This window comes from Abramis brama (genome assembly GCF_963993115.1).
Source record: "Abramis brama genome assembly, chromosome: 14".
Classification (NCBI taxonomy): domain Eukaryota; kingdom Metazoa; phylum Chordata; class Actinopteri; order Cypriniformes; family Leuciscidae; genus Abramis; species Abramis brama.
In genome coordinates this window covers 36,835,709-36,979,887 of record NC_139976.1, presented here as the reverse complement: position 1 = coordinate 36,979,887, position 144,179 = coordinate 36,835,709, and the positions used below count along the sequence as shown (strand labels likewise).

Sequence of the window (144,179 nt, the reverse complement as noted above, 5' to 3'; positions counted from 1 at the left end):
TTTTTGTGAGTCCGGTGTTGGTGGTTGTGTTGTGGCTGGTGTGTGTGTGTGTGTGTCGGTGCTGTTGTGGTCTCTCTCTCAGCACTGCACTTGTCTTTTCTGGAGGAGCCTGAGAGCAGAACCGACACACACTGCGCACAGAACAACGTGATCCTTTTTGTGGCGTTTCATTTAATATTAAATCTTGGGGAAAAAAGCTACATTTGGCCATCCTGAGTTTTAGACAAAAGGTTAATGTAGTGTGTATATATATATATATATGAAGAGTTCAGATGCAAAAGCCTCTAAGTGCCATCTGAAATTTTCTTCTACAATGGTCATTTTTATCAAGCTCGTATATTTAATTTCAGTAAATTTCAAAATATACAAAATATTTAATTTCAGCCATTTAAGTGAAATTATTGAACTTAAATATACGAGCTTGATAAAAATAATCATTCTAGAAGAACATTTCAGATGGCACTTAGAGGCTTTTGCATCTGAACTCTTCATATATATATATATATATATATATATATATATATATATATATATATATATATATATATATATATATATATATATATATATATATAATTAACTAAAGGAATACATTAAATAAATTATTCATTTTAAATAATCATAATAATACCAATAAAAATAATAAGTGTCTAGTAACATTTTTTTATATATAAAATACTACATTTGTTTTTAAAGATAAATGTTTATTTATTTAAGATTTGATAAATTGATTCTTCATTTGTTTCAACACAAATCAGGAGTTCAAATTATTTTTCTCATAGCTTTATTGGCTTATAATACCTACTTTTTTAAATGAATTAATCCTACGGAGTCTTTCAGAATCAAAGAGTCTGTTATTGAATATTGCAGATGTTAAAAGCTAACACGAAGCTGACAGTAAACCTGTGGCCCGCTTCTTTCCAGATGTGACGAGTGTGTTTACACGCGGCTGAAATCTTAAAGGTCCCATTCCATGGATTATTTTTATTATTTTATCATGTTTCCAGGGGTGCCCTTATAATGTTAGTATGTTTTTTAGATCAAAAATTGTTATAATTTAGAAATAAAAGGCATATTTCCTAGCCTGATTTCATTCCCTGGTTTGAACACTCTGTTTGAAGGGGCGTGTCTGCTGTGAGACTTCAGTGTAAACGCCCACTGCTGTGATTGGCTGAAATGCTTGCATATGAAATATCTGGCATTACATGTGGAACTATCTGGAAAACTTTTACTATTACAGCTATTATACGTTTTTACTATTACAACTATCGGGATTAACGAATCGTGAGAAGTTTTTTAAGTATTTAGATCTATTTCAATCACATAAAAAATTGCAGTGAGCGTTGAGCAGATGACAGCCTGTTGATCGCGTGAAAAAAGATCTTATCATTGCAACGCAGTTTCTGCACTCACTAATGATTTCACCAATGCAAACATGAGGCATATAAATACAGTAAGAGCTTCGTTGTGCAGTGTAACAGCGTCATTTATTTCATAACGAGTTTTGGCAAGTGTCCAGATAAACTCGCGCTGTGTGATTGATTGACAGCTTGGGCGATTGGAAAGGGATTGTTCTTTGATCGCTTTCTGTATATTAATCACAGTTTAAGTAAGATTATTTTCATCCTACTAAGAGAAACGATGTTAAGTTGATCGCTACTTCCATATTAAATCACTACTTACCGCTTGCTGGAATATAGTTGAAATTGCCCCCTTCGTCAGTATGAAACGCTGAGAGAAGCGTGCTTGATATTATCCCAGGTTAGAAAAACAGTCCGTGGTGAAATGGACAGAGCAAACTAACAACTTCGAATTAAACTTTTGCGGTATCCGATTATAGATAAACATCAACCGTCTGTTGACATTTCGCCATCAATACGCCTGTGTTCCTGTGGGCGGAGGTTAGTCTAAACACGGTTCTGGTGATGTCACTAATGAAGGAAGTAGAGGGGTGTAGTCCAATCGAGCCGTTTTTTGTAGTCAACTTCTGTTAAATAAAATATCTCGCTTGGCATTGAACTTTGAGCGTTATAATTTTACAGATATTATTTATACTCTAACAACAACATTACACACTAACTAAACTTTGAAACATGGAATCGCATGCAACGGGACCTTTAAAGGCTTAGCAGCCGAAAACGGTCATAAAATAATTATGAAAATGAAAATACGACTGTTGAATTATTTACTATGTAATTGGAAAAATCCCAGTCCTTCTCTATTTGCTCTCCGGAAAAATATCATGTTTGTTGTCGCGGCCCGCCTGAAGTTCTGTGTTTGCACGTCTGATTCTCCCCGCGTCGGTGTTTATAAAGTGCTGGGGAATATTTGCTGTTTATTCTCTTATTGAGTTCTGTGAGAGATTCCCCCGAGGCTCGTCTCGTTATGTGAGATAGTATTTGAAGGTAAAGATGGAGGTGGAGATCATCAGGAGGAGTGTTTGCCGAGAAACACAACAGGCCTGAATAGACGGGCATTATCTGTGGTTCTCTCCGGCTCAGTGTCTTCCATTACGGAGGGTTTTCAGCAGCGTTCAGGATGGAGATATGAAGAGCTGCTCGTGCTGAGCCGATCGTAACTTGGCCGCCTTCACCACATGTACATTTTTCATATTGCACTAACAGCAGGCCTTCAGTAAACGCACAGTAAACAAACAGTGTCATCATGATTGCCTCAAGGTAAGAGATCTTGGCTAATGCATATAGCATTTGGCAAATGGAGCAAGAAAAGCAATAGGCATATGCATATGTGACCCTGGATCACAGAACCAGTTTCGAGTCGCACTGGTATATCTGTGGCAATAGCCAACAATACATTGTATGGGTCAAAATTATCGATTTTTCTTTTATGTCAAAATTCATTAGGATATTAAGTAAAGATCATGTTCCATGAAGATATTTTGTAAATTTCCTACCGTAAATATATAAAACATGTATTTCTGTGAGTGAATGCAGCACAATCGCCAACATAAATGAACAACTTTAAAGGAGATTTTCTCAATGTTTTGATTTTTTTGCACCCTCAGATTCTAGATTTTCATCTCGACCAAATATTGTCCTATCATAACAAACCACACATCAATGGAAAGCGTATTTGTTCAGCTTTCAGATTATGTATAAATCTCAATTTAAATAAATTTACCCATGTGACTGGTTTTGTGGTCCAGGGTCACATATGTGAACTTTGTAAATCTGGAATCTGAGGGAGCAAAAAAATGTAAACAATGAGAAAATCTCCTTTAAAGTTGTCCATTTATGTTGGCGATTGTGCTGCATTCACTCACACAAATAAATGTTTTATATATTTACGGTAGGAAATTTATAAAATATCTTCATGGAACATGATCTTTACTTAATATCCTAATGAATTTTGGCATAAAAGAAAAATCGATAATTTTGACCCATACAATGTATTGTTGGCTATTGCCACAAATATACCAGTGCGACTCGAGACTGGTGACGTGATCCAGGGTCACATATTACTTTGGAAAGTAGTATGTTTGTTCCTGGATGGACCTAGAACAGTTTACCTGTCAAACATAGTCTTAACTATTACAGTAAATAACTGTAAATAAAAATACAGCAAATAACTGTAAAAAAAAAAAAAAAAAAATCTTAAATGCTTCATAGAGTAAACAATTATTCAGAATATTATTGCAAAAACCAACAAAAAACATGCATGTTCTTTTCCATTCTCAAATTACCAGAGATGTTTGCTTAGACTGTTTATTATGCTGCAGTAATTTAATAATTAGTTCTCTTTCATGTTGTTCACATTATGTTAAAATATGTGCAGACAAACCCGTCTGGAGTGAATCGCAGCTGCTCAGAGACCTCTGGTAATTTCACCTGCTCGTTTGTGTATTGATGTATTGTAATTCCCCGTCTCCGAATGTGTGCTTGACATTTCACAGCTATAAGATCTAGTGTTCATGCTGCTAAACACCCCAAACTAAACTCTAGTATCTTTCAACAATTTAACACTAACCTGGAAAGCAGTTTTGCCAACCGTACCTATACATACAATTCTCTGCAGTTTCCATTGTGATTACAGGAGCAGATTATTGCTTAAAAAAGGTTCCTTGCACAACACTGTTATGAGCTGAACACTCTTTTCACATAGTGCATGATTTGTAAACTAACACATTTTGACATTTGCATCACATATGTGTGTGTTTTCAGCTGTAGTGAACTCTCTCAGCAGCTCTTGAACGAGTCTGTGAAACACCAGTCACGATAGAAGAGCTCAAAGACTAAAATGACACGCTTTCTTCAGCAAATATGTTTTTATCTCTAGTTTGCTTAACACTCAGTGCTGCGTCATTTTCAAAGCTTTTAGTGTCACTCACCGGACAAACGATAAGTCGCGATACTTTCAACAACCGATGTAATAAAACTGCCAGATTCACGTTCATCTGTTTCAGATCAAGCTGAACGTGCTTTTAGCGTCACTCACGGCACATTTCACTTTGAAAGTGTTGCTAGAAGCAATGTAATATCATTTTACAGAAATATGCACACTGAGTACGTCATATCAACCATGTAAAAATGACTGAAAAATGATGGTTTAGTTATACTATAATTCCTCCGTCTTCTCCTTTCATATTTGCATATTAATAATGAATTCAATTTTCTGTTGAGTTGAACACATTTGAGCTGATGCCAAACATGAACAGGCTTTAGTACTTGAAGGAAAATGCAGAACCGTGAGCTTTGGAGCTTCTTTATTCTTCCACTGAAATTACTGATTCAATTTGCCAACGAGGTCGATAGTTGTTTAGTAGAAGATTCCTGCATTGGAATTTATTTTATTTTTTTATAATTTGATTTTAATTACATCAGGAGGATCATGGGATATCAGATCTTGAGGAATCAGCTCATGCAATTATTGAGGTATTTTGATTCTTATCATAAGCCTCTGATGATGAGAGATGAATTCCCAATGGTGATGCATATTATCAATTGCAGTGACGTGTGTGTGTGTGTGTGTGTGTGTCTGTTGCCTTGACTACAACAATATTATTGATCTGCCTTACTTAAGGTGGACGATGACGCAATTTTCTTCTAGAAACAAACTTTGTTGTATTGTGTGATCACTGTGAAGCTGCTTTGATACAATTTGTATTGCAAAAAGCACTATATAAATAGAGGTGACTTGACTTGATTGTGTGTATGTGTGTGTGTGTGTATATATATATATATGTATGTAATAGATGGATAGATGGAACACAAAGCCCTTCCCTAAACACGTTTTTACTTAGAAAATAGAAGTCAAATCCCTGTGAAATGACACTTATGATTTGACATCAAACATCTCTAGAAGTGTTTTTCAGATAGCTGAAGGTCAGGGCTTTGTGTACGTGACGTGAGTGTGTGAGTTTGTGTTGCGGTGTTTATACTGCAGTCAATGACACGTGACACTGAGTGCTAACCAGACGCAACTTGATAATTCGACGAGATAAAAACCTGTGTCACATTCACACCGACAGCTGGAGGTTCACTGGACTGTGTAACTGGGCATCGCTTGTGGAAACCTGAACACAAAACATCATAGTATTGTTCTGTTTGATGAGAAATTTCATGCTGCTAAAATGAACATTGTATGCAGAGGAAATAATTGTGTGCTGTGCATGATGCATCATATATTGCTCATTTGCATGCAATTGAAGTAACCGCATCACTGGACACAAGTTGATTGTTTTGAATTTTTCATTTAGTTTTTTTAAATGTCAATTTTTTTAAATTAGTTTGTACTGTATAATTGTAGTTTGTTTATTTCAGGCCATTTTTTTGGTGTAGTTTAGTGTTATTGCTGTCTAGTGGCATTTTCATGGCAGATTGTAAATGTTTCAAGCTTATTATATTCTTTTGATCTGGACCACAAAGGAAAATAATACATTCATAGTTCTGGTTCGCTTGGTGTTCACACTGTCATTTTTAAGACTGTGGGCCCTATTTTAACGATCTAAGCACATGGTCTAAAGCGCACGGCGCAAGTTCACTTAGTGCGTGTCGGAATCCACTTTTGTTAGTTTAACGACGGGAAAAATGGTCGGCGCTCCCAGCGCATGCTCTAAAAGAGTTGTTCCTATTCTCTTAATGAGTAATGGGTGTGTTTTGGGATTTACGTGCGTTAAACCAATCAGAGTCTCATCTCCCATTCCCTTTAAATGCCAGTTGCGCTCGCGCCATGACAGATTCGCTATTCACATGACGGAATTTGATAGTGGAAAGATCGAACGCGTCAAACGGATCTGCTCGTGCGCCAGGATAAAGCTGTGTGTGTGTGTGTGTGTGAGAGAGGTTAAAGAGCACAAGCAGAACATCTACGGGACAAGCCGGATTCCACCATATCTTTATGTACACAATAATAATCTCTTACATTGTAATCCTTTTATTTTTAATATTTGTCATGTGTGTGTGCTGCTGTGCGTCCCTGTGTGTGTAATAAACAGAATGTACGTCCGTTGTGGACCCGCCTATAGGCGCACATTACTAACACACTCTTTAAAAACAAAAAAATATTGCGCCATTGACGTTAGACCAGGTTTCAGTTGATCAATGGCTCAGTCTATTTCAGTTCCTCACAATAGCAACGCTCCAACAATGCGCCAGAACACACACCTCGTTCTCAGACCAACAGCCCATGGGCGCAAATGCATTTGCTATTTACACAACGTGGTACAGGGCGTGAAAATGAAAACTGTGTCGAGCTGAAACTAGCAAAACACACTCGCGTCGCGCCTGGCGCTGCATTGCGCGGGGTGTAAGAGAGGGCCCTGAACCTAAAGATACAAAACAAAATAAAGGCTTTCATGACATATATTTTGTGACAAAATGCGCTCATTGTATGTTTGTGGTGTTTTAACCAGCTGAGAATCACGTAAGCACAGAGCTTATGAAATGTGCAAAAGAGTCAAAACGGCACCAGTAATTCCTCCGTTACACACAAACGCAGATCTGCTGCAAGGAGACGCGGTTCTGACACAAGAACTGAACTATAACGGGCAACATCTCAACTATCGCAATTCTGTCCTTTTTAGGGTCGCATCTTGTGACATCACGTCCTGTTTTTGGTTCGTTTAGATGTCTTTGGTCCGTGTTGCCTTCATATTTCAGTCGAACCGCACCAGAGTTCGTTTGGAAGTGGACCGAGACACCCTGAAAAGTTTCGGTCTGTCTTGTTTTCCCGGTTTTGTGTTGTGGGACTTTTATTTTGAAGTGCATTTCCTGGTCTCCTTGTTTCAGTGTTTCATCTCCTGTCATTTGTTCCTGTTTCCATTGCTGCGTTGTTTGTTCCCATAATTAACCTTGTTTGTTGCCATGGCTACCATTGTTTGTTTCTATGATGCTTAATCATCTCCACCTGTCTCTTGTTATCTCCTCTGTTTATTTATTCCCCTGCTTAAATTAGTGGACATAGACCCTTCTTTTTATAGGCCGCTTGTTTGGTGGGTTTAGATGCCAGCGTTCACACTTATTCAAATGAACTGCAGTAACAGAGCAATCGCACAAAAGCAACAAAAGCAATCGAGTTCATTTTAATCGAACCAAACCTGCCAAGTGTGAACACAACATTAGTTTGGTTTTACAGTCATGAAATGCATTTCAGTTTAGTTTAATCTTACACAAAATAATAATAATAATAAAACATTGACTGATCGCCCACATTGCATCATCTTCCTCATTGAAAAGGAATGATTAAAGTGTGATCATCTCTTCAGACACAATCAGAAACAAAGACCTGAAAGCCTCAAGGGCAGCGTGTTCGTTCAGAACGACCGCAGGTCTAATGAAAACAGATCTCGGTGTGCTTTTCTTCATAATGGCATGTGTAACGTTTCTCGTTTTCAATGCCCGATCACATATAAGGTGAGATGAGGTTAAAAGCAGCGTGTGCTCTTTACTTTCGTCAGTCTCCTCTGTGTTAACAGAAAGCTGCTGCATTATGCAGAGAATATACTGGTGGTGTGAATCCATGAATACACACGCAGAGACTGATGATGAATGTACAGTATGAATGTATGCATGGGTATGACGTGTGTTTCTATGGCAGCTGAGCCTCATAGGGAAGATGCACAGGATCACTGCGTTATCAAGACTGCAGTTTGGACCTCAATGCTGTTTCATTTCAGAAAGGTGAAATTTCTATCACAGCATTCTCTCAGACGAGGACTGTGCTTATAAATTGTATTGTGCTATCTCGATTAAGATTGTAAATGTTTCAAGCTAATTATATTCTTTTGATCTAGACCAAAAAGGAAAATAATACACATAGTTCTGGTTCGCTTAGCGTTCACACTGTCATTTTTAAGACTGAACCCAAAGTTACAAAACAACATAATGGCTTTTATGACATATTTTGCGACAGAACATCCAAAACAATGATTTGTTCTGAACTAAATGCGCTCATTGTATGTTTATACATATGATGGTATTTTTACCAGCTGAGACTCATAAAGAGCTTATGAAATGCAGTTTGGACTCGAATGCTGTTTCATTTTAGAAACACAGCGACACAGCGTTCTCTCAGACAAGGATTGTGCTAATAAATTGCATTGTGCTATCTCAAGTTACTACAAATGAACAGGGTATTGTTTGTATTCTGAACTTATGACAGGGTAAAACGACATGACTTTATCATCAAGGTCATTAGCATCTGAAAGTCATCTGTGCAATATGACATCTCTATAAATTGATACAAGTAATATTAAAAATGGAACGTTTTGTGTATTTTTTTTTTATGTGACGGTGTAGATATAAGATAATATAAACACATTTTGACAGTTCAATGACAATAGGGCTCTTCAAATGATTTCGCTTCTGTACTTCTTTAATGCCCCGATATACTCAGAGTGAGGTTAGTGTTGTTGGGTTACACTTTATTTTAAGGTGTCATTGTTACAGTGTAATTATATATTTAAGTACTGAGTAATATTAATGAACTACATGTACTTACTATAGGGTTAGGTTAGGATTAGGGTTTGGTTGAGGGTTAGTTGCATGTAATTATGAATAATTTACTGTTATTACTATGGTAAGTACATGTAACATATGTAACAAGGACACTGTAAAATAAAGTGTTACCAGTTGTTGTTTTTTCGTTCTTCACTTCGGGGTAAAATCCCGGCAACTCCCGCGCTGCTGGAAGCGGTGAATATAAATATGTAAATATGTACTGCGCACTTTCCTCTCAGTAACAAAATAAACACACACAAAAAATGACAGCGATGAGAAAACAGCCGTTCAGAAAGCATCTGATCATAGTGATGTGGAGGTTTGCACCAGCTCTGCAGTTCAGCTCTCCAGTAAAGTCATGTCTCGTTTATTTATATAACATTATAAAAAATAATTGTTTAAAAGCAAGCAGCTTTACAGTATTAAACATAAAAAAACTGTCAGTGTCGCTTTCTGTTAGACTTACAACTTCATTTTCTACTATAAAGCGGATCGCCAGTGTGTTCATGTTTTTATGAGGACGTCTGACTGAACTGAAGAAATGAACCAGAGAAGATTTACACCTCACAGAAGGCGGAGCCTCAGAGCCACACCCACCTATGACATCATCACCACGGACCAATAGTAGTTCAGAGGTGTTTATCTAGCGGGAGCAAACTTTTCCCGGGAAGTTAACTTTAGGAAGCTGGTCCGATCTGCCGAAACGAACACCAAATGAACTTCGTTTTGGCCTGATTTTGTTCAAAATGGCGTCACACCGGTTCGTTCTTCAAGTTTTTTTGGGCCTTTATGTTTAAATTGACAGTTTATTGTTGTTTTGATGTAAATAAATATTGCAATGTGGGAATCAAAACTCACGGACAGATAAATGATAATGTTGTTATAGGTTTTCATATTAATTATTTGTATGACTGGCAACTTAGATATGTAATATATTTATATTTATATTTTGTAATATATTTATTAAAAGATAAATGTCACATAAAAAAAGAAAAACATTTTATTATTAAACATATACATATATATTATTAAACATATAATATATATATATATATATATATATATATATGTTTAACAATATATATCTTGTTATATAATATATATATATATATAAACAACAAAAAATATATATTTTTACTATATATATGTATATAAATATATATGTTTAACAATATATATATATATATTGTTATATAATATATATAAACAAAAAAAATATTTTTACTATATATATATATATATATATATATATAGTAAAAAAATATATTTAATATGACAGTTATATATAGAATCTGTTAAATTCTATAATATATTTAAATTATTTATTTAAATATGCGTAATAGGTTATGTGACTATTCTATGCACAATAGATAAATTGTGTAATGATATATCTGCATTATATCTTTGACATTCAGTTAATATACTAAAGCTTGCACAACATTTATTTTTGTGTTTTATTGCATTCAGATGTTGTGGACACGCGGTTCTCCATTCATCAAATGATTGTGGAGTGACAGAGATGGATGGGGCTTTCAACAATGTTTGATGTATAGATATGTGTATGCGCTTCTCTATACTCAATCAAACACATCTGTGATGACATTTGTGAGATAAATTATGGATGTGGGTTATTATAACAAGATCTTTCTTTTCCTCTGGCTGATCTCTCAGCTTGACTGACAGCTGAGAAGGTGTCCGTGTGTGTGTGTGTGTGTGTGTGTGTGTGTGTACTTGTACAACTATCTTTGTGAGGACCAGTTTGAGTTTTAGACCATTGGAGTGAGGACAAAGAGAGTAAAGGACATTTTGGCTGGTCCTCACTCTCTGAGAGCCTTTAAAGGCCTGTTTGAGGGTCAAGACTTGGTTTTAGGGATCAGGTTATAATGAGGTCAAGGGTCGGTTTAGGGTCAGGGGTCGGGTTAGGCACGGGTAAGGTTGTGATGGGTAAGGTTAGGCTAGAGATTGCATTGTGTCAATGAATGTCCTCATAAAGATAGATGTACAAGAGTGTGTGTGTGTGTGTGTGTGTGTGTGTGTGTGTGTGTGTGTGTCCGTTCATATACGTGACATTGCTTGTAATGGCTGTGTTTGAGCGACTGGACAAAAGACCAGAAAGCTCCTAACAGATGTTAAACATTCACATCGGGGACTTCTGCCTGTGGAGTATGAAGTTAATTCCGTTTCTGATTTCAACAATCCTCCGGCATATGATAGAGGAGAAGTTGTTGGAAAAGATAAGGAAGGAGTGTGTGTGTGAAGTATAAGTGTATGTGATGTGGACTGTCCTTAAAGTGACCCCAAACTGGGGTCAAATGTGGCCAGTAGAGGGTGCTGAAATCTTCTGCTTTTTCCTGGTTAAAAACGCTTTGCTTAGAGTTTTTTTTTTTTTTTTTTTTTATGAATTAAAAACTGTAATGAACTGTAATGAACAGTAATGTATTTGGCAGGATCAGTATATTATATCTGTAAACTCACATCAAGCAAGCTCATGTGACTATTTATTCTGTCAAACACAAAAGGAGATGTTCAAACTGAACTTTTCCATAGGTGGCGGTTATCAAGCTCCAAAAAATGACATAAAAGCGCCAGAAAAGTATGTAAGTAAAAGTAAATATGATGCACTATATTTCAGGTCTTTTAAAGCCATGAAAGGTTTTTTTTTAGTTTTTTTTTTATTAATACTTTTATTTATTGAAGATGCATTAAATTGCTCAAAAGTGACAGTAAAGACATTTATAATGTAACAAAAGTTTCCTAGTTTAAATAAATGCTTTTCATTTGAACTTTCTATTCATCAAAGAATCTTAAAAAAAATGCATCACAGTTTCCACAGAAATATGAAGCAGCACAACTGTTTTCAACATTGATAATAATCAAATGTTTCATGAGCATCAAATCATCATATTAGAATGATTTCTGAAGGATCATGTGACACTGAAGACTGGAGTAATGATGCTGAAAATCACAGGAATAAATTACATTTTACCATATATTCACATAGAAAACAGTTACTTTACATTGTAATAATATTTCACCTTTTTACTGTACCAAAAACAGCCTTGGTGAGCAAAAGAGGCTTATTTTCTTAAAAAAAGTGAAGTGTTTTTAGTTTTTTTTCAGATCACTCATGCATGCATTGGCAGTTTTAGTCATTTTAATTATATTCCTCCACTGTCATGAAGTGTTCAAGGCCAGAAAGTTCTCTAATTAGTTATTGAGTTATTAAATGGTCACATTAGTCTTTCTCTTGACGCCACAAATTGTGCAAGTATAATTGTATTTTTTTTCGGAAAGTGACTTATGACTGATTGCTGAAGACAGATTTGAGCCTCCCGGTGCCAAACGAAGCATATGCAAATACATAAGCGATATGGGATGGATCTGCTTGAACAGAAATTTGCATAATGTCAAGAAAACCAGCAAACAAGCAGTAATCAACAGAAGAACTGGACGCCCGTGGAGAGAGTTTGAGCGGCACAAATAGTAGCCTGCTGTTCTCTGGCATGTGGTCCTGAACTTTAAATAATAATATGTTTGAGTTGAAGATATTTTTTCATATTTTTTTGGTTTATATGTGACATTTTTATGATGTTTAAATGCTATGTTGAAGCTGGAGAATTCCTCAGAGACTGAGTGTGTGACGCTGGAGCTGTGTGTGTTTATTGGGTTTGGTGTTTGTTACTGACAGAGAGTGCAATTCTGCTTTGTACAATCCATAAAATAAGTAATTATTAGTGTTGCTTGGTAAGGCGAGCTGCGAACATGAATGATATCTCAATTTGCATGGCTTGTGAAGGGGTGTGCTATTACTTTTCTAAGCATTTTTTTGCCTGTCAGACGATAAAACAAGGAAAGTGCAGTCTCATATCTAGGGTCCAGGGTGTCATAGAGATTTGCAGATGCACTTGTTTGATATTTTTTGGCAAGAAACCACTGAGAACAATTCAACAACTGCATTGCAACTCAAGCACCCACAACATCAGCCTAGCATCACTGTGGGAAGGTTTTCATGGCCAAACATCTCAAATCTAACAATCTGGAATTTCATTGCAACATCTCAGCATCTACCCATTATATAATGCAAAAAGCAGCTTCCTTGGACAGATTCTTTTGACTATTTAGGATTTTTTAAATTTAATTATTTTTTAGAGATATTGTGTTGGCCAACCTGAGACTTTACAACAAATCATTGAAAATGGTGGGATGATTTACACTCCAGCTGAATTATGAAATAAATTACATTCACATCCATCCATCCATCCATCCATCCCATCCATCCACCCAACCCCATCCATCCATCCATCCATCCATCCATCCACCTAACCCCATCCATCCATCCATCCATCCCCATCCACCCACCCCATCCATCCATCCATCCATCCATCCACCCACCTAACCCCATCCATCCATCCATCCATCCCATCCATCCACCCAACCCCATCCATCCATCCATCCCCATCCACCCACCCCATCCATCCATCCATCCATCCACCCACCTAACCCCATCCATCCATCCATCCCATCCATCCACCCAACCCCATCCACCCATCCATCCATCCATCCATCCATCCATCCATCCATCCATCCATCCACCTAACCCCATCCATCCATCCCATCCATCCACCCACCCCATCCATCCATCCATCCATCCATCCACCCACCTAACCCCATCCATCCATCCATCCATCCACCCACCTAACCCCATCCATCCATCCTTCCATCCATCCATCCATCCATCCATCCATCCATCCACCCATTCACCCACCTAACCCCATCCATCCATCCATCCATCCATCCACCCATCCACCCACCTAACCCCATCCATCCATCCATCCATCCACCTAACCCCATCCATCCATCCATCCATCAACCTAACCCCATCCATCCATCCATCCATCCATCTCTATTTTCTCAATTAATTTTCATGAAACGCACATTTTATGGCTATACAACAGTTTTGCACCTGAACATGGACCTTTAGATCCAGAAATGTTCCTGGATCAACATATTTTGTTGATCCTGGAACAACACTACTGTCTGAAAATTTAGTCCTAACCATATCCCTACCCCTAAACCTAACCCTACCCATAAGTTATCCCTAAAATCAGAGTGAAATGATGGTGGATAACACTGATGTAGAAGCACCTAGGCCTGGTCGTAAGCCTAAACTTGACATAAACTGCCTATTACACGTCAAACTAAGATTGCTGCTGGGAACCTAGATATTGTGTTAAAAGGTGCTCCACGCATTTTACTCATCATTATTTACAGGCCTCCAAAATACTCTCCAGCCTTTGCTGAGGACTTTATAGAACTGTTATCAACAAATACCTCAGAGGTTGACTGTTTTGCCATTGCTGGAGATTTTAACATTCACATAGATAATGCAGAAACCAATATGGCAAAAGAAATCAAAACTGTTTTAAAAACTTTTGATCTGACTCAGCATGTACATGGACCCACACACAATCGTGGACACACTCTAGATTTACTTATCACTAGCGTACTATTTATGAAGGCTATATCCTTAACACCAAGCATATCTGCAGACTCTGTTGATTTTCTCCTTGATTATTTTAACTCAAAAGTTAAAAGTGTAATTGATGATATTGCTCCTGTGAAAGTCAGGAAGAAGAGTGGCAGACAAAAAGCACCTTGGAGAAACTCAACAGCAGTGCAAAATATGAGAAGACAATGCAGAAAAGCAGAGCGCATGTGGCAGAAGACAAAACTTGTAGTCCATTATAACATCTACAAAGACAGCCTTCATGCTTTCAATATGGAACTAGGCAAAGCTAGACAGACTTTCTTCTCAAATATTATAAACAGTAATTTAAACAACACGCGCACTCTTTTTGCTACTGTAGAGAGACTGACAAACCCCCCAAGCCAGATTCCCAGTGAAATGCTCTCAGACAACAAGTGCAGTGAGTTTGCTTCTTTCTTCTCTGAGAAAATCAATAATATCAGAAAGGTGATCAGCACATCCTTGAGTTGCACTGAGGTCAGACAGATCAGACCACCTGAGAAAGTAGTTACTATGTCTGATTTCAAAGAAATTGATGGCAAAATTTTGGAAGAAACCGTACAGCACCTTAAAACATCAACCTGCGCTCTTGACACACTTCCCACATCTTTTTTGTGTTAAAGTGTGTTAAACAGTTTAGAAGCAGATCTTCTAGAAGTGGTAAATGCCTCACTTCTCTCTGGGAGTTTTCCAAACTCCCTGAAAACTGCAGTTGTCAAGCCCCTCCTGAAAAAGAGCAATCTGGATAAGACCATATTAAGCAACTATAGACCGATCTCAAATCTTCCTTTCATAGGCAAGATCATTGAAAAAGTTGTCTTCAATCAGCTGAACAAATTCTTAAGCTCGAATGGATACTTTGACGATTTTCAATCTGGTGTCCGACCGCACCACAGCACAGAGACAGCGCTCATAAAGATAATAAACGATATTCGCTTAAATACTGATTCAGGCAAATTATCAGTGCTTGTACTACTCGACCTCAGTGCTGCATTTGACACTGTCGATCATAACATACTTCTTGACAGGCTGGAAAACTGGGTGGGGCTTTCTGGGATAGTCCTAAAATGGTTCAGGTCATACTTAGATGGGAGAGGTTATTATGTGAGTATAGGAGACCATAAGTCTGAGTGGACATCCATGACATGCGGAGTCCCTCAAGGCTCGATTCTTGCGCCACTCCTGTTCAACCTGTATATGCTCCCAATGAGCCAAATAATGAGAAAGAACCAAATTGCTTACCACAGCTATGCAGACGACACACAGCTCTACTTAGCCCTATCGCCTAACGATTACAGCCCCATTGACTCCCTGTGCCAATGCATCGATGAAGTCAACAGTTGGATGTGTCAAAACTTTCTTCAGTTAAACAAAGACAAAACTGAAGTCATTGCGTTTGGAAACAAAGATGAAGTTCTCAAGGTGAACGCATACCTTCACTCTAGGGGTCAAACAACTAAACATCAAGTCAGGAATCAAGTCAAGTCAAGTTTATTTATATAGCGCTTTTCACAATACAGATTGTATCAAAGCAGCTTCACAGTATTAAATTAAAATAATACATCAATGCTTGTTTCTAGTGGAAAATGTCCACATTTGGTAATGCTGATCAATAGTATTGTTGATTGATTAATTAAATTAAATATCCCAAATATCCCCAACTGAGCAAGCCAAAGGCAACAGTGGCAAGGAACCGAAAAACATCAGGTGACCTAATGGAGAAAAAAAAAAACCTTGGGAGAACCCAGGCTCAGTCGGGGGCCAGTTCTCCTCTGGCGTTTATGAACTAGAGGTTGGATTTAACTGTAAGATTAAAAGTATTATATGAATGCCTGGCTGAAGAGATGCGTCTTTAATCTAGTTTTAAACTGGGAGAGTGAGTCCGAGCAACGAACAGTATCAGGAAGACTATTCCAGAGTTTCGGAGCCAAATGTGAAAATGCTCTCCCTCCTTTGGTTGATCTGGATATCCTAGGTATGACCAAAAGCCTCGAATTTATTGATCTTAAAGAGCGCGATGGATTATAGGGCGATAGAAGATCCGTTAAATAGACTGGAGCTAAGCCGTTTAGGGCTTTATAAGTCAGTAGCAATACCTTATAATTAATACGGAACTTTATAGGTAACCAATGTAGTGATGATAAAATTGGTGTTATATGATCATATTTTCTTGATCTAGTAAGAACTCTAGCGGCTGCATTTTGGACTAACTGTAGCTTGTTTATTGAGGATGCAGAACAACCGGCTAATAAAGCATTACAGTAATCTAGTCTCGAGGTCATGAATGCATGAACTAACTTTTCTGCATCAGAAACTGATAGCATATTACGTAGCTTAGCAATGTTTCTAAGGTGGAAAAAGGCTGTTCTTGTAACATATGAAATATGATTTTCAAAAGACAGGTTGCAGTCTAGTATAATCTTGGTGTGACACTAGAGTCAGACCTTAGTTTCAGTAGTCATGTCAAAGCAATAACTAAATCAGCATACTATCATCTGAAAAATATTGCAAGAATTAGATGCTTTGTCTCCAGACAAGACTTAGAGAAACTTGTGCATGCTTTCATCACCAGCAGGGTGGATTACTGTAATGGACTCCTCACTGGCCTTCCCAAAAAGACCATAAGACAGTTGCAGCTCATACAGAACGCTGCCGCCAGGATTCTGAGCAGAACCAGAACATATGAACACATCACACCAGTCCTCAGGTCTTTACACTGGCTCCCAGTTACATTTAGGATTGATTTTAAAGTATTATTACTGGTATATAAATCATTCAATGGCCTAGGACCTCAATACATTGCAGATATACTCACTGAATATAAACCCAACAGATCACTCAGATCATTAGGATCATATCAGCTAGAAATACCAAGGGTTCACTCTAAACATGGTGAATCTGCTTTAGCTATTATGCTGGACCAGCTTCCAGAGGAGATCAGACGTGCTCCTACAGTCACATTCACATCCAGACTCAAAACACTTCTGTTTAGCTGTGCATTTAATGAATGAGCACTGTGCCGCTGTTCGTCCGACTGTTCGTACTGTACTGTATTTTATTTTATTTTCTAAACTGTTTTAATTATTCTTATTTCTTTTTATTACTTTAATTTCTTCTATGTAAAGCACTTTGAATTGCCATTGTGTATGAAATGTGCTATATAAATAAACTTGCCTTGCCTTGCCTTGCCTTAAACTGTAAACTTGTCCCTCAAATCCGTTGATCGGAATGATACGCCGGTATTAACAAAGATGTTGATCCATGAACATGTTGCACTTGGTGAAATCAGGTTTCCCGTGGTGTGACAGTGATACCATTCATGAAGCATCGGCCGCCACACGTTGTCCATCACTCATGATTTATTCATAAGCGATCCGTCAGTCTCCTAACTGAAATTATATTTTATATTCCACATGTGAACTCAGCTCAGCCCTCATCTAAAAACTCCTTCCGTCTTTCCGGACCAAAAACTGTATACGCTCCGATCACGCATGACGGATGTGCTCCTTATGACCTTTAAGCCCAAGTAATCTGCATTCATTATATTCTTCCATGTGTGGTTGAGAGAAATTGTAACTATACATAATTATGCTCTAAAGTGACGGGTAATTGGTGGCATGAGTTTCAGATGCACTCTGGATATCATTTTTTATATCCAAAGAAATGATTTGACGATTGCCGTTTTAAAAAAGGATAAAATCAAGGATAAATCCAGTGTGAGATTTGAGGGTCCTTGAGGAGATAAAAGCTCAGATCAGCTTTGAAAAGAGTCGGTCGTTCTGTTTCAATCTGCTGCTGATTATTAGCAGCGTGTTCATATCGATTGTGGGAAAATGATTTGACTACAGTAAAGAGACATGATTGATTTATTGGATGCATTGAAAAGAGTAATTTTCTGACGTGCACAATCTGTGACTGAACAACTGATTGGTTAATAGTTTATATTTCACTTTGTGTTTGGTTTGATAAATTCATTGCCATTTTTCATGTACAAGGTAAAACAGGTCCTTTCTTTTCGGTTCTTCTGTAGATCTGCCACTGTTAAAAAAAATCCTAATTTTACAGAAAATAATAATTAAATTATAATAATGAATTTTTTTTTCATTGTAAATTGTACTCAAAACTCTGTAAAATTACAAATAATAAAAATAAAACAAAATAAAAAATCATAAAAAAACAAAACCCTAAAATTAAAGTAAAATATTCTAATTTAAATATACTGAAAAAAACACTGTTATTTCACAAGTATTTCCTGAATTATTACAATCAAATACCTTCATTGTAAAAAAAAAATCTTTAAAAAAAAGGGTCCAAACAAAAACCATAAAATTAAAGTAAAATATGCTAATTTAAATAAAGAGCAAAAAATTTTTGTCACCATGATAGAGATCAGTGTTTGCTTTAGTTGGGCTCATGACCCTTGAAGTTTTAATATTAGTTTTTTCCTGTTTCATAACTGAAGTACTTTGCAACATTGACACCGTTATTGAAATAAACTGAATCAACACTGAACTATAACAGCACTGTGGTCTTCTGTAGAGCTGCTTTACAGCTGACATTTATTTCGTTTTATAATTGAAGAAAATTACAACATTAATGCAGCTGTTATTTTCCTGTTTATTACAGTGAATCTGCTTTGATTTCACATAAATACAGGTGACTTGACTTCAGCAAACGGTCAGTGAAAGGAAGTGTTATAGAAAATATTAATCATCAACCTCAAACTGTATATGCTGTTTTATTGTCTTTTGGTTTTCTGGTTTTTACAACCCCGTTAACAAGGTCTAAATACATTTAAAACCCTGATTTATGTGATTCTGCAACACTGACTTATGAATTGTTGTTATATTGTATACTTATATATATTGTATTGTTATATATCCTTTCAGTGGATAATTTGACTTGTCTGTTTCTCTTTTAGATAAAGTGGAAAATGGAGAGGTGTACCTGTTGTACTATTAACTAACATAAACTAACAATGATCAATACATTTGTTACAGTATTTATTAATCATTGTTAATGTTAGTTAATAAAAATACAGCTGTTCATTGTTTGTTCATGTTAGTTCACAGTGCATTAACTAATGTTAACAAATACAACCTTTGATTTTAATAACGTATTAGTAAATGTTGAAATTAATATTACCCCTGATTTATGTGATTTTGCAACACTGACTAATAAATTGTTGTTATATTGATCCTTTCAGTGGATAATTTGCACCTTGGAACTGTTTGTTCTCCTAAAAATGCAATTTGAGAAGATATTTGACGTGCCTTTTCTGTTTCTCTTTCAGATAAAGTGGAGAATGGAGACGTGTACCAGAGACGTCGGGGTCCCAACACCGGCCATACAGAGGAACAGGAAGTGAGCACGAAACCACAGGATCCGACGAGCCAATCAGGAAGCAGCTGGCGGCGAGTCGTTCTTCTGATCCTGGCCATCACCATTCACAACATTCCCGGTGAGCCTTTCCTCTCATCATAACTTTACATTATTACTCAAGTCCACATGTCCCTTTCTATATAACATTTTTTAAAGCAGTAAAGAATCATTGGTAACACTTTACAATAAGGTTCATAATTTAATGTATTAACTAACATGAACTAACAATGAGGAATACATTTGGGTTACACTTTATTTTAAGGTGTCATTGTTACAGTGTAATTATATATTTAAGTACTGAGTAATATTAATTAACAACATGTACTTACTATAGGGTTAGGTTAGGATTAGGGTTTGGTTGAAGGTTAGTTGCATGTAATTATGAATAATTTACTGTTATTACTATGGTAAGTACATGTAACATATGTATCAAGGACACTGTAAAATAAAGTGTTACCTACATTTGTTACAGTATTTATTATCTCTGTTAATGTTGGTTAATAAAAATCCAGCTGTTCATTGTTTGTTCATGTTAGTTCACAGTGCATTAACTAATGTTAACAAATACAACTTATGATTTTAATAACGCATTAGTAAATATTGAAATTAATATGAACTAAGATTAATAAATGCTGAAGAAGTGCAGTTCATTCTTAGTTCATGTTAACTAATGAACCTCATTGTGAAGTGTTTGCCGAATCATAAGTTATGTCTCTTTGTAATGATTGAAGATATACAATCCATCATTAGTTATTTCAAGAGGAATGAGTTTATTTAGGTTTTTTTGTGTGCCGCTTTTCTTCCGGGTTTGAAGTCAACAGGGACTCGCAGTTATTCATGAGCCTCTGTGGCCTAATCCTATGAGAAGCCACTGTCTTATAATTATTCATATCTGCATGTGACCTTTTCCTACGAGAGGCGCTTCAAACTGTGATTTAATACCATATTGAAACATGAGCAGCTTATGTTCCGTTGCACGGCGCAAAAATACAGGTGTTTCCTCGCAATGCTGACAGAGCGACAAAAATTAACATTTAATGTTTGATAATGCATGATTGCTATTGAGATTGCAAACTCCGGAGCGATACTGGTCACGACAGTAATGAAAGGGAGAGCATGCGCTTTATACAGTTCATCTGAGTTGTTTTACGGATATAAAGTTTACCAGTTTATTAAGCACCCCCGAAAAGGCATAAGGTGTGTATATATTTGTTTACTGTGAGTTGTATCGAGTGTTTTGTGTAATTCGCTGTGTATGTTGATGATAAAGCAAGGGAGAGAGAGAGTTTATGGATAAGACTTTAATGTGCACTTCTTATACTGTGTTTATTCAGCTCTTACAGTGTGAAACGGACGCTTCATCTTTTGTGTGATGTACAATAAACTTCATAAAACTCATCAGTAAAGTTTTGTCCATCATTCGGATGGGGTCCGCTACAACAGGCTTGTACTAATAGTGGATAAAAGCAAGGTGACAACATAACTTGTAACCGTAATTAAACTAAACTACACCTGTTCTATCTCTATACAGCGTACATTCTCTGACTCTGTGGGCATAATTGTCCGACTCGGGTTCGATCTGAACACCATTACTGACAGTTTCTGACATTTTCAGTGCGTGAGATTGCCCTGTTTTGTTGCTGGTATGAACTCTTGTAGCTCCGCCCTCTTCTTGAAAGGGGGCGGGGAGCAGCAGCTCATTTGCATTTAAAGGGACACACATGTTTTTGCTCACCCCCAAAAAGTGGCAATTTTAACATGCTATAAAAATGATCTGTGTGGTATTTTGTGCTAAAACTTCACATACACACACTGGGGGCATCAGAGACTTATTTAACATCTTGTAAAAAGGGGTATAATATGTCCCCTTTAAATAAAAACAATAAGAATGATCAGTTTTGATTTCATGCTAACTTTAATATTGGTCGTATCAAAATGAATCTGCATTCAGAAATGGAAAGTGATTGTTTCTCGTTTCCCTCTCTCTGCTCAAACTGTGCTGGTTTTATGACGCTTTAAAAGTCTCTTGCCTCCAGCGCTTTTCATCTACTCTTTCTCCTTTACATTTGTACCATGCTGCCTTTATTTTCCTCTTTATCACAAGCGCTTTCGGCAGCACTTGATCACATCTCAGTCGGCCGGGCGTCCCTCGGATCTGTTTGTTAATCATTCCAGCGCTGATCTCTTTCTTCGTTCCTGAGCGACGAGCAGCGTGAGTGAGGTGAATATAGATGACAGGTATGAGCTCTGACGGCAGTCTGTGTGTGTGTGTGTGTGTGTGTGTGCGTGTGTGTTCATACTGTGACCCCAGCTGTCCTCAATGTCCCATCTAAAACTCCTAAAATCAGGCACATTCTCTCAGAAGTCTTGACTGCCGATGGACGGCCTCAGGAATACCCCCAGCTGTGAATTCAAGAGTGCGTTTTGAGTCAATATGTGAAAGACATCAGATGTTTTCCTCACTAAATTACACAGTGACTCATTGCTTGTTATTTTCAGCCTGAATTAGATTTGTTGAGGTTTCCAGCAGACTCTTCAATAAATGGACAAGCATTTTTCAGAATGAATCATCAGAATGAGACGAGATCAATAGAGCGCCGTGGTTAAGAGGAAGGTATGGGGTTAGTTCACCCAGAAATGAAAGTTCTGTCAGTAATTACTCACCCTCATGTTGTTCCAACCCCGTAAGACTTTTGTTCATCTTCGGATCACAAATTAAGATATTTTTGATGAAATCTGAGAGCTGTCTCACTCCTCCATAGGCTTCTAGGTAATTGAAATTTGCCGGACCAGAAAGTTAGTAAAGACATCGTTAAAATAGTCCAAGTGACTACAGTGGCTCAACCTTAAGTTTATCAAGTGACGAGAATACTTTTTGTGCGCAAAAACAACTAAAATAACGACTTTATTCAACTCTTCATGTTCTTCTGTGTTTCTCTGAGTGAGTTCACATAGTGTAACAGCGCAGCGCTTCTGGGCTGTACGTCAGAACGGAGGCTCACTATTGGCCAGCATCACACACATGACCAGCGTCGGCCAATAGGGAACCTACGTTCTGACGTACAGCCCAGAAGCGCTGCGCTGTTACACTATGTGATTTCTGAAGGATCATGTGACACTGAAGACTGGAGTAATGATGCTGCTTTGATCAAAGGAGTAAATTACATTTTACAATTTCAGTTATTCCAAATTATAATAATATTACACAATATTCCTGATTTTACTTACTGATTTTTTAATCAAATTAATACAGCCTTGTTAAGCAGAAGATATTTTTTTTCAAAAACATAAAAAAAATCGTACCAAACCCAAACTTTTGAGCGGTATATTCATTATTAATATTTAAAAATAAATATCTAATAATTTTACATAATTGTTTTGTCTTATATACACTTTTACAATTTATATTATATACTATATCATGAATTTGAATGGAATATACAGAAATTCAATTCAAATGAATGAACTGAACAGAAAAAATAAATAATGATAATTGATTTTTGCCGAACCCTGGCGTCTGCAAGCTGAGGTTCAGAAAGTGTCACCTGTCACGACATGTTATGCTGCTTTCTCCTCATTACCGTGGCTCATTTTCACCTTTTTACTATTCACAGCCTTGTCTATCCGGGTCTGTCATTGAGGGCGAGCGGTCTCGGTTACAGCACAGATCAGCTCGGTGTCTCTGTGCCGTTGTATTCGGTTCCTCTCATGACATGATGATGAGTTGACCTTTTCCCCTCCGCTCTCTGATGATCTAAAGTGCTGTTGGCCGATTTGATAAGGTCAGTGTGATAGAAGCACAAATCCATTGTATGGTTTTGTACCTTTACGTCCCTTCATTTGGCACCGTAACTTCAGAAAATTCCCCCAAAAAGGTGTCAAAAGCATGGTTAGTTCTCTTGAGTTACATTAGCAGTGCATTAGAGCTTTTTGAAAGGTTAAAATGTAATGGCCTGCACTTTATTTTTCTTTTTTTTTTATTGTCCACACTTACATTAGTATAGAGACTTGACCTATAAACCTAAAAGTCTAAAACCTCAGTTGATCTGTTCACTTCTACAAAAGCCCATAACCCCCTATGAATATCCATGCTGGCGTCCCACGGCATCATTAGGATTTCATGCATTTTAAAAGCCATTGGAAAGGCAGCTTGACTCATTCTAGATGTTTTTTTTCCACAGTGTGCAGCCTCAAAATTGCAGGAAGTATTAGTCTTAGCAAAGTCAGTAAATGAACCATCAGTGAACACCAGTTTAAATGCGTTCTCTCTGTTGTCAGTGGACAGTTTTCATTGTAGTCCACGGTTTTAAAGTGCTTTAATGCAATTTATTGCAATTTTCTTCTGTGAAAGATGATTCTGTCTGGAATTGCCTGTGCATTTTCATTCAGCATCTAGGACAGGTGTTCAAGAGACTACAAAGGAAAGTACATACAAACGTAAATCCTACACCAGTCACTGTGGCTATACAGGCAAAATAAAAATAGGCAAATGTAAAAAGCATCCATTTTTTGTTTACTTGATTATCCTTTCATTTTTTTTTTAATTAAGAGAATCAAATATTATCATCATCCTCAATCAATCATAATCTCTCAATCATCATTGTATTGCATTGCATTATATGTTTTAAAGCTTTTATTATGAAATAAGCATTTAAATATCAACTTACTAAGACATATTATTGGCAGATATTTATATTTATATTACATTACAAGCATCTGAATTTCATCACTTTTTGTCCATATAAATAGCAGCATCTGCAGCAAATTACATATTTTTGCTCAGTTTGAGCTGTTTTTTTCCTCCATATTCTTATTATATAAGCCATAAAAGCCTGATGCTTTAAATATGACGCACAACATAAAACACATATAATACTTTAATAACTGCATTTAAATAAGTTGAAGTTATCTTGCGGCCCTCCTAGTGTTTTACTTCACTTTACTTTCAGTTGAGAGCCAGATTCATTCAGCGCTTCCTTAGACTTTGAAACTATTCCTTGAGGAACATCATCATTACGACCCGTCGACCGCGACTGAAGCAGAGTTGACCACCCATCACTTTCTCCAATAAAGTGTTCAGTGTTCATGTCTTGTCAGCTTTGCAGCGTGTGTGAAAACAGCACATGAGCTGCTCACTACTTCCTTATTAGCAGGAGCTTTCATCATCTGCTTTGTCACATCAAAGATAGAAAGCACTCCAAAGAGAATAAAAAAGAGGAATCTGTCCTTGAAGGATCCTGGGATGTGCTATTAGGATCAGAAAGAGACGTTTGGAGGTTCTGGATGTCCGAGCTCTTCTAACCTCAGATCTTGTTTGTAAAGCCACAAGGTTTTACTGACATGTTAATGAAGCTCTGAGAGTGCACTTTGAGGGAATATAACAACACATGTGGATTTACTGTTTTTGCTGGAGTCTGGATGTTTGATAAGGTTGAGTTGAGTGTTTCTGCTCTCTGATGGCACAGGCTTTGCTTGCATGATTCCTCCGGTGGTTTCATTAGGTTTATTTGCTGGTTCTTAAACAGCGGTCAAACCCAGCAGGCTTTGCGGAGTCTCGCTGTTTCTTCCATCCTTGCTTTCTCTCCCAGAGGTCTGTTTTTCTACTGAAGCAAAGAGAAATGTGCCACTTTGAACAGTAAGTCTGTGCTTCTGCTGCACTTTGGACCTGCTGTGTGAGACAGGTTAAAACGCTTGGATGAAGCATCATCTCACCTGCATTTAAGATTTATGTGTTTGAATTGCATAGAAAATTTCCATCCATTTTAACATCAACTAATAAACTTAGGTTGTGTTCATACTTGTAGTTTGGTTCTTTTGGTTATTTTGCTCTAAATAATACATTTAGTCCTGGTTTGCTTAGTTTTCATTTTTAACACCGAACCTAAAGATACAAAACAAATGGCTTCAATAAGTGCGAAACTTACCAAACCTCTCATTGCATGTTTGTACATGGTGTTTTTACCAGTTGAGAATCACAAATCACATAAGCACAGAGCTTATGAAATGTGTAAAAGAGTCAAAACGGCACCAGTAATTCCTCCGTTACACACAAACGCAGATCTGCTGCAAGGAGACGCGGTTCTGACACAAGAACTGAACTATAATGGGCAACATCTCGACTATCGCGATTCTGTCCTTTTTAGGGTCGCATCTTGTGACATAACGTCCTGTTTTTGGTTCGTTTAGATGTCTTTGGTCCGTGTTGCCTTCATATTTCAGTCGAACCGCACCAGAGTTTGTTTAGAAGTGGACCGAGACACCCTGAAAAGGTTCGGTCTGTCTTGTTTTCCCGGTTTTGTGTTGTGGGACTTTTATTTTGAAGTGCATTTCCTGGTCTCCTTGTTTCAGTGTTTCATCTCCTGTCATTTGTTCCCGTTTTCTTTTGTTTCCATTGCTGCATTGTTTGTTCCCATAATTATGCTTGATTGTTGCCATGGCTACCATTGTTTGTTTCTATGACGCTTAATCATCTCCACCTGTCTCTTGTTATCTCCTCTGTTTATTTATTCCCCTGCTTTTCAGTCTTTGTTGGTCGTCGTTGTCTTCATCAAAAGATATTTCTTATTATTATTTAATGGACCTGAACTAACATGAACTAACAATGAAATGTTTGTATAATTATTAACCAACAAAAACAAAGATTAATAAATCCCGTAACAAATGTATTGCTCATTGTTAGTTAAAGTTGGCTAATGTATCAACATGAACTAATGGAACCGTATTGTAAAGTGTTACCAATCAAAATCCATCATATCTAGTTTATCCATTCCATCCATTTCCAAATGGATGGGAATTGAATGTGCAATTAAATCTTAAATACAGGCTTTTTTTTTGTATTTTGATGTCCTAGTTATAGGCTACCATTAACTTGAGCCTTTTATTACCATTGCTACAATGGAGAAGACTGTGTTAAAACATCTGCAGACTTTTATTCACAGTGTAGAGGTCAAATGTCTGCAGAACTAAATTGCTAAATGTCACTGGACTGAAGACAGCAGAACACACACTGGTAAGCGTCTGATGAGTGTGTTTTGTCTTCATCGAAGACCTGCCGTAACCTCTGTCATCCGCTAAAGCTACTTCTCTCAGGACGTAATTACAGTGTCTGCAGTGCAGCGCTCTGTTGATGTTCCTCATACAGTACGTTCTGTAAAAATGTGCAATTAATTCATCCTGAACCACTTACCGTACAGACTCCATTCACACGAGATCAGACTAGTTCAGTCTTGAGTGATTTTTTTTTAAATATCTAATTAGCTTAAAGGATTAGTTCACCTCAAAATGAAAATTTCCTGATAATTTACTCACCCCAATGCCATCCAAGATGTTCATATCTTTCTTTCTTCAGTGGAAAAGAAATTAAGTTTTTTGAGGAAAACATTTCAGGATTTTTCTCCACACAATGGACTTCAACGGTAACCAAATTGTTGAAGTCCAAATCAATGCCGTTTCAAAGGGCTCTGAAGTGCTTCAAAGGGCTCTGCACGATCCCAGCTGAGGATGGGGTCTTATCTAGCGAAACGATCGGTCATTTTCAAAAAAATAAATAAATTGTATATACTTTTTAACCACAGTTTTAACCACAGTTGTTCGTCCTGTGCTGGTCTGCGAGGCATTACGTGATCACGTTGGAAAGGTCACGCGTCACGTCATCCATCTGTGTACTCGGTTCAAAAAGGTAGGGAAGGGCAAAAAATTCCATCTCATTTTCTCCTTCAACTTCAAAATCGTCCGACATCTTTGTTTTAATTTATTATTATTTATTTATTTATTTATTTTTCGTGACCTTATATATACAGTGAGGAAAATAAGTATTTGAACACCCTGCTATTTTGCAAGTTCTCCCACTTGGAAATCATGGAGGGGTCTGAAATTGTCATCGTAGGTGCATGTCCACTGTGAGAGACATAATCTAAAAAAAAAAATCCAGAAATCACAATGTATGATTTTTTAACTATTTATTTGTATCTTATTCCTGTCTTATTCCTACTTATTTTCCTCACTGTATATATATATATATATATATATATTTTTTTTTTTGAAAATGACTGATCGTTTCGCTAGATAAGACCCCATCCTCAGCTGGGATCGTGCAGAGCCCTTTGAAACGGCATTGATTTGGACTTCAACATCTTGGTTGCCATTGAAGTCCATTGTGTGGAGAAAAATCCTGAAATGTTTTCCTCAATTTCCCTCCATTTCTTTTCCACTGAAGAAAGAAAGATATGAACATCTTGGATGGCATTGGGTTGAGTAAATTTTCAGGAAATTTTCATTTTGAGGTGAACTAATCCTTTAAAAATGCTTTTAAATGTAACCAACAGCATTTTAACAGCTTTTACAATAAAACAAAAATCATTTTCTTGGAGTTAGGGCTGGGCGGTATGACGATATATATCGTGACCGAAGCATAAAATGTCTATCGTTAGAGATTTTGCTTTATCGTGTAAATTGCATTGTGTAAATATAGCACTTTTGATACTTCAGAGTCATGAAATGCATAAATGAGAATATAAAGAGCGGGACATGCTTGATGTTAAAAAGAGATATAAGCGCAATATAAAAAATAGTTACAAGCGCAATATATCCTGAAAAGGAACTCGTTAAAAAGTGTAAGCCACGTCTCTCAGCATGCGATCGCGGATTCTGTTCTCTTTCACGTCTTATTGTGAATGGTTGAATGGTTGCAATTATGTCAAAATGCCCATCATGTGGAGTATTCATGTAAACAGCCGGTTATATCTTAAGTGAAAGTAAAGAGTTGGGTGTAATCCGGATATGTATCAGTGAAATGGATCCGTGTGTTTGGTCTTAAAGTGACAGCAGCCTAATAAACCTGCTGCTCTGTGCCATTAATGTGAAGCAAACAAGACAAAATTACTTTCTGCTCTTGACTGAATATGAATTTATATTTAATTAAGACAGTGAAGACTATGCATCATTTTATTCATTAAATGTCTGTGCTAATTCTAACTACATGTTAAATAAACCTATTGTACCTGAAAAACGTAATTGTTTAATTCATATTTTTGTTATATTCCATTTGTCCTATTTGTCCCATTTGCTTCTTTTTTTTTACAGAAATGAGATAAAATAACTATATCGTGATATATATCTTTATTTTGAAATAAAATTAGTCATCATGAAATAAGAATTTGGTCATATCGCCCACTCTCATTGGAGTGTAGCAGGTAAAGACACGTTTGCCCCTCGAGGGCTGGCCGCTTATCCTGACTCTGTGCAGACTGATAGCAGCTGAAGTCAAGCGCAGGGAAAAAGTTTCACACTAACGTCACAAGTCATTTTCGGTGAGAGTGGCGAGTGGAACGGAGAGCAGCTGCAATCCTGCGAAACAGTCATATGTGGAGAATGTGTCTGAGAAGAACTAGACTACTTATGATGGCACATTTCAGGGTTTACCAATGCTTAAAGTCACCATAATATCTCCTGTTTTTTTACGTGCACATTATTATTGTTCCTGGTAATCTTGAATCAGAATAAGTTCCTCTTGCAGCATCTCTTCTCGTCTCTGATGATGTGGGCGGGGCATCCTGTCACTCACATGAGATCCACCGATAGCAAACCACAACCATCCAATCAATTCCCCACGGACACAATCAAGCCCCGCCCACAATTGTTCTTGTTCCAGAAGCGTTTCACTCGGATGCATTTCACTCGGATATACATCACAATTAATAAGGAAGAAAAGATGAGCGCAACTTCCACTTCATGCCGACTTTAAAGCAAATAGTTTCACAATTAATTGTATAATGGATTCACATACAGTATATTGGCTGTCAAACAAAGTTAAACACTATGGAAAGATATAAATAGTTAGCTTAAATGGGTCATTCCTGTTCTTCTTGTTGACTTTTTTCCCCCTTTTTTTTAACTTGATTACACAACATGACATTTTTAGGGTCATTAAATTAAAACTTTTCTATAAAAATGGTAAAAAAAAAAAAAAAACCTTAAACCAACATAAAACCATGAACCTGCCACATGTGTCATATTTAAAAAGGTATTTTTGTTTAATTATCTTGGACAGTCTTCTGAATCATTTAACCGTTTCAGGTTTAGTGGATTTAAGTGGAGTTCAGTGTAGTCTCAATGTTTCTGTGCGTTACAACTAGAGTGTGTTTCAGCTCTAAAGCACTCTGCTCACTTTTACATCCACTCGTGTTAACTCTTCTTCATTCCACATCTATTCTTTAAGCAAGCTAATGTCTGCAGCAGTCACATGCTTCATCCTGAACTAGAATTATGACAAGATTCAGATCTTAGGTTAAATGCATGCATGCATACAGTAAATGTCATCTCCCAAAATGCTCTCCGTTCTCTTTCTGCTGCATTCCATCAAGATCACAGCAGACTCGAGGGTTTGGGCTTTGTAATGTTTAAAAGAAGTCTTCTGCTCACCAAGGCTGCATCTATTTGATCAAAATACAGTAAAAACTGTAATATTGCGAAATATTATTAGAATTTAAAATTCCTATGTGAATATATGTTAAACTGTGATTTATTCCTGTGATCAAAGCTGAATTTTCAGCATCATTACTCCAGTCTTCAGTGTCACATGATCCTTCAGAAATCATTCGATATGATGATTTGTGGAAACTGTGATTCTTTTTTTTTTTCAGGATTCTTTAATGAATATAAAGTTCAAAAGAACAGCATTTATTTGAAATTGAAGTCTAAATTTAAAATGATAAATACTTACTGCCAGTTTTTAATTCTTTTAATTTTTTTCCCCCAATTTTGTTCACATGTAAAGTCTCTAAAGTCTAAAAAAACACACACATGTGATTCATTGACACAAGGCTTGCGCTTTTCATATCCACACAGTATTCTGAGAGAGCAGTGTGGGAATGATGTTGTCTAATAACATACATTAATCCATTGGCATTCACTACATGCATAGACATTATTAGTTTAAGCATGAAGATCATAGATGTGTGTGTGTGTGTGTGTGTGTGTCCTTTGGGAGAACACTGGGCTGATTTTCATATGTTGCCTGCAGTTCATTAAGTAAAGTGCAATTGAACGCATGGAAAAACCTTGTGAAATATGGTCAGCATCATTACATTTGATTGGAGGTTTTGTTAGCACTGTGGGAATCTTACTGGGAATGTTCAATGCATCGAACAAAGCATAAAATACCTAATCTGAAGGCAAGCGGATGGTCCTTTGAAAGTAAACCATCCCTGATTAAATGTATAGATTACACTCAGGAAAAGAAAATTATAATTGTTCGTTTAGGAATGGGTGAAATTGCACTGGACCTCTCCTCTGTTCCCCAATGGTTTGTCGTCGGTGAGGAACACAGATGAAACGGTCATAAATTGGTCAGTTATTGTCAGTCATGTCTCTTGTGTATAATCAAGTGTGCTCTCTAATCTTCTAGTGCATGAATGAAGTCACTAGTATGACTGTGCATCCCACAACTCAATTAAACACAAATGCACACTTGAAATCCATAACAACTCTGGAAGTGTGTATTTGATTACCAGGCACTTTGTTATTGTGTTCAATGTGTGAAAGAGACGTTGTAATTCCTCATGCTGATCTTGTCCATCAATTGAATCTTGTTTTTGTCCAATGACAGTTGGTTATAGTGACAGTTGTTTTTTTTATTGTATTGCAGTATTAAATAGGGCTGCTCGATTACGTCAAAAATCTTAATCACGATTATTTTGGTCAATATTTTATTCACGATTATTTAACACGATTGAGAGTGGCCATATGACCAAAACCTTTAATGAGTAATTTATTTAACGATATATATACACTCACCTAAAGGATTATTAGGAACACCTGTTCAATTTCTCATTAATGTAATTATCTAATCAACCAATCACATGGCAGTTGCTTCAATGCATTTAGGGGTGTGGTCCTGGTCAAGACAATCTCCTGAACTCCAAACTGAATGTCAGAATGGGAAAGAAAGGTGATTTAAGCAATTTTGAGCGTGGCATGGTTGTTGGTGCCAGACGGGCCGGTCTGAGTATTTCACAATCTGCTCAGGTACTGGGATTTTCACGCACAACCATTTCTAGGGTTTACAAAGAATGGTGTGAAAAGGGAAAAACATCCAGTATGCGGCAGTCCTGTGGGCGAAAATGCCTTGTTGATGCTAGAGGTCAGAGGAGAATGGGCCGACTGATTCACGCTGATAGAAGAGCAACTTTGACTGAAATAACCACTCGTTACAACCGAGGTATGCAGCAAAGCATTTGTGAAGCCACAACACGCACAACCTTGAGGCGGATGGGCTACAACAGCAGAAGACCCCACCGGGTACCACTCATCTCCACTACAAATAGGAAAAAGAGGCTACAATTTGCACAAGCTCACCAAAATTGGACAGTTGAAGACTGGAAAAATGTTGCCTGGTCTGATGAGTCTCGATTTCTGTTGAGACATTCAGATGGTAGAGTCAGAATTTGGCGTAAACAGAATGAGAACATGGATCCATCATGCCTTGTTACCACTGTGCAGGCTGGTGGTGGTGGTGTAATGGTGTGGGGGATGTTTTCTTGGCACACTTTAGGCCCCTTAGTGCCAATTGGGCATCGTTTAAATGCCACGGCCTACCTGAGCATTGTTTCTGACCGTGTCCATCCCTTTATGACCACCATGTACCCATCCTCTGATGGCTACTTCCAGCAGGATAATGCACCATGTCACAAAGCTTGAATCATTTCAAATTGGTTTCTTGAACATGACAATGAGTTCACTGTACTAAAATGGCCCCCACAGTCACCAGATCTCAACCCAATAGAGCATCTTTGGGATGTGGTGGAACGGGAGCTTCGTGCCCTGGATGTGCATCCCACAAATCTCCATCAACTGCAAGATGCTATCCTATCAATATGGGCCAACATTTCTAAAGAATGCTTTCAGCACCTTGTTGAATCAATGCCACGTAGAATTAAGGCAGTTCTGAAGGCGAAAGGGGGTCAAACACAGTATTAGTATGGTGTTCCTAATAATCCTTTAGGTGAGTGTATATAATTGTTGTTTTGTTGTTTTTTTAAATATAATTGTTTTTTTTGTTTTTTTGTTACTGGACATAAGGTTGTTGTGACATCTAAAATATTTTAGATACCAGGTAAATTTTTTACAATTCTAAAAAGACAATTTGACGAATACTAGGCTATCTAATGTAATAATCTAATAAAGTAATAAAAAAAAGTCCTCAAAATTATTGGTAATAAGTAAAAAAGTCAGTAATACAATAAAAAAACAAAGAAGCAAAGTACAAACAATAGGACAAATACATTAGAAAAAAATACTTTATTTTTTTTCATGCAAGTCTATAAGTATTCAGCTAACAGCCTACTACACAAATGGAATAATCTAATGTAAAATAAAACAGAATAGTCTTCACTGTTTAAAGCTATAAAAGTCATTAAAGCTGCCGTCGGCAACATTTTTTTGATCATATTCAGTGAAATTGACACTATAATCCGACAGAACAACATAAGGTGGTTTTAGAAAAAAACCCGAGCTTCTAACTCCATCTGGAGCATGTTATTTGTTTTGCAAAAATCCACCGCTCCCGGATCATCGGGTCCAATCAGCGCAGGGGGGTGTGAGATCTGACTGTCAATCACAGGTCGTGCACACGCCACAGATCCCACTCCCCCCTCACGCACGTTACAATCACATGCACACGCCTGAAGTTCGCGCAGTAACGAAGAGTGATGGCGGAAAAGATTCTAATTCCTCGGTTAACCTCAAGAGCTAGGAGGTCAGAGCTTGCAACATTTCTTCTCGACAGGTAATTGTGCTTTATCAACCATTTACTTTATGAGTACTCCATGGTGTTGATCGATGCTGAAGAGATGGACGCGTTCACAGAAAATCTGGTGCACACATGAGAGTTGTAAACATTCAAAATTTTGGCTAAGTCCACTCAATCTTCCAGGGTTGCCGACGGCAGCTTTAAGTCAGGTGATTTTTCTCTTTGTATTTTGTTGTTTGATTGACAGTAATGGCACAGACAGCAGGTTTATTTAGGCTGCTGTCCCTTTAAGACAGAATGCATGGATCCAATATACTGATACACAGTCCATTTTCTCTCAACTGTTTATGTTCATTTAAGACATGACCGACTGGATTAATACTTGCCAAGTCCGGCATTTTGAGCATATTTTTATGTATTTTACCATTTAGACACACACCCGAAGCTCAAAGTTCACTTTGCTTCTCCGTGTCAATAAAGACTCTTTCGTGCTTTAATAACTTTAATATCAAGCACATCCCTTTTTACAAAATTCACTTTACATTATTTTACTGATTTGCTTGCTAAGTTTGGGCTTTTGATGAGTGAAAGCGCACCGCTGGAAAGGAAAGGAATTGAATCGAGTGCAATAATCATTTTGCAAATTAATTGCACAGCCCTAAAAAGATGTTATTACTACTATAACAAGATGAAATATTTAACTCTAGGCATAAATCACCATTTAAATCATAAATCAGGAATATAAAAAGTATATAATATATAAATGAGTATTTTGAGTTACACATCTGTTCAATGCAATTAAAGATTATGTAAAATATGTGCATCACCACTTTCATCATCCATGTTGAATTACTGTCATAAAACAAAACATTATGACATCTAATGAGGGCAGTGATTATTACAGAATTATGAGTAAGCATTAAGGTGTAAAATCTTAACCTGAATTGTTAAAAATGCCTTTTAACAAGTCTTTGCACTGCAGATCAAGATACAAGTGTCTCTATGCTTTTTTGTGACATTTGTATATTTCTTTTGGTTAATTTATTGTGATAGGAGCCCAGAGACCCCGAGGCAAAGAAATGAAGCACAATTTGTCCATTAATGATGTGCATGACTCACTTATTTAAATAAATTAAACATCAAGACTGTGTTGCATCACTTTTGTCTGACAAATCTCAGAGAGCAGGACAAGATCTGTGGAATGAGATATGCCATCATATTTTATTAAGCACAAATATTGCAGACATGCATCCAGCCTCAGATGTTGATAAATACACTGCAATATTGAAATCAGCATTAGATATTTCAAATTAGAGTTATTCATCTTGCCTTTAAAGAGGCCATATTAAGTCCTTTTTTAAAGTCTTGAGTTTGTTTTTGGGCTCTACTAGTAGGTTTTCATGCTTGAATGTTCAAAAAAACACACACATTTGACATTGTTGCATCTCCTCTCTTCTCAATCTGTCAGACCTGATCTGAGGTCTGTGTTTCCCGAAACCATCGTTCTAACAAACATTCGCAAACAGCATCGCAGAGTTGTGTGGTTGGAATGACAGCTCTCGACCTGCGGTTAGAAGCAGAGTTTCTTGTTTGCATGACATGTGCACTCAATACATCCTTATCTTGAGCAAAAGAAGCAAGCTGACATTCAGTACAACCTGTGTCTAATATATACAAATGCCATTTACGTCTTTTAGTTTGTCAAGAGATTTAAAGCACCGTTTTTTAAGAGTGCGCGTGTGCGAATGTGTTCTAGTGCGTAAGAACGAGCCTATGATTGAATCTGGAAATAAAGCAAAATAACTGAGAAAAATTATAAATAGTCCTCAGATGTCATGTCTGTAATTTATAGCAAAACATCTAGCATTAATTCGATTTCAAACAGATTCATTAAAATAAGTTATTATTACTCCACCACCTGCGTGACATCATTAACCAACATGGTTGAACGACAAATTTGCAACAGTATGGTTTCGGGAAACAGTCGTGACTAGGTAGTTGATTTCTTCAACGATGCATCGTATTATTGTAGTGAAGCAGCGAGTTACGGCATTGTACGGGAAATGCACCCCTGTTTAGTTCCTGTCTCTATGAAGCTCCTCCTTCTGAAAAGCACACTGTGCTCTGATTGGTCGGCTGGAGCAGTGTGTTGTGATTGGTCGAGCGCTTCGAGTGTGTTTGGGAAATGTCCCGCCCCTTACCATAACCACCAGTTTCAACACACTACTAACTAACTCAACCAGGCCCCGCCCCTTTAATCTGCGTATGAATTATTTAAATGAGGAATATTGTGACGTGTTCGTTCCCGGAAGAAACTCAAGACTACAATGGAGGCGTTTCAGGGAGTTCAGAAACACTGACATAGAGAAGAACTCCCGCTGGAAGGACTTTTTCATGCTCAAACTTTTGCATCTAAAAAAAAAAAGCATAACTAAATATTTATTTTTAAATGAAGGACGCTAGCATTTCAAATCAAGTGAAGGAGATTTGCGGCTCTTGTATAGGTGTTATTTAGACGGAGAGAGATAAGATGTCTTCATTTCTCTGTTGTAAAGAGTGATGTTCTGAGGGAAGATCATGTTTTATGGATGGAGGTGGAGTGTAGATCTCCGTCTTTGAGAAGCTTGAGGGGACACTTGTAATGAATCTCTTGATGTGATTACACTGCATGTACTGTGCCACAATACGTCTTAGCTTTAGTCTCACATGCATTTCACATTTTAAAGCAGCGTTGTTGCTGTGGTTAACATGCAGATGTAGCATGAGTTGATGTGTTCACCTGCAGTTTTCCCCTGAAGTGTTATAACTGTCTCGTATTTTTAATGCAAAACAAAGTTGTACAACGCAATAAAGGGGGATTCAGTTTGCCCAATAGCTGTTTAAGAATGAAAGATGCTCACCAAGTGAATAAACACTATATTTTTTATATTCCCATGCAAACAAATGTAATTGTCAACACCCAAAAAGTAAATACAAGAAAAAGAAAATCAACTTTGTGGTTCTTTACAGGAATTGGCCATTAGGTTACACAATTCAATAAAGTGAAAGTTGATGTGTGTAAGTCTTATCTGGTGGTATAGTTCATCAAACAATGTCCAAAGTTGATGAATAATCCAACCATTTGCAATGAATTCACACTCCAAATGATAACAGTTCTCATGCATCAGACTCTTCCAAATCAGGAAGTCATAAGTAAGCCAAACGCCCCAGGCTTACATCCCTCTGGGCTTTAAATCCATATTTAGTTCGCAACATGCAGAGTTACAGTCACAGATAAAGAGTCCTTCTAAAATACATACAAATAAACTGCATCAAACTTCTTAGCAACAAACATCATCATCAAGGCATACTTTTAAATAACAGGAAAGAAAACAAATCCTTACTTTAAGTTGAGCTTGAAATGGAATATTTCCCAACCAGGACAAATGCAGGTAAGCCATGCTTTCTACCGCTGCTGTTCTGCTAACTTCTTCTACAATAGTGATGGGTCGATCATTAATATGACTCGAGACTACCGAGTTGCCTCAGAGAGTGATTCGTTCTTTTTGCGTTGATCGCGCATGCGCAACATCCTATGGGTTCTGTACTGGAAACAGAAATGATTAGTTCAACACTCGAGTCTTTGGGTTCGAGTCCGAGTCTTTCGTTCTTCCCGTCAGTCCCACAGAGGCTATGCTGTCGGTACCGGAAAGAGAAATGATTAGTTCACCTCTCGAGTCTTTGGGTTCGAGTCCGAGTCTTTCGTTCTTCCCGTCAGTCCCACAGAGGCTATGCTGTCGGTACCGGAAAGAGAAATGATTAGTTCACCTCTCGAGTCTTTGGGTCCGAGTCTTTCGTTCTTTTGTCACGTGATGAATGAATGACTCGAACCCAAAGTCGACAGACTCGAAACGTGAACTAATCAATTCTGTATCCGGTACTGCAGACTGCATAGCTCAGTTTATGAGGATCACGGGATGAACGAACGGCTTAGATCGGGAGGTGAGGTAAACTAACAGACTGCATAGCCTGAAGACCAAGATAAATTAATGAATCATTTCTCTTTCTCATAATTTGGCCTTTTCCTTGCATTGCAATTTTTTACTTATTCTAAATGCGATCAACATTTGATGTGTTTGGGGAATTTGGCTAACATGTAACATTTTAAATACATTCTGCTGAAATGAACGAAATGACTTGAAAAAAGATTTGTTCATTTTGATGAACGAGATTCAAAGATCGGAGTCAGTAAAATTACCCGAACTTCCCACTACTACTCTACAAACCCACCTTTACTTAGGGAGCACACTTAGACACCACAGCACCCCTAGCGGTGTGGAAGAAAGCCTGGGGATAAAAGACTTCGTAACAGGCTTGTCTGTTACAGTGTATTTCAAACAAGAATCTTTCAGTGATACGTCTCGACATCAGCACTGCAGTGGGTCCTAATGATGATGTTCATTAATACTGGTCCGAATGCAGAGTTAAAAATAGGCTACCAGCAGCATTAATGTCTCATCAAATCTAATGTGGGCAGAGTAAAAAAGCAGAGGGCAGGCGAGATGGTGGAGCATAAGAATAGGCCTACATACTTTTAAAAAAAACGTTTTCTGATGATTGTGGTGGAAATCTTCAGAATTATGTATAATTTGTATAGTAAAGTGTATTAAGTTGAACTAACCCATATGCCCGGGGGAAAATGTAACCTTAAAGGTCCCGTATTATGCCCCTTTTCACAAGATGTAAAATAAGTCTCTGATGTCCCCAGAGTGTGTATGTGAAGTTTCAGCTCAAAATACCCAACAGATCATTTTTTACAGCATGTTTAAATTGTCATTTTTTGGGGCACAGAAAAACGCGCTGTTTTAGTGTGTGCCCTTTAAATGCAAATGAGCTGCTGCTGGACGACCCAGGGGGGCGGAGCTTCATGAGCTCGCGCTCAGTCTGTCAGGACAATTTCATCTCACGGAATGATGATAATATCAGAAACTCTCAGTAACGGTGTTCATTTCGAGTCGGACAATAATGCCTACAGAGTCAGAGTGCTGTATAGAGATGGAACAGGTATAGTTTAGTAGTTTAATTACGGTTATTATAACTTATTTGTCATCTGCTTGTATGTATCCATTATTTATTAATAGCCTAACATTACAAGTCTGCTGTCTGAATGATGATCAAACGTATACTGATGAGTTTAATAAAGTTTATTGTACATCACACAAAAGATGAAGCGTCAGTTTTACTTCAGAAAATCACCGTAAGAGCTGAGTAAACACAGTAAGTTATAAGAAGTGCGCAAGTACATAAACGAATTTCGGTAGAGTTGAGGGAGCATTCCTGTGGGCGGAGGTTAGTCAAAAAACGGTTCTAGTGACATCATTAAAGAAGGAAGTAGAGGGATGTAGTCCAAACGGGCCGTTCGATGTAGGCGACTTCTGTTAAATAAAATATCTCGCTTGGCATTGAACTTTGAGCTTTATAATTTTACAGATATTATTTATGCTCTAACAGCAACATTACACACTAACTAAAGTTTGAAACATGGGATCACGAAGAACGGGACCTTTAACCCTCTGGGGACCAAGCTGTTTTTGGGGTCCTTGAGATGTTCTGACATGCCTTGACATTTGTGCTTTTTTCAGTTATTTATAAACATGTTAATGGCAAAGGTGTAAATTCACTCTATATAGCACAAACAGGGCTACCATAATATGCGAGCAACGTGTATGTAGATGTTTGTATTTTTAAGAGAATAATGTTTATGCGTGGTTATTGGAAAAAATTAAAATGAAAGTTGCTGAATTAAGACCACAAAACACATATTAAATATGTGTCCACAAGACTTTTGACTAATGGATGTTGTCCCTTTGAGTTCTAGCTTCAAAATGATGTAAAAATAGTCTTGCTTTATCGTTCACAAAAAAAAAAATACATTGATTTAAATGGTGTAAAACAGGTTTTGCTTGGAAAGCCAATATGCGAGGGGGAGGAGTAGTTTACACCTTAGATTATGAATGTCCCACCCACTCTGCATAATTAGCCATTCACTCAGGTGTGAAACTGACTGAGCCACAATGCAAGGACAAAAGATGTATTTAGAAGAAGACTTATATTGACCATTTAAGATTTCGCTTACATCTCTCTTGTAAATATGTTTTGCTATTTTATTAAAAATGTTACAATTACAACAATAATTACAATTTCAACAATATTTCAAGTGTACTCTTTCTTTGTAAAAAAAAAAAAAAAAAAAAAAAAGATTATAGGCCTACATTTTATCATATGTATTCATTAGTTTGAATATAGCCAACATTGGAACATCTTAGTCTATGAATTTATTTTTGACAAAAATAGTATTTTTTTTGCAGTTTAATACGTTGCTTATACAAATACATTTTATTTCAACATATTCCAGTCGATTTTTACTCATCTCAGTAGGCTATAGCAAAGCAGTTTATTCTTTCACACACAGACGCGCGATTCATATTTAGGCTAAACAGTCTTTACAAATATGTCCCCTTCATTCATCTCACAGAAAGGCGAGTCATATTATAGAAATGCGATTCATCTTTTTGCGGTTTACATAGGCCTACACTAACGTTATTCCATAACGTTATTCCACACGTGAGAAAAGAAAACAGCCTACCTCACTCCTCAGCGGAATCTGCTCCTCATTTCAGGAGATATTGCTCCTCATCAGCACTGTTCTGAGGAATCTTTTCTCCATAAGGTAGGTTATAATGTCTCACTCGCGAGGAGTCGCGACGCGCTTTGTTTACAGCTGATGTGGGCGTTTCACAGCTCTGAAATAGTTCTCAGAATTTGCGTTTGAATAGCACGCGCTCTCCGGGGAGTGGTCACATTACTGTGAATTAGGTCGTAATGAGCTCGACAGGAGTCGCTCTCTTTTTATACAGATTACAGAAGCTGAGAATATTTGTTTTTTATATAAATTACTTCATTTAAAAGATGCGATCTCAAGCTTTATGCCCGTGTGTCTGTTTGCCTGTTTGACTGAATTTTCGCGGAGTTACAGATCATTTTCGAACGCGTTTCAAATGGGAGTTTACTGACAGAGAGAAGGCAGAAATCGCATCATGTTAATTTTTCTTTATTTGTCAAAAAGCAAAACACTTTATTTTTATTGTGAGTATACAGAAAAAAAATAGAAACTGAACAGGATCGATTGATGTATTACACGAAAATGAAAGATCAAAATTAACAGAGCATTTAGTGTTTATTTTCATTGCTAAAAAAAAAAAACGAGCAAAACGCGCGGGCGCGTTTGTGGTCCCCAGAGGGTTAATGCTGTTGACTGAAACTGAAAGCATAAAAAAATTGTTACTTGAAACAAAATAAGCATTAACTAAAATTAAATAAAGTATAAAAATATAGATGCAAGCAGCAGTTATCGGGGCCAAGCACAAAGAACATGATAAGTCATGCCAACATGCCCGGGAGCATCAGACCAACTGCAACGAGTAAATAAAGACATTTTAAGATGATTTTTAGGCAAAATGGCTGGAAAATAAATACAGTCACTAGTAATTTGATTTAATGGTTTATCACTTTCGACCAATAGGTGGCACTGTGACCAAATTGATGTTTTGTGGTCAGAGTAAGGTGACAAGTCTAGGAGGAGTTTGAAAAAGAGTGTTTTTAAAGAAAATCAAAATGGAGGACACAAAGTTTAGCCGATTATGGCAAAATTGGTATCTATGTCCCCGGCATGACCCAAGGAATCTATTAAGTTCAGTTTGTCATTATAACGGTTGACCACAAGGTGGCGCTGCCCTGATACTTTTTGAGTACTGTTAAGGCATGGTGTCGAAGACACAGTTTTGTAACAAAATGCCAATGATTTCGTAAAATGTTGCATTTTATGTTAAAATTCAAATTTGTCCGACGCGCAAATTGGCCGATATGGGAAAATTGGGTATCGTTCGACATGCTGCACCGAATGTGTGATTTTTGGCCCAACCGTTAAGAAGTTATAACCAAAAATAGCCATTTTTCATATCTCCTGACCACTAGGTGACACTGTGCGGAAACTGTGCAGGTAACCTCAGGTCATGGTTGTCATAACACACACCAAGTTTGGTCAGAATTTGCTAAAGCATTGCGGAGATATAGCTTTGCGTCCATTTTGGCATGCTCTTGGTAGAATTCATTTGCATTTGAGAATAAATCGGCAAATCAACTTGAATTCCATAACTTTTTTGGTATGGTCTGAAGATGATCTGGTTACAAAAGTTGTTTTTCCGGAAAATTAAAAAAGGCGAAAAAATTTTCATGACGGAAAATTACATCATATGTACAGTTGGTGGCGCTAGAGGGATTGAGTTAGAGACACCAAATCTGCTATGGTGACAGTTCAGACTGTCCTCTATCTGTGTGCCAAATTTCACAACTTTCCCACAAGCATTTCTATGGGCGGCCATAGAAATTTTAAGATTTTAAGAAATTATAAGAACGCCAACGGATACAATAAGTGCCACGTACCTTCGCTTAGTTTAAGTTGAAATACTAAAATAGCTATAACTAAATAAACTAAAACTAATAAATGAAAATTAATAAATACTATATAGACATATTTAAAATATATATAAATAATTATATATATAATAATAATATATATAAATAATAATAACACATTTTGAAAGAGGTCTATTATGCTCACCAAGTCTGCATTTATTTATACAGTAAAAACAGGAATATTGTGAAATATTATTACATTTTTTCGATTTGCTGCTCAAGAAACATTTCTGATTATTATCAATGTCGAAATCAGTATTGCTGCTTCAGATTTTTGTGGAAACTATGATCCATTTTATTTTCTATAATTCTTTGATTAATGAAAAATTCCAACAAACAGTATTTATTTGAAATAGAAATCTTTTGTTACATTATAAATGTCTTTACTGTCACTTTTGATCAATTTAATGTGTTCGTGCTGAATGCAAGTATTAATTTCTTTTTAAAAAATTTACTGATCCCAAACTTTTGACTGTGTGTTTTGTCATGTTTTTTAACCAACTGTTTGCCTTTAAGATGATCCACGTTTAAATATTGCCTTTTAGACGCTTTGCTAATGTGAAAGACAGCTTTGAACCGTCACTTTAGCCACAGCAGAAGTGTTTTGCGTCAGATTTGTATCTGATTTAATGCCATGTTGATTTGATATCGAATGCATTTACATATCCTTAATTTCCTCTGAGCCCAGAATGAATTTTCCTGGCTAAAGATAAGATTGACTTGATTAATCTGAGTGATGGCTTTGAATGAACATTTTTACATAAATGCTCGACACACACACACACACACACACACACACACACACACGCACTGATCTGTCCGGAGGTTTGTGTGAGGGAGTCAGAAGCGCTAGTAGAGCATGTGGAATTGAATTGGACTCAAGAATGGGGCTTTGATTGGTTGTCAACCTATCAGATGGCTGAGGTGCTTCTGGACTGAAAAAGGATCTGTCTCTATATAAGATGTCTGAAATCTAAACTCCAATACCAGTACAAACCCCATGAGATCAAGACAAATCCGCTATTTGCTTCACAGATGAAAAGCAGTGCCATGCAGAGAACATGAAATTGAGAAGTGAGAGTTTACAGGAAACATGTTTGGAAATTGAAAATGAACTGCATATGATATTACACATTTAATATAAGGCACAGTAAAACAGACCCGAGCTAATATGAGCTAACAATTGTATTTTTATGAACTGAAGAGATTTTACAATGGCTTCGAATGCAGCTCAGCCAATCATAATAAAGGACTGGAACTTTCAGAATATTTTTCTTTAAGGCCACATTTATATTTAAAGTGGTGGTATAATGCCCTTTTCACAAGATGTAAAATAAGTCTCTGATGTCCCCAGAGTGTGTGTGTGAAGTTTTAGCTCAAAATACCCCACAGATATTTTAATAGCATGTTAAAATTGTCACTTTTTGAGGGTGAGCAAAAACGCACCGTTTTTGTGTCTGTCCCTTTAAATGTAAATGAGCTGCTGCTCCCGGCACAGGGGGCGGAGCTTCAGCAGCTTGTGTCCTGAAAATTTCAAAAACTTTTAGCCTTTTATGTTCAAACTGGAGTCAGACAATGATAGAGAGACTCAAGAAGAAGTGACAACATGTAGACAACATTTCTGAATGGTTAGTTGATGAATTTATGTATGTGTAGTTATCTTCTAGTCATTGATTAGCATATTCTGTCTTGATAATCTATAAATCGTGTTCAGGGGGCGGGGTTTATGTAAATTCTAGGGTTGGTGATGTCACTAACCCGGGAGGAATGTGGTGTAGTCTCTACCAGCCGTTTGTTGTAGTCCTTAAAAAAACAATCTCTTTAAAAGCAAATATCTCCCTTTGCTTTGAACTTTGAGCGTCGTAACTTTGCAGATGTTGTTTATGCTCAAACAGCAACATTACACACTCACTAAAGTTAGAAATGTGAAATCATAATCAACCACCCCTTTAAACGGAAAGAATATGAACATTCTGTCATCATTTACTCACTCTCATATCATTGCAAATCTGTATGGAATATATTTTGAAGAACATTGGGATCTGAACAACATTGGACCCCACCGACTTTGATTATATGGAGCAAAAACGGTTCATATTGTGTTTTATACAACACAAGGGTGAGCATATGATGGCAGGATTCTTATTTTTGGATGAACGTTCTCTTTAATGGCTATTTGCTCTTTACAAAAATAGGCGTACCTTCAGTACGGGCTGGAGATTCATTTCTAAGCCACAGTGACCCAAGACTAGACAGTTACTGTGGACGCCGTTCTGTTTTATATCTGCTTGCTGCAGTCTGCGAAAAACAAATGGCTTTGGATGAAAGTTTGGCAGAATTAAAGCATCCTCTGCATTGGTTTGAATCTCACACACCGCCTTCAAACGACATTTGAAGACTATAAATGGAAAGCATGTAATTTTCATCTCCTGTTCAAATTTTGTCCTGATCATCAGCGCTCTTCTTAACAACCTTAGCTTGCAGTTTGAAAGACTGTAGTGTGACCAGGTGTGTGTGTGTGTCCTGTTTTCCAGAGGGTTTGGCTGTTGGCGTAGGCTTTGGGGCCGTCGGAAAAACTCCATCAGCGACGTTTGAAAGCGCCAGGTAAGTCATGAACACAGTTTAAAGGATAGTTCACCAAAGGATAGTTCCGTGAAGCACAAGAGATGTTTAGCAGAATGTCACCGCTTCTGTTGTGAAAAGCATAATAAAAGTTGGCCATTCAAAGATTTTGGTAACAATCAGGTTCCAACATTTATTAGTTAACATGAACTAGCAACTCTTTAAAAATGATATGATCAATAAGTCATGACAACATGTTTTTCCATTGCTTCAACTCATCAAAATAATTTAACCAATTTCAACTTAATTTTTCTAAGTTCATCTAGGCAAGAAAATGAGTTGAAATGACATGAACAGCCAATTTGATTATACATAAAGATTTAAAGCGTTACAGTTGAAATACAATAATTTGAATTACAATAATTTAAGTTGAATTACAGTGAATAGAAAATTTGTTAAGACTATATATTAGCCTTTATATTTAATGCATCATAAAAGTATTTTTAATGCATTAATTATGCCTGGTAATGCACCTTATAAGGCATTATATGTCTCATGAATAATTGTAACCACAGTTATAATGAATTATAATACTTTATCTATTTATTGAACGTATCTTTAGAAAGTATAATGCATTAAAACACACGACAAACAACCAATTTCAGATGTAGATGCTAAATTCACTGTAAACCAGTTTAGTGGGCTTATATTATGCTTTTATAAAACGATTAGTCCATTAAAATATTTATTTTAATATTTATCACAGGTATATGTTTGTAGGCGTCGAACACGGCTCAACCAATCAGAATCAAGGACCGGAATCATCCATCAAGATTTTCAGTCAAAAACGGCCTAAATTTCAGTCTGTTCCACACAAAAAGCTAGTTTCGGGAGAATACAGTACACAAGTCATAACTTTATGATACTTTTGTAGTGCTTCTTGAGCTTTGCAGTGTAAATAGCCATACTTTTGTTGTTTGAAAAAGACCAGGGACATTCTGTCTAACATCTGATTTAGTTTTTTTACGGGTTATAGAAAATATATGATGAAGCCAGAAGTACACTGGACTGAATGTAGACAAATTGTAATAGTAAAAGATAGTGGCTGCTAATGCTTGAAGTCATAACAACTGAGGATCTGGACTGAGAACACGTGTTTTATCACTTCCTCTTGTAGTTAGTAAAAAAACAAGTTGCTTTTCATGAATATCTAACATCCTTTGCTATATTGAAAGCATTGATTTTAATTGCTAATATCTCAAAAACTGCCCTCAAATGAGATAACAACTAAAAATGCAATATATTAAATCCCAAAAATGTTGAAGAGTTAAAAGCTCGGTCACGCATACAGTAGTGAGCAAAAGTGATGTCTGGCCATCTTCAAACTTTAATTGAAATATTAAGCATATAATTGTGCTTGGAGTCATTTGTTTTATTTGTGATAACGCAATGAAACACGCCAAATTATGCAACATAATTTTTGTCCAGGCTGTCATACAAGTTAGTGATGAACACATGCGGGGGAAATAAACGATAGAACCAACGAAAACGAACTGATAATGTATGCTTTTTCCTGACAGCTGTTTTTGTTTTCTTTGCATTTTTTTTACATATATAAACCTATTACTTTTTTGCCAAGTAATTTTGTCAGACAAATACCTTAACTAAGTTTAGTGTTTTGTTCTTCTCTCATATTTACCATATTTAAAAAATAGAAAATATTTTCCTCATATTTTGATGGTTTAATCATAGGTTCATTAAAACCATCCGGACATCACTTTCAGCCATGTTTTTTACATTACATTAACTCACCATTAAAATAAGCGATTTCAACTTTTTTTAAATAAAAGTTATACGTGATTCAACTTGATTTCTTACGTCACTTTAATATAATTTAAGTTGAAATGACTTCATCCAAGTTCAGCCAAGGCAAAAATTGAAAGTTGAAATGGGTTCTAGATTTTTTGCAGTCAGGCGTATACTGGAACATGAACAGTTTCTCTTCATTGTTCTCTGTCGAGAAAGAAACTAATATGGGGCCAGAAGGACGTGATGATGAGTTGATTCATTGTGGGGTGAATTATTTATTTAAAAGGGCTCATGCATAGTCTGCGGTTTAGTGTGAGCTTTGCCGACAGGATTGTGTGATGCTGTCACCAAGTGGTCGAAACTGGTATTGTGAGATCTCTGTGTCTCTCCCAAACACACACACACACACACAAAGAACGTGCTGTTGTGATAATTCTTGCACACATGTTAATATCCATGTTCTCGAGTCTGTTTAAACGTGAGAATCCTGCCAGACAGGGAGGGAGCGAGCGAGAAGGAAACCGGCTAACAAGTGTTCACATCTTACTCCCAGATGGAGTCTATTAGCCATCGCTGAGAATCAGAGCCGCATTGTAAGCGTTCAAGCACCTGGACTCCACTATGTGTGCGCACATTTGTGACCAGATGTGAGCCAAAGCTCGCAGATGTTGAATGTGTGTCTTTTATTCTGCATTTCTGTCTGTGTGTGCCTTTAATACCATGTATTTCCATATAGGAAAAGCTGTTTCGGATTAGTGTTGCAATCATATAATCTCTTTACATCCATACTGACAACTCAGGGTTTCCTACTCTGCGCTTTCTAGATGAAACCTCTATTTGCGCATGATTAAAAGCGCAGAGAGCAGGAGAGACAGATGGATGAATGGAGACATAGTTTGTTCAACGAGTAAACACAGAGCAGCTTTGAACGTATGATACGGCACAAGAAAGAGGTCTTTGTCTCAGCCTAAAAACAATCGCACGAGGGCAAACGGAGAGTGGAGCCAAAGTCCCTTTAAGGCAAGTCATTCAACACATCTTATCCCGCCATATTGCTCCCATTCATAGGAATATGCCTGTGTATATCTCAAGGTTTTGGTAGAGCTCAAGTCAAGTTAAGTTTATGTGTATAGCACATTATTTCAAAGCAGCTTTACATAAAATCATGATGTTATTGTTTATAATATCTCAGTATTTCCATGCATTATAGTTGCATTTAGCAGATTACAGCTGGGTTAGAATATAGTTACATTTGGCAACAAAACAAACAATCAAGCAGTTGGTGTTTACTATACAGTAGATATTGTTACATGAGAATACTGCATGTATGCGGATAAAGTTGCATGTACTATATATCCAACATGAAATATATCAAAAATATATTCTACTTTATCGATTTTGAATTATTTTAAATAAAAAACACTGTTGACTGAAATTGTCAATTTTGATTCCATGGTGACTTTAAAATAAATAAATAAATATATTTTTTTCTTTCAAAATGAAAGGTTTATTATTTTTTATTGCTTTATAATCTAATCTATAATTGAGTTCTATGAAGGGGAGATTTTAAATGTTTTTAATCAAGAGAAATTTATTTAATACATTTAAATGTAATACATTTATAAATTTAATTATGCACATTTTTTTTATTATTATTGTTAATAATGCTTAATCGGTGTATTTTGAAAAAGAAAGATTTAAAGTCGGCATGAAACGGACTGGTCTTTTCTTCCCTATTGTGACGTATATCCGAATGAAACGCTTCTGGAACAAGAACAAATGTAGAAGATAACAAAATAAAAATAAATAAAATAAAAACAGAACAAAATCTCATCAGAGAAGAGATGCTGCAAGAGGGAGTTATCCTGATTCAAGATCACAGGAACAAATTTAAAACAGTAATGATGATGTGCACGGATAAATCATTTAGAATAAATGCTGCAAAATAAAGAAACAGTTTCTTCCAGCTTTGATTCTTCCATTTCTCGACTCCACTGGAGAAAGTGCTGCTGGTTTTGGTTTTGTGTTCATCGCGTATTTATGTCTTTTCCACGACACAAACCTTGTTGGTTTTGTGAAGCTGCACCAGAATATCCCCACAAGACTTTCGTTATTAAGTGAAAAAGAAAGAAAGAAATGTGAAATTCCCAAACACACAACCAGTTTATTCTGAAAATAAAATAAAATCATTAGTTTTGAAATTATGACTTTTGAGGGACTTTTCCCAGAGTCACCATTACTCTGCTCTAGTTATATTACACTTTGCACTACTCTACTGTATTATACTGTACTATACTGTACTGTACCCTCCTTCTGTCTGTCCTTTCTGGCTAAACATACAATGTAATCAACACTTGCATGACTTTAAAGTCCTTCAATGTGTTGTTTTGAGGAACCAGGAGAATCCCAGATCTCTTTTAAAGGATTTCTGAGAAGTGGAACAGTTTACATTATTGTCATTAGTCTCTGGTAATTAATGTGGGATGGCTGGAATTCACAGGGATCTACAGGGAAGCCACATTGGATCATGTTTTCCATTCAGAAAAGAACTGAAACCTTCCGAGTGTTTGGTCTTCACATGAAAAACCCTCAACAAACAATTAATAACGTTGACGTTATAGACCTGTTCAGTCAGTGGCGATTCTTACGTTCCTCCAAATATCAGACGTTAGTCATTCAAGAATCTCTTTTGGGCTTGTGCTAATTGTATGTTATTAGGACACCGAAAACCACTAACTTTATTACCCTGACCTTTATGCTGAAAAGTTTAATTCTGTGTTATATTTTTGCGATTTTCTGTGGCAACAAATGGCCTTTTCCAGACATACACAACCTAAAGTGCGTTTGCTAACATTATTTCACCTTCAACCTTAGAGGAGATGGTTGTTTCTTCAGAGGCGTCTGAACATCTTGACCTGTCAGAGGTTCTGGATGTGGCCAGAAGTGATGGAAAATTGACATTTTTACCCTTTTATTCAAATATTATTAAAAATTTGTTAAAGCACTCTAAAATATGCTGGGTTGTTTCAATAAATGTTTGGGTCAAATATGGACAAACCCAACCATTGGGCTAAAAAATGTATTTTAAAAATATAAATCAACGGTTGGGTTTGTCTATATTTGACCCAAACATTTATTGAAACAACCCAGCATATTTTAAGAGTGTAGTTGTGCTTGGAATCAATAGTTTTATTTCCAATTTTTGGCCAGACTGTCATGAAAATTTATGAACACATGCAAAAACAAGAGAGAACCAATTAAATGCTATGTTGTAGTCAATGTATGCGTTTTCCTGTCAGCTTTTTGATTTTAAATAATACCTTTAGAGTTTAGTTCTTCCCTCATATTTAAAATATGTTAAAAAAAATATAATAGTTTCCTCATATTTTGATAGTTGAATCAAACTTGCAGGGTCATTAAACACTGCTTTCCCAGTTTGTGAGAGCGTCTCGTCCTCCATCCTGAGCCACTGAAGGCAGTCAGACAGACAGTCTTCTCTCTCTCCTCTGAAACAAAAGTCTGTTTGTTTTCCAGGGAAAAGCCACTCTTCTGTTTCTTTCCCTTTCCCAGCACTCTTCTCCCAGTCAAAGCAGTCCTTGCATTCCCCAGTACCCACATACTCAAGTGGACTGTTAAAACCAGATGCTCTGAGACTCTTCAAAGAAACTGGGACTTTCTTTTTTTTTTTTTTTTTTTTTTGCATCTCAAATGTAGGTACAGAGCACATGTTTCTGAGATCCGCCGAAGCCCAGATCTTTTACTCGGACTCGAGTGTGTGTTGGGATAAATGTGCTGCTGACATCACTGAACTGTACTGACTCGTTCCTCATCGCATGCAGCAGCGGAGGTGACGTGACCCTGGAGTTGTCAAAACATTTTACGACAAGTTTATTTTATTTCCAGGGCTAAATGTGATGAACTCAGCTGGAATAACATCTCCCCTCCTGCCTCTCTGCTGGAGGTGTTTCTGTCAAAACCCTGAGGCGCACTAACATTAGTCCTCTACGCATCAGTTATGTCATATTTAAAGAGCGAACAAGCTCATTTTAGTGGAGGTCGATCTTATGCTCGCCTTTCCTTCAGCAATTTCCTCTGGTGAAAGACTTTTAATGATGAAAGTTACTGAGAAAAAATAATGAAAATGGGCTGATAATTTAACTTAATTTAAATAATTTAATTATTTGCTTAAATTTCCTGACCAATCATTTTTGACGATTAAGAGCTTAGTGTTTAGCCACTTTATGGAAATATATATATATATATATATATATATATATAATTAATTTGCGATATATAAGCGGGTCAGTCAATTGGGAAAGAATGTCAAAGTGGATAATAATAATCGTATTATCATATTTTGTTAAATGTTGTCCAGGCAATAATCCTGGATCTGCCGTTTAATATCAGTCTAATCAAGCCATTATTGAACCTCATTTGATTTATATATTTATTTATTAATTTATTTATTACATTACTAATGTCTGTAAATGTCTTTAGAGATGTTTTAATAGTGTCACTAATTTGAAGTTTGAATGTTATTTCAATTAATTCAAGTTCTATCTCTGATTCTATGCGTTTTCATCATTATTTAAGTTCATACTTGACATTTAATTAATTAAAAATATATGTAGTTAAAGGTATAGTGGAGGATTTTCCCGAATTTTAGAAAAGAACCGCCCTCTCCACTTTTTGAAAAAATGCACATGCGCAACACTCAACCTGCTCCCGAGAGGGAACGCCTATTAAACGTGTGCACGAGAGAGCATGCACGAGCCTAGTTCTCCTCGTGCACGCTCTGTTTACAAGTTGCTGTCGGCATGGCTCATACAAGCCTACTTTCCTTTACCTGTCGAGTAGAAACTTCGCGACTGAGGCATCAGTGGGAAGCCCAACCTGTGCTTTTAGCGCACGCCAGCGTGTGAAATATTCTCCCAAAAACACTCTGGTCTTGTTTCTTTCTTCAGAGGCCTTTCTCTTCTTGTCATACAATTCGTAGACACTTTTTCTCTTGCGACCCTCAGACATTTTGAAAAAACCCGGTGAGAACGGCGAGCTTCAATGAATGGTGAAACCGTAGCTCACCACACATAATACACCTGAAAGTGCGCATGCGCAGAAAGCGAAAACTACGACGAGCACGTACGACGGCCTTACGTAAACATATCACCAGAATGATTGACAACTAGGAGGACCAATAGTCTTGATGATCCACCCGGAAAAAGAAAATCCTCCGCAATACCTTTAAGTTGCTTTTTTATATGCGATAGATTATCAGAGCTGTGCATTGTTGCATTCGTGTATATAAATGGAAATTTCACTCTTCTTTGTGTTCGTTTAGTAAAAAAAAAAAGCATATTTTAATTTACCTAGATTTACTCCATTTAAACTAGTTGGATCTACTTGGCGAGATTCACATTCAATTCACATTCGATTCAATTCAATTCAATTCACATTTTCAATTCACATTCAATTCCAGATTTTCATAGTTGTATCTCGGCTAAATATTGTCCTATCCTAACAAACCACACATCAATGGAAAGCGTATTTATTCATCTTTCAGACAAAAGCTGACCCATGTGACTGGTTTTGTGGTCCAGGGTCATAAATGTGTGTCTGTTGTTGTTGTTCAGCATTGTCTTCAGTGTTTGATGGACTATGTTGATGTGTTCTGGGAAATGATCTACTGTGTTTACTGGTCCTGTGAGTGTACGCTTAACCAAACACACACGCCAACAGGAATTCTGCCGCACAATGGACCTTTGCAGAAGATCATAAACAGCTTGTCAGCCAAGACCCAAAAACTTCCAGATTGATTTCTTGATGTCGATTTGGGACAGAAGGTTTGTGCTTTTCCCAGATGTGGACCATACAGGATTTCTTTGTTGGTTTTATTGATTTATTGAGTCTTTGCTCAGTCAAACAGAGTGTGAGCTCGCATCTCTGCAGTTTTGATCTCGTGTTTCTTCTAAATCTGTGTGTGTTCTTCAGCTTTAGCTCTCTCTGAGCTTCGGTCTGTATGTGCTCATGTTTTGGACTCTTCTCGTCCTCAGGCTTCCTCTGATGTGGTGTCATTGTTGCAGCACAGCACACTCGTTTAACGAATCATGTTTGTTCATTTGATTCTCATCTGACAGACTGACGAGAGGTTCATGCTTCAGTTCCCACAATCCTCTGCTCAGGAATGATTGAGATGTCGTTTTGTCGTTTTATTTGTTCTATCTGTCGTTTTATCCATCCATCCATCCATTGTTCATATCTATCGTTTTATCCATCCATCCATCCATCCATCCATCTATCGTTTTGTCGTTTTATCTGTTCAATCTATCGTTTTATCCATCCATCCATTCATTCATCCATCCATTGTTCATTCTATCCATCCATCCATCCATCCATCCATCTATCGTTTTATGTCATTTTATCTGTTCTATCGTTTTATCCACCCATCCATCCATCTATTGTTTTGTCGTTTTATCTGTTCAATCTATCATTTTATCCATCCATCCATCCATTCATTGTTCATTTCTATCATTTTATCCATCCATCCATCCATTCATTCATCCATCCATTGTTCATTCTGTCCATCCATCCATCCATCTATCGTTTTGTCATTTTATCTGTTCTATCTATCGTTTTATCATCCATCCATCCATCCATCCATCCATCCATCCATCCTTCCGTCCATCCATCCATCCAACCATTCATCCATTGTTCATTCTATCCATCCATCCATATATCGTTTTGTCATTTTATCTGTTCAATCTATCCATACATCCATCCATCCATCCAACCATTCATCCATTGTTCATTCTATCCATCCATCCATCCATCCATCCATCCATCGTTCATTCTATCCATCCATCCATCCATCCATCCATCCATCCATCCATCCATCCATCCATCCATCCATCGTTCTATGTCGTTTTATCTGTTCTATCTATCGTTTTATCCATCCATTCATCTATCCATCCATTGTTCATTTTATCCATCCATCCATCCATCCATTGTTCATTTTATCCATCCATCCATCCATCCATCCATCCATCTATCGATCATTTTATGTCGTCTTATCTGTTCTCTCTATCGTTTTATCCATCCATTCATCCATCCATCCATTGTTTATTCTATCCATCCATCCATTTATCATTCATTATATCTATCTGTCATCATCCATCATTCTGTCCGTCCGTCCGTCCTTCCATCTGTCCATCCATCAGTTTATCTATCTATCTATCTATCTATCTATCTATTTATCTACAGTATTTATTTATTTGTGAACTATTCAAAATATTAAATACAATTTAAAGTCTGTCAAAGGTTTACTGCGTTTAAACATGTTCTAAGAGTCGTAAGCCCTATTTTATTCCCTCTTCATGTAAATTTCCTTTCAGCGAAAAAAAACAGCTGGACTGGAGCAGTTTGACGTGCATTTTTGCATGATATGAACTAAAGAAGCAAGGAATCCGTCATTGTTTTCAACTATATTTCATGATTATTGCTGATAGACAATGTCTTACTTGCCCCGGCTTTGGATCAGATTTAATATGATTATGGATGAAACAAAGCTGTAGGTCATGCCCTCCTGAAACAAATGAAGCCTGCATTTATGATTCATTTTTATTATGAAAACAAGCATACTTAGAAAGACCCTCTTTGTGTGTCCCACACTAATGACTTATCTAATGAGTCTAATGAGTATAATCTTCAAATTAACACATTCAATGAAACGGTAAAACATATCAGCATTTCCCCTGTTCTTCTCCATTTTAATCTCATGATACTTACAGTATATGTGCCAAACATTATCACAGATAACAAGTTTACACAAACCTTGCAGAATGTGTAAGATGTTTAGAATTAAAAACAAGTAAATAAATACAAATGATTAAGATGTAATCCAAATGTTACAGCACATTTAACATAGTTCTATATAAAAGCTTTTCTTCTAAGAGTGTGGTATGTAAAATTATTCAGTAAAAATTCAGTTTATCCTTCAAAATATATACTGTATATACAGGCTGTGAAAATATTTAGTCAAAATGTGATGTAGTGAGAAAAGAAAGCAGGAGAAGGAAGAAGCAGAGAGAAAGAGAGAGACAGAGAGAGAGAGAGGGAGAGGGAGAGAGACAGAGAGAGAAAGAGAGGGAGAGAGACAGAGAGAGAGAAAGAGAGGGGGAGAGAGAGAGGGAGAGAGAGAGAGGGAGAGAGAGAGGGAGGGAGAGAGAGAGAGAGAGAGAGGGAGGGAGAGAGAGAGAGAGAGGGCTGGACTGATGGCTCTCTATCTAAATGTTATTCTCTGCCGTCCTCAAAGAGCACATTGTGCTTTGAATCTGAAAAACATAGGGCCCCTGTTCTCCCTCTCTCTGTCTCTCATCCATCTCTCTCCCTCTTTCTCCACATCCCTCCATTTCCTCCACCCCGCCCTGTTTTCCCTCTCGCGTTTTCATTCTGCCGTCTCTCATCTCCCTCACTTGATAAGGACTTTGAAAGACATTTCTCTCGATCGCTTTTATTTTCTTGTTTTCTTGAGCTTTGGCAGCGGTTGGAGAAACGTCTGTAAAATTCAACCCTCACTGGCCTCTTATATTATTCGTTTGTTGTTCCTCCGTCTGTTTTTCCAACAAGGAATAGCATGTTGACAGCATTTGATAAGTTACGCATTATAAAAGAATAAAATTACCAATATGAATGCATCATGTGCATAATTCTGCATATTTTCCCTTCAGAGCAGTGCTAAAACTGTGCTGCAGTTTCCATCTGGGTCTGCTCAGAACTGCACAAACCCCCAAACATGTTTGTTCTGTGAGCGAATGCTGTTAATCAGAGTTTGGACTGAACTCAGTTCAGTTTCGCAGGACATGCTTGGCTCGACACCACAGGTGTGTGTTTATACATGCCAGTAAAATATGGCACACACTCCAACTTTCTGTCTGGCTGCCTCAAAGACGCACCTGCCGTTCTCAAAGCTGGGGTTATTACTGGTAAATATGAGTTTGAGGGAAGAAACTGTGCGTTTCTGCATTACAGACTGTGGGCCCTATTTTAACGATCTGAAACGCAAGTATCAAGCGCGAAACGCAAGTAACTTTGTGGGCGGATCTCAGGCGCTGTTACTATTATACCGGCGGGATAAATGACTCTTGCGCCCGACGCAAATCTAAAATGTGTTGGTCTGAAGGAGCTTCATTACTCATAGGTGTGGTTTGGGCGTAACATGAAATAAACCAATCAGAGCATCATCTCATATTCCCTTTAAGAGCAGACGCGCTTGTTCCATGGCGGATTGCTATTATAACGGCGGATTTGCCAGACGCACGCCAGGAGTGGTTCACAGCCGAGGAGACCGACGTTCTCATCAGGGCCGTAAAACACAGAGAAGTGACATTGGGGATGGAGAAACACACCCAAATTAGCTTCGGTTAAACAGGCGTATGATAATTTGGGTAAATGTGTAAGCTAGATTTATGCCTATTTTTCCACATCTTCATGGCCACAACAATGATTTCCCTCGTGTGGTAATATTTTTCCTTGTAATTATGTATGGTTTGCAAAAATGAAAACTGCTGCGTCTGTGTGTAGATGAGAGAAGCAAAGTGTATGTGCGTTGTGCACACGCTACATAAAATAGCATCTGAATAACGCGCCACTGACTTTATACTAGGTTTCTCCTGGCCAGTGGCGGGATTGTTTTCTGAAACTGCAAAATAGCACCAGGGAACGTTTGTGCCGGAACACGCCTCCTCTTTTCGCTGAACCGCCCCCGGGAGCGCAAGTTCATTCCTTAATTTACAGACGTGCGTCTGTGCAGGGAAATGTCCGCTGTGCGTCGGGTGCAAAATAGGAATGATACATGCGTCGCTGTACAAAGTCAATTGCACTGGGTGCAAGATAGAGCCCTTTAAGTTAAAGATAAAATAGAATGAATCTGTAGAATCAGCTTTACTTTTTCACCTTAATGTTCCCTCAAACATTTCATAGTCAATGAGGGTTGCTGAAGTATAAGTTTCAATTAAAATTAAGTTCTACACTTGTACACACACACACACACACAAAATTATAGGATTTTACAAATGCAGTTTTGTAGATGTTGGTCCTTCTTTGAGTGTTTGAGGATTATCTCTTCTACTAGTGTATAGATACTGTACATTTATTTCTAGATATTAAACACACTCCTGATGGCCTTGCCTTCCCGTACAGTAACTCTGCTTCATTATGAGTAAGCAAAGCTCTGGGCTATACCATCTTTGAAGCAAATAATGGGAAATGACAAGCCAGCACAAACACTGTGATCACCCTCTTAAACTCGCCAGTGCACATTTGTGTTAATATGTAGCGAAGATCAAGAAGAAAATAATATCTAATAAAGCTTTGTGTTTGGTATACTGTACGTGTGTGTGTTTTGAGATGATGTCAGCTATAGGCAACTAGGTTCCTCTTTTTCTCTGCATTACAGAACAGTGTGTGTGTGTGTGTGTGTGTGAATCTCTTTATCTGCTTCATCCGTTCAGGATCATTGTACACTCTTCCACTAGGAAAAACTTGTATGTGACTGTGACTTAGATTTTTATCATTTATCTTGTCAGCATTTAACCATCTTTTAGAGCTTAATAATATGCATATCACTCCTATATGATCCAGCTTTAATGTGGAAACCGCTTAATAAGGCAATAACCTAAAAGTTGCAAAATAATAATAATAAATAAATCTGACAAATAATGAGTTTCTACCCTTGCACACACTTAAATGACTTAATTATCAGTTCAATTATAATAATAAAAAAAGATCTAAAAGCATATATATATATATATATATATATATGTGTGTGTGTGTGTGTGTGTATACACACACACACACACACACACACACATATATATATATGTATATATATATATATATATTAAATGAAATGTCTTTTGTTTTATCTCACATTGAGCTTACTGCTACTTTTTAATCTTTTGTTAAACTTCTTAAATTCTTGAATATTTAATGCTTTATTAATTTTATAATAAATTAATAAATATATATATACAGTACCATGTCAAAAGTTAGGACATTTTTTTTAATGAACACTATTTTTAATGTTTTTGAAAGAAGTCTCTAATGTTCATCAAGCCTGCATTTATTTGATCAAAAATACAAAAAAAAAAAGTAATATTGTGAATTACTGTATTATTATTACAATTTAAAATAATGATTTATGACGGATGAAAATTCAGCTTTGCATCACAGAAATAAGTTACATTATAAATATTAAAATAGAAAACCATTATTTTAAATTGTAATAGTCAAGTCACCTTCATTTATATAGCGCTTTTAACAATATGAATTGTTTCAAAGCAGCTTTACAGTGATAATAGGAAATTACAGTAACAATCCAATAATTATTTTTTTTAAAGTAATTTTCCAAAAATCCAACAAAGAACAATCAATCAATCAAAACTAACTTCAGCTGGACAATAGCTTTATTCTAGAGCTGCTGTAAAGCCAAAACAATCTCTGTTACTGTAATTTCCTATTATGTTATGTTTCACAATATTACTGTTTTTTTTATCTTTTTTTCTGTATTTTTGATCAAATAAATGCAGGCTTGATGAGCATAAGAGCCTTCTTTCAAAAACATTAAAAATAGTAATGTTTCCAAACCTTTGACCAGTACTGTATATATATATATATATATATACACATGAGCTGATAAGACAGTTTAGTCAAGAGTGTGTTATAAAATGTTTTAGCACACTTTTCCCACAGTGCCTCTGCGAGTGAGAAGCAGCGGGTATACGCTGGGTACTGGGGTCAAAGGTCACTGGAAAGCCATAGTGATTGGTGCAGATGGTTTTGGGGATTTTCCCTCATTTCGCCCAGATCCCCATGCTCTTCCCAACACACAGATGCCCATTCAGGGCAGACCCCCATGACGAGGGGGGGCACCAGAGGCCCTTTGTGCCCAGAGAGGAGCTCTGTGGTCAGACACTGGACCCACTGTCTTCCCTTCTCAATGGAGGCTTCTTCATGCTTTTGCAATAACGTTGGAATGCTTCCCTTTATGTTTTTTTTTGTTTTTTGTGGGGGTTTGTTTTAATACAGACGTCTGAACCGACACACACTGTATCACAAATCCCACTAATCCCGCTTCGTTTTACTTTACTTTTAAGCTTGTGTACTAAGCGAAGAAAGGGAAGTGTTGGAATGGCATTGTGCGTTGTGAGATCTCCACCCTGTTTCAGTGCTGAGAGCTTGTGGTTTACTGAAGCCTGTCCTCAGAGGTGAACACACACTCTTCACACACAGAAATAGACCTGCCTCAGAGGAGTGAAATATGCCAGAGGAGAATTCCTGGGGATGGGAAAACATGTTTCTGAAACGCTGAGAAGGGCTGTTGTTTCCACACTGTGTGAACGAGTTCACGTCGCCCTTCTCCAAAACCTTTTTCTTCAGTCTTTCATTATGCCACACCACAGCTTCTCCTGTCTCATCCTCCCTTCATTTCTCTTCCTCTGAGAGTCAGCATGAAATGGAAATTCACCCTGTTTATTTTCTAAATGCATCTTATAGATGATCTTCATTCATGCATATTGCATTTTTAAATAAAATATTCAACCTCATAATGTTTGATGAAAATCTGCACTACCATACTTGACTGAACTTATATTTCTCATAAAGAAATAAAGGCTTCAATTTGTGAATAGTTAATGCTTGCATTAAAGTTTTTTATTATATTTTTTATTATATCTAAAAAGAGATCAAACTTAAGTCTGTGCTCCAAAACATTTAAGATTTATGACCGTTTAAGTTGGAAATTACACTTTCCATGCTCAAGTCCATGCTTAAAAAGTGAATAAATGGATTATAACTACTGCATAAATACAATTTAGTGCCATAAAATCCCCTATACAAATACAACATATTAAATAAAAATATTATCAAACTAAATAATAGTAATAAAATTTAAAAATAGGTCATTTTTGACCAACGCCCAAAAAGTACCAGGGGATATGTGTATGTGTATATGTATATATGTATATATATATATCAGTATATATAATATCGGTGCTGGGCAACGATTAATCGCATCCAAAATAAAAAAGTTTGTGTTTACATAATATATGTCTGTGTACTGTTCATAATTTTTTTGTATATATAAATACACACGTATGCATGTATATATTTAAGATTTTCTTTATATATATATATATATATATATATATATATAAAATATGTATATATAATATAAATTATGTGTGTGTATATATATATGTACAGTATATACATGTAAATATGTATTAAATATATACATGCATATGTATGTATTTATACACAAAATAATTATGTACAGTACACACACATATATTATGTAAACACAAACTTTTATTTTGGATGCGATTAATCGCAATTAATCGTTGCCCAGCACTAATTTATATATATATATATATATATATATATACAAATATATATATATATATATATATATAAAATCACATTTTGTGTTGCATGGAAGGAATAAAGACACGAGTTTGGATCAGCATTTTGAATCCATTCTCTTCTGTCTTTCACTTGCGTTTTGTCTTCCTCAAAATCTCTAACATCATAGAAAAACTCATAAAGGTCCACCCTTAAACTAACCATCACTGGGACGTAAGCAGGTCATATACAAATTCATATGAATTGGCAAAATGTAAAATAGTTATGAATTGCTATGAGATTGTGTTGGAGGAACAGACCAAAATTTCAAGCATTAAACTTGGAAGAAGAGCATTTGGACCAGTTTAATAACACACTGTCATTTTGTAGCTTGACTGTCCTAGTCCTCAAGTGCATGATGTTGAAAAGTACAGCCAGAATGTTCTTCGTTTGAATCAGCAATCTGTTCTGTTGGGTCTTTGACTTGCGTTCTGTCTCCCTCAAACTCTCCTTCATCATACGGGTGCTGTAAGCCTTTCCGTGACTAGCTGTCATTAATCTGACTTCTCTGGGGCCGAACCTTGAGCCCGTGCCAGCAGGAGAGATGGAAGAAGGCAGTGAAAGAGTGAAAGCTGGTGAAGAGGGGAACTCAAAACAGAGCAGCTTTTCTTGCTTCGGTTCCGGGAACTTCCATTACGACGTGGAGAAGTCTAGGCCAAACAAACAGAGCTGCTTATCAGACCACCCTCAGAGAAACACTCCCACTGACTTCACACAACTCTCCAGAGAGAATCCTAATCATCCTCCAGCGCTTACCGCTAATGAAGTGTTGATCTAACACGCACGTTTAGAGTAAATGCCCGTTCACACTCGCATGCGCACCGTCTACATTAATCTGGTTAGGACACAATATTCTCCTTGTATGTTAATGCATCCTCGTTTTGTTGTAGCTCAATCATGGTGTTAAGGTCGTTCAACGCTATCTCACGACCAAATGAAAATAATGTTTAAGTTTGTGTGCGATCCATGCAAGCTGGAGAGAAAAATGGATTTGGAGGGACACAAAGTAAATAATGACAGGATTTTGGGGTTTTTTCTTCAACGCTATCTCACGACCAATTTGTACGAATTCGTACGATTTGTCTAAACCCCAGTGATGTGTAGGTTTAGGGGTGGGGCCTGGGATAGGTCATTCTTATGGGGCTTATTGGGCAACTCGTAAAATATGTACGATTTAGCAAAAATCTTACGAATTCGTACAAGTGAGGTTGTATGAATTCGTACGAATTAGCCTCCTCGTAAACCAAAAAAAAAAATGGATTTGGAGGGACACAAAGTAAATAATGACAGGATTTTTTTTTTTTTTTAAGCTATCTCACGACCAATTTGTACGAATTCGTACGAGGTGGCTAATTCATATGATTTGTCTAAACCGCAGTGATGTGTAGGTTTAGGGGCGGGGTCTGGGATAGGTCATTCGTACGAATTCGTACGAATTGGGCAACTCGTAAAATATGTATGATTTAGCAAACATTTTACGAATTCGTACGAGTGAGTTAAAGGTGGTGAATTCGTACGATTTGTCTAAACCCCAGTGATGTGTAGGTTTTAGGGGCGGGGTCAGGGATAAATTTAGCAAAAATTTTACGAATTCCACTAATGCATCATCAGCCCTTTTCACATTCCGGAAAATATACGGATAATGTGTCCCGGGTAGGCATGTGCCGGTATCACATTTTCATGCTGCGATTAATTGAGTGAGCTTTTATCACGGTATACGGTATTATCACGATATTTTAATCGCACATGAGAAACAGATGGATTGGGGGGGATGTAAAAAAATAAATAAAACTTGCATCACAAGGTGTAATTGTGATTGTCAAAACATTTGGTAACTAAACTGAATTTTATTAAGTTTAGTGACAACATGTTACAATGATTACATGGTACAATGACTGGTAGGCTACTGTTTGTATTGCTTAACACAAATTTAATGATTTCAATTCAATACTTGGGATTTGATTTAAATCTTGATTCAATATTGACTAATTTTGGATAAATATTAGGAAGGCTACAGTAGATAGCCCACATGTTTGTTTTTTTCATGAAAAAAAAAATCTCACATAATGCTATGTAACCATATAGAGCCCTATCAGCTGGTATTATTAAAGGTTACAAATAACTAATTAAATCAAATATAATGTGGTTTTCATTATAATAACAATTATGTAATGACAAAAGTAAAAATATAATAAATATGTAAAAAAGTGCAGTGCACATATTCAGCAAAATACTCCTCTTTATCTATTTGTTTTAGTCATCTAACATGCTGCTGGTCATTAAATGGTTTAAATGTAACGTTCTGTGACAATTGTTCTCCTATTTCATATCAAAAGTAACCTGCTCTGTCTTGTTTGACGGTCTTCGTGTCCTCTTTGCTCCGCGATTTTTCTCTGCGTGAGAAAACGGATGTGTGGCGTGAGCGTGTGAAGAGTCTCGCGCTGAATGCGTCGAGTTGGCAGCTCTGCTTTTAGAAGCGGGATGGATCCGGATAGATCGGCGGCGGCGTTCCTCCTTCCACCATGCTGCCTTTCCATGTGAGGACTGTTTACATTAGACTAGAAGTGCGCACCGGCCGCATGCTTATACACGTGGCGATTGTTTACATCAGCGTGCGCACGTGTTTCGCGCAGCATATACGCAGTGTTTGTTTAAGCGGTTGATGGAAAATAAGCTATAATGCGCATTCTAAAAATCTAAATTCGGATCTATTATTTTTCACGGTATTTTGAAGTGCCCGCGATAACAATATCGTGCATATTCATTACCGCGATTTATCGCATTACCGAATACCGGCACATGTCTAGTCCCGGGATCGTTAGATTTTGGTTCATTCACACTGCCAGTGATTTTAACACACTGCCGTGCGTTCACACACATCCCGTAAAGATCCCGTAAAGACACATGACATCGATGTGACGTAATATCTCAGTAATATCTTAAGTTTGCTTATGAGCTGCAATTTCTCTCTCGCGAAACCACACTTGTGCATATTTTTTTCTGATTCGATCATAAACTAGCGCATCACGTACAGTTTCACTAGCTGGCGAACAATCTCAGCTTCAGCGTCATCACTACGACACACACATTACGGCTTTTGTTCACACAGAGCGTGTTCCGGGACTGATCCCGGCAATGTTACTAGGTCCCCATCCCGGGATCGATCCCGGCATCACTCCCGGGATGTGTTTGTGTTCACACAGAAGGCACTCTAGCAATTTTACGGCAATTTCCCGGGATCAACGCGATGTGTGAAAGGGGCTATCTACTCAACAAATGAATTACTATATAATGGTATGAAAGCATGTACTGTAGTGTAATTCCGCATCTGAGGTGTCCCTCTCTCAGCCTCACGTGTCAAAACAAACTCCACGAGGCGTCAGTGATGGCTTTATTTCGCCTCTAGAGGGCACTCTCGTACTGTATAATCACAGAAGACTCTTCTCAGCCGCTCCAGTAACAGACCCAACCCAGAAAAATGATCGATATGGATTTTTGCCAATAACTGATTGTTCCAGCAATCGGTTATCGGTGCGATTAATTAGCAAAACCGATCAATCGGTCGACCTCTAGACCGTCTGCTTAAAGGATTAGTTCACTTCAAAATGAGAATTCTGTCATAATCTACTCACCCTCAAGTTGTTTCCAACCTGTATGAATTTCTGTATGAATGCTGAACACAAAATAAGATATTTTGAAGAATGTCGGTAATCCAGCCAGTTGATGGACTCCATTGACTTCCATAGTATTATTTATTTATTTATTTCTACTATGGAAGTCAGTGGGGTCCATCAACTGTCTGGTTACTGACATTCTTCAAAATATCTTCTTTTTTGTTCAGCAGAAGAAAGAAATGCATACAGGTTTGAAACAACTTGAGGTAAACAACTAACACTTTATGATGATGCTCCCCAACAGACTCTAATGACTATAAGTAACTTTGCAACTACATGTCAACTTATTCAACTAACCCTAACCTAGCAGTCTACTAACACCCTAATGAGAGTTAGCTGACAGGTTTTTACATGTTATGCATGTGCAGTGAGATGATTTAAGCATTCTGATATTTCATTTTGGAAAACACTAGTGAGGACAAAGAGCATTTTGAAATGAAAACAGCATTTTTAAATGTATTAATTCAGATGAAACCTAAAAGGCTTGTCTCGCGGTTAGCGAGAAAGTTTCATAAAGGATTATCCAAACACAACAGTGTGATTCCAGACGTAGTTCATGCCCCATCCATAACCCGTTTTTTCTGGAGTTCTTGTGGTACGGCACACCCATATGTTGCTCTTCAGAAAGCCTTGATCTGACTGAAGCGGAGAGCTTTCGTCAACAGTCGAGTCTCAACCCTGGCACACTCTTCGCTGTGAAACCTCTCGCTGAGATAATGTGTGAAGTTAAGAGAGTTGAGAAGTTACAGAGTGTCAGAACCACTTGGAACAGTTTGCTGCAATGCAACACCAGATCTGTTGAGCACTGATGTAGTGATAATGTCTGTTTCTTTCAGAAATCTGGCTATTGGCATTGGCATTCAGAATTTCCCAGAAGGCCTCGCAGTGAGTCTCCCGTTGCGGGGTTCTGGGGTGTCCACATGGAGATCCTTTTGGTGAGTCAAGACAAATGCACGTTCACATCCAAAACCAAGTGAGCTGCCGAACGTTACCTGGACGGAGTATTGAGGCGTCACGGCATGCATTATTACACTTTCAATGCAAAGGCTGCTCCAAACTATTTAGATGCCTTCATTTGGACCAACGTTTGCAGAAAACACCATACCAGAATACAAAGGCCAAACTCACACTTATCGGCCAAACAGCAAAAAAAAAAGTTTTAATTGAAAAAGGCCAAACTCACACTTATCATCCAAACAGAATTACATTATTTAAAAAAAAATATATATATTAAAAAGGCTTAACTGACACTTATCAGTCAAACTGAAAAAAACATTAAAAAAAAGAAAATTAAACTTCAAAAAGGCCAAACTGACACTTATCGGCCAAACAGAAAAAAAAGAAAGAAAAAAAAAGGAAAAAAACAGAAAAAAATATATTTGAAAAAATTAAAATGAAAAAAAGTCAAACTGACACTTATTGGCCAAACAGAACAAAATAAAATTAATAACAAGGCCTAACTGGCACTTATCAGCCGAACTTAAAAATAATTAAAAAAAAACTCCAAATGTCAGCTAATATATCTGAACTGGCGATATGTTGGTTGGCCACTAGTTAGGATGCTGTCTTAGAAGGAAGCTGCAGCTCTCTTAGTTTTGACACAATGCCACAGTCACAAACATTTATTAAGGTCTACTAGTCTTAATGTATTCCTAATATATCCTCAGCTCTCTCAGTGATGTCTGAGAGATTGTATCCCCTGTAACGGTTCGATCTCTGTGTCTCAGGTACGGGCAGCTGAGTGGGATGGTGGAGCCTGTGGCGGGGTTGTTAGGGGCCGTTGCCGTGGTGATGGCGGAGCCGTTGCTACCCTACGCTCTCGCCTTCGCTGCAGGAGCCATGGTGTATGTGGTGGTGGATGACATCATTCCTGAAGCTCAAGTCAGGCGAGTACCACAGTAAAAGTGTTTACTGGAAGAGAAGGTCTGCAGATGTTCATATAATAATAATGAATTAAAAATAATTAAAAAACGGCCTCTAAAAAAAGCCTTAAAGGTGCAGTGTGCAATTTTTAGCAGCATCTAGTGGTGAGGTTACGAATTGCAACCAACAGACGTTATGGTGGCCGACAGGAAGTGATGTCGTCGTCTGAGACAGCAGAGAAGAGCCAGTTAAGCAATGAGGTTTCTTTACAAAGATAAATTAAGAAATTAGGTTTACTTGATTATTCAGTAAAACGATGTTATTGTGAATATTACTGTTACTTGTTCATCATTGTGTCAGTGTTTTATTCGCTGACTTTAGCTCGCTTCTTTGTAAGTGGGTTGTCCCTTTAGGGTCACCGTAGAAACATGTCGGCACATTTCAATGTAAGGGGACCGGCGGTGTGTGTACTGTAGACAGAAATGGCTCTTTCTAAGGTGATAAATACATTACGGTTCATTATGTAAGGTCTTTATACACCACTGAAAACATAGTTATGTATATGATATTGCATTTCTGTCAACAGATCATCCTAAATATTACACAATGCACCTTTAAAGAAGCTTTGATATCAGTGGACATTTGCCATTTTTTATTATTGACATTGACTTTTTCTGTTTAGCCAATAAGATTCTGAAGCGGGACTTTTATTTTGATAGCTCTGCACACAGACTTACTGAATGCCCTTTTTTTTTTAGTCTACTTTTTATTTTTTATTTTTTTGTGAAAAAATAATACAGTATGCTTACATATATAATGTAATTATAATTGTGTGTGTGTGTGTGTTTCTCTTACAGTGGGAACGGTAAGCTGGCCTCGTGGACATCCATTCTTGGCTTCGTCGTGATGATGTCATTGGATGTGGGCCTTGGCTGAGCCTTTTCATTGGTCGAAACTTTGAATGTCACCCGACTGCACTGAAATAAAGTGACCAAAGCAGCCTTTTCCTGGTGTTTACTGTAGGTTTACTATTCAATGGAATATTTTTCTACGTATTTTATGTAATTTTTATTTGTTTTATGAATGACTCGCGGACCACATTTGTTTAGACGGCAAAAAAAAAATGAATTGCAAAAACTTGAATAATGATTAAAACTTGAATGAATGACTTAAGGGGTTGCTCAGGTGTGTGTGTGTGTGTGTATTTCTGTGTACATGAGAGCTTCCCATCATTAATATATGGACCGTATGTTCTCAGTATCGATGTGCACTCATTTGAATGAAACGCAATGATAACTCTGTTCATAACCTTCTTGAGTAATGCATTGTTTTTTAGCTAGTCTTTCCAGTCAGCCAGTCACTTTCAAGTTATGAAATTAAATAAGGTTTTTATTTTACGACATTTTCTTTTCAATTGCTGATAATTACACATTATATGCAACATTATATGTAAGGTAATATGCAACACGTGTGAATGAAGATGTAAAATTATTTTTATTTTTTTTCATTTGTTCTACACTGTGTGAAATACATTGAATATTTTCATTTGATTGCTTAAATAAGGAGAAAAGAGTAATAAACTGATTGTCTAATTCCCCTTTTTTCCTGTTGTTTTGTTCACTTTCTGGCACAGATTGTAGTTTGCATCTGCCATGTCATTTTAATATCATGAGGTTTAATGTAGATGTCAGCCCTATTGAGCTGGTTCCTTCTGTTTATATTGTATATATGTGCACATGGTTTTTCATCATGTCATCTTTCATAAAAGGCAGAACGAAAAGCTCTAAAAAGAGTAATAGCTGCATTTAAGATAAACTATTATCAAACATACATTTTCAAATGCATGGATTGCATGGACTGTATCTAACAACTCAATTTAATAATTTAACCCTGTTAACTAAGAACATTATAATGTATACATTTATATTGCCCATAAATTAAAATGAATAATATTTGTTAACATTATTATAAACTTATAATATAAATGTATAATTATAAAATGTAATATAAACTTATTTTTAAAAAGAAATAAAAAACAATCTGTCATCATTAGAGGATAGTTTGAAAGAAAATATTGCTTTATTGGTTGCTAATATATTATATAACCAATATTTTCTCGCAAACTATCCTCTAATGATGACAGATTGTTGTTTTTTCTTTCTTTTTAAAAATAAGTTTGTCTTTATTTTAACATCAATTGCTATAAAATGCAAGATAAAATCACACAAATCAGTCCCAAAAGTTGGTAACAAGTTTGTAAATAATTGCAGCCTCCATTGAAAATGAAAACTGCACATATAATTTGTCGTTTTAACTGCTGAGGTTTGACATTTCAACATTTTCTGCATGGTTAATTACTTCAGATCCATTTTTTTATTCATGGAAAGAGGCGATGAAAAAGTAAGTGTTTTAGTGAAAACAGCATATTAAGTATGAAGAGAATCTGAGGAAAGCCAGTGTTTCCCTCTTGAAGTCCAGCGGTTGATCGTGTGGTTTCCTCTTGCGAAGTGGTTCATCCACAACACGAGTGTATTTATGCAAAGTCTGTTTCTTGGTGTAAGTTTTATAATGCACATTTACTTCTTAGTCCGTCACATTGTTGGATTATTCTATAGGGCAGCCAAATAAATCGAACATCAACTCTTTTCTCCGTAAGCTTCTTGCAGAGCTCATTGCATATATAAGGCTCAGACGTTGTATTGTGGCAGCTGTCTAGAAAGCTTTTTCTGTTTGGCGTGAACCGCAATGGATTTGATTCCAGCCCCAGATGAGACTACTCTTTTAGATTAAGCCTAGACGGATAAGAAGGTCACAATCAATACTTCATCACATTAGAAGCCTTAGTTAAAATATTTCATTGTTGATCTGTAAGTCTTTGAATGGGAGTGAGAGCGACTGACTGCTCACGCCGAACCGACCTTCATCTGTCTTTTGTTGAATCAATAGATCTCTGTTCTGAATCTTAAAGGTAGGGTATGGGATTTGCAAAACGGCCGGCAGATTTTGAAAATACACATCTCAAATGGTCCTACCTTCTTTCCTCCAACGCTGGCCCTGACTCCACCCATTACTCTCTCTCTGTCTCTCGCGGTCACGCACGCGAGGGAGATGGGGGGAGGGGGGTATGGTACGACCGTTTGATTGACGAACTTACTGTCCAATGATTCTAGGTGGTCTTGGAAATGATTGGCTGGAGTTTTTCGAGTCCTGCCCATTCCACAGATGATTAAATTGCTTAATTTTCATTTCAGTGCTTCTAACTCAGTGGCTGTAAGTGGGTTAGGAATAGGATTTTAAGTGATTTTGAAAAAATGGACAAAAAAGAGAATCACATACCCCACCTTTAACTCGCGTGAACTTAGTTGGAGCTGGTCAATGTATTTAACAAAACTGACTCTGTCTGGAAAGTTAAATCAGATATTATTAAAGAGGAGCTATTATGCAAAGACTTGCTTTTAGGCTCTTTTAGGCCATATTCTCTATTGTTGCGGCTCCTCTCTTCCCAGTCTGTCAGTAACGCTCTGGGGTGTGTTTCCCGTACAACGCCGTAACTCGCTGCTTCACTACAATATACGAGGCATCGGTGAAGAAATCAACTAGCTAGTCACGACTGTTTCCCGAAACCGTACTGTCGCAAATTGGTCGTTCATCCATGTTGGTTAATGATGTTGGAGTAATAACTTATTTTAATGAATCTGTTTGAGATCGAAGTACCGCTAGATGTTTTGCTATAAATTACAGACATATGTCTGGAAATAAAGCAAAATAACTGAGAACAATTAGAAATAGTCCTATGACATCTAAGGACTATTTCTAATTTTTCTATTTTGCTTTATTTCCAGATTCAATCATAGGCTCGTTCTTACGCACTAGAACACGTTCGCACATGCGCACTCTTCAAAAATGACACTCTTGACAAACTAAGGACGTAAATTACTTTTATATGTATTCTAAATAAAATATATAGGTTGTACTGAATGTCAGCTTGCTTCTTTTGCTCAAGATAAGGATTTATTGAGTCCACATGTCATGCAAACTAGAAACTCTGCTTCTAACCACAGGTCGAGATCTGTCGCTCCAAACACACAACTCTGCGATGTTGTTTGCGAATGTTTGTTAGAACGATGGTTTCAGGAAACACCGACTTGTTGAACTACTTACAACGGGAACCATTACAACCATATTTTGCTAACACACCCCTGTTTAGTTCCTGTCTCTATGAAGCCCCTCCTTCTGAAAAGCACACTGTGCTCTGATTGGTCGGCTGGAGCAATGTGTTGTGATTGGTCGAGTGTGTTTGGGAAGTGTCCCGCCCCTTACCATAACCACCAGTTTAACACACTACTAACTCAACCTGGCCCCGCCCCTTTATTCTGGTATGAATTATTATAATGAGGAATACGTGTTCGTTCCCGGAAGAAACTCAAGACTACAATGGAGGCGTTTCAGGGAGTTCAGAAACACTGACACTGATATAGAGAATAAAACTTTGCAGAGCTTTTTCACGCTCAAACAGCAACATTACACACTAAAGAAAGACGAACATGTAAAAACGCATAACCCTCTAAAATGAACCACAGTGACTGAGTTTGTCATTTAAATGCAGTAAAGCCAGTAAAGCTCTGAGTAAACGACACACAACAGCTGTTTATGAGTTCTGCAGTCGCCGCTCGACTCTCATAACCCTGACCTAAATAATGAAGAAAGAGCCCTTTTTCTGGTGTTTTTCACATAACCTGGAAAAGTTAGCTGAATAACTTCAGTCACATGATCTGTGCCACTGAAGTGGTTTTGGTTATGGCATGTGTGAAGGAATGTGTTGGGGTTAAACAGAGAGACTGCTCACAATGTCTTTGTGTTTCAGAGTCTGACTCCCGGTCACGCAGTAATGCAACTTGGACAAGCTCACAACCCAGAAGTATGTGTGTGGGAGAGCGTGGATTATTCAATACATCTTCTCTTTAGACCTCGTCTGCACTAGAACTCGTATTTATTTAAATATAAAGGAAATAATTCTAGCAAAACAGAATATATACAAATCTGAATATATAATAAATCCCAAATATGCAGTTATTGTGAATATACTGAATAGTTGACATGGACATTTGACATCAAGAATCTACACTCTTAGAAGAAAAGCTTCTATATGGAAAGGGAAAGGGTTCCGTCAGGCAATTTTTATGGATTTAGCTTTAATTAATTGTTTTTAAAATTGTTATTTTTTCTCTTTTAATTCATATAATACTTAAGCCCATAAATACTTTATCACAAGACAAAAAAAAAAAGAAAGAAATAACTCAAAAGTATAATGCAATAATTTTAGACATGTATCCCTATATGGGATCTTTTTAGGGTTCTTTAAAATTGAGTCAAGAATAGGGTTTAAATATGGAACTTTTTGTATAGAAATTATTTAACTTTTTTTTTTTTTTTTTGGTTAAAATGTATATATTTGTATGAGGGAAATTGGATGGTTTTATATGCTGTAACTAGTTACAATTTTGTTTTCTTTTTAGTTTTACTAGTTGATTTTAATGGTTTTAATGGTCCTGCAGCATGAAGATTCATTTTAAATTAAATGAATGGTAATACTTTAGGGTCCAATTCTCACTATAAACTAGTTGTTTATTAGCATGCGTATTATATTGGCTGTTTATTAGTACTTATAAAGCACACATTAATCCCTTATTCATATTCTACATCCCTTAATCACCCAATACCTAAACTTAACAACTTACTAACTGTTAAAAAGGCAATAATTAGTAGTTTATTAAGGCAGAAGTCCTTAGTTAATAGTGAGAATTGGCCCCTAAACTAAAGTGTGACCAAATTAATTTTTTTGTAGTCTCTCAATTAATATGAATTGGTCAAAACTGTATTTACATCAAGAGTCAGATTTATTAAATGAAATGAGTTAGAGAATGAAATGAGGGTAGAGTTAATGTTTTTTAATTGAATGGTTTTAATCAATAAAGTTAAGTTTCAGCAACATACAATAATTGAGTGGAGTTTAATTGTATTTTAAGAAATATTATTTTAATGAAATAAGTTCATATTGTTCATAATATATATAATGGAAACTTGTTTTAACACAGAATTAAAACGTATATCTAAACCAATTATGAGATAAAAAGTCACAATTACCTTTTTATTTTTTTTTATTCCGTGTCATGAACAAGCTTCCATAAGATATAGCCCTCATTAAATGTTGTATATCATATATATAGCCTATATAAAATAATATCCTACAAAACTACAAATCCCATGATGCAGTGGTGCGAGTCTGCGCGCGTGTGCGCGTCTGTGGAATGAAGGGCGCACTTGTTGAGTTTGGGAACTTTCAGAAGCTTGAACTTCTCCCTTTGGACGCAGCGGAGCTCTCTGTATCACCGGGCAACATGGATTTAGGCTTACTTTGCTCTTCGACGACTATGTTGCTCGTGTCGAAATGCTTGTCAAAGTTTAAATTGAGTGTCTTTAGTGTTTTGCGGGTTAGACACACCGTTATAGCGCGCGCGAGTCATAAATAACACTGACTGTAATGATGAAGCGCGATCTCTCTGAAGACGCGCGTGGAATGGATTGATATTGACATATTTGAAGGTAAATCTGAATGAGAGAGTTGTAAAGACAGTGAGACAGTGTAAAGGCTCATTTGAAGGAGCGTGTCATGACACAATGGGACTCTTTATGGACTATCAGTGGACTTTATATGAATGGAGAAGATGTGCTCCGCCAAGGTAAGAGCTGTGTCAGTATTCCCTCCTGAAAGACACTGTTAGAACTACAGTATTCTAGACACTGCTGGATCTGATGCTGAAAGAGCCACCTCGACTTTGATTATTCACGTCAGATGACAGTGTGTGTGTGTGTGTGTGTGTGTGTGTGAAGTGATGCGATGCACCTGCACAAACTGATAACCCATCCAGCTGTGTCATGTGAAGAATCTTTTTTTTGCACTGCTCATACTAAGATTATAAATGTCTCCAACCTCCACATTTAACATGTAATTTGTAATGATTTATTTGAAGTGTGCTAGTCTGTCACAAAAGCTAGATATCAGTAACTCTGAGTTAAAACTTCCAATCACTGTGTTTTCTCATTGACTTAAAATCATTGTTTGGATTCTGTTTACCTAACCAAAATAAAATAAAATGTATACAAAATATAACTGCAAACTTTTCTTGTAAGGAAAGGTAATTTACTCTTTTAAAATAAGTTTATTAATTGCCTCTGTTATCCCTATGTTTAATCTAATAGCCTGTTAAATGACAGTTTGCATTGTGACAACTTACCCCATATAGTGTGACAATATGCATGTTTAATTAACTTATATGTATGTATGTATATGTGTGTGTGTATTACACCTTCTGTTGATGTCTGAAATGAGAGAGAGAGTGAATAGAGCCCAGTGATTGGCTGGTAGCAACTGCATCAATCATTTGATTGGCGTAATCAGAGAGTGTTAAAGTTCAGTAGAGGTCAGTAGATCAAGCTGATGGACAGCTCAGTGAGTTCTGCTGGTCTCTGCTGGTCTCTGCTGGTTATTATCTGCAGTGCTGATCTACACACGTGTGTTTGTCTCCTCCTGCTGGCAGTCTGATAGAACTTCCACTATTTTTTTGGTTTCTCATTATTGCGGTCGAATGTGTACAACATGATGTGCTATTACTAAAGGAGTGGGACTTGATATATATATATATTGTGTGATGTATTGCTTCCAGGAATGTGACAGATTTATTTGATCCATTGTTGAGACAAATGAACAATTGCATATTGATATATGTTGTTTATGTAGTAGTAAGCTACTTCAGACAGGGCTTAAAACATGTAATGCTTCACTCCTGTCACTGTGTTATTTCTGTCTTTGTCTGTGTTGGGTTGATTAGTTCAGGTCTGTCTTCCCCATGTTTGTTTCTGTTGTTTCGGATTGATTATTCGTTCATTTCAGGTGTGTCTTGTTAATTTGCTCTTCAGTTTTGTGAGTTCATCTTTAAATAAAGCTGATGCCTGTAGATCCGGTTTCATCCTCGTGCAACCCAACTCAGAGTAGAATCAGTGTTTTAATGTTTCTGTTAGTGTTTCTTCTGCATTACAGTTCTGAAAACAGTTTGATTAGGGGGGAAAACACTTGTTAATAATGTTTTTTTACATTTTTAATTGTATTTACTTTTTTGGCTTTACTTTATAAAAGAACTTTATACTGAAAAGAGCTTTTGACTAAACCTTGTGACTCCATTGATCCTCAAACTGTCGGCAGAACCTGATTCAGCAGGAGTGTGTGACGCTTATAACACTCTGCATGTTTGCAGTGCTAGGGTGAATAAAGAACAGGTTGTTTCAACAGATGCATTGTTATTTTTACTCAAAAAACACGATGTTTGTAAAGGCTATAGGTTATGTATTTGAGGAGAGAAGAGAGTCTAATGTTAGGCTATACAGATGCACAGCACCTCATCTTTAATAACACAGGCTTCCGGCCAAATGAATTAAACGACAGGACAAACTTTACAGTACGATAACCTGTGTAACCTGTAAGTTGATGAAAATGAACCGCGACGCACCGCTCTAATGATGGACAAAACACGGATCTCTGACTCTTGCTGATGTCACGGCCGGCTCGCAAGCCGCGACAAAGAAGGAGATGACACGTTGAAATGATATGCAAAAAGGAATAACATTTATTAAAGTAAAAGTAATAAAGTAATAGAATAGACCAACACAGGAACAAAACAACAACTAAGACGACAACAAAATGGCATGAGAGGAGAGCCCCCCGTCACGACTGAAGGGAGCTGCATTTGTTTGCCGGCATCAGCTCTAGCACAGGTGTAAACCATCAGTCATCATGACGTCACTCACTCCAACCTACAAAACAAATAACAAAAGACAACCAAACCCACACAATATGACCCACACTGAGGTCGTAACACTGATTAAAATAATAATAAATTTGAGCTTGAATTTGTTCAAATGTTAATGTAATGACACATGCAAGAGACTGACTAAAGCTACATAAAGCCAGGATACTAACTTTGACAACATAGTGTTCAATTATTTAAAAAAATAGCTCTAGTGTTTTTTTCATCTTCAGTACGATTAATATTGATTTAGTTTTAGTTTGTGTTTGTTCCTGTTAAAATTCTCTTTTTGTTTTCACTCCTTGAACCGGTTCAGAGCCGTGACTTTAGCTCTCCTATCTGCACTTTTCATTACTTTAGATCTTTTTTTATTCTATGGCGTTGTGGGAAACATGCAAAGTTGGTCTCATTATTTTAGTAAGCTTATTAATCATGAGGACTTTCTTTTTAATCATGTTATTAATTTTTGATGAGTATCTTTTATGCATTCGTTTATTTTTTCCAAATATCTCCATGACTGTGAGTGTTTTTGACTTCAGATGAAAGTGTTGATTTGCTCTGTTTGTCACTGATATGGATCATCAGGGTTTCAGATATGAATCAGTCTGATAGTTGGACTAATACTTTCCACATGTAATCTTTGAAATGTTTTGAAAAGCTTCACATTTCTTTAGTCCTGCGAGCTTCACGTACTTGCAGTATTTCAGTATTGATTGTCCACATTTATCTAGTCTGTACAAAGAAAATGCAGCTAAACAGTAAAACGACTAAACCATGGGAATCTCTAGTAGTCCAGTACGTCTTATGAATAAAGCACTTCTTCACTCGTGCTGTCAGTTGTGACAAATGCGCCAGAAGTAATATTAACTATGATTATGAACATCTCCTTCTCGACTCATTGAACTGGACTCCCAAATTTTCAGACATTTTTACTCAAAATTGGATGCAAAATAACCATTTTTATTAAGAACACCACTTGCTAAATTAAACATGCGATGCAACCTGATGCTGTCATGTGATGATGTCGCATAAATGTGTAACATTGTACAATTTGTACTGTATCAAATGCAATAAAACTGGTACTTTTTTTGACATTATCCTGTAAGTTTACAGACATTTCCTTTAACTCTAAAACCCAATGAAATGAGTGATTGAAAATATAGGCAAAACATCAATATGTAAAACCCTTAATATTTACACTGAACCCTTACAGGTGAAACTCGAACAATTAGAATATCGTGCAAAAGTTCATTTATTTCAGTAATTCAACTTAACAGGTGAAACTAATATATTATATAGAATCATTACATGCAAAGTGAGATATTTCAAGCCTTTATTTGTTGTAATTTTGATGATTATAGCTTACAGAACTTATGAAAATTCAAAATCTCAGAAAATTAGAAAATTTTCATAAGCTGTAAACCATAATCATCAAAATTACAACAAATAAAGGCTTGAAATATCTCACTTTGCATGTAATGATTCTATATAATATATTAGTTTCACCTGTTAAGTTGAATTACTGAAATAAATGAACTTTTGCACGATATTCTAATTGTTCGAGTTTCACCTGTATGTTTATAGCCTTTTCTTTGATATCACAGCAGCGTCTGTTCTAAACCCAGCCAGAAGATGGCAGCAGAGCTCTATCACTAACACCACTGGCACAGGAGCCGAGCTCAAGCTACCAGTTTCTACTTCTGTATTTTATGGCAATCATTGTCTTAGAAAATGAATAAACACATGACACCAGTAGATCTCAGCATATTCTGACTGATGTGACACCATTGGCTCAACTGAGCTGTGAGAACTCGAGTTTCTACAGTATTTACTGAAAGTGAACTGAACCGTCTCAGTCCTTTGTGTTTGCAGGTATCAGTGATCCGTTTCTTCATCCACATTAGGTTATCTCTTAATCATACTCCTAAATCCTCTGGATTACAGTAACATCTCAGTGTTTTAGTTTACTGAAGTGTAGCACCTGACTTATATATAGCCTCTCACAAAGACTTCACAAACTACTTGGATGGGAACAACATGTTAACAGTCTGACTCTGCAACTGCATTCCACATGCTAAACTCAGTGCACTCGCTGCACACAGCGCCCTCTTCAGGACACTGCTTGTGTCTGTGACAAAAAAAGTGCTTAAAATACCTGTTTCTTACCAGTGTGTGTGTATATGTGTGTGTTTATTTTATTTGTGTTATTTGTTTTCTATTTATTTATTTCATGTTTATTTAGTAATTTTGATACATTTATTGTAGTTGTTTTTCTATATTTATTTATTTAGCTATTTTTATAAATGTATTTATTTATTATTTTTTATTTAGTTATTTTTATATATTTATTAATTATTTTTTTGTGTATTTATTGTTGTTATTTTTGTATTTATTGTAATTATTTGTATTATTTATATTTTATACAAATAATTATTACAGAGGACAAAACCTGCAAAAACAATAAATATGCAAATAAATTAATAAATCCAAATATTCTTGCATAAATAAATAAATATATGAATAAATAAATGTGCAAGGAGATAAACCAATGATTAAATAAATAAATAGATGCCCCATTAAAAAAAATAAAAAAAATAGAGCATAAAACAAATAAATGGTTGAGGAAATGCAAAATTGAAAGTTATTTTTTCTTTTCTTTGATTATTTTTTGTTTTTGCATTTAGTTGCATATTTATTTTTCCTTTGTGCAACATGCTAATGAGAGGATGTCAGCATCAGTAGGTATATATTTATTATTTCTTTATTTATACATTTATTTTGTTAGATAATATTATTATTTTTTTTACTTTAAATGCATTATTTAAAATATTATATGTGCAAAGAAATGACTTTGAAATCAAAGTATATCTTCCCAACTCTTTTTTGAAGACCCCTGTATTATGTTGTCTTTTGAGTTGTTGGCAACCTCTTTAATTCATTCTGTTATGCTTTCTCAGACATGTTATCCCTTAAAAAGGCAGATTATCGTGGAATATTCCTAGTCTTGAATCAGCCACTTGAATGGCATTGATGAAAATGTCCCAGTTGCTAAGGCCTTTAATGCAGATTAATGCTCCATTCCCATGCAGCTGCCTTCTACATATTTCTTATCTAATGCATATGCAGCTGTTTATCGCACAAGCAATGCTCCAGCCGTGTGTTATTATAAATCTTCGCTTTTACCCTTTTGTCCAGAAGGCTTTGGAGGTGTTCCTTAACTTTCCTCTTCATTTGTTCGCAGCTTTGTGAGGGCGGGTGGGTTTTAGATCTCAGTAATACCTAGTTCCGCTTTAATAGGATTAGGCTTTAGACTACAGGGTGCTGTGTGTGCCAGCCAGATCTGCTTCTAGGATGTCAGGTGAGCTTCAAACTATTACAGAGGCATAATGGTGTTTACAGTCTTTCTGAGGGAATTTCCATCTCACCTGTAATGTTATCTGACAGTTTTCTGCTGAGCAATTGTTCCTACTGGAACAAATTAGAAAATGTTAAATACTGTAAGCTTTGGTGCAGGTGTGCAACTGATTTCAACAACGGCCTGGTGTAAAATATTGCATTTGTCCTTTTTATATATATATATTCCTGCAGTTCTCAGCGTTGGGGGCTTATATAACCAATGAGGGAATAGATTGCACAAAACCAAGAGCCAAGAAAACCTTCAACATGATGTAACTAGTATAACCACCTACACTTCAGTGTTTTTGTGAAAAGAGAGATTTTTTTTCCCCTCAAAAAAGTTTACTTTGATATTATGGTTAAACCAACTTCTAATTGTTAGCAAACAAAAATTCCACTTTAAATTTGATATTTTAGAAGCTTTTTATTGTTTAGGAATCTGAATTAAGTTTCATGTGTGGTTTATTTAATAAAAATACATGATATTGCATCTCTGTGAAATGATGTTGCAAATAGAGTTGTCAAAAAGTACCAAGTCGGTAAAAAATGTGCCGCTTTGAGCGCTGTTGAGCGGAATCGTAAACGCCTCTGATTGGCCATTGTACTCACGTCATGTCTCTGATTGGCTACAATGATCAGCACTTCAAAAACATGTTGTAAATATCCATCGATTATGCTCCTCACTGAGTGCTTGCACAGATACAGGCGGGAGCGCTCCCGCTTTCAAACACTCCCATGTGTTGATCATTGTAGCCAATCACAGACATATCTGATGAGCGCGTGAAAATTATGGCCAATCAGAGGTGTTTACGATTCCGCTCAATTCCAGTTCTGACTTGGTACCGATCTCTAATTGTAACACTGAGAAATTAAGTTGCAACTCTGAGAAATAGTTATAAATGAGAAATAAAGTTGGAACTCTGAGAAATAACATCGCAACTCTGAGAAATGATGTCGCAACTCTGAGAAATAACATCACAATTCTAAGAAATAATGTCGCAACTCTGAGAAATGATGTCGCAACTCTGAGAAATAACATCACAATTCTAAGAAATAATGTCGCAACTCTGAGAAATGATGTCGCAACTCTGAGAAATAGTTGTAAATGAGAAATAAAGTTGCAACTCTGAGAAATAACATCACAACTCTGAGAAATATCATCACAACTCTGAGAAATATCATCACAACTATGAGAAATAACGTCGCAACTCTGAGAAATAACATCACAACTCTGAGAAATAACGTCGCAACTCTGAGAAATAACATCACAACTCTGAGAAATATCATCACAACTATGAGAAATAACGTCGCAACTCTGAGACATAACATCGCAACTCTGAGAAATGACATCACAACTCTGAGAAATAACATCACAACTCAATAACATCGTAACTGAGAAATAACATCGCAACTCTGAGAACTAACGTTGTAACTGAGAAATAACATCGCAACTCTGAGAAATGACGTTGCAACTCTGAGAAATAGTTGTAAATGAGAAATAAAGTTGGAACTCTGAGAAATAAAATCACAACTCTGAGAAATAAGTCGCAACTCTGAGAAATAGTTGTAAATGAGAAATAAAGTTGGAACTCTGAGAAATAACATTGCAACTCTGAGAAATAAGTCGCAACTCTGAGAAATAACGTCGTAACTCTGAGAAATAACATCACAACTCTGAGAAATAACGTCGCAACTCTGAGAAATAACATCACAACTCAATAACATCACAACTCTGAGAAATAACGTTGCAACTGAGAAATAACGTCGCAACTCTGAGAAATAACATCACAACTCAATAACATCGTAACTCTGAGAAATAACATCGCAACTCAGAAATAACGTTGTAACTGAGAAATAACATCGCAACTCTGAGAAATAACGTTGCAACTCTGAGAAATAGTTGTAAATGAGAAATAAAGTTGGAACTCTGAGAAATAAAATCACAACTCTGAAAAATAAGTCGCAACTCTGAGAAATAGTTGTAAATGAGAAATAAAGTTGGAACTCTGAGAAATAACATTGCAACTCTGAGAAATAACATTGTAACTCTGAGAAATAACATCACAACTCTGATAAATAACGTTGCAACTCTGAGAAATAACGTCGCAACTCTGAGAAATAACATCGTAACTCTGAGAAATAACATCACAACTCTGAGAAATAACGTCGCAACTCTGAGAAATAACATCACAACTCAATAACATCGCAACTGAGAAATAACGTCGCAACTCTGAGAAATAACATTGTAACTCTGAGAAATAACATCACAACTCTGATAAATAACATCACAACTCTGAGAAATAACGTCGCAACTCTGAGAAATAACATTGTAACTCTGAGAAATAACATCACAACTCTGAGAAATAACGTCGCAACTCTGAGAAATAACATCACAACTCTGAGAAATAACATTGCAACTGAGAAATAACGTCGCAACTCTGAGAAATAACATCACAACTCAATAACATCGTAACTCTGAGAAATAACATCGCAACTCAGAAATAACGTTGTAACTGAGAAATAACATTGTAACTCTGAGAAATAACGTTGCAACTCTGAGAAATAGTTGTAAATGAGAAATAAAGTTGGAACTCTGAGAAATAAAATCACAACTCTGAAAAATAAGTCGCAACTCTGAGAAATAGTTGTAAATGAGAAATAAAGTTGGAACTCTGAGAAATAACATTGCAACTCTGAGAAATAACATCACAACTCAATAACATCGCAACTGAGAAATAACGTCGCAACTCTGAGAAATAACATTGTAACTCTGAGAAATAACATCACAACTCTGATAAATAACATCACAACTCTGAGAAATAACGTCGCAACTCTGAGAAATAACATTGTAACTCTGAGAAATAACATCGCAACTCTGAGAAATAGTTGTAAATGAGAAATAAAGTTGGAACTCTGAGAAATAAAATCACAACTCTGAAAAATAAGTCGCAACTCTGAGAAATAGTTGTAAATGAGAAATAAAGTTGGAACTCTGAGAAATAACATTGCAACTCTGAGAAATAACATCACAACTCAATAACATCGCAACTGAGAAATAACGTCGCAACTCTGAGAAATAACATTGTAACTCTGAGAAATAACATCACAACTCTGATAAATAACATCACAACTCTGAGAAATAACGTCGCAACTCTGAGAAATAACATTGTAACTCTGAGAAATAACATCGCAACTCTGAGAAATAGTTGTAAATGAGAAATAAAGTTGGAACTCTGAGAAATAACATTGCAACTCTGAGAAATAACATTGTAACTCTGAGAAATAACATCACAACTCTGATAAATAACATCACAACTCTGAGAAATAACGTTGCAACTCTGAGAAATAACATTGTAACTCTGAGAAATAACATCACAACTCTGATAAATAACATCACAACTCTGAGAAATAACGTCGCAACTCTGAGAAATAACATCACAACTCAATAACATCACAACTGAGAAATAACGTCGCAACTCTGAGAAATAACGTTGCAACTGAGAAATAACATTGTAACTGAGAAATAACATTGTAACTGAGAAATAACATCGCAACTCTGAGAAATAACGTTGCAACTCGGATAAATAGTCGTAAATGAGAAATAAAGTTGGAACTCTGAGAAATAACGTCGCGCAAAAGTCACAACTCTGGGAAATAAAGTCGAAACTCTTAGAATTGTGAGATAAAAAGTTGCAATTACATTTTAAATTTTTTATTACATGGTGGAAACAATGGTTGGTCTCCAAAGAAATTGCAGAGAAATTGTAGAAATCTGTCAGTTTGTATATTGATTGCAAACTTTAGTATTTTGGCGATTTTGGGCTGTTTCAGACACTGATGGGTCTCATCTAAAAACCTATGCCATTTTTCTCAGAAGACGACGTGTTCCAAAGTCTCCTTTTGTGCTCCATTTATTCTCGTTGCTGTAGGAGAAGCAGATCCATCTAACTGTGGAGTAAACACACGTGAGATTAAACCTTCAGAGCTGCAGCATCAGATGTAAGACACGAGGGCTTCCTTCTGTAAGACTCCAGGGTGTTTTTTCTTTTCAAGCTTGGATTTGCATAGTGGCGAGCCAACTGGCCGGCCGAGTCCATAAAGCACAGCAGAGCATTACTTCTGACTCTTGAAGCGCAGACTATTCAGCGTGTTTGACCGGCAGGCTTGTTGCTCCCTGTAGCTTTAGACACATTTCACTGTCGTCTGCTGCTGTTGGAAGTGAAATATCAGGTTAAGATCAGTGAGTGATATTAATATTAGACGTTTCTCAGTTTAGATGAGTCATTAATATGCATCAAAAATGTATGGAAGTTGCTTTAATTCTGTGCTGTTTTATTTTCTCTCTATGGGATCTTCTGGTCTTCATGCACAGACTGACTGCATGCCTGATGTAGATGCTGGAAAAATGCTTACTACAACTACTATTATGAAATTAAATGGAATTAAAACATGCAAAAACTTTCAGTTGAAAGATGTAAATGAGTTTGTGCATGCATATTAAGTTAAGTCTAGTTAGTCTTTTTATATAGTTTTTAAGCGTAGAATAAATCCACTGGATTGTATTATAATAGCAGCAAAACTTGAGTGTAGGAATCTTGTGCAAGATGCAATTTGACGTGCAGGAACACAGAATGAAACTGACAACAATGACCCAATGAATGAAAAGCAATGATCAGCAATTTCCATTCACACAGGCTTTTTTTTTTTTTTTTTTTTTTTTACAGTTTCTGATGTGAAATGAATTTCATTAGTGATGTACGAACCGCAGAATCGTTTTGAAACGAATAGTCTAAAAGAACCAGTTCGCGGAAATGAATCGATCTTGCAATCACTATTCCACATACTAAAGATGCAAATGCATACGTCACAATACTACAGTATGGATAGAAACTCCAAAAGCATCATCAGATTGTAAAACGCTCAAAGCCTCCCCGTTCCGTCCGCTTCGGGAAGCAACACCTCTTAATGGGAATGGATGGCACCATTATGTAATCCTAGACAAAAAGAACAGATCAACTTAGAGGAGGGGAAAAACTGTGAGGGTAAGAAAACAAACAATGAAAAGAACATTCAAAGTTTTCTTTCCACTTCAGCTCAGTGTTCATAAAAAACACACTTTTTTGCTTCGTTCAGCCTTCCCTCGAGGGACTGAAATAGAGAGTTTGGCCTTGGAGAGAGAAAGCGAAAGAGAGAGAGAGACTTGTGTTTTTGTGTCTAATTGTGGTGGTGATTGAGAGGGAGAACAGAACGGAGAATGAAAGCGTGAAAGGGAAAGGGCCCTCGGTGACACGCTAGTAACCATGACAACTAGTCCTCGGGGGCCCGACCCCCCCCCCCCCCCCCCCCCCCCCCCCCCCCCTCAGGGCTCCACCTCCAGCTAAACACCCACTAATTGGGCCACTTCGCTTTGTGCGTTTCTCCCTGATCCTTGTGCCAGAAATATCAACATCCTTGTTAATTCTCTGTCATCTAATCATTTTCTCTGGAATTCATTTGCGAGTCGTTAATTGTGCTGCTATAGATCTTCGGCATCATAAAGAATCCAGAATGTGTGACGGAACAATGGAGTCGCGGCTCATATAAACCCTCCAAAGTAAATTATACGAGAGCGCTCTGTCTTTTTGGAAAGACTTGCGAAGAGGATCTTAAACAAACTTAAACCTTTTGTGGTGATCGGAGCCTTTAGACCGGTTTAGTCGGCTCGCCACCAAATGAATTCAGTCTGGAGGGCTTGAATATTTATTGCTGAACTCTGCTCTAAAGCAAACTCTGTTCACTGTCTTATTAAAATATGCATGCTAAAGAGATTCATCTTTATTCAGCGTGGGCTTATCTACCTTCCTAGTCAGATGTAGGTTTTCAAAGCGAAGGTATAATATGAGTAAACAAATGTTGCTGTTGTAAATGAATTTTACTATAATGCATGTTTGTGAATGAGTGAATGTTAAGCTAAATCATGGACTATATAAGACTAGTTTATTCTATGTATGTGCATTAGAAGCATAGAATATATGTACATTTGTGCATGAATGTCTGTATTATGATACAGAACTTTAATCTAGAAAACTGACAAACACCATTAACTCAAGTGAATGAAGTCATCAGCAGTTTACATTCACAGGTTGGAGCTTCACCATTAATCGTTGCAAGATCGCAATCTCGACTGAATATCTTATTCATAAATGTGTAATATGAATATGCAATCTTATTCATAAATGACATAGATTCGGATATGTCTGTTAAACCTTTGACAATCCAATCACAGCGAACATTCAGAATCAGATCTGCGTTCTGACCCAGAGAGAGCAGTTGTCACGAATAGATATGAAACAGCTTCACAAACAGTCTTTTCAACCACACAGTATCATTATTTCTGTGTTACAGTTATTCAGATGATCACAGAAGTACTGGGATAAAATTCGCCAAAAAATCGCCTTTTGAAAGTAGCTTGACACTTATACATACATACATACATATATATATATACCTGCCTCCACTCACTCACTCGTTTCATTTGCTCAGGATGAATACTGTTGGTATTACAGGGCTTGAATCTCGCTGTGGGATTGTGCGTATTGTGCATAATTTTACTCATTCCTGCAGATTTTGTGCTAGCACCCAAATTGTGTGCACATATAAAACAGTACTAAAGGCTCTCAGTACTAAATTACGTTTGTTTTCGCTGCTTATTGCGCTTAAATACACACAAAATAATGTCAAAATGCCAGTCTTGGCAAGAATTCACTTAAACACAGTCAGTTATGTTTTAAAGGGGTGGTATAATGCCCTTTTCACAAGATGTAAAATAAAAAAGAGTGTGTGTGTGTGAAGTTTTATCTCAAAATACCCCACAGATATTTTTATATAGCATGTTAAAATTGTCACTTTTCAAAAATGCACCGTTTTTGTGTCTGTTCCTTTAAATGCAAATGAGCTGCTGCTCCCGGCACAGGGGGCGGAGCTTCAAGAGCTTGTGTCCTTTTACCTCACACACACATGCACTGGAAATTTCAAAAACTTTTAGCCTTTTATGTTCAAACCGGAGTCGGACAATGATGGAGAGACTCAAGAAGAAGTGACAACATGTAGAAGCAACAGGACATTTCTGAATGGTTAGTTGATGAATTTATGGAGCTGATGTGTAGTTATCTTCTAGTCATTGATTAGCATATTCTGTCTTGATAATCTATAAATCGTGTTCTGGGGTTTATGTTCTGGGGTTTATGTAAATTTTAGGGTTAGTGATGTCACTAACCCGGGAGGAATGTTGTGTAGTCTCTACCAGCCGTTTGTTGTAGTCCTTAAAAAGCAAATATCTCCCTTTGCTTTGAACTTTGAGCGTCGTAACTTTGCAGATGTTGTTTATGCTCAAACAGCAACATTACACACTAACTAAAGTTAGAAAAGTGAAATCATAATCAACCACCCCTTTAAGTGAACATAAACAGTTGAGAAAGAAAACACTTGTAACAGTATAATGGATCTGTGCGTCAGGTCTTAAAGTGACAGCAGCCTAATTATGAGATAATATTAAAAATATCTATATGGCCGTTTTTCCCCCATGGTATCGATGTGAACATGTTGAGTGACTTGTAACTGTGGCTGGAGAGTAAAAAAGTTAATGTCAACCCCTGTATACAGTATATATAATTATACATATTTTCTTTAAGCTTTTGACTAATGATATCATGAGGTATGTCAAGGGAAACTGTTTAATCATAATATTTAGGGCTCAAGGACACATCAAATGTTATGCTGAAATCTGTTACCTGAAAATGTCAAACATTTAATTCAACAGCAGCTGATTTTGTAGTCGTTTGACATTAAAATATAGTTGTTTATAAGACTGATCATCGACGTGTTCATACTTGAGTCAAGTTCGTCCTTCTTCACCAGTGTCTATAATTAAAACACACGGCTTTAAATCACATGCTGTTGTAGTGACTGATGAAACGTCTCTTCACAAAGACTAATGAGCAACTGAAGTTTACACTAAAACGGATGTCAGATCATAACTTAAGCTTGTAAACGGAGTAAAATGGAATATTTAGGCCATTGTGAACTTTGAAAATGTACTTCATACTTTGGAGGTCTGAAGGAAATTGATATAAATAAATGCTATATGTCTGCTTTCTGAAGACAGTTGTGTAACGTTTTGCATGCCTTTGTGTTTTAGAGTTTGACTGCATTCAACCAGCAGTTTGGAAGTATTACATCAGGGAATTTGCAGGCAGCGTAATTGCCTTACAAAAAAAAACTTCTGCACATTTCCCAGTAAATGTTTACTGCCAGAACACTAACACTACCTGCTATTCTGCATGCCGGCCTCCTGCTGAGACGAGAAAGCTCTGGTGCTCGCTGTCTCACTACATTTACTGTGATGGTAAACGTAATCTGTTTTATAAGGCTATGAGATTCTATACAATTATGAATATGAACCAAGTTTATAGGATAATGTTCCTGCTAAACCTCATTTTTACCTTGTTTAACGAAGATGACAAATAAGATGATGCATGGAAATTAATGGTCTGGAATCATTATTATCTTAATTATGTATTAGTTGCATTGGCAACTGTTTTTTAACTGGTTTCTGTGGGCCACACATCTCGTAATAGTGCAGGTTAATGTTTTATAGGTTGCATAAAATGCAAAATATTCCTCGGATTTTACAATATTCAACAGTAATTTCTTGCAATAAAATACTTTTCCATCAGAATTTTACTGTGAAACCAATGGAGACTGTTATTTTTGGTGAATTTAATAAATTAAATAAAAATACTATATTTTGCTGCATTGTGCAATATGTAACATGGAGGAAAAAATAGCTAAATGATTGTTTCTGATCATGAGATGCAGTTTAAAATATTGTATTTTATAATAATATATTAATAATCTTTTATTTGTCAGAATTTTACTGTGAAACCAATAGAGACTAGGTCAATTTTAATCATAATTTAATAAATTAAGTGACAGTTTTATGCTGCCATGTGCGATTAATAGTGCAAATAATTTGTTGTGCAGTCACACTTATGGTGGTAGTTTTTTAGACCTTATTAATTTTTAAATAATTATCTTCCAGCCAGTGTAATAGTGTTACAGAGCAAAATTGATTGCATTGCTACATAGATGGAAAAAATAATAATAGCTAGTGATTAGTGATTTTCTGGATAATGAGATGCAGTTTAAAATATTGTATTGTATTTATCTCTCTATCATCAGATTCAGAGAAAGTGAGAGTGTGAAAATTTCTCTATCTTTTTTTTTCTTTTTTTTCTTTCAGCCTCTGTATACTTTTCATATAATTAGTAGGAAAGTATAAGACTTTCAGCAACAAAACATATTTGATGAAATATCCATCTTATTTTGTAACGTGGAAGTAAGCTATTTTCTCTGAATGTGCCAGACTTCTGATTCATTAGTTATAGAAGAATAACAAAAGGCATGCAGTCAAATCTATTCGCACAGTAAAACAACTAGTGCCACAAACCAGTGTTTTTGATTATGGTAATATATTAAAATAATTTGATAACAAATAACTTTTTCTATATAAAAGCTTGCCGTATCAAGCAGCATGACAGACTGTTTTATGCACGAGTAAATGGCACCAGATGCCTCGCACATTCAAGTTAAAAATGGCCGCCGCCACTCTTGCATAAAAAATAAGGTGAATACGGTAATACTCAAAATATACATGACTCATCCTGCACTACAGAGTTTTGTCCAATCAGATGCTCTGTGGAATGAGAATGCCCCGCCCCTAATTACACCTGCAACTGACGAGCAAATCACGGTTCATGACTGTGAAGTAACTAAGTTGTTTTAAAAAAGGTTCGTTTAATAATGACACTCAAGAAGTTTCACTGTTTTTTTTATTAATGTGTTTGTAGAGTCCACTGCTGGAATCAGTTAGAGGATTAAAAGATCGGCAAAGGCTTTAAAAAAAATCACAAGCTTTATTTGTATCAAATGAAACAATGCAAATCATCTGATTCTGCACTCTCTGAACCCTGCGCTGGAGTCCAGCCTTGGCTGAGGAATTCGGGCGCTCATTCCTGTGAACACATTAATTCTCTTGTGTTGTTTCTCGCAGCATTGTTTACTGGTGTGTGTGTGTGTGTGTGTGTGTGGTAGATGAGTGGACAATGAGTAGATACGTGTGTGTGTGAGGATGAAGAACAAGATCACAGTAGTGCATGTGATATGATTTGTCTTCATCAAGCAGTATCTAAGTGTGTAAACTTAAGTTTATCTAAACTCTATGATGAGACCCACAGAGTGCGGAACGAAATTCAACATTCCCTGAAAGTCTCCTGCAGTTTATGGATAGTGTCTGGAATGTTCAAATAATCTGATTTCTGAACAGTGTTGTTAGTTCTGGAAAATGTGTGAGTTGCAGTTTTTGGTTCAGCATTTCAAGTGTCTCTTTCGGTTGGATTAGGGTCAAGCTTTGTCTTTTACCCACGGCGCTCACAGATTTCACCAATTAGTGTGAATTATTCAGACCAAGTACTTTACATAGAAGCGACCGTGATAAAGAGCCTAAAATTTGATTTGTCATGCTTATAGGCATTAGGGGTTAATCCTGCCGTCTTCTCTTGTGTACTCCACAGTGGTTTGGGTTTCATTTGAACGTTCCCACCGTCAACATCAACTGGTTTCATAACCCACAGAAACATATCGAGTATTAAATGGCAATGCAGAGTACTTCAAGAGCCAGACTTTGGCCAGACTTTTGTTACATCTTGTCTTTTCCGGCAAGAATGTTGTTCCCTGATATTGTTGCGTTCCTCCTTTTGCACATTGCATAGTTTATAATGCTACAAAATAACCAGAACTAGAATTTAAGGCCATCTAATCTGGTCTTATGTAGAGGGATTCTTGTTCTGCAGTCAACAAGTAAATCGCAAATGTTTCATTGTGTTATAGTGGGTGTTTTACCATAGATTTTAATCAGTATAAGGTCATTCCTCACAGCTGGGTTAAACCGCACTTAAAGTCGGCATGAAACAGAAGTTATGCTCGTCTTTTCTTTTCTAATATGCCGCATATCCGAGTGAAACACTCTGGAACAAGAACAAATGTAGGCGGGGCTTAATTGGATGGTGGTGGCTTGCTATTGGTGGATCTCATGTGAGTGACAGGTTGCCCTGCCCTCATCACCAGAGAAGAGAAGAGATGCTGTAAGAGGGAGGGGAAGTTATTTGGATTAAAAATTACGAGAAATGTCAGTTTTGATTTCATGGTGACTTTAAGAGATCCTTGTCATTTATGTGGCCTCAGATGATGTGAAGGTGGACTGATAAAAATATTGCTCAGCATCCAGCAGCAATAATGACTTTGGAAAAGCAGAACTGGCCATAAACTGCCAAGAGGAAAAACCCTCCCAACTCTTCGACCGCTGGCTCGGCCACGTTAGTGTGTGTCTTTTCTATGCAATAACCATTTCAAATTGTTGCTCCACACACTGTACAGAACATACAAAATAAACATTAGATGTTGTTGGTCTGGCCAGGGAAACAGGCCTCCTCCTCCAGAGAGTGTTTATTATATCTGTGTAAATATAAGACGTACTGGACAGGAGCCCTAAACATACTTAAATATTTTTTTTTCTTGTATGTACTTAAATATGAATCACACCAGATCAGAACACATGTGAAACCTCTCCAATCTTCAGTCCGCAAAATGTCAAGCTTAGCGTCCCGAGGACAGCGTGGTTTTCATTTGCTTTGATGTCGGCCTTCCTCGCGTCTTTCTGCTTGTTCATTTAAAGCGTGGAAGACAATCAGCGCTGGTGGATGAAAAATGTGATAAACATTGGAACGAGGCTGGTTGGGGTCATTATGCTCTGGCTGGAAGATGATGAAGAGATGTTGAAGTCTCGCCAATAAATGGGATGGTCTCTCCTTGAAGAGTTCAGTGCGTAAAGCAAAAATAATAAAAGACAGTCAACTTATTCTGTCATCACATCGCATCAGATTAAACCCGACTAGTCTCACCTCAAACCATCTTTACTGTTTTTATCTAACATACAATAACCTCATTTTAAAAGTACAGTACCATTCAAACGTTTGGGGTCAGTATTTCTGAAGAAAACGATACTTTAATTGAGCAAGGATGCATTAAATTGATCAAAAGTGACAAATAAGACATTTGTAATGTTACAAAAGATTTCTATTTCAAATAAATGCTGCTCTTTTAAACTTTATATTCATCAAATAAATAAAAAAAGTTTCTTGAGCATCAAATCATCATATTAGAGTGATTTCTGAAGGATCATGTGACACTGAAGACTGGAGTAATGATGCTTTGATCACAGGAATAAATTACAGTTTAACATATATTTGCAAAGAAAACTGTTATTTTAGATTGCAATAATATTTCTGTTTTTACTGTATTTTTTTATTGAATAAATGCAGCCTTGGTGGACAAAAAAAACATAAAAACCTCCATTAAAATCTTCTTACTGACTCCAACATTTGAGCGGTTTTAATACAGGAATAAGTGAAACAACAATACTTTGCCAAATGCAAAACATTTTAACAGTCTGACGAATTCAGTGTAGTAAAAAATGGCGTAATTGATGAGCTAAATTGTATTAATAATTGCAAACCTCTTGAGGTTTAAAAGATCAATATTTTTTGAGGGTTAAACACTTTTCAGGCTTGATTTTGCATCCTATCTATGGAAAGTTCCCCACATATAATGTGTTTTTCTGGTGCCAGTTTCATCCTTCACATCCTATTTCTGTTGGTTGCAGGTCAGAAAGCAAAGTAAGCAGGGGAATTTGGAGGTATAAAAGAATATTGGTATTCCCACGTGGATGAGATAAATTGCTGTTTATGTTTGAGCGTAGGCTGACAGACATAATGTTCCTTTGTTTATGCGTTGGATGAAGACCTGCCTGGCAGCCGGCGCTGGATGCGTGTTGAGACAGCCAAAGCTGCAGGAGAGCTGAGCTATACGACTACACTACCGTTTCCCACAAAACTGCCAAAAACTGCGTTCGTCAGAACCTAAAGCTGTGTCTTTACTGTAGGATCATGTGATCTGAGCACCAAAAGTCGTATTTGAATATATTTATTTGAACTGAATGAATTGGTATTCCTCCTCCGTGTGCAGAAACGCAATTATTATTATTATATCTTCTTGGCGGCCAGGCTTAGCTAATGAATATTGAGGTGGGCCCAAATGGAGTATAGAGTGATAACTAAATGAGAATTCAGCTCCTCCGCCTGCTGTTTCTCCCTGATGGCCTGCAGCTCATCAATAGCTGGAAAGGAAATAATCCACAGTGGGACAGGAGTCCCGAATCAACCCACTTCCCACGGAAAGAGCCCATCGCGACGGACACACCGCACAGGAACCACAGCAGACCAAAATAAATGCGAATCCTCTCCACCAACTCCCGTTCATCCCTTGGCAACGGCGAGGTTTCCTCAATCCGCAAAATGTTAAATCCAGCTTCCCAGCGAGTAGCATTTGAGGACAGCGTGGTTTTCATTTGCTTTGATGTTGGGATCTTCTTCTTGTCTTTCGGCTTGTTCATTTTATACCGTGGAAGACAATCAGCGATGTAATAAACATTGGAATAGGGCTGCACGATTTGGAAAAAACTGACATTGCAGTATTTACTTCTTCTGTGATGTATAGCGCGATATGAGTAAATACTGTAATGCTCACTATGACTCGAATAGCTGTATTTGGAAAGAATGAATCATTCTAGAAGGAGTGGGTTAATTTTGTTGGGGAGTGCAGAATAGAAATAATTTAAAGCTGGTGATTTGATTTTTTTTTTTTTTTTTGGGAGTGCGAACCTTCCTGAGAAATTTGGTATTTTTATTTTATTTTATTTTATTTTATTTTATTTTATTTTATTTTATTTTATTTTATTTTATTTTATTTTATTTTATTTACTTTTATTATTTAAAAAAAAAAAATGCAAAAGTTTGCATAGGGCACATTCCCACTGTTTTTGACCAATTAATTATTATATAATATTATTAATAATAATAATTGTGATTTTTATTTATTTATCTGGATTATCAACTAATATATTAAACAAAATAATATATTTTTGTATTGTAACTGTTGTACTGTAAAATAAGAAATCGAGTATTTAATAAAATATGTTTTATAGTAAAACTGTAAATTGACATTATCAATAGTTTCAGACGTTATACCGTCGAGCTTTTATTTTGACGTGTTGCTGGCAAATGCCAATGCCAAGTAATAATTACAAGATTTCAACTTGTAAAAAGCGTCGAAGTCCTCGAAGGGCTCGTAATTACAATTTGTAAGCTGTGTATTTTCTGAGAGCTCCTACTTGTTTCACCTGACTGCTGCAGATTACTTTAGGCATTGATAGTGTTGCCATTAAAACACATAATTCCCATTCCCGAGTACATGAACAGCTCAGAGTAGAAATTACAAAATTACGGTAATTACTACATGGCGTGAACGTAGCTTTGGCATGGATGAGCAGTGCTACTCTATTGCAGATAGCGGATATATTTATTTAATTAAATCATAGTATGCCATATTGTAATATTAATTTTAATTAGATGTATCATGCAGCCCTACGTTGAAAGAAGGCTGGGTGAGGGTCATGATGCTGAAACTTTGCCAGTGTTCCCTAGGAGCCACATGACACTGCCTTCTGTGCAGATCTATGGGAGAAGCCAGAGAAGATTATGCAACATGTTACTCAACAGTTCCTTCACTTTGCAGATGAAATGGCAAATGTATGTAAGCTTTAGCTGATTCATTCCAGGTTTCTTGCATGCGGAGTGACTTTGAGGATGGATCCGAGAGGGAGGTGACGAGGGAGCGGACGTGCTTCCACAGCTCAAAAACGTCGTCCTTAGGAAAACCGGCGACCTGAAAGAGAGCCATGTTTGCTTTGGATGCAAGCAAAAGAGTTACTGAGCGATAACGGATCTTTCTCTATTCCTGTAAATGACCCGTTGACAGACGGAAAGGAGACCGTCCTTTGTCCTTGTGCCATCGCACAACCAAAAAAAGAAACAACGGCAAAAAAAAAAAAGAGCGCTTCCTCTTGTATTCCTTCTATTTCAGTCTTTCTGTGGGATTAGAAGTAGTGTAGGAGAAACCCAGTACATCCTGCGTTGTTTTAATGTTGTTATTGTTATTCTTAATATAATTATTAATAGTAATTGCATATTCTTTTTTCTCTCTATACTCTGCAGTAGTAAAATTGCAATACTTATATCTTAATATCTTCATTTGCAAGAGTTTAGCCCTTTTATTTTGGCGAAAAACGGCAAGGAAGCCTTTTAAGTTTAAGAAACTCTTCTCATTACAAATCAATCCGTCCATAAAAATCACGTGAATGTGAAAAAAGGGTGCGTTACTTTCCCAAGTGTACGTTAAACCCGCAGCACACTGCGAACCGAGACGCTGAAAACACCGGATCTTGAGCTGCCGGCGTGTAAATGAACACGGGGACGCGCTTCGCTCTGAAACGCAGAGAGACGGAAAGTGCAGCTGTTATCTGTGTGTCAATTCTGCGGAAAATGAGACATATTTGAGTATTGATGCTAAGAGAAAGATCTCTATTCTTGACTAAATTAATGCAGCATCAGCATCCAGTCCTGAAGCAGCATGTAATCATATTTATTGCTAATTTTAGATGTTAATCCGTGGAAATGAAAAATGTTAATCACATAGAGTGACGGTTCTCTTTTGTAACTGACCTTTGAGTCATAAACGGACATAAAAATATCCGCTTGAGTTACACAACCTGAGATTAGAGGATTTTGGCGTCACCGCAGTGTGTGTCAGAGAGAAAGCGTTTCACAATGGCACGGTGATCGCTGGCGGTTTGAGTGCGAAACACTTTCACATTACATCTGTTAAACTGCCTTTTTGTGGGATATTCCTCCTCACTATCAGTGACTGGCCGACACTGTGATGTTCACAGTTGTTCAAGCATGGGTCATTTCAGTCTTGGCTTTGGATTGGTCGATTCTAGCCATGCTAATAACACTCTTCAATATAATAACACCCTTAAAAAAAAAAAAAAAACTTGTAATCAATGCCTTTTTAGCCGTGATTAGTCACAATACAGTGCACCATATCTTGTACGTTCTTGTTTATTCACATGATATCACAATTGACAATTCTTGTTTTTTATGGAATATAATTGCTTATAAAATTTTAACATTCATGTGCCTCAATCTTTAATAAAAAAAACCCCAGTGACTTCTCTTTTTTGATGATGTGGGCGGGGCAACCTGTCACTCACATGAGATCCACAATAGCAAACCACAACCATTCAATCAATTCCCCACGAACAAAATTAAGACCCGCCCACATTTGTTCTTGTTCCAGAAGCGTTTCACTCGGATATACGACACAATAGGGAAGAAAAGACGAGCATAACTTCTGTTTCATACCAACTTTAACAAATGAACACAACTTTTATGACTTTTGAAGCCTAAATACAATTGCCAGAAGTGAAAACCTTAAAATTGGCTTTAAATAAATTACACATGGTTGCTTGACCATGCGTTTAACCAAAAACGCGTACAAAAAAAATCAATTGAATTCACTGAGCTGGATGTAAAAATAAAATATAATAATAATAATAATAATAATAATATATATATTTGCAGAAGCAGCTGTTTTTCTTACCAATGGCAGATGGCAAGAATGTTTGAAACTTTTATATTTACATTTTGTCATGAAATATTTTTACTTTTCTGAAGCTCGTGGTGCAGAAATGAACTTCACACTCTGCTAATGTTTCCAAAACAGGTTTTGTTGTATAATGCGGGAATTTTGACTCTAATTTGCTTAAAAGTGAATATTTATCATGAAGTTTGCTCATCTTTCCTGGTGCCGCCATCGCCATGTCTGTGTAACATCATACAGACGAAATCAGAGGGGGATTTCCACACACGTTTCCAGGTTGATTGTTTGCCTGTTCTACAGCACTTTTCCGAGTAGAAGTTTGGAAATCCCAAGTGGAATGCAGTGTAGCATTATATATTGACTTCAACTCCAAAAGAACACACGAGTCGAGTTAAACCGATCACGAGCATCATGTTTTATTATCTGGGAACCACAGATTGAAACCACAAAGATTAATACACAACAGTACGCAACATGCATGTCTTGAAGAAAGAGCCGCAGAGAGACTTCTGCATGCATTTACACAACAATAACAAAGACTTTAACTAAGATGTTTGCCTGTATCAGGAGAGCAGACAGAAATGTGCTCTTAACTGATATGATGAATTGCTCGGTTTGGCTGAAATACGACCGGCTCCTACTTTATTTGATCAGTTTAAGGGATTGTGGTGGAAATGCAGTAAATAAGATCTCACCCCCTCACAGTATTTGGGGAAAAGCAGTAAAAAGCTTGGAAGGATCTCAGGTCAACGGTTGTTTACAGCGGGGAAACATTTTGCTTGATCATGCTTTCTTCTCCCAACTTTGTGCATAGGGCTTTAGTGTGTGTGTGTGCGCGATAGAGAGAGAGTTAGTGACATTTCAGAAGGTATAATGGACCACATACCTTGAAGCTCAGGTATGCAAGATGTTTTCACCCTTGGTGGCCAAACATATTTGTAAGCTTTCATTATGAATGAAACCTTGTTACTACAACTACTACTACTACTCTCTCTCTCTCTCTCTCTCTCTCTCTCTCTCTCTCTCTCTCTCTCTCTCTCCAATGGCTTATGTTTGGCGTACTATCTTACTAGTTACTGAATAAGGCCTACTGCACAGTATTATTCCATAATTCCTGTTTCATAGTAGATAATGCTACAGTGAGGAAAATAAGTATTTGAACACCCTGCTATTTTGCAAGTTCTCCCACTTAGAAATCATGGAGGGGTCTGAAATTGTCATCGTAGGTGCATGTCCACTGTGAGAGACATAATCTAAAAAAAACAAATCCAGAAATCACAATGTATGATTTTTTAACTATTTATTTGTATGATACAGCTGCAAATAAGTATTTGAACACCTGAGAAAATCAATGTTAATATTTGGTACAGTAGCCTTTGTTTGCAATTACAGAGGTCAAACGTTTCCTGTAGTTTTTCACCAGGTTTGCACACACTGCAGGAGGGATTTTGGCCCACTCCTCCACACAGATCTTCTCTAGATCAGTCAGGTTTCTGGGCTGTCGCTGAGAAACACGGAGTTTGAGCTCCCTCCAAAGATTCTCTATTGGGTTTAGGTCTGGAGACTGGCTAGGCCACGCCAGAACCTTGATATGCTTCTTACAGAGCCACTCCTTGGTTATCCTGGCTGTGTGCTTCGGGTCATTGTCATGTTGGAAGACCCAGCCTCGACCCATCTTGTTCTTGGGATGGTACTCATCATTCTTCTTCCTCCAAACACGTTTAGTGGAATTATGACCAAAAAGTTCTATTTTGGTCTCATCTGACCACATGACTTTCTCCCATGACTCCTCTGGATCATCCAAATGGTCATTGGCAAACTTAAGACGGGCCTTGACATGTGCTGGTTTAAGCAGGGGAACCTTCTGTGCCATGCATGATTTCAAACCATGACGTCTTAGTGTATTACCAACAGTAACCTTGGAAACGGTGGTCCCAGCTCTTTTCAGGTCATTGACCAGCTCCTCCCGTGTAGTTCTGGGCTGATTTCTCACCTTTCTTAGGATCATTGAGACCCCACGAGGTGAGATCTTGCATGGAGCCCCAGTCCGAGGGAGATTGACAGTCATGTTTAGCTTCTTCCATTTTCTAATGATTGCTCCAACAGTGGACCTTTTTTCACCAAGCTGCTTGGCAATTTCCCTGTAGCCCTTTCCAGCCTTGTGGAGGTGTACAATTTTGTCTCTAGTGTCTTTGGACAGCTCTTTGGTCTTGGCCATGTTAGTAGTTGGATTCTTACTGATTGTATGGGGTGGACAGGTGTCTTTATGCAGCTAACGACCTCAAACAGGTGCATCTAATTTAGGATAATAAATGGAGTGGAGGTGGACATTTTAAAGGCAGACTAACAGGTCTTTGAGGGTCAGAATTCTAGCTGATAGAAAGGTGTTCAAATACTTATTTGCAGCTGTATCATACAAATAAATAGTTAAAAAAATCATATATTGTGATTTCTGGATTTTTTTTTTTATATTGTCTCTCACAGTGGACATGCACCTACGATGACAATTTCAGACCCCTCCATGATTTCTAAGTGGGAGAACTTGCAAAATAGCAGGGTGTTCAAATACTTATTTTCCTCACTGTATATTGTTGTTAAAATCACCCTGTAGTCAATAATTGTATCCCTTAAAACTCATCTTTGATCAACAAATTACATATTTAAGTTTATTTCCTTGGAAAAATATGTCTTCATGCCTTAAAATATCTTGAATGTAACTCAACACCCTTGCCTCATTTAGTATACGCGGTTCTATGAATATGCAAATGAGCCCCGCCTCCACTCACTCCCTCAGCTCAGAGATCCACTGGTTGACGATCACACGTTGATCTGATTGGTTACAAGGTAGTTTGTGACGTCAGAAACACCAGCGATTTCAAAGCGTGTTTTTGAGACTGTCTTTGGTTCACTGCAGTTTTAAGGAGAAAATACTCAGCAATGGTGTCGACATGTCTTATTTGTCATTTTGTTTGAATAATGAGTTAAAATAGATGTTTAAACTGCACAGCTGCAATAACTTCTGGTTCAGTTGTTAAGATAGGAAGGTCAAAATTAGTAGTTTTTAATCAATATTGACAGCCGATTTTGATATCTAATGGCTGCTACAGTATATAGCCAATTATATGATAGCATACTATTTATTTTAAAGAAAGTAACTGACAAATGCATAACAATTTATGCTATATGAAATTTATATTTCAAAATTAGAACTCAGTAAGTATGTGTGCAGAACTATCAAAATAAAAGTCCAGCTTCAGTATCTTATTGGCCAAACAGAAAAAGTCAATGTCAATAAAAATAATTTAAAAAAGCCCAAATATCCAATGATATCAAAGCCTCTTTGAGGGTGCTTTCCCAATCGGTGCGGTTCGTTTGGGCAGGTGTGAATGCGGAAATCGCACTCGGGTGCGCACCAAAAGCGGACCAAACAAGCGTTCGAGGAGGTCTCGGCATGCTTTGAAACGAACTCTCACTGTTTAGCAACATTCATGCACGCCTCCTCCTGAAGTGACTTGCGATGCGCCTTCGCATTAACACATTATTTTCGAGCCGCATATCCTCGCTTCATTCTCAAATATTATTGTTTGTCTGAAGTGGTGTAGACAAACTATATAATAAAATATGACCAAGGATACAATCAGCCCACACAGTCGTCTCTCCATAGTAAACATCGGCGTGTTGTCTGCCGGATTTTCCACCTCTTTGTTTACTTCCGGGAGTTCGCCTGAAAAATGCTACAATGTATCATTTTTCGCCCTTGGTCCAGACCAAATGAACCGAACTACAGATGTGAAAGCACCCTAAGGCTTCTTTTAGAGCCTTTTTAAATGAATGAATGTCAATGGAGGAGAGGCTTCACAATGCTGAATAAACTGCTTTTCTGGGAAAACGGCCATTTCATGAATCGACAGCCTTTTGGCTTACTTGTCTGCCCTTAAAGATTAGTTTTGAATTGATCTATTTGTATAGATATTTGCTTACACACAGAAAAATTGCTGTTTTATAAGAGAAGTCAGGGACAATATCTCTATTATATCTAATAGACTATATCTCTGCCGATATAATGGCCTTGGCAATATAACGGTTGATCTCTAAAATTAAGTGCATTACATAGTGGCATAAAGATTGCATTATGGCTTTGATAGGAGACTTTTTTTTTTTCTTTGCTGAATTCAGATCTATATAATACATGAATGTATTGCTTTTACAATAAGCAATCTTTGTATCATGTTGCCACTTAAAATCTGGGTCTTGAAGCTATAAGCAGGTTGAGAACCACTGGGATAGATGTCAAGGATGTTAAACAGGGAAAGTGTCTTTTTTTCCCTCTAGTTTCTCCTGTAAAAGACGGAGCAAGCACACAAAAGGAGGTGAAACCATAGAGCCGGGCCAGAAGAGCTAATGGACAAGTGATGAAACGGTGTTTCCTGAGCTCTGAAAGGAGTGCTGAGAAGCCGCTCGGGCTCGATAAGTTTGATGGCTGGACATTTAAATACTTTGTACATTAAAATAGTTTGAAGGATCAAGTCGGAAAACACGATGAAGCTGTCAGCCAAACTTGAGTTGCCTCTCCTTTGACAGTCGCTGTTCTTTTCCAAAAAGTTCAGATTTCAGAGGTCCAAAGGATTTAAAAAAAAAAATACTAAAAAAAGCTTGGTAGCAACCAAGAATATTGTTTTACTGGCAAGGCTCAGTAATTTACTGGAAAAATGCGTCAGGGAAAAGTATATATTACTCTGTTTGTCCATGTGTGTGTGTGTGTCTGTAGTGTTGAAGTGCGTCGTCAAAAGACATGGTGCCTACGTGACTTGGATTGATTGTTTCAGGTGAGAGAAGAGGCCAGAGGATTTGGCTCAGGACTGCTTTACACACAGATATAGTAATGACATTTATATTTATGATACTTTCTCCATGACTACCAGGCAGTGTTTAGCAGTATGATCTTTCAGTAAATCCTATTATATTCTCTTTAATCTCTAAAATAAACCAGGGCAGGTCTTGTTCCTACAGTGCGGTTTTAGCATATTACTGTATTATCCCAGTATCACTCTATACATCCATGTTGGCTGACAAAACCATTAAAGGGAGAGCTCACCCAAAGATTCATTTTCTGGCATTATTTTTATAACCTTTGTCGTTCCATGAAACTTTATGAATCTTTCGTCTGTGGAACACAAAGGAAAATGTTTAAGAAATGTGCTGTTGATCGGCTGAGGCTTTCAAGCTTCATTAAACACACAAACACCAGTATCATTAAAGTACTTCGCACGACTTGTGCGCTATTATCTTTACACGTGGCGTCCGGATAGTATATGGATATTTAGCATTTAAACTTTTTTTCCGCCAGCGCAACATGCAATTTTCATAAGAGGTTTTGTTGACTCAAACATTTCCAAATTACCAAATTTCTTTCCATTTACCAACTTTTAAAAATCGTGATTAATCTTGTTAATCATATTACTTGATTTAATAACTCCTGCCCTTCCGGATGACGACGTCTGCACTTCCTCGTTCTGAGTTCCAGACATAAACAACTGAGAGAAACGTTTCTACCGATGAAACATATACAGGTGAAACTCGAAAAATTTGAATTTCGTGCAAAAGTTCATTTATTTCAGTAAGGTGAAACTAATATATTATACAGACTCATTACATGCAAAGTGAGATATTTCAAGCCTTTATTTGATTATGGCTTACAGCTTATGAAAACCCCAAATTCAAAATCTCAGAAATTTAGAACATTTTCATAAGCTGTAAGCCATGGTAAATGGTAAATGGACTGCATTTATATAGCGCTTTCACAGACCTATGGCCACCAAAGCACTTTACATAGCCTCACATTCACCCATTCACTCACTCATTCACACACCGATGGCGGTGTCAGCCATGCAAGGCGCCATCCAGCTCGTCGGGAGCAGCTGGGGTTAGGTGTCTTGCTCATGGACACCTCGACACTTGGTCAGGTGGAACCGGGGATTGAACCACCAACCTTTCGGTTTGTAGACAACCTACATGAACCACTGAGCCACTGCCACCCCCATAAGCTGTAAGCCATAATCAAATAAAGGCTTGAAATATCTCACTTTGCATGTAATTAGCCTATATAATATATTAGTTTCACCTTTTAAGTTACTATGGCATGGTTATGGCAGTACAAGCGGAAACCAGGGATAACGCGGATATTACGTCGCTGACAGGCGACAAGTGAACCAGGACGAGCCATTATTTAAAATAAGAATTTCTCTGAAATTAAAATCTTTGGGACCTTTTGGGATATTGTAAGTACACAACTGCAGGAAATATATCACACTGTGCAAGTGATTTTTGGATATTTTATATTTTAAAAATCGTACATATTGTACCTTTAAGACGTTATTCACTGAAAACCTTCTCTAGATGTCCCTCTTGATTTGGATCTTTTTAATGAATCAGTTGACCCAGTTTCCAAAACCAGTCTAAATGATTTGTTTATGAATCAACTGATCCAGTTTTCCAGTTTAACTCCCACAAAGCTGTCATGTGACTTCAGAAGACTTGTAGCGCACCAGTTGTGTGAATCATTTTATGATGCTTTTGTGTCCTTTTTTAATGCATAAAACTTTCACTGCCCAATCATTGCAATTGCATGGAAAACTGTGACCATCAGCAGAATTCTCTTTCTGTGTTCAGCTAAAGAGGTCAAGTAAATAATGTTATGGTTATGGTGATAGTAATAATCAGTTTTGCATGAATTATTCTTTTAAATCTTACCATATGAGCTGAGTTAACCTTAGTTGGTGTGTTTTCTGTGACTCTTCTGCTTCCTAAAGCCGGACAGTAGGGTGCTCCTCACCTCCATAGGATTTAATCTGGAGAGATATCTGAAAGACTTTCCACTTTCCCCCCTCAGACTCTCCTTACACAACCGTTTGTTGATCCTTCTTTGATCTCGGCGAGAGTCCACAAAGCCTATGCTTTCAGTCGGACAAGCTTTTGGAACTTCCTGTAAATACAAGATGTAGCGAGACCCCATATCGGATATTTTGTTTTCATTCATCCCAATGCAAACAAGTTCAAGTCACTGCAATTAATTATTTGGTAACACTTCTCAATAAGTTGTTTTCTTTCTTTTTTTTCTCTTAACATCAGTTAACATGATCTAACGATAAACTATTTCTATAGCATTTCTTAATGTTAATTTCTACATTTACTAATGTTTTTTTTTTTTTTGTAACCAAGGTTATTATCGTCAACTTAAACTATTAACAACATTTCTGCTAATTGAAATAAAGCTGAAATAAAATTAAATGTAAACATTAGTTGAAAAGGATTAAAATTATTAACTGGAAATAAATAAAAAACTAAAACTAAATAAAAAAAAAAAATAAAAAAAATAAAACCTAAAAAGAGTGAATATATAATGACAAAAGCACATAACGAAATGACTAAAAATTAACATGAAAATATACTAATAAAAGCTGATTAACTAAAATAACACTGCTGTGAACTATGAGCAAACAATAAATTATCATATTTTTATCAAGTAACATTAACAAAGGTTAATAAATGCTGCTAAAATGCATTGCTCAGAGTTACGTAGTTCACAAATCAGACCTTTTTGTAAACAGTTACCAATTATTCTTATCAGGGTCTTTTATTATTTCCCAAAATGTCTCTTTCCCATCCTTGGCACACCATGCTCTGGTTTCCATGGTGGCGTTTCAGTCAAATGTAGAGGCATGACTGGCCAAAACTGGTTTGACAGCATGTGCACCACTGCTCGATGGAGAGGGAATGAGTAGCAACAAACGCATGAGCTGAAAAAACAGAGGAAGGAGAGGTATTCCCACTGGGCTGTTTATCCAGGCTTAAAGCTCTGCTAGACCCCACTGCCCAAGGGCCACGGCTATGAAGTCATGCTTTCTGACAAAACCGGCCCCAAAGTCCAGTGTGTGTGTGTGAATTAACAGTCAGCGGGAGCACAGGTTGATTCTTTGACATCATGGGAAAAGTCCTCTTGAATGTGCTCTATAAATGTACAAACAAGCAAACAGACCCCATTATCTCCAAGCTAAACCACTCCATCCCGGCCTGGACATTCTCACAGATATGCTCTTCACTGGTTTATTTTCAGTCAGTTGTCTGGTTTGATTGAAATCATGATGTCTGTTTCAATGTCTGCTGATGCGTTAACTTTATATAGAAAACTGCATGATCGAGTGTAAGGAGAGAAAGTGGGGGAAGTAGGTCATGCGGTTATTTACTGTAAGTGTAAAATAAGTGCAATGTATAGCACCATCAGATATGATTATCTATAAAAGTAGCTTAATATTTTGATGTATACAGACCCTTTTATACTGTGTGAGGGGAAAATATTCATTGTGATATTATAAGGATGTTTCTAAAATTAATTTATTCCTTATAATGCATCATTAAACTACATCCGTTTTATTGCAACTTTATATTATATTATATTATATTATATTATATTATATTATATTATATTATATTATATTATATTATGGAGCTGTTGAATCTGATTGGTTGAGGAACGTTCTAAGGTGTGCAATAATTTTCAGGGAAACACACTGCTAAAGTAGTTCAGGCAGGGTCATATATTATCTTATCTAGGTCTTATTCTTTTTAACCACAAATGCTTGTCTATCACTATAGCTCTCCGATGCGCGTCCACGACTTCACGCATTGTGTAGTCACGTTGGAAAGGTCACGCATGACATAGGAGGAAGTACCGACCCAGTGTTTACAAGTGTGGAGAAGGAGGTTTATCCAACTTCAAAATCATCCAACATCATTGTTTTACCTTTTTTTTGTAAAGGGCGTTTGACTTAGTCTTTGCACATTCGCTTTGTAAACACTGGGTCCTTTCTTCCTCCTACGTCACGCTTGACCTTTCCACCGTGATTACGTAATGTGTGTCACATCACAGAGCTAGTGCAAGACTAGCATTTAAGAGTAAATACATTTTTATTTTTTTAGAAAATGTGCGCTGGTTTGTCTAGATAAGACTCCTATTCCTCGGCTGGGATCGTGTCGAGACTTTGAAGCTGCACTGAAACTATAACTTGGACCTTCAACCCGTTGGACCCCATTTAAGTCACTATATGGAGAAAAATCCTGGAATGTTTTCCTCAAAAACCTTAATTTCTTTTCGACTGAAGAAAGAAAGACAGGAACATCTTGGATGACGTGGGGGAGAGTGAACTGATTCTTTAACAGGACTTGCAATAAACCAACGCTATAGCCAGAACCTCCAATGGTCTGTCTTACCTTCAGTAGATCCTCAAACCAATGCGATCCTGTGTTTTTTCCTCCCTGTGGGTTCTAATGCAGATGTATGTTTTGAGTAGTCTGGAGTTTATTTCTCCGTTCCTAAATCGACCTCACCATTATTATGGCTCTCTTGCCTTTGTGGCACAAAACCACAGTGGTTTCTATAAAAATATTCTCTGTGCAAAGAAACAAAGGCCTGACGTGTTTAACTCTGATATTTATATTATATCAAGCTCTTATTATCAAGGAAATTTGTAAGCACTTCTCGTCGAGCTCGCTCATCAAAACACTGGTTAGGGTGTCATGTGGTGCGGTGCAGGCCATCGACCCTGATTTAGTATGAATGATATGCTACAGCGTATTTATTTGAGTTCGGAGTGCATTCCTGGAATGAGGACTTGGCTCATGTGTGGCTCATATTTCTGACCCATGCTAATAGCGATAGCACATCGACCCAGCAGAACTCAGCACCTCTGAAGTCTGGAACAGCAACGTGCAATTACGCAGCCATTTACTGTGAACTCAACATGAATCATGGCAGCCTAAGCAAGGACAAGAATTATGAATATTACCATCGCCTAGCAACAGGTAAACTTCAGGGTCTTGGTGTATAATGTGGTTGGAGTGGGAGATTGAGTTGCAGAGAATCCCACGGCCTTCACAAAGCTCCACGCCACACACACTCCTGTTCACTCCCGTTCACTCCCGTAGTGCCTAGCCAAAATGAAAGATAATAATGGATTCCATTAAATCAAATTAGAGGGATTTAATGGGGTCAAATTAGGGATCAAAGACAGCGTAGGGCTGTGCGATTTAATCGAAATAAAACTAAAATCGCGATACGTAAATGCCAGCAAGTCTGTGGTGTTTTAAGCGTTTTGAAGCATTGAAAAGTCAAGCAATTGGTTGAATTGATTTAGAGCATGTTGGCTAGCCCATCCTTAAGTCCCGCTTCAACTTCCTTTCACAATAGCAAACACGTCAACGCAGGAAAGAAAACCACGCTCGTCAAGACATTTCATGGGGTCTTTAAGAGAGTGTGTTTTTGTAGCTCTTGGAAGCTCAGATGGGTTGGGAAATGCTTGGAATTTGACTCAACGCATAATGGGAGCTCAAACACACACTGACAAATTCATGTTTCCTTCAAAGCAATACATACAGACACAAGCATAGTTTTCATGCACTGGCCAATTTTGTGCAGTTTTCAGACTAGTGGGAGGAAAACATCCAAAATACACTTTGAAGTGTTTATTTTATTGCCAAATTTATTTGCATCTATACATTTCAATTAAAGTAGCCTACATATCTACTTACACCAAACCTTAGTTTATTCCTATCTATATTCTGAAGGGATTTACAGGGATTTGTTCAAATATCATTTGCCTGACATTTTATTCCTTAAAACATGGTGATTTTTATTTTATTTTATTAACCTGTTTGACAGTATTATCAGATTTATGGAGTGATAATAAGAGATAACCAAAAACATAGTGTCAATAAAATGAAACAAGAATTTTGAATCTGGCTTTATCCAATTTTCAGATATCTGTTCTGCAAATGTATGCAAATTAGTGTATATTTAATTAAATAATGCCTCATTTGTGTTTCCTAAAACTTGTTTGCAATTTTTTATGTACAATCATATACAGTGATATCTACACTGAAAAAAATGATTCGTTGAAATTAATTAAAAAAATTATCGTAAGTGGTTGCATTCAGTTGATTTTATCCTCATTTAAACAAATGCATTAAGTTGAACTTAATCAATTTTAGTTCAACTTAATGCATTTGTTTAAATGTAGATACAATCAATTGAATGCTACCACTTACAATAAAAAAATTGATTAATTTCAACGAATCACTTTTTTCAGTGTATTTTTTGCCCTGTTCACCTGTGGCTGGTTGCATCCAAAATCGCGTACTGTCTGAGTAAGTACTACATTTGAATTTGAACTTACTTCAGGACCGTTAAAAAAGTATGTTCTATATACTATGAATATGGGTAGTATGAAAAAAAATCTGACGTACCAGATCCACCATGTTGTCATTATCATGTGACCTACCAACGTCAGTTGCATCACTTCTCTTCCATTCAGAGATCCTCTCCCGTGGCCTCATGGGATAGTAAAGTGTCTGTCAAATACACTTCAGAATCTCGCCGGAGGGAGTAGGTCGTCCTGGGACTTTTCGCCTACTGTTTTCTGAATACTATGTATTCAGACATACTACTCTTTTGCCGTACTGTTTTTCGCTTGCTATATAGTAGGAAAGTATTCGATTTTGGACGCAAGGTGTGTCTTAAAGTCCCCCTATAGTCAATAATGTTATCCCTTAAAACTCATCTTTGATCACCAAAATGACAAATTTAATGCCTTACTTCAAACCGTAAAATATCTTGAATGTAACTCGACACCCTTGCCTCATTTAGTATGCACGGTTCTATGTATATGCAACTGAGCCCCGCCTCCACTCACTCACTCAGCTCAGAGATCCACTGCTTGACGATCACACGTTGATCTGATTGGTTACAAGGTAGTTTGTGACGTCAGAAACACCAGCGATTTCAAACCGTGTTTTTGAGACTGTCTTTGGTTCACTGCAGTTTTAAGGAGAAAATACTCATGGTTTGTCTTAAAGCATATTAAAAACACCACATAGACATATAAACAACATTAAAAGCTGGATTTTCACCACAGGGAGACTTTAAGAACTAGAAATTAGTCGAGAGGGAATCAGTCAAGACTGATCTATCTTTTTATGTAACTGACTTTAAAAAGTTAGGACCAGTCTTGAAGAAAAACAATTAGATGACTAACTTTTAAGACTAGCCTAAGCAGTTTACGCAACCTTCCCTGCTGGAGTGTCTTGCCTTAAGACTGAAGTTCTGCAACAGTGAAGACGCTTACGTTGCAGGAGTAAACAATTTCTGATTCGGTGTTGTAAAACATGCGTATAAAAACATGTGTGCACATTTTGTGAATGTTTGGCTGTGTTTATGGGCACCGTTTCATATCCACATTGCGGACTCACCGAGCCACACACCAAGATACTGAAGTGTGTAGCAAAGGACAGTGGAAAAGCTGAGGAAACGCCATTACACAATCTTCTTCCGAATGCTCAGCAACCACTAAGTAAAGCTCTTGATTGTTTCAGGTGGAACAGTGACATGAGAGGATCACGAAAAGATAAACAAGCGCGAGCAAGAAAGCAGGCTTGATTTTGAGCAGCTCCAGTCATGAGCATCGCTCAGTCAGCACGGATATAAATTTATCTGGCAAGAAGTGGACTGAGAAAGAAAAAGAGCAGATTTTGGCAGGAAGCTTCAGTCTAAACCACCACAAACAGGCCTGATGTTCACAAAGGTGGTCACGGTGGCCACAAAACAGCCTTCGGCAGCGCACAGAGCCCACACAAACCCTCACGACACACAGAAACATGGTGCACAGTTATTTCAGACCAGGAGAAAATATACACATGCAGAGTTTGGCTTCCAGTGGCTTTAGCAGAGGAATCTGAACACGTTCTGCACTTTAATGTCAGTAAACAATTACTGTAGGGTTGTTTAAGACTGTTGAACTCATGCTGATCGACTCAAGGGCTCAAATGAACTTCAATCTTATCTGTCAATCTCATGATCTGGTCAGTGGATGAATGCATGAATCAGTGAGTAGATATCAAGATCATGCATTGGTAGTGGTAGCATTTTTGTTTTGAGTATGAGGAGCTCCACGTTGTAGTCTCCTGAATAACTTGTTAACTATGTTAATAAACCTCTTAAAGGGATGGTTCGGACTAATTTCAACCTAGGGTCCTTTGCACCATGACCTCGAGCCAAACCAAACCCCCCCCAGAAGCTTTTTTTCCCTTGGTCGAACAAGTTAGAGCTTATTTAGAGATATCAGCCGGATGGCTTAGTGCAAGCGCTAATGGATCCAAGGTTGTATCTCGTAAATTACTCCACTAATAATGCCCAGAATGGCACCAAACTTCTACAGTAGTACAAATAGGTTCTGTACTCATAAAACGAGGCATTGGAAAGTACATCAGGAGTTTATTTAAATAACACTTGCCTGATGGCTCATGCTACCGCTAACCCGGACGTCGACGTCACTTCAGTGATTTGGGAAAAGCACGTTAAAGTCCAGGCAGAAAGCGATGCATAAGGATGTAATGTAACGACGACCAGTTCCAGGAATGCACTAATATTTTGTTGGTAGTACCAGTTTGCAACAATTATTAGTTAACACTAAGTTGTCAACACTTCGGAAAAAATAATAATTTGTCGTTACACTACATCCTATGCATCGCTTTCTTTCTGGGTGGGGGGAGGGGTGTTTGGCTCGAGGTCATGGTGCAAAGGACCTTAGGTTGAAATTACTCCAAACCGTCACTTTAAAGTGTCTTAAAGTGTTCTTATAATCTGTTGCTATTCCAATTTAGTGCTAGATGATGATCTGAATTTTAAAATTGCCAAAGACTATTCATTATATTTTCTATGTGTTATTACAATATTTGGTTCACAAAAACGATACGACGATATTTTAAGACGAATGACGAGTTTTGAGTGAATTATCATATGCTGTAAAAGATATATGCATATTGCTACTCATAACTAGGGTTGCATGATATATCAGTGCCATATTGGTTAACACCTGATGTGATTTTTGTTTTGTTTAGCCAATATATTTGACTTATTGTTATCAGTCAATATTGGACATTTGTTGGCTGATCCTGGATATTTAATTCTACATGCTTATTTCCCTATATTCACATTTAGATCTATTTTTTTTTTTTTTACTTAAAGTCTATACCACCATAAAATCAAAACGGACCATTCTTATTTTTATTGGAACATTTCAGTATTTATTATAAACGATTTATCGATGCACATCATTATTGTTCCTGGTAATCTTGAATCAGAATATCTTCCTCATGCAGCATCTCTTCTCTTCTCTGATGATGTGGGCGGAGCAATCTGTCACTCACATGAGATCAGCCAATAGCAAACCACAACCATCCAATCAATTTCCCACAGACAAAATCAAGCCCCACCCTACATTTTTTCTTGTTTGTGAAGCCATTTCACTCAAATATACGTCACAATAGGGAAGAAGAATTTCTGATGAGCGAAAGATGAACAGAAGACTTCATTACTGTTGCAGCAGTCTAAGCTCTTGTAAACCTTTCAATAAGTATCTCAATATGTCCATCCTGTTACTAGCCAACAGTATTAATATGGTCTCCACTGACCTTAAATTACTGTGTGTGTGTGTGTGTGTGTGTGTGTCCGAGAGAATGAGATCCATCTGTAGGTGCTCCCTGCATGTGCTTCAGCTTAACCCTTTAATCAGAGCAGTGTTGCAGCCGTATCAGAGGCAGAAGATGTTTCCTTCCCCATGAAAAATAAATAAAATGCATTTTAGTTTAGAATTGTGTGAATTGCATTTTAATGGCATTTTGAATAAATGTGTATATATACAAGCAAAAAATAAAATAAAAAATAAAATAAAATGATTGATCTTTATACCAGCACAGATAGCTTCTTCTGAAAACAGTCTGATATTTAAATACAAGTCATACGAGTTTGGAACAACATGAGGGTTGAGTGAGTGATGTCAGAATGTCTCTTTAAGTTGAGATGTCCCGTCTAGGTTAGTCGGGGTAGTGTTACCGTGCACAGGGCATGAGAAGGACCCGTGGTAAGTAGCTTACGGCTTTGCCAGAAACCATTGGTGATGGAATGCACTTCCTCCCAGTCTTAGTGCTGGCGCTTGACCACTTGGAACAGCGAGATGCATTAATGAGAGGCTTTTGTGTAAAAGCACTGGAGTAATGATGGAGAGAGAGAGAGAGAGAGAGAGAGAGAGAGAGAGAGAGAGAGAGAGAGAGAGAGAGAGAGAGAGAGAGAGAGAGAGAGAGAGAGAGAGAGAGAGAGAGAGAGAGAGACTGGGCTGTACAGCCATGTGTGGGGCTGCATACAGAGATATCCATAAATAATACCAGGAATAATCTAAATATGAAGGGTATTCATTTGTGTGAATTTATGTGCTTGATTCTTTCTTATCTTCTCATGGCTCTCCTCTCCTTCTTTATCCAGGCTATAGCTCATTTTGCAGATTCTTAAAGGGACAGTTCAACCAAAAATGAACGTGCTGCCATCATTTACTCACCCTCATGTTGATCCAAATCTGTATTTTTTCTTCTTCTGTCAAACGCAAAATATGTTAGACAGGATTTTCATGTTCCTTCTCATATAGTGAAAGTGAATGGTGATCAAGGGCTGTCAAAAAAGCAACAGTAGTCCATACAACGTCTGAAGCCATGCTGTGGCTTTGTGTGAAGAACAGACTGAAAACTGTCTATTCGTAAGCACACACAAAAAATATTATGCCACCATTAAAAGTAATTTTATAATGTTTATTTTCTGCTGTTATTTTACCCCCCCCCCCTCCCAAAAAAAAAACGAACAAAGAAATTAGTTGAGAAATCAAAAACAGCACAGAAGAGGTACATTAAAGTCATTATACAACAGTTCTTTCTGGTTCTCGAATCTGATTGGCTGAGAGCCGTGCGATATTCCCCCAGTATCAGCACTGGAACCGCTTCACTGTTTGTATCACTCCGCTGGGACTGTCATGGCGGTCGAGCAAATCCACCATATTTTTAAAAAAAATACTACCGTTGTGTCTCGAAATGTAGCTTTAAGAGTTTTTTAGGTGAGAATGGTAGTTATTTAGACCTCAAACATGTGACTCAAAAATAAACATGGCGCCTGTTTTAAAATGTGTTTAGACGCAGATGTGAGCTCCAGGCCGTCAGCGCTTCAGTGCTCATGTTCCCGCAGAGAACAGCGTCATCTCGGCCAGTCCTTCGGGAATTTGCTGCTGGCTCTTACAGTATATAGATAGTGGTTAGACATGAGATATAATTCATTTGGGGTATATCAAATGGGCAATCTTTGGTCTTATTAATCTATTACTTGTTTCAGACCAAACCGATTGGGGTTAAGGGGAAATTTATGTTTAATAACTTTACCCTGGTGAAAAAGACGTACTGTTAAATGTATTAAAAATGCATTATAGTATATTTGTAATGTACTAAAAACATACTCAAGTACATTTTTAATGCATTTAATAGTTTTTATTAATTTTCGACCTATCTCTAATCTTCCGTTTATGGCAAAAATACTTGAGCGTGTTGTTGCCTCTCATTTGTGTATCCATCTTGCAATTAATAACCTTTTTGAACCCCTTCAGTCAGGTTTTCGTAAATTCCACAGTACTGAAACGGCTTTGGTCAAAGTTACCAATGATTTGTTGATGGCTTCTGACTCCGGTGCAATTTCCATTCTCATCCTTCTTGATTTAAGAGCAGCTTTTGATACTGTTGATCATAGCCTATTACTCACCCGCCTTGAACAAGATTTTGGTGTGTCGGGGACAGCTCTGAAGTGTTTTAAATCCTATTTCACTGACCGTTCTCAGTTCGTTTCCATGGGCGGATTCAGGTCTGAGATTAGCTCTGTTCTCACTGGTGTTCCCCAGGGCTCTGTCTTGGGCCCTCTGCTCTTTAAAGGACAATTCGGGTGAAAAATGAACCTAGGGGTAATTAACACATGGTTACCGAGTCGATTGTTCCCCGGGATGCGTTTTCATGAAAATCGAATGTAAAGAGTTTTATCTCTAAAAACAGATTAGCTTATAACGCTAGTATATGGGGCAAGTAAAAGTAAATTGCTAGTTAATACCACTAACAAGGCTCAAAATAGCCTCACACTAACACGGTAGCATAACGAGGGTCCTTACATGCAAACTGAAGCATTGAGAACTTTGTAAGTGTACAGACAGTTTAATAAGAAGATACTTTATAAAGACAGTACATTACGCGTTTACAGACAGGATCCATCTTGGAAAACAGTCTCGACTAATCGAGTCACGAACGCCGTGCTACATTATATGTCACAAACGTAATTCCTATCGACCAGCTCACTTAGCACGGCGTTCGTGACTCGATTAGTCGAGACTGTTTTCCAAGATGACGCCTGCCTGTAAACGCGTAATGTTCTGTCTTTATAAAGTATCTTCTTATTAAACTGTCTGTACACTTACAAAGTTCTCAATGCTTCGGTTTGCATGTAGGGACCCTCATTATGCTACCGTGTTAGTGTGAGGCTATTTTGAGCCTTGTTAGTGGCATTAACTAGCGATTTACTTTTACTTACTCTGTGCCCCATATACTAGTGTTATAAGCTAATCTGTTTTTAGAGATAAAACTCTTTACATTCGATTTTCATGAAAACGCATCGCAGGGAACGATCGACTCGGTAACCATGTGTTAATTACCCCTAGGTTCATTTTTCACCCGAATTGTCTTTTAACATTTATCTGTCACCACTTGGTCATTTGTTGAGATCGTTTGGCCTCCGTTATCACTTTTATGCTGATGATACGCAGATTTATATACACTCTAAATCTGGTGAACACCTTGATGTTGATTTTCTCTCCGGCTGTGTTTCTGAGATAAAGGAATGGGTGAGTAATAATTTCTTGTGTCTTTGACTATTGATGGCTCAGTCTTGGCGACTCAAGCTAAAATGAGGAATCTTGGAGTTATTTTTGATACTAGTCTTTCATTTGATTCTTTTGTTCAGAGTAGTTAAATCATCCTTTTTTCACCTCAGAAACATAGCAAGATTGCGTCCTATGCTAAATTTCTCAGTAGCTGAAAAGCTGATGAATTCCTTTGTTGTCTCTAGGATAGATTACTGTAACGCCCTTTTAGCTGGAGTCTCTAAATCCACGCTCAACAAACTGCAGTATGTACAGAACTCGTCCGCCAGGATATTGACTGGGTCCAGGGTATGCGATCATATTACTCCAGTTTTGGAGTCCTTACACTGGCTCCCAGTCAGATTCCAAGTTGATTTTAAAATTATGATGCTGACATATAAAGCATTGCATGGCTTGGCTCCTTATTATTTATCTGAATTGTTAATTTCCTATACCCCAAATCGGAGACTGCGATCTTCACAATCCAGCTTGTTGGTTGTTCCTCATGCACGCATACGATCTATGGGTGACAGGGCTTTTTCTTCATATGCTCCTGTCCTTAGGAACTCTCTGCCTCTTGATCTTAGGGAAGCTCAGAACTATGACATTTTTAAGACATTTTTTTAAATTAGCATTTGATTATTGATGTTACTTTTATTATTTGAGCTTTGTATTGCTTTTTTTGTGTACAGCGCTTTGAGAAGTTGCATTTTAAAGGTGCTTTATAAAATAAAGTTTTTTATTATTATTATTATTATAGTACGTCTTTTTCACCTGGGCACATTTAGGCGATATTTAACTTAAATCCTGTACTAGAGCACTGCTTTTGTACAGTACGTTTGACTGAATTGTTTGCTTGTGTTTATTTCCTATTGTCATGTATAATGGCTATTGTTGTTCATTCAAATATTGTTGTTCAATACATTTTATTTTTTATATAAGCCGTATTTGATATTGAGAAAGGGTCGTTAGTGATCGTGATATGGACTTCAGTGAAAGTTACAATATTACAGCATTAGATGGCGGCAAAGCTGGTTGTAAACAAGGAAGTTGGTTTAGTGCTGTCTTGAGAAATCCCCTTAACTTTTAAAAAAAGGACATAGATATCGCGTTTATATTGATTATTATAATTAATTATTAATTTTATATTAATAATATTATGGACATCGAACTGAAGAATGAACGCTACAGTGTATCAGATACAGGTAATACACTCGTTTAGTCGACCTCTCTCTCATAATACTCTACTCTAAATAATATAATTAGCATCGTTACACAATGTTCTAGTTCTAAATTGATGTTTTAGAATTGGTAACGGAAGCTTGTGCTCAACTGTTAAACTGTCAACTTCAGATTTGAATCCATGATGGAAGGAAGTAGTTCTACACAAAAGAGTGTTTTTTTAAAGACACTCCATTGTTGTTTATAATTCATTTACTCGCTTGTGCCATCGAACTGTCGTATAAAGACAAATTCACATTCGTAGCTGTGCGATATGGCTTTATATATGATGTATAGCCATATCGCACTGCTACTTGTGTGATATTGCTCATACATATAAATTGCTTTTTTTTTTTTTTTTTTTTTTTTGAATACATGAATAGATCCACAGATAAAAAAGCATAATTCCATTGACTTTTATTTCACCACAGATAGTATCTGGTGAAAATGCATATATTTGCTGTAATATAGCAAGCACCACAGTGGCTCAAATGTGCAGTGATTTCACCCATGAGCGTCCAGTGTTTATCACTATTATCAGCGTATCCACTCTTTTATAAATCATGTAAACAGGGAAATGATACGCTGACTCATGTTCCAGGTACATCCAGGTTTGCAACCGGACAGTAAACCTCTAAACACCACTTGCATTAGCTCATTATTTTTGCCTCTGCTGTTATGGGTTGTGTTACGTAATGCTGGCCAGTATTAAGCCGAGCAGAAGAGCGCACTGGTCTGTCCCATGAGCTCCAGGGGGGATTGGCCATAGGAAAACCCAGTTAGGTTGGGCTCTGAGCTCTTTAATGACATCAGCTCGTGAAATGCGTGCCATCTGTGAACAACCAGACTTTTGATCACGATCAGTTCTTGAGTTCAAAGCTGGAACTTCCTCTGTTTCTTTCAGTCTCTTGTGTTCCTTTCTGTACTTGTGTGTATGCATTATTTCCCTTTGAGTGACAGGTTATCATGTCATTGGAGGAATGCATCCTTCTGACTCTTCAGATAATCCATGTCAATGCCATAATAATCACTCCAAATTTCGGAAGTGAAATTGTTTTTACAAGGCAACACTGGATTCTTGGTCATAACATTGTGGAGTACTTTCCTATCTAATTCTCCTCCAAAAATCCATGCATATGTAGCCACAAGTACATCTGTGTTACCACAGTTTAAAATACACACACATACATTAGCACATTAGAGAAGCAAATATGCATGAGCAACATCAGACGCAAGCCAACTCACTCACCATGCACTCTTAGGTAAAAAATGGTACAAAAGCTGTAACTTGGACTGTACCCTTTAAAAAAGGTTATAATAGGTAGGGGAGCGTGGGGCACAATCTAACACATTTTGGTTTTGGCTCAATTATTTAAAAACATTTTTAAATATTTTTTACACAAGCAACATACACATCTCTGCTACAAATGAACAGTTAGTTTATTTCTAGGATCTACCATTTTCATACAGTTGCACTGAAAGTGACAGAAGTGCAAATGTGACAACTTACCCCGTATGCGAGGTTAACTGTAACAGACAGAGGGTTAGTTGTAACACTTGTGTGTAACACACATAATTCAGTACTATTTTATCTGTATAGTTTGATATTGTTCATATAAATAACAATAAATAAATAAATAAAATCATCAAATAATGTAATTGCAATTGAATTATATTTATGTGTGGCAGCTGCATGCAAAATTATTATTATTAATAATAACATCAATAATAATAAAAACGAGCTCAAAATCACATTTTAAAGGGTTTATTGCATGAAAAACAGGCTTTTTAATAAAAAAAAACAAGTGATCAATGCATAGTTAACAAATGTGAAAAAAATCATACTTTGACATTTAAATTCCAACATTTGTGTTTGTGAAAGTCTAAAAAAGTTAAATGTGGCAAAATAAATATATAAATAAATGCTCAAAGCTGAAAAGTTGTGTGTCTCCCTGTTCTCATGTCATTATCGCTGTACACTTGGCGGCTGTAACACTGTGCTACGACTAACCCCGCTGTGTAAAACACAGTTTAAGCCGAGCTAACAGTTGCTGATATGTTTCAGAACGGTGCTGTTTTAGCCAACAAGACAGTGATTAAGGTCATATAAGTGAGATTTGGTGACGTACACACACAACTCAGAAACCGAAAAAAAACGTATGATGAGAAAATGTACTTGCATGGTGTCAAAACACTCTTCGTCCAGAATCTTTACGAAATCTTATCAAAACTTTCCACAAACCCGCGGGAGACCGTCTTCTGGCAGCGAGAGAAAAAGAGCGGAAACACAACCTGACCCTGACTAACTGTGTGAAAGGTCCGTGTTACATTTAACCCCGCGTTTTTAGGTACTCCCCTACCATTTAGGTACTAATATGCACTCTTTTGGTACAACAGTGTATCTTTTGAAAAGGTACTGTCCCAGTGACCAGCTTTTCTTTTGAGAGTGTGGCATATTTTCCCATCAAACATCAGCTCACCAAAACAGACCAAGCCGCAATATGGGATTTTCCTCTCCATCACTGTAAAAGAGCTGTAAAAACGGCACATGAAAGATTTTGTTCAGTCCGTTTAAAGTTGTTGTTATTATTGACGGAAAAGCTGGAAAAAGGTCAGGACGCAAATCACAGCTCGTAAAAAGCAGATTCTGTCGTTTGTTTTTGTCTTAATTGGCGACGGGTGCTTCAGTACCAGCTGTGGCTGTGATTTAAGACGGAACCGTTCAAAGACAACAAGGACCTCTTCGTTCTGTTAGAAGACGTAATTGGAGTCCATATTATGTCGTTAGGCCTCATGGTTTCTGTCAGTGAGGACGTTGTTGTCTTTTGAGTCACTTGTAATAGGTTTCTTCTGCTGTGATGCTGGCACAGAAATACTTGCATTCACACTTGCGCTCGTTTGGTAGGCAGAAAGCTTCTTTATATTAGAGAACGTTTTTATGTTATGCTGTAATACTGCAGTTTGTACAATTTTATGAAGTGTTTACATTTTATTTATGCATTTGGTAAATGCTTTTATCCAAAGCAACTTACAAAAAAGCAATTCGTCAATGAGCCAACAATATTTATAACAGATTTCAAAACAAGCTAGAGAAGAGAAAAAAGACAAAGACAAAAAGAGAGTCAGACAGGGAGACTTGATCAGGTATATAGTTTAAAACCTTAAAATAAGGGTCAGTTTCATTTTTGTTGTTGGTGTCTAGATCTAACAATTTATTTAAAATAGCCATTTAAAATAAAATTGTGATGTACAGTCAGTAGTTTGGCACTTTTAGTATTTCTTGGCACAGACTTTTATCATTTCTCGGGGTTCTCAAAGTGCAACCACAAAAACCTATAAAACAGGAAATGAGGTCATAGAGAAGAACCCCTGCAGACCCTCATGACTGTGTGTCAAGGTCAGTAAGTCAATACAAATATCATATAATTTGACCTTTTTATGACAAAGCAAGGCTAGTTCAGGTTGTAAAATGTCATGTGGCGCGACTCAATTTCTTTTCAATGTTTAAGTTTTTTTTTTTCTTGGCCACATGGCATTTTTTGTCATAAATTTTTTAAAGGTTAGTTACACGAGAATGAACCTCATTGGTTCTCGCAGAAGCTCAAACGTGATGCGTAACACGAGTATGAACCTCATTGGTTCTCGCAGAAGCTCAAACGTGATGCGTAACTCGAGAATGAACCTCATTGGTTCTTGCTGAAGCTCAAACGTGATGCGTAACACGAGAATGAACCTCATTGGTTCTTGCTAAAGCTCAAACGTGATGTGTAACACGAGAATGAACCTCATTGGTTCTTGCTGAAGCTCAAACGTGATGCGTAACACAAGAATGAACCTCATTGGTTCTTGCTGAAGCTCAAACGTGCTGCGTAACACGAGAATGAACCTCATTGGTTCTTGCTGAAGCTCAAACGTGATGCGCAACACGACAATGAACCTCATTGGTTCTTGCTGAAGCTCAAACGTGCTGCGTAACACGAGAATGAACCTCATTGGTTCTTGCATGTAAAGCAAGCAAGCTTCAGCTTCCATTCACCAAATCTGATGTGAATAAAAGACTAAATTAAATCCGTTCATCATATAAAGCGATCGAGTCTCTTCAGAAAATTTGTACTAGATCGCTCGATTCATACGGCTTAGATTTAACCTTCCTCTTTATGAACTTTTTGAAGCGCAAAAGTGGTAGTTGTGTGGACTGTCAATGGAGGGACATACGCTCACCTAAAGGATTATTAGGAACACCTGTTCAATTTCTCATTAATGCAATTATCTAATCAAACAATCACATGGCAGTTGCTTCAATGCATTTAGGGGTGTGGTCCTGGTCAAGACAATCTCCTGAACTCCAAACTGAATGTCAGAATGGGAAAGAAAGGTGATTTAAGCAATTTTCAGTTACTGGGATTTTCACACACAACCATTTCTAGGGTTTACAAAGAATGGTGTGAAAAGGGAAAAACATCCAGTATGCGGCAGTCCTGTGGGCAAAAATGCCTTGTTGATGCTAGAGGTCAGAGGAGAATGGGCCGACTGATTCAAGCTGATAGAAGAGCAACTTTGACTGAAATAACCACTCGTTACAACCGAGGTATGCAGCAAAGCATTTGTGAAGCCACAACACGCACAACCTTGAGGCGGATGGGCTACAACAGCAGAAGACCCCACCGGGTACCACTCATCTCCACTACAAATAGGAAAAAGAGGCTACAATTTGCACAAGCTCACCAAAATTGGACAGTTGAAGACTGGAAAAATGTTGCCTGGTCTGATGAGTCTCGATTTCTGTTGAGACATTCAGATGGTAGAGTCAGAATTTGGCGTAAACAGAATGAGAACATGGATCCATCATGCCTTGTTACCACTGTGCAGGCTGGTGGTGGTGGTGTAATGGTGTGGGGGATGTTTTCTTGCACACTTTAGGCCCCTTAGTGCCAATTGGGCATCGTTTAAATGCCACGGCCTACCTGAGCATTGTTTCTGACCATGTCCATCCCTTTATGACCACCATGTACCCCTCCTCTGATGGCTACTTCCAGCAGGATAATGCACCATGTCACAAAGCTCGAATCATTTCAAATTGGTTTCTTGAACATGACAATGAGTTCACTGTACTAAAATGGCCCCCACAGTCACCAGATCTCAACCCAATAGAGCATCTTTGGGATGTGGTGGAACGGGAGCTTCGTGCCCTGGATGTGCATCCCACAAATCTCCATCAACTGCAAGATGCTATCCTATCAATATGGGCCAACATTTCTAAAGAATGCTTTCAGCACCTTGTTGAATCAATGCCACGTAGAATTAAGGCAGTTCTGAAGGCGAAAGGGGGTCAAACACAGTATTAGTATGGTGTTCCTAATAATCCTTTAGGTGAGTGTATATGTGTGTAAGTGTGTGTGTGTGTGTGTGTGTGTGTATGAATAAAGTATTACTATAGAACAGTGATTAAACTGACTGGAACTGCCTGTACCTTCCAGCCAATCAGAATTGAGTATTCAGACAGAACAAGGTATAAAATGAAATAATGCAGACTAATGTCTTCAACAAAAGCATATAAAAATTAGTGGTTTAGAAATGATTGTTCAAAACTGAGCTCTATAATGGTTCAACTGTATAAGGGCTGTATATCTGACTGTACATTATCTCTTATTTAAAGTGTTGTAGTACTTTTCAGAGAACTAAGCCTTACAAGCTACATAATGCATCTCATGAATGTTATTTGCTTGACATTTTATAGACCTGTAATTGATTTAGATGTAATGGTTATTGTCATCTTGAAGCTCAAGCCACACTTCGGAGGGCGAAGGTGAAAAGCCACGTTGTCTCCCGCCGTCGTATTCTCTTCCACGACTTGTCAAAGCAGTTTCTTATTCAAATACCTCAACAAATCACTGCCACAGTAACTGCCCTACCTTGTCAAGCCTCATCTCAGCAGACACACATGAAAATGTAACATGCCGCTTATGGCAAATCCGTCTTGACTTTTACATGTGGGGAAAAATGAATCAGAACCAGTTCTTTTGACTTTTGTCTTTTATAAATTTGTTTCCACTTGTTTTCCACTGGGTTATTAAAGGAAGGAACACAAACTGCATCCAATCGCTCCGTACCAGGGGCATTATAGTAGGGATTTACACCAATCATCTTTAGATGTTATTCGTATTGACGTCAACTAATAGTAGTGTGATTATTATGATTAACTATTTGGCAAAGACTGCATGCAAAGAAAACAGCTGGGAGTTTTACAAAACCTTCGGAGGGAAAAGCAGTGCCGTTTTTGAAGGCATTCCAAGAAAAGTAGTGTTTTCATAAGAATGCCAGGCTTCTCTCCTCCGTTCTCCTGGTTCTTGCACACTGTTCATTTATCCCACTCTGTCCATGGAGAAGGGAAGACTACAGCCGAGGTATGGATGTGTTTTATCAGCCTCTGAGTGCAGCAGGAACCACAGCTCAACGATCAGTCCATTTCATTAACAGCAGGGCTCTGGTCCGTACTGGAACTCTACACGCCGTCTCAAAGCGTCCAATATCAGTTGATGACGTTGCTCAATGAGTCTTGAGTGTTTTTGTATGTGTTTGCATGTGTTTCCCCCCCACTGTTTTGTTGACTCTGGCGTGGACTTCCTGCTCTTCTTAATTACATATTGCCAGGGTACAATTTCAGAGAAGAAACAGTTTGTATGTATGTATTTATCATATTGCCAGGGTATAATTTGAGAGAAACAATTCCATCCATCCATCCATCCATCCATCCATCCATCCATCCATCCATCCATCCATCCATCCATCCATCCATCCATCCATCCATCCATCCATCCATCCATCCATCCATCCATCCATCCATCCATCCATCCATCCATCCATCCAAATTATGCACAAGCATAAACTTCTCTTCATAAGTGATATATAACTTTTTTCTACGTCTACATTCATGTGAAGACTCAACATCTCTTTTCTCTTTGGTAAACGGGTACGCTTGCTAACTTCTGAATGAATTAATAGCTGCAGAATTGCTGGTTGTGGTTGAAATGACGTCAACATTGGACGGTCATGGTTAGTTATAATAAATAAATGAAAATGTATTTTTATTGCACTTGCTGCTTTAGATCATAATAGTTTTCAGTATATATGTTTGTAATGGATTTTCACAATGCAATATTAAATGTCTGTGTCTAGAACAAGGGTAAAACAATAAAACAATGCATTTGAAAAGTAGCGAAATTAGTCTGTATCTGAATCCCACCCTCTCAAAATCACAGGGTTTTGTTTCTGCAGGCCTCAGTAGGTTGTCAGTGACTGCGCAGTTTTCTGCTGAGTCATGGTCATCCATTTCTTCCTCTCTCCTGCTCCTTCACGCCTGCCACAGTCTATCCAGACGACTCGACCGCTGTAATGACTAACCTGCCCACCTCACCCTCTCCTCCAGCTTATCTGAGCCATGCCAGCGCACCGGACCAAGGATTCCCTCTCTTTTATTCCTCCTTCCTGCGTTCCGCTACTCATTTCTCCTTCCGTCTGTTAGCGGACCGTTAGTCGCCCACTCAACTCCTTCCACCAATGCTTTCATATAATTGTACTTCCAGGGATGCAGCCAGGCAGACTGAGCGGCGCAAGCTTTCAATATTTCATTTCGAATGACAGCGATATGATTCACTGCTTTACTTCACTGTTTTTGTGTTGGTTTGACATTTACCATGTACACTGAAAACTTTTTTTTTTTTTAAATAGTATTTTCTTGTAAAACATACTCAAGTAATCTGTTTTAATCACAATTTTTCTATTTATTGTACTTGTTAGAAGCACGTGTCACCATTGATGCACTGCCGAGCATTACTGGAGTGCGCTTTGCCCATACTCGACTTTATTATTTACGAGAATAATCGTAAATGGAATTTGGGAAATGGATATTTTCGCACTTTTATATCTAATTGTGAGTCACGGAACACTTGCTCTGGCGCTCCAGAAACGATAGTCACCTGCTACTCCATGTCCTCACCCTCATACAAGCCAGTGGAAAGAAATATTCCATCGGGTTTTATTTCTGTTTTCTTACGTCTCCAGGAAGGAGGTCCTCGGTCTGGATGGCGCGCTTTGCTTTTCCACGCCCTCACACCTCGTGAGCAGTGACGTGGGTTATAGCGAGTGTTTTAGTCACCTGCTCTGGCGCATACATTTTTACTAGAGGAAAAAGTCTAAATTTAGGACAGAGGAAAAGACAACATGCTCATTTTGAGATATGACTACTACTAGCATGCATTGAGTCCTGCGTCAGTCAGAGTAGGAAAAAGGGAGGAAGATTAGGAGGTGATATAACAGAGAGGGAAATAAATGGATAAACATGACTGCTTTTTGTTTAAAAGGGTTCGGGATGGGATGTTCCTAATTAGAGCCACTCGATTGCGATTATTAGTGCAAGATGTTTCAATTCCCTGGTTTTCAGTGCTCTCTTCCTGATGGATTGTAGATCTCAGAGAGCAAGACCGCTGGAGGCTCCTTCACACCCTGAGAGATCTTCTGTAGAGCGTCGTATATCTGACATGTTGAAATCCAGCTTTTGCATGTGCAATGTCTTGGAGATACGACAATACTAGAAATGTGAGAGGAAATGGAAAGATGGGATGGGATGGAAAGCTGTAAGTGTGAGATGGATAGTTGGTGAAGTGTGATTTGGAAAGGATTGGGTGTTTTAAAAGACTAACCTTTTTTTTGTCCAAATGGGCACGGATGCCGATAATAAACAAAGTGGCCTGGCAGAAGAGTTGCTCCATAACAAAGAAGAGGCCTGTAGACAGGCAAGATCTCACTGGAAGCATTTAAAGTTTTTGGATGATAATAATTTGCTATAAGTGGCCTCCGTTTTTTCCTCCTACACAACATTCTCTTCCTTTCTAACTTATATATCTGGGACTCTTTCTCTCACCGTCTGTCTGTTTAAAGGCAACAGCACTCGCCCATACTCACGATGACTAAAAATTCAGATGTATTACACCGATCCTGCCAGTGAAACTGTGCAATGTTCTGGATCACGTTTGGGAGACCGAGAGAAAGATGTGATCTAAGATGTAGTGGCGAGTCTTAGGGAGTTTGACCTTCAACTTATGATGAAACACTGTTGTTTTGGGTTTTTGTGTTTGGCCATATCACTCACACCAGCTAAACTAATGATTCAACACTGCTCAGTACATAAATATGAGTTATATTAGGTAAAATACTCATCTATTTTTTATCAACTCCTTTTAGTAGTGAATGAATGATAAACTTTTATATTTGGCAGTATTCTTGATTCATCCACCTCTTGATTTTTTTTTTTTTTTTTTTTTGTGTGGCTTTTTTCTTTAATAATAATAGATATGCAGTGCACATTTTAAGATATATTTTTTAAAAATACAAATAAAATGAATGAACTTTGTCACTGCTCTAGCGGTCTCTGTCACTGGATAAAACAACTCTCATTGAAAACACACGAGGTCCAGTTGCTTTGTTGCGGCGAATAACCGTCCGTATGAACGTCCATCTATGCATATATTTCAAAGTCCTTGTAATTATCCATTTTCTTTGTGTGTGAGTTGAGGTTTCTTGGCTTGCACAAACACAATGTGAACAAAGAGCAAGGTCACAATGTTTTGCTTTAGCACATTACTTGAATTGACTTTTTTGGCAGAGGATTTTGACCAAATGGATCTGCGAATATTGCGTTTATGTTGAGAAGTTAAATAAAAGCTGTCAACTTCAATAAGTTCAAGACAACAAAACCTGGTGATTTGCGCAGTGAGGAGGGCCTGTTCGACTCCTGCAGGTTTCCGGGTCCAGCTCAAAGCCTGGTCTCATCAGCATCTGTAGTCCAGAGTCAGACTCCAAGTCAAACACAGCGAAGAGGGATAGTCATTGATCCGGCGGCTCACAGGGAGAACACACATCCGTAACAACTGCTAGACCTTCCTCACTGCTGAAACTGAGAAGAGTTTCTTCACGGTATATGGAGACATGTGTCTGAACTCTGTGCTTTAGTCCACATTAGCTTGAATTACTGCTTGGTTATTCATTAGGAGAGCGTTCCTGCACCTTGCTGGCTCTAGTTTCAGGAGTCTGCTTGCCTCGGGCTTAATGTTAGAGCATGCATGCATGTACACGTATAAATATGTAGTTAGTCTAGACTGAGCAAACGAGGTAAAGAAATTGCACTTGACACTGCGAGTTCATCAGAGAGTGTGTGTCTGTGTATTGACTGACAAATGACACACATATGCTTTTGTACTTCCATTAGTTCTGTGAGAGCGTGTGTATGTTTTCACTGGCAGAAAACTTTGGTGTACACTTTATGGAGGAGATATTAATCTGCAGTTTCAATTTGAATCGGGTGTTGTATTAAATGTTAAACCTTTTTAATTTGATTCAGTTTGTTGCGACAAACACTCGATCCAGATGTCAGATGCATGTTAGTCCGCCCTCAGAACAACGATGCATCAGCTCGTCACTGGGACGGTACATTTGTACACCTTTGTACCCTATTTAGTGTGCATATTATTACCTTTTGAAAGAATATTGCTCCAGTGACAGCTCTTGTACTACTTTCTGAGAGTGTTTAATGCTTGTTTTCTCCCAGGACCCAACATAAGTCAGGGTGCTTGTAGAGCTTGTGTTTTGATTTGCCTTTTGGTTTGAGTTTGGTTTGGTTTAGATTTTTGCTCTTGGCTTTGTTTGTTTTTGTTTTGGCTGGTTTTGGCTTTTCTTTTTTTTTGATCGACTTTTTTTTTTGGGGGGTTATATTTAGTTTTTTTTTGTTTAGTTTTTGTTTGGTTTGGATTTGGGGTTTAGTTTAGTTTAGTTTAGTTTTTTTGTTTTATGCTATGTTGTGTTTTGGTTTGTTGATTGTGATGTAGGGTGTATTCACAATGGTAGTTTGGTTCTCTTGGTTTGTTTGGTCCGGTCAAAAAAAAAAAGATGACGATACCAGTTATTCCTCTGTTACACACACAAATCTGCTGCAAGGAAACTGACACCTGCACTGAACTATAATGGGCAACATCGCAACTATGACGATTCTGTCCTTTTTAGTCCGTTTAGACATCCTGTTTTTGGTCCGTTTAGATGTGTTTGGTCCGTGTTGCCTTCATATTTAATTCGAACCGCACCAGAGTTCATTTGGAAGCGGGCCGAGACCATGATCCACTTCTCTGTTGCGCGTCAGATGGCAGCGTTTCACACTTATTAAGAGTTTGTTTTAATTTGAGACAAACCTGCCAAGTGTGAACACAGTCTTTGGTAGGTATATTTAAAAGGCTATGCTTGGGCTATTATATTATATTATATTATATTATATTATATTATATTATATTATATTATATTATATTATATTATATTATATTATATTATATTATATTATATTATGTAAAGAAATATTACTTCAGATGGAAAAGTTTTTTTGCAGACCACTTTCTTTGTCCCGGTACACTTTTGTTTTATTCTGGTAATTCAAATTAGGTATGGCTGTGTGTGTATGTGGGAATGTGTTTATGTGTTTGAGGTTGGCAAAGATAGTCTGAGGCAATTTATTTCACCTTTTTTGTCTCTGAAAAGGTATTTGAGAATAAGGGAATCCATGTTTGTGTATGTGAGTCTGTGTTGTTTGTTTATGTGAGTCTGTGTGTGTTAATTCACGTTTGTATGTGTTTTTGTACTTCTCACCCTGTCTGTTTGTTATGGCGGTCAGAACGAGAGAACCGTCTTAAACAGGCATTTTGGGAGGCGGAAGACAGACCTTGTGGTCGAGGTTGAATTATTGACTTAGTCCTGCTGGCCAGACCTTACCCATGTGTCTCCAACAAATCCCTGGGCCTGGAATTTGACCCACTCATTTACATGCATACTGAGAATAGGCTTTATCCCTGTCCAGTAACACACACACACACATGCATACACACACAGCGTACCGGGGGGAGAGTTTCATTAGGACCGATCTGTACTCATGTGGAGCCTCTGGCTTTGGGGTTTGGGAAAAGAGAGAGAGTGGGATCATGTAAAAAAGAGTCAGCTCTTTTTAGAACGGTTTGCATAATCATGCGCAATATTCAGTTTTGGCCTTGATTGTGTATCAAAACATTCCACACTTTAGGATTTAGGTTAAAGGTCACTCTGAAGTGGAGCGGACGAGTCCTTTAGTTTGAACACATGCTGGACATGGTTATGTCAAGTCAAATTTATTTATATAGCACTTTTCACAATGTACATAGTTTCATTGTCCTATAGCCTATATAACTTTAAATGCATAACTTAAATAATATAGTTTACATTTTGTGATGATAATTGCAATGAAGCATTTGAAATTTGTTATATCATAAAGCACTTTATGTGGTCGTATATGCAGGTAAAGTTGGACATACTTATATATCCAACTTCATATAAAGAGCTTAGAGGTTAGAGGATATTAGTCAGTTAGCAGGATTGATGTTTCCGTAGAGAAGAGGTTCGGCAGCACATTTATCTTTATTCCCAGGAAATGGCCCTGTTATCAGATCTTTCAGTATCTTCGAGTACAACAATGCTTTTAATTTGCAGTATTATTAGGCTTTAAAATTCATTGATTCCTGATTCAATACTTTTTTGTTTGGATCTAATGGAAATAAATAAACACTTTAATTAACTTTTAATGAAAAGGCTTGAATGCCTCAGACCCACTCTGCCTAATATCTGAAACATCATGGCACCAGATTTTTATAATTCGAAAATTGGATTAAAAGAGGGCTGGAAAGAAAAAGTAATCATGGACTTTTTTTGCTTCATTTGACACACTTTACAGGCTTATAATGAGTTGATATTTGTGTGTGTGTGTGTGCGCGCGCGCGCGTGTGTGTGTGCGTGCATGCAAGAAAGTTGGCATGTGCAATATTTTTAGTGGCTTTGCATTTTCAAATAAATAAAAATCATTTAAAACACACACACACACACACACACACACACACACACACACACACACACACACACACACACACACACACACACACACACACACACACACACACACACAAAAGAGGTAAACAGAGTTGAGTAAATTCGTATGCATCATATATATTTAGAACTACTCTGACAACATGTTTTGCCAAATATACTTAAATATAAATTTATGTCAGACTGACTAGCAGTTATGCATTTATGTGGTTTGTGTGTGTGTATCTGTGCACGTGCATTTGGAAAACATATGCGGTTGGCCTGCAAGGTCTGTTCCCAGAAGCAAGAGATAATTCCCCTGTGACAGATGTTTCCAGATGTGTGGAATAGTTACTAATTGCAAAAGACTCCCACAGAGCTGTTTCTAACCCCCACCTCCTCCACTTTCCATGCAAGCCTTGAACATTAAAACCTGATCGCGGATAAACTCTTGCTAACACTATCTGGCACACGTGCACAGTGGGATTGGGCTCATTTTACCAATTACATGATCTTTCAAATGTCTTTTACTAAGCGGAGAGCATCGCCAAAAGATGCTTGATCTGTTCCAAAACCTATTGAGGCATCATAGATGTGCTATCGGTTGCAAAAGGTAGGAAAATGAGTTATGCTGCCTGCTGAGAGACCGTCTTTTGCAGAATACTAAGGCAGCATCACATGTATGCTTTGCTGAGAGGCCAGTCTCAATGCATTGCGACAAGCTGATTAAAAATATAATAATTTAAGATGCAGGACGAGGCACTTACTGCTTAACTAAAACCAATTTTAGCGCCACTAACTGGACATTTCACTTTTAAAGTGTTGCGAAACTTGCAAGAAGCAACGTCATATCATTTTGCAGAAATGTTTTCACATGCACACAAGCATGGGTTGGATGTATAATTACTTTTAGATAATTTCTACAGATAGTTCTCCTGGCCAGAAAACATGACCTCAGACAGTGGACTTCCTCCACATGAGGATGCTGTCTGCCACGTGATTGTTACTGTGATTGCATGTTCTCCACCTGTCATACGAATTATCAGGAGATTCTATTTGAGAACTGAGGAAATGAAGATTTCTACAAGATGTAAGCTATACAGATAGTGCATAAAGACTGTTGTCTTCTCCATCTGCTGCAGAGAAAGTGAACAATGAGTTACAACAAGGTCAGAACCGGTGTTGGCGAATAGCTAAGTAAAAGTACTGATGCTTTTGCATTGCATTGTTTTTCCAGTGACAAGTTACTTTTTTAAATTTGAATTGATCTAAAACTGGAAAGTTTGATGTAAGTGCTGTTGAAGTGGAGATTTCTGAGAAAGAAAAACATTGAGGAAAAATCATTTAAAGATGTGTATTGCAATTGAAATCCCGCAGAAGCAAATGGATCAAGTGTAATAAAATAAACACTTAAATGGTATGTTTTCTTTCCACTAGTCTGAAATGCGTCATGCTACGGAAGCAAAATAGCCCCAAATCTCAAAACTGACCAGTGCATGAAAAAACAATGTAGTGTCTAGCCTGATCCACAGAACGCTTCTCAAACTCTGAACATAACACAAAACATGACTTTAAAGTGTTAAGAATCAATTGAGGAAGAGCTAGTATGCCACAACAGTTACCTTTTGGATTTAAATAGGCAAATGCTTAATTTGATCATTATTGCAGTGATTATGTTTCTAGCATGTTATATGTTTGTAACAGTTCTTCCAACCCTTATTGATGGAGTGTGTAGCTTTTCATTTCTTAAACACCCATGTAGGAAGACACATCATGTCTATATTCCAGGATGACAATGTCAAGATTCATCAGGCTGGACTCTTGCAAGATCTTGACCAAAAAAGAGGAGCATCAATGTTTGCTCAAGACCTTGTATTGTCAATGCAAGAGTCCAGCACTCTGTAAAGTCTCCTCCAGCACATCCCAAAGACTTTCAATGAGTTTAAGGTTTGGACTCAAAGGTGCCAATTCATGTGTGAAATGATTCCTCATGATCAACCATTTCTTCCCAATTTGAGCCTGATGAATCTTCATGTGTCTTCCTACTTAACTGTTTAAGAAATTAAAAGATACACACCACATCAATTAGGGTTAGAAGAACTGTTGCCAAACATATAACATGCTAGAACCATAATAATCACAGCAATAATGATCCAATCATAGACTCTTAAGCCTTTGCCTATTTAAATCCAAACTACATTGTGGTGCGAATCAATACAGCAGCATTTCCCCCCTCAAAGCTTACCTATACAATGCATTTTATTCTTTCAAGTGTTAACAACCACCTCCCCCAAATGCTTTTTTGAAGTTTCACCAAGCGCTACGTGCCTACGGCTTCTCAGGAGGGTTAGCAGACTCTCCTGCTGCCTGCCAGCTCGATGTGCGTTGGCTAGCGATCGTCCACGGCTCCGACAGTAACAGCCTGCTGGGCATGAGGCTTGATCTTAGGCCAAGGTCTGCCTTTAATCATGGAGCACAAGACCAACACAATGCCCAGGAGTCTCGCTTGCTTTCTCGTGTTCTGGGATGATCCAGTCTGGTGCCATGCCATCAGGATGGACTATCTTTTAGTGGTCTCTTAGGTTGTTTTCTACTATGTACTGTATGGCCTGTATGTAAAGCGGACCTATTATGCCCTTTTTCAAAGTCTTAATTTAGTTTTTGGGCTCTACTAGAATAGGTTTTCATGCTTGAATGCACATTGTTTTTCACATTGTTGTAGCTCCTCTCTTCCCAGTATGTCAGTAACGCTCTGGGGTGCGTTTCCCAAAATCATCGTTAGCCAAATATGGTCACATTGAACTCTATTGGTAGCGACGGAGCTTGCAATCATAGGTCGTATTGATTTTTTTAACGTGCGAAAATTTCAGACAAGAATTTCAGACTCAGTGTGCAAGGACCTTACGTCTGAAGGACCCAACTCTGCAGGGCTGGGACCCTCCAGGAACTGAGTTTGACACCCCTGTTTAGTTCCTGTCTCTATGAAGCCCCTCCTTCTGAAAAGCACACTGCTCTCTGATTGGTCGGCTGGATCAGTGTGTTGCGATTGGTCGAGCGCTTCGAGTGTGTTTGGGAAATGTCCCGTCCCTTACCATAACCACCAGTTTCAACACACTACTAACTAACTCAACCAGGCCCCGCCCCTTTAATCTGCATATTAATTATTTAAATGAGGAATATTGTGACGTGTTCACTCCCAGAAGAAACTCAAGACTACAATGGAGGTGTTTCAGGGAGTTCAGAAACACTGACACTGATATAGAGAAGAACTTTGTGCTTTGAAACTTTTACGCTCAAACAGCAACAATAACTTGTAAAAAGAAATGGCGTTGAATGGAAATGGCATTTCCTTTTGTATTCCACAATGTGCAGCACTACGAGATCTTGCTGTAGTAGATAACATTAGCGCACACCCTTTCTTGACTAATCCCTATCAATTCATTATGTGATTTCAATGAACCACAACCATCTGGGACTATAACAGTGTTCTCAATGTTCAGTTCTAGAGCCGCATCACACGCTACGCTTTAAAAGGGTCATGAAACATGTTTTTTGAGATGTGATTCACATGATGAGTGGTAAATGTTCCAAAGTTTGGGGGAAAATCTCTTCCTGGGTTGAAATCAAGATTGACTGAATGTCACATAGATGTGTGTGATTTATGCTAGATATGAAGACATGCATAAACAGTTTCTTTCTTAGCTTTCAGGAGCACTGGACATAAATTTGTGATTATATTATATTAAAAAAATGCATTCATTTCATATATATCTCATATCGTATATCATATCATATATCATGTCATATATCATATCATATCATATATCATATCATGTATCATATCATGTCAAATATCATGTCATACAGTATATCATATCATATCATATATCATATGTATCATATCATATATCATTTCATATATCATATCATGTATAATATCAAATATCATCAAATATCATATCATGTATCATATCATATATCATATCATATATCATATCATGTATCATATCATGTATCATATCATATATATCATATCATATATTATATCGTATATCATGTCATATATCATATCATGTTTCATATCATATATCATATATATCATGTCATATATCATATCCTCATCAATCACATCTATCATATATCGTATATCAATCACATCTATCATATAAGCTGGTTCAAGACTAGAATATAGCCTAGACTAATTGCTAGTTAACTGCTTTGAGTTATGCTTTCATAGAAGGATATACTGTACATGTGTATGCATACACTATAGCTGTTGCTGCTTTATGCTGTTGGTTGTTTATAAAAGCTTGTTTAAATGATTAGATTCTACTGTTAAAGTGCTGAATTCACTAAACGCACCCTAAAATCCCAACACCCTGCTGTCCTTCACACCCTGATCCCAAGATGCAACCCACTTAGTTGTTCCAAATGTCTGTTTGTGGAAGAGCATTTTAACAAAGATGGAAAATGGAAACTAATCAAACGCACACCCTCATCATCTCATAGTGCAAGTTGAGTTACATCAATATTGCATCATATCAGGCAAACATTAGTAAAGAGGACAGTGAGGTTTCAATGAGAAGACGTTAGGCTACTAAGTTAATGTGTACAAATTGTACTAATAAAATTATAACCATATATTTAGTTAAATGAACCTTAATACTAATATGTATTTGAATGGTCAGAATATCAGTATAAAAGACTTCAGGTTTTTATCAGGTGCGATGCCAGAGATTATATAAAAAGAGATTACTAAATTATTGTTTTTGGTTTTAATTAGGCTTTTCACCTAAGAGTTTTGAGAGCTCTATTTGTTTCAGAATTGCTTTTCTCAGAAAATTCTGACATCATTTTGAGGACAAAGAGGGAAAGATGATGCCAAATCTTCTGATAAAATTCCTCTGGGTGTCCATCTGGTTCTGGTGATTTGATGTTTGAACAGGGCTTTTTCAATCTGGTGTCTGTGGAAAGTTTAGAAAAAGTTTTTTTTTTTTTTTTGAGCTGTCAGAGTTCACATGTTGTGCATGACACCCTTCACACTGCGGTAAATGGAGGAAGAGATCTGAAGGACTTTCACTTTTGGATGCAACCTGTGTATGACATTCTCATTCTCTACGGATTAAATGGTTTTGCTGCTCAGTTGATCTTTTGAATTTGAAAAATCTCCAAATAATTGATTAGAACCTTTTATTTATTTGATTAATCATGTCAGTGGATAAGAAAAAGCCATTTTATTTCATGTATTTATTAAAGAAAAAAACAGTTATTCATCCAGCCCAATGTTGTCCTCCAAACAATGTGCATGTTATGAAATCAAATATAGCGCATGTTGGCTGTACGTTATCTGCAAAAAAGGCTTCAAATATAAACATGACATACTAAAACAACAATTGCTTTTTAAAGCAGAAGTTAAAATCACTAAAATGAAAATAAATATAAGCAGACTAAATGTTAACTGAACACACATTCACTCATATGATCATAATAATAATATTACATTTGCAAGAGGATCATCAATATTTGGGGGGTTCTTGTTATCAAAAAGTGAAGTCCTTTCACAATTTGTAATGGTTATTCTCAGTTATTTTTCGGATTTTTTTTTTCAGTCATCAGGAAACTCAGTTTGCTAGTGCGTGCCAGGTTTTTTTTAGTTCAAATTGTTTTTTGTCTTGGAAAAAGATAATTGTGTTTTTGGTTACGAATTCATATTTTGTTATTTAACTGCCATATGTTTTGACAGTCAGAAGGCATCTGAGAGCTTCCAATCATGTTTATTGTCTTTTCATTGTCTTATTCTTTCTTCTTATTCTCCTTCTTCAAAAAATAAAAGATTTTCCCCCTCTGATAACTACTTTTGCTGTTTCCCTTATGAGTCATGAGGTGAGTCATTAGTTTCCAGGAATAATGTCCATTCTTACAGAAGATAGTTATTAAAATTACTGTAATTTGTCAATGAGGCATTAAACTCCATGTGCTAGTGGGGCGTGAAGGTGATTCGGCTAAACGCAGCGCTTACGCGAGTCTGCTCAGAGATGATTATGATGACAATAATTGGTCGTTCTGAGTTGTGTGGAGTTATTAATGATAAAGTATCTATTTGTGAACATGATTACTGTGTGTAGTATGAAAATGATTTATTTGTTTGTGCTATATTACATGAGATGTTATCTCATCACAATTGTGATGTTGTTGTGATTAGCGTGATATTGCTTCAGTGTTTAATAAACAATAACTGTCAACTTGCGTTTGAGTTTATGAAAAATGATCCCAAAATAAGCCAGAGCATCAAACTTTGCTATGTCCATGATCTGACATACTCTACTGTATAAAATATTTATGATTTTAATGTTTATGAAAGTAGTCTCTTATGCTCTCCAAGACTGCATTTACTTGATCCAAAAAAAAAAAAAAGCAGTAAAATGGTATTATTGTGAAATATTATTATAATTAAAAATAGCTGTTTCTTATGTGAATATAAAGTAAAATTGTATTTTATATTTGTATTTATTTAAATGCAATTATTGACGTTTAGTCTTTGTTTGATCTGGTTTGGTTATCATTTCTGATCTCATGAGGCAAGTCGTAAAATATGATATTTTTATATCTGGTAAATCACACTAACGTTCAAAAGCTTGGGGTTGGAAAGATTTTTAAAGTTTTGAAATAAGTCTCTTCTGCTCACCAAAGCTGATTTGATCAAAACACAGTAAAAACTGTAATATTGCGAAATATTATTAGAATTTAAAACAGCTGTTTTCTATGTGAATATAAAGTAAAATGTAATTTATTCCTGTGATCAAAGCTGAATTTTCAGCATCATTACTCCAGTCTTCAGTGTCACATGATCCTTCAGAAATCATTCTGATATGATGATTTGATGCTCAAGAAACATTTATGATTATTATCAATGTTGAACATTGAAATAATAACAGTTGCTGCTGCTTGGTTTGGTTTGGTATTCGCAATGTTTTCTAATGATCCCTTCTTCTTTATGTAAATATTCTTCATTCAGTTAAGACAGTAAACATCTAAAAAAAGCCTTGCTAGGATGAGTCTGATCCGAGAGCGGGCTCTGTGTGGAGCGATTAGAGGAAAGAGATATTTATCAGTGATAATTGACATGTCGCCGGGAGTGCAGGGCTGGTTCTGCTTGGCTACAGAATCATACTGGATCTGTTATTTGTTTTTCCATCTGTTCGGAATAAAAGAGGGAGGCTCTGTTGTCTCCGAGACAGCTGTGATGTCAGAGCCGGAGAAAGATTGGACGGGTTTGGAGAACTGTGAGGGTAAAACATGACCTATGATTTTGTGTTAGGGCAGCAGTAGTAGTAACACTGGCCCATTGAGTCCATTAACAAGCAGTCTGTCTGATATGATGACTTCATTAAGAAGATCATGGAGTCAGGAGACAAAAAATCTTGCCTCATAGTGCTTCTTTTAGTCTTTTTGAAGTTCGCCAAAGAATATTTCATATATGTGACCCTGGATCACAAAACCAGTCACATGTCGCACGGGTATATTTGTGGCAATAGCCAACAATACTTTGTATGGGTCAAAATGATCGATTTTTCTTTTATGGCAAAAATCATTAGGATATTAAGTAAAGATCATGTTCCATGAAGATATTTTGTAAATTTCCTACCGTAAATATATAAAACATTTATTTGTGTGAGTGGATGCAGCACAATCGCCAACATAAATGAACAACTTTAAAGGAGATTTTCTCAATGTTTCGATTTTTTTGCTCCCTCAGATTCCAGATTTTCTAATAGTTGCATCTCGACCAAATATTGTCCTATTATAACAAACCATAAATCAATGGAAAGCTTATTTATTCAGCCTTCAGATGATGTATAAATCTCAATTTCCAAAAATTGACCCATGTGACTGGTTTTGTGGCTCACATATGCACTACCGTTCAGAAGTTTGGGGTCAGATTATTAGAAGCATATTCGAATGATTTCTGAAGGATCATGTGACACTGAAGACTGGAGTAATGATGCTGAAAATTCAGCTTTGATCACAGGAATAAATTACATTTTACAATAACTGTTTTCTATGTAAAAACATTTTAAATTCTAATAATATCTCATAATATTATAGATTTAACTGTGTTTTGATCAAATCAGCTTTAGTGAGCAGAAGAGACTTATTTCAAAACTTTAAAAATCTTTCCAACCCCAAGCTTTTGAAACGTTAGTGTGATTTACCAGATATAAAAATATCATATTTTATGACTTGCCTAATGAGATTAGAAATGACAACCAAACCAGATCAAACAAAGACTAAACGTAATGAATTGCTTTTAAATAGACATTTTACTTGTTGACAGTGTCTCAATTCTGACTGGACCTCGTCTGTTTTGTTTCAGATGCATCATCAGCTCAGATCCGACGGGACGCTGCAGAACGCTGTCGTCTGTGCCGATGGAGGGACGTTTGACTGGTAAAAATCATGTTGTTTCATCAAATAAACTCCAGCTCTCCCACATCAACACATACGCTGGTCTCACAGGATGCTCGGGATAGCATCTGTACAGTAAATAAAATCTGTGTAGATTTACAAAGCCTGAATTTATCGTTCAAGTGCTCTCGATCTCACTTATGCGAGCAGAGGATCCAGGACTATAAAGTCCATCCATCCGTGAACCTGAGGGAAAGAATGCAGCAGACTCTAATGTTATCAGTCTCTGACATTCACAGCACTGATTTATTCCTTCATTTTATACCAGTATAAGGAGAACATCATCTTCGGTACTGGGACTCTGTGATCAATGACTGTTGGAGAAATAGAAATAGAAATTTTAAGTTGGAAAGTTTAAATTCCAACTTTCTCCCATTCTGATGTATTTATTTATTGCATTATCTGAAAAGAGAAAAGAAATCATGCTTTGGTTAGTCTTAATTATGACAACAACAAAAAAAGAAAAGAAAAGTAAACGGCAGTCCTTATAGATCAGCGCTTGGACTTTATGCACTTTTACTCAAGTGGAGTATTTATACTCTAGTGGAGTAATATTTCATCACTAAATGTACTGTAACTGTTTAGTCCAATGCTGGATTTTAGCGGGGGGTTTTTTTTGGTTTTGTTTTGGCACCGGTAGATTTTAATTACACTATGTAAAAATATCAGTATTTTCTTTGCAATAAGTGTAAATAGTAGCTATATGCTATTTAAACTTGTAAATAGTGGCAGATACTATTTGCACCGCAGTGTTGTTCTACATTAAATGGTATGCAATAATAACATAGATTGTAAATGATTATATTTGTTAAAATTGTTAAATGGATGTCGCCTTATTGAGACAATAAAGCCCTTCCTTCACATACCCCTAACCCTAACAAATAAACACTTTATTTATCCACTTTTAGAATATTTTCTTCATTTTTATTGAAAATAAATGCCTTTCCGATCTGAAATGTAATGGGAAAAGGGATCAGAGCGAGTTCGGCAAAAGGTGGATTTGAACATGGGTTGATTTGCATAAAAGCTTTTAGCAACACACCTTACCTCTATACTATTGCTATTGTTGACAATCCAGCGGCTTCCCGTAGTTTCATCTGTCCCAACCAGACGTCAGACGTTGTTGATAATGTTGTTTAACTAAGCAAATTACTTTTTTCTAATTTATGTAAAATTTCTCACATTTGTTCAATAGTGACCTTCATATAACAAACGGAACATGTTGAAAATCTGCTTTAAATCATAAAACTTCCCCTATTTGAAGAAACACCTGCGTACACAAAGAGCAAAAGCATTTCAGATGAGATTTATATCAGGAAACCCAACTGCAGTTTCACAACAACAACCAGTATGCTGTTGTTTTCAGTAAAGACGCAAAACGTTACTTTAGACGTCTCACAGTAAGTAAGTCCAATTAAAAATGAAACTTTGTGTCAAACTAAGCTGACCTCTGTAGAATGTCACAGTGTCAAGTTTAACAAGTAAATGGCCAAAGACTTTCTGTCCTTCTGCCGTCTGACACGCTGTGTGTAAAAGTGTGTGTGGTAGAGATGGAGTATGAGATTGACCTGAATAATTGGCTGAGAAGCTTCTTGTCCTCGAGTCCACAGTGAAGTACGAGGTCAGCGTGACTTTTCATAGTTTCCCTGATCTTTTCAGGAGAGCTTATGTGAAAATCAAAGGCCAAAAAGAAAAGCGATTCTGACAGATCTTAGTGCTCGTCTCAATCCTGATGCGCTAATGCCGTCTTTCATCTCCGCGGTCGCTGCCATCTCGCGGTTTCGCCATCGCCATGGCAATGTACAGAAAACAAACGACTAGCCGTGATGTCATAGTTGGACAGCTTTATTATTCGCGCCCACCGAGTGGAAGACGAGGACTGTGGGAGAGCAGATTCTGGCAGTAACTCTAGAGGAGGATGCTACTGTATCCTATTGTTTCTGTGGGCTACCTGCAGTCAATGTGCTTTAAAAGGTTACGGTTAGCATGACAAAAGAGATCCGACTGCAACAAGGCCTTCTCTTGAGCGAATGTTGCACTGCGGAGCATGGGAGTCCTGCAGTGTGAAACGCATCAGGTTAGCCCACTTCTGAGCTGTTGTAGAGGTTGTGTGGCTGTTTCTTCGACTGTAGCAACTCTTTGTCCTGAAATAAAACTTGTTTTGTTTGTTGCGGGGAGAAACACGCATGAGTGAAACATTCACAAGAAGATCTATAACATTTGCATTTAATAGGATAAAAATAGATTGGCTCATAACATGTTCACTTTGTCTGTCTGTCTCTCTCTCTCTCTCTCTCTCTCTCTCTCTCTCTCTCTCTCTCTCTCTCTATCCATCTCTCTCCATCCATCCATCCATCCACCCAGTGTGGATATACAGTGAGGAAAATAAGTATTTGAACACCCTGCTATTTTGCAAGTTCTCCCACTTGGAAATCATGGAGGGGTCTGAAATTGTCATCGTAGGTGCATGTCCACTGTGAGAGACATAATCTAAAAAAAAATAATCCAGAAATCACAATATATGATTTTTTTACTATTTATTTGTATGATACAGCTGCAAATAAGTATTTGAACACCTGAGAAAATCAATGTTAATATTTGGTACAGTAGCCTTTGTTTGCAATTACAGAGGTCAAACGTTTCCTGTAGTTTTTCACCAGGTTTGCACACACTGCAGGAGGGATTTTGGCCCACTCCTCCACACAGATCTTCTCTAGATCAGTCAGGTTTCTGGGCTGTCGCTGAGAAACACGGAGTTTGAGCTCCCTCCAAAGATTCTCTATTGGGTTTAGGTCTGGAGACTGGCTAGGCCACGCCAGAACCTTGATATGCTTCTTACAGAGCCACTCCTTGGTTATCCTGGCTGTGTGCTTCGGGTCATTGTCATGTTGGAAGACCCAGCCTCGACCCATCTTCAATGCTCTAACTGAGGGAACGAGGTTGTTCCCCAAAATCTCGCAATACATGGCCCCGGTCATCCTCTCCTTAATACAGTGCAGTCGCCCTGTCCCATGTGCAGAAAAACACCCCCAAAGCATGATGCTACCACCCCCATGCTTCACAGTAGGGATGGTGTTCTTGGGATGGTACTCATCATTCTTCTTCCTCCAAACACGTTTAGTGGAATTATGACCAAAAAGTTCTATTTTGGTCTCATCTGACCACATGACTTTCTCCCATGACTCCTCTGGATCATCCAAATGGTCATTGGCAAACTTAAGACGGGCCTTGACATGTGCTGGTTTAAGCAGGGGAACCTTCCGTGCCATGCATGATTTCAAACCATGACGTCTTAGTGTATTACCAACAGTAACCTTGGAAACGGTGGTCCCAGCTCTTTTCAGGTCATTGACCAGCTCCTCCCGTGTAGTTCTGGGCTGATTTCTCACCTTTCTTAGGATCATTGAGACCCCACGAGGTGAGATCTTGCATGGAGCCCCAGTCCGAGGGAGATTGACAGTCATGTTTAGCTTCTTCCATTTTCTAATGATTGCTCCAACAGTGGACCTTTTTTCACCAAGCTGCTTGGCAATTTCCCCGTAGCCCTTTCCAGCCTTGTGGAGGTGTACAATTTTGTCTCTAGTGTCTTTGGACAGCTCTTTGGTCTTGGCCATGTTAGTAGTTGGATTCTTACTGATTGTATGGGGTGGACAGGTGTCTTTATGCAGCTAACGACCTCAAACAGGTGCATCTAATTTAGGATAATAAATGGAGTGGAGGTGGACATTTTAAAGGCAGACTAACAGGTCTTTGAGGATCAGAATTCTAGCTGATAGACAGGTGTTCAAATACTTATTTGCAGCTGTATCATACAAATAAATAGTTAAAAAATCATATATTGTGATTTCTGGATTTTTTTTTTTAGATTATGTCTCTCACAGTGGACATGCACCGACGATGACAATTTCAGACCCCTCCATGATTTCCAAGTGGGAGAACTTGCAAAATAGCAGGGTGTTCAAATACTTATTTTCCTCACTGTATGTAGGATAAAAATAGATTGGCTCATAACATGTTCACTTTGTCTCTCTCTCTCTCTCTCTCTCTCTCTCTCTCTCTGTATATATATATATATATATATATATATATATATATATATATATATATATATATATATATATATCCCCATCCATCCATCCATCCATCGTTCCATCATCCATCCATCCATCCATCCATCCATGTGTGGATATATGTGTACTGTATGTAATGTGTATTTATGTAAAAATAATTAGAAATTACCATTGAATATTAAATAAATAAATACAAAAATAACCAGTAGGTCAAAGTTTTATGGGCTTCTTTTGGAACTTTCATAATATATCTTATGCAATTTACATATGTGTCTGTGTGTATATGCATACATATAGTATGTTAAAGTTGTATGGACTACTTTTATGATACATTTGTTATTTCTGCTAGTTTTAATTAAGATCAACACCTCAAACATAAAACTTCCCCAAGTTGAAGAAACACAAATGCACACTGGCAATATCATTTCAGATGAGATTTATATCAGGAAACCCAACCGCAGTTTCACAACTAGAAACACAAACAAACATTCACAGTCTAAAAGTAGCATGCAGATTTTCCTTTACTGTTTTCCTCTGCATTGCAGGTGTTGAAATGCAACAGGTTTCATCCGTCACGTGAAGACGAGTGTTTCATCCGTCACGTGAAGACGAGTGTTTCATCCGTCACGTGAAGACGAGTGTTTCATCCGTCACGTGAAGACGAGTGTTTTATCCGTCACGTGAAGACGAGTGGAAGAGAGTGTCATGGTTCATCGAAGCGCCGTCCACCTGTCCTGCAGCATCATGGCCTTTTACCAGTGTTTCTGGAACAAACACGACTGCCATGCTAACACCCCTGGTGTTCATTATCCCACGGAGATCTTTTTATCCCGATCAACACTTCGGAGACTGTCAAAGCGCTCAGCTCGTGAGAGATTTACTCGTCTGGAGAGTGTTCGGCTGTCCTCGGCCTCCCAGCGGTTTGGAAGCGCTTGAACATCTGTATGAGCCTCCAGTTGTTTGTAATAGTGATGGTGTAAGGAGAGACACCCTTTTCTCTTTCTGAGCCCCCCCCCCCACCCCCCCACCCCCCCCTCTTCCTTCTCAAATCCCACATCAGTCCATCTGGTTTATGTTTGTTTGGCTAAGTCTGGACCGTAGCTGCTTTTCAAACTCTTGCTTCTGGCTGTTTTGGGGTCCAGATGGCTTTATCGCTGTGCTTCACGTGTCCTTCATGGGTCGTGTGTGATGAGGAAGCCCTTCCCTATACGTTGATCCTCTGAGATTAATGTCTAGTGGTGAAGCATTGGTCATTTATGCTCTACAAGCGTCCCAAAGAAAGATACAGCCCGAACTGAGCCGCGGAGGGCAGCGTTTGGAGCCAAATCTACTAACGTCAGGCCTCTGTTCTTTTGCGTCTACACTGAGTTTGTAAATACGTGAGTCAGATGTTGGCGAGAACACTTCAAAAATGGCCTCCTGCATCAGACGCAAAGCAAAGATGAGTGTGTAAATGAATTAGCATCTTCTTTTAAGGTTTTATGGTGAACTGTCATTGCAAGCAGAGCTGAAATGTTTATAGGTTGCTTTGTAATGTACAAAACCATAATTTGTGGCTTTTGTATCTAGTTAATTTGTTTTCACCAACCGTAATGTTTGAGATTCTTGGTCGATGAAGCACAATAAATCAAACCGTTTCCATCATTCATTCAATGTGGATCATCATTATGCTCAATTGTCATTTTGGATGTTGACATCATCCCACAAACTGGCAGACAACGATAAATGACTGTAAAACAGTTTAAACCATATTTGCTTTTTTTGAGTCACATGGGTTTATGTGTTTAGTTTAGGGAAAGCTTGGGATGTTCATAACGAGAAATGATAATGTTTGCTAATATTCCATTTTTCCTTGCAATACATGTAGTATTGCTTCATTCCAAGATTGTTACATCACATTAAGATGCTAAAATAACACTAAATGTAATCTGCAGCCCCTTTCTATTAAAAACATTAGGCTTGTTCATACGTCATGTTCAAAACTATGCCCTATCTATCTGTCTGTCTGTCTATCTGTCTGTCTGTCTGTCTATCTGTCTGTCTATCTATCTATCTGTCTGTCTATCTATCTATCTATCTATCTATCTATCTATCTATCTATCTATCTATCTATCTATCTATCTATCTATCTATCTATCTATCTGTCTGTCTGTCTGTCTGTCTGTCTGTCTGTCTGTCTGTCTGTCTGTCTGTCTGTCTGCCTGTCTGTCTGTCTGCCTGCCTGTCTGTCTGTCTGTCTGTCTGTCTGTCGCATTGTTATTTTAAACATGTTTGCAGCGTTTCCTGATTTGCATTATTCCCTTCAGGTGCTAAAATAAGGCAGACGGCTCATGCAAATAGATAGCGCTATCAGCAGAATCGATTGATTCTTGATAAAAGCCCTGTAAGAGCACAACAGCAGGGCACTGCTAATGTCTTTGGTGCTGTAAGTTTACTGTCTTGTTTTGGGAGGTTATTCAACATCTAACAAACTTCTGCATCATAGAAAGAAACTCAGTGCCTTTTGCAGCCACATATTTATATGCAAATTTTGGAATATCACACATAAAAACGCCAAGATGCATATAAAATCTTTATAAAAATGTTATTTGCGTGTCATTGCAATACTTTGTTTCAGTAGTTTTCATTAATTATTTTGAATTGAATTTTCATTTTCTGTTTTTAGGTTTAGTTAAAAATAATAACCCTGATTGAGCTGAATAATTTTTGAAACAGAAACTATAATGGAAACACATTCATAATCAATAAATTATGCAATAAAAAGCATGACACCGCCTCAACGGATCATGTGATCGGATAACTGGACTAACCAGCGGACCAAACTCATTGCGTACCTGATGTTTGAGAATGCATGAAAGCATTTGTTACTGCAATTTATTTGCATGCGAGTAATTTATTATGTAGGGAAAAGAGTCACAGGCTTCCCTGGTTGCACTGATACTTTGCGTCAGTTTCCTAGAGAGTGAAGATTTTGTTCTCTTGAACACATGGGATTGAAACAATGCTTTAATTGCAAATGTTTTATGCAATATTACAATTTTCCGATAGATTAATTTGCAAAGTTTGATGGTTAAAGCTACTGAAAAGCTTCCCTTAATATTGCATTGTGCATTCAGAGACTTCTTTAGTGTTGGGATCAAGGTCAGGATTGTGCAGGAGAGGTTTAAAGGGCCAGCGTCTGATATTTGTGGAGGTTAAGCTGAGTTTGATGACATCTTTATAGCTAGCGCTATTAGCATGTCCTCTAACTTAGCCTGCAGTTTCTCACACTTCTCTCTTCAGGACTCAATTCAGGCCGATCGGTTGTGTTGAATGGAGATGGGCAACAAAAGGTGACATCATTCCAGCAGGATCTCATTGCACGCATGCACACACACACACACACACACACACACACACACACACACACACACACACACACACACACACACACACACACACACACACACACACACACACACACACACACACACACCCCCTACGCGGGGCCCCCGGAACAATGACATCATAGCCTCCCCTTCACTCGCTCTTTCTGAGATGTTGCGTTGCCCTGAACAACTCCACTGGATTTCGTTGTCATGTTTGTGTGTTTGTGAAAGAGGAAAAGAGACAACAACAGGCGGCTGTTAAAGGGACAGTACACCCAAAAAATGATCATTCTGCCATCATTCACAAACCTATATGACTTCTATGGAACAAAAATCAAGATATTCTGAACAATGTTTTGTCAATACAATGAAAGTCAATGGGGTCCAAAACAACACTCAACCCTATGTCTTTCATTTTTAGGACCAACAACAAACAAACAAACAAACAAAGAACGAGACTTTCCTTAAAATATCTTTATTCATCAGTAGAAAGAAAGTCATACAGGTTTACGATATGTTACTAGATAAAACTGGGTAGATATTTTATTGAGGTTGATTTATTTATTTATTTTCTGTAAGAATGATGGAAACATATTCACCAAATAAATGATGACAGAATGCAAACTATCCCTTTAAGCGTGTTCAGATGAAAGCACCTTTATGCAGGAAGAATGCAAACCAAACCAAAATGGAGCAAAATTTTAGTACCAATCCCAAATTTGAGTTATGTACTCATTATAGGCGACTTCAAGCAGCCGTTCTTACAGTTGGAAAACACACTTCGCACTCATAACAACATTGGGAATTAGTAAATGAAATGCGCGCCCCTCTTCATCTGCATATGGCCAACTCCCCATGACTCTCTTCACTAAAGCCATGCCTGTTCTCTCCTCCCACGATGCATTGTGCTGTCGTGATGTCAGTGTCGGCCGGCTGTCCCTCAGAACTTCATCAAAGAGAGACGGGTGAAAGGATCGGGCTGGGAGCTGTGGAGAGGAATATCAATTTGCTGTGGAAATGGGATGGAGAGAGTGCGGTTTTCCCGGCCTCAAACCCTCCAGGGCTCGAAATGAGCTAAACAAATTTGTTTATTAGATTTTTCCACCTCTTTTCCTCCAAAATGACATTCTTTCTCTTTCTTTTTTGTGGAGCAATGGGACTTGATTATCTTCCCTCCCCCTCACTGTGTTTGGGAAAAGCCTTCAGTAATTAGCGCTCGGCTGAATTAATTACGGAAACGGGGATGCGAAGGACGAGAGAAAAGATTTTGGGGGGTGGGGTTGAAGCGGTTGTATCGCCACTGTTTCAGATCCCAGTGTTCCCACTAATTAATCTCTTCATTCACATGACTGGAATTAGCAGCACAAATCATATTTGCTTGAATCAGTCTCAGCTCCAGTCCAAAACAACCTCATCTCCCTTCTCTACGATTATTCCTGATGTCACGATTTGATCATATTCTCTTTCTCAGGGTAGAGGGTTATGTGTCACAAGTACTGTAACACTTTACCTATTCAAATGATCTTTTATAGTACCAGTACCAGTACAGTATTTTTTAAAATGACATACAACAGAAAATCTTGGTTCCCCGTCTTGGTAGAATCATATGATCTTTTTTCAAGTATTGAGTAAAGTTTCTGAAAGTATATTGTTAAATTTACACAAGAATATCCAAGTTACTATATTTATTTTAAATACTCAATTTTTACATTATTTTATTTTATATATTGTTTATTTTGTATTTATATTTATGTTATTTTATATATTGTTCTGTTTTAGTTAACTTTTTATTTTAATTTTTTTAATTTTTGATGTATTACTTTTTTATGGATTATTTTTTTTATTCAGTGTGGAATATTCAATGATTTTTTTTATTTTTTTTTATTTTATATTTATTTTATTTATTTTTAT

The 144,179-nt window shown here is 37.3% G+C and overlaps 1 protein-coding gene and 1 long non-coding RNA gene across 3 annotated transcripts in view; both read left to right on the top strand.

Annotated features, from left to right (window-relative positions):
- Positions 1 to 67,092, top strand: part of slc39a11 (solute carrier family 39, member 11) — a 150,812-nt gene extending 83,720 nt beyond the window's left edge. For both annotated transcript variants that reach the window (XM_084136058.1, XM_084136057.1), the window contains exons 6-10: positions 19,778 to 19,945; positions 44,662 to 44,731; positions 64,464 to 64,562; positions 65,355 to 65,513; positions 66,348 to 67,092. In XM_084136058.1, coding sequence (XP_083992184.1) covers positions 19,778 to 19,945; positions 44,662 to 44,731; positions 64,464 to 64,562; positions 65,355 to 65,513; positions 66,348 to 66,426 — 575 coding nt within the window. In that variant the 3' untranslated portion in view covers positions 66,427 to 67,092. The remainder of the gene's footprint in view (positions 1 to 19,777; positions 19,946 to 44,661; positions 44,732 to 64,463; positions 64,563 to 65,354; positions 65,514 to 66,347) is intronic.
- A 4,683-nt stretch (positions 67,093 to 71,775) lies between these two features.
- LOC311096731 lies at positions 71,776 to 140,692 on the top strand. Its single transcript, XR_014609075.1, has 3 exons — positions 71,776 to 72,230; positions 134,739 to 134,812; positions 139,446 to 140,692. It is a non-coding gene; the product is annotated as an uncharacterized lncRNA (long non-coding RNA).
- Positions 140,693 to 144,179: the final 3,487 nt, after the last annotated feature.